At 40.1% G+C, this 133,736-nt stretch overlaps 6 protein-coding genes across 6 annotated transcripts; 3 read left to right on the top strand and 3 right to left on the bottom strand.

Annotated features, from left to right (window-relative positions):
* Positions 1 to 20,868: 20,868 nt before the first annotated feature.
* Positions 20,869 to 46,157, top strand: LOC139465023 (angiopoietin-1 receptor-like). The gene is made up of 24 exons (XM_071246695.1): positions 20,869 to 20,936; positions 22,100 to 22,168; positions 22,928 to 23,025; positions 23,642 to 23,737; positions 26,799 to 26,906; positions 27,181 to 27,435; positions 27,924 to 28,053; positions 28,845 to 29,037; positions 31,132 to 31,798; positions 32,225 to 32,390; positions 33,059 to 33,176; positions 34,078 to 34,278; positions 37,012 to 37,048; positions 37,838 to 37,990; positions 39,014 to 39,127; positions 39,229 to 39,285; positions 40,058 to 40,230; positions 41,416 to 41,611; positions 42,239 to 42,358; positions 42,726 to 42,880; positions 43,485 to 43,604; positions 44,148 to 44,262; positions 44,894 to 44,987; positions 45,959 to 46,157. The coding sequence occupies exons 1-24, from the start codon at positions 20,869 to 20,871 to the stop codon at positions 46,092 to 46,094; spliced, it is 3,639 nt and encodes a 1,212-aa protein (XP_071102796.1). The 3' UTR covers positions 46,095 to 46,157.
* A 7,603-nt stretch (positions 46,158 to 53,760) lies between these two features.
* Positions 53,761 to 58,169, top strand: LOC139464737 (uncharacterized). Its single transcript, XM_071246251.1, has 5 exons — positions 53,761 to 53,824; positions 55,253 to 55,360; positions 56,034 to 56,321; positions 57,218 to 57,353; positions 57,947 to 58,169. Exons 3-5 carry the CDS (start codon positions 56,078 to 56,080, stop codon positions 58,167 to 58,169), a joined length of 603 nt encoding a protein of 200 aa, XP_071102352.1. The 5' UTR covers positions 53,761 to 53,824; positions 55,253 to 55,360; positions 56,034 to 56,077.
* Positions 58,170 to 58,461: 292 nt separating this feature from the next.
* Positions 58,462 to 73,786, top strand: LOC139465025 (uncharacterized). The gene is made up of 15 exons (XM_071246696.1): positions 58,462 to 59,036; positions 59,911 to 60,076; positions 60,375 to 60,492; positions 61,546 to 61,740; positions 62,604 to 62,640; positions 63,531 to 63,797; positions 63,969 to 64,025; positions 64,491 to 64,660; positions 65,507 to 65,702; positions 67,616 to 67,735; positions 69,707 to 69,861; positions 70,154 to 70,273; positions 72,314 to 72,428; positions 72,744 to 72,837; positions 73,434 to 73,786. The coding sequence occupies exons 1-15, from the start codon at positions 58,523 to 58,525 to the stop codon at positions 73,567 to 73,569; spliced, it is 2,460 nt and encodes an 819-aa protein (XP_071102797.1). The 5' UTR covers positions 58,462 to 58,522; the 3' UTR covers positions 73,570 to 73,786.
* A 567-nt stretch (positions 73,787 to 74,353) lies between these two features.
* LOC139465022 (glycoprotein-N-acetylgalactosamine 3-beta-galactosyltransferase 1-like) lies at positions 74,354 to 82,102 on the bottom strand. Its single transcript, XM_071246694.1, has 4 exons — positions 82,035 to 82,102; positions 77,885 to 78,112; positions 76,198 to 76,805; positions 74,354 to 75,467 (listed from the first exon to the last, which is right to left on the bottom strand). The coding sequence occupies exons 2-4, from the start codon at positions 78,066 to 78,068 to the stop codon at positions 75,339 to 75,341; spliced, it is 921 nt and encodes a 306-aa protein (XP_071102795.1). The 5' UTR covers positions 78,069 to 78,112; positions 82,035 to 82,102; the 3' UTR covers positions 74,354 to 75,338.
* Positions 82,103 to 87,620: 5,518 nt separating this feature from the next.
* LOC139464570 (glycoprotein-N-acetylgalactosamine 3-beta-galactosyltransferase 1-B-like) lies at positions 87,621 to 94,502 on the bottom strand. The gene is made up of 4 exons (XM_071246089.1): positions 94,449 to 94,502; positions 90,784 to 90,982; positions 88,972 to 89,588; positions 87,621 to 87,755 (listed from the first exon to the last, which is right to left on the bottom strand). Exons 2-4 carry the CDS (start codon positions 90,941 to 90,943, stop codon positions 87,621 to 87,623), a joined length of 912 nt encoding a protein of 303 aa, XP_071102190.1. The 5' UTR covers positions 90,944 to 90,982; positions 94,449 to 94,502.
* A 7,155-nt stretch (positions 94,503 to 101,657) lies between these two features.
* LOC139465020 (uncharacterized) lies at positions 101,658 to 109,560 on the bottom strand. The gene is made up of 6 exons (XM_071246692.1): positions 108,828 to 109,560; positions 105,945 to 106,085; positions 104,428 to 104,469; positions 103,984 to 104,045; positions 103,323 to 103,545; positions 101,658 to 102,729 (listed from the first exon to the last, which is right to left on the bottom strand). Exons 1-6 carry the CDS (start codon positions 109,509 to 109,511, stop codon positions 102,541 to 102,543), a joined length of 1,341 nt encoding a protein of 446 aa, XP_071102793.1. The 5' UTR covers positions 109,512 to 109,560; the 3' UTR covers positions 101,658 to 102,540.
* Between the last annotated feature and the right edge of the window lie 24,176 nt (positions 109,561 to 133,736).

Raw genomic sequence — 133,736 nt, 5'->3', positions numbered from 1 at the left:
GGACATGCTATTACACTTCCCTATCACAATCGATGTAACTATCATCAACCAGTGTTTTTAAGCCAACTCATTGCTGAGTAATTTTTGATATTGACTAGTATTGTGCACAACCATCAGTAGCTAAAGTGATGACATAAATCCTGCTGGGTATCATGCAGGAAGCAGAGGTACTGTCAGTCTCCATGATCCCCGGCGAGATGGCCTATCCCGTGTTTTAAAACTGTATACATCATATTGTTTTGCCCAAATATGTTTCATAAACTGTTCTTAAACATAGTATGCTCAAATATGTATCACAACTTGTTTTTAAATCAAACTTTGCATAAATAACTAAGTTGTAAATATATTAACTTGGTCTATATGCAATTTGGCTGGAATAATGCCGATGCGACGTTGAATTTTAACTCACTCACTCACTATTATACTTCCTATATATTTTATTCTGACATACACTACAACGCAAAAGTTTGTTGTCGTGCAGAAAATATATGACTAATCCGCAGATATTCCGCGATAAGTCGCAAATAATTCGTGAATAATTTGCGAATAGTTTGCGAAACAAATAATTGTTTTATTACTTATTAAGAGTTTTATTAGACTATCACGCCGTCAACGCGTGGAGGGCCAGGACAGTCGCATCCTCCCATTTGTTAGACAGCCCGTCACTTGTAGTGCATGTATTTGATTTTTCTTACATCATTATGTAGACAGTATGATGCACAATCTGATGGCCGAGTTAAGACAGTGAGAAAACTTAGTGCTATTGCACTTGATTAATATTCCCTAATAAGGTCTGTATATGTAAAACCCCAAACGAATTTTAAAAGCATTAATGAGGAAGCTAATTGGGCATTACCACCTACCGCAAAGATCCGGGTTAGAGTAGGTCTTCAGCAAACCATGCTTTCCGCAAAAGCCGATATGCTGGTCGAAAGCGGCGACTAACGGGATTGGGTGGTCAGGCTCGCTGACTTGGTTGATGCATGTCATCGTATCCCAATTGTGTGGATCAATGCTCATGATGGATTGTCTGTTCCAGACTCGATTATTTACTGACCGCCGTCCTATAGCTGTAATATTGCTGAATGCAACAAACAAACAAACAAACAAACAAACAAACAAACAAACAAACAAACAAACAAACACACACAAACAAACAAACCAATAACCGGGTACGGAATATACGCGATCGCCTTGTGAGTTGAGGGGAGATCTGAGTTGTATATATAATATATGTATGACGCCCTAAAACGATCATATCACATTCGAGAAATTGACACAAAAAAGGATATATAAGCACGCCACTGTTGAATATCACACAATGGTCGTCAACGCATATGATTCATGGACCGTCAGTTTTATCTTCCCGAAATACTCGATAAAAATATGATTTATGCACACACAAACATTGATGCAGGATCAGGATGTCCTGAAATTTAAATGTGTTGTGGGTTTAACAATAGCGATTGAAACAACAGGCGCTGAAAGTGCAACGGAAGAACTCATTGCCACCGAACAGGGGACTGTGGTATAAAATACTAGTATATACATTGTATGCTTGAGGTCGCCAGCCTATTTTGTACTCGGGTTCTTAATATAGCTTCTTGGAATTCAAGTGAATAAATGTTGAAAATTCGAGAAACACAGACGAGCGCTAGAATTCAGTATGATTTGTTTGTTTGTTGTTTAATGCCGCACTCAGCCATACTCCTGCTGTATGCCAGCGGCTTATAAATAGCTAGTGATTGATATTGTGAACAATGATCCCTACCCCCGGAATTCGATGCCAAGCTATCATAATCGACGTGATCATCGCCTTTACCGACCAGCATAGGTTGCTCTGGACCTGTTCTAACAATGAATCCTCACGGAGCAGTATGAGTGAGTGAGTGACTCCAATTTTAGCAATATTCCAGCAATACCACGAAAGGGGGACACCAGACACTTCACAAATTGTACCCATGTCGGGAATCGAAGCCGGGTCTTCGGCGTGACGAGCGAACGCTTTAACCACTTGGCTACCTGACAGAGCCCGGGCAGCATGAAGAGTACGAGCATATGACATATGCCACGCATTTAGTCAACGTTTGTCTAAACCCCACTTTGTTTCTTTCGGCCCTGGCTGAGCATATATGTACGTTGTACCAGAATCTGTGATCAAAAGTCATTACAACTGCATAGGATTCTCTGTGGGGTTTATGGGTCTCATTCATACTTTAGGGTGGTGTTTGACAGCGGAAGTCAGCAAATCTGCGGTCGCTGCTTACATTTACAAAGCGTAAACTGGACAAGAATCTTTTTTAAATTCAAAAAGTCAACGCGAAAGAATAATCATCAACCGAAACGGATTCCATTGGGCATAAATTGGCAAAACAGTGATCTCATGTATATAAATAGGTCACTTAAAATCAGTGATGACGCCAAACGGTAAGCATTTCCAAAGCTGCCTGAAGCGTGTGTGAGAGTGTGTGTGAGAGTGTGTGTGAGAGTGTGTGTGTGTGTGTGAGAGAGAGAGAGAGAGAGAGAGAGAGAGAGAGAGAGAGAGAGAGAGAGAGTGTGTGTGTGTGTGTGTGTGTGTGAGAACGGGGTATGGGTGTTGGTGTCAGTCTGTATGTCTGTGTATGTGTGTGTGTGTGTGTGTTGAGGGATGGTGTGGGTGTTGGTGTGTGTATATGAGTGTGGAGGGAGTATGGGTGTTGGTATCTGTTTGTGTGTGTGTGTGTTTCTGTGTGTTTGTGTGTGTGGAGAGGATGTTGGTGTTAGTGTTTGTCGGTGTCTGATTGTTTGTATGTGTGTGTGGTGGGGAGGAGGATGGGTGCTGGTGTCTGTCTATGCGTGTGTCTGCGTGTGTGTGTGTGGAGGGGGGTATGGGTGTTGATATCCGTCTGTGTTTGTGTGTGTGTGTGTGTGTGTGTGTGTCTGTGTGTGTATGTTTGTGTGAAGGGACCGTGTGTTGTAGGTGTGTGTGTGTGTGTGTCTGTATGTATGTGTCGAGGGGGTATGGTTGTGTGGTATATGTATGTGTGTGTCTCCTTGTGTGTACGTGTGTGTGGAGGGGGTATGGGTGTTGGTGTTTGAGTGTTCGTATGTATGTGTGGAGGCGGTATGGGTGTTGGTGTCTGTGTGTTTGTATGTATGTGTCTGGAGAAGGGGTGTGGGTGTTGGTATCTGTCTGTCTGTGTGGATGTGGGTGTGGGTGTGGGTGTGGGTGTGGGTGTGGGTGTGGGTGTGGGCTCTACATGTAGAGACAACACGTACAAAGTATACGACACAGGACTAGTTACTGTCAGTTGCATATGATCATGTATATGAACCGCTATATTGACTCAATATGTTTTCACAAAACCTATGATCTTACAATTAACGAAAAAAATTGTGGATAGTAAATGTTGACATATACAGACAGTAAACTACATGTAGGTCATCATTTGCAGCAAGATCAAAGGTACTGAAGGCGAAGAAGAAGAATCTTGATTCTCATGAAGCAGTGACACACAAATGATATACATCAAACATAATTATTAAAGTACCCCAAAAGATTATAGCTAGATGACATAAAATCATCTGTTGAATATTTCGACTGACATGCTGTTCAAAGGGCGATAAATCTAACTCACTTAAATCATCTAATGATGAGTATGCAACAGACTATGATACACATCGCATGAACCTAACACTCGTTAGATACCTCTTCCGTGGTCTAGCGGTAGAGCGTCCGCCCGGAGAGCGGAAGGTCAGGGTTCGATCCCCGGCCGCGTGATACCAAAAGACGTCCAAAGATGGTACTTGAGGTTACCCCGCCTCGCGCTCGGCATTAAGGGTCCAAAACACGATTTCTTTTATCAGATACAGGATGTTTTAGGCCATTGCTAAAAAACATTTTCTCTGTGAAAGGATGCGCCGATAGATTTTCATAGGTCATCCAGCATGTCCTGCAAACACATTTTGGCGATTAAGTCCAGGGCAAGTGAATCTTTCCCATTTGTTTTCCCGGAATATGTTTTGATTCAAAAACCTCCCAGAAGCCCGCCTCACCGGTTCGTAATGCCGTTCGGACAGCATGACATGTAACAAGCCAGGAAAGACACTGTGACCATCCGAGACACCATGAAAATTAACAAGCCCAGGTAATACATTGAGACCATCTGAGACAGCATGACATGTAACAAGCCAGGAAAGACAATGTGACCATCTGATATACTATGACATATGAGTGAGTGAGTGAGTGAGTATGGTTTTACGCCGCTTTTAGCAATATTCCAGCAATATCACGGCGGGGGACACCAGAAATTGGCTTCACACATTGTACCCGTGTCGGGAATCGAACCCGGGTCATCGGCGTGACAATCTAACGCTTTAACCACTAGGCTACCCGACCGCCCCCTATGACATATGGCAAGCCAGGAAAGACATTGTGGCCATCCGAGACAGCATAAAACATAACAAGCCCAGGTAATTCATTGTGACCAGCTGAGACACAAGGACGCAGTTTAACATGAATACCCCACTCAGACACAGTATACCGACTCCGAGCCGACCAGTCCTTGTTCTTAGCCCCTTTATGCCGAGGCAGGGTAACAACAAGTACCATCTTTAAACGTCTTTGGTGTGACGCGGCCAGGGATCGAACCCCAGACCAAAGCTCTCCGTGTGGACGCTATACCACAAGACCACGGAGGCGGTCTTCATAAACAAAGTCGTTAAAATGGATGAGTTTAAGTAGTGTTAGAGCATTAGATTTGTTTGAAACTGATACCCCTGATGAAAGCTGAACCATTGTCATTAGTGCATTTCCAAAGATAAAAAAGCTTATTCGATCTCGAAATTGAATAAATAATTTAATAAAATCTATATACATTACTATATGACCGGAGTTTGACAGGGGGCTCGAACTCATTTATAATGACGAAATACTCGACAAAAGCAGTCAAAAGGGTCAGGTTAACAAACGCCTGGTGCTGAGATCGTATCCGGTTAGTGACCTGGTTGTTATTTTTTTTTCAGCCTTGGGACCAACAATGTTTACAGGTCCCAATAGTGTTGTCATTACCCGTAGTGTACAGTACATACACCCTGTCCACTCCAACAACCCACACTCCGATGGTAGATGACCAGATGGTGGAAACACGAATACGTACTTACACCCGAAACACAAATGTCAAAACCTGTGGCGTCACCCTCGGCAAGTGACTAAGTTCAAATGTTCCTCTGTTCACCCAGAAGGGAATGAGTACCCGATATGCAAGGGGGATGTAAACACCTTCCAGTGTCCCTAGTCAGCTTGGGTTGTGTACTCCTAATGGAGTTGAGAATGATAACTGGAAAGCAGACGGTTCCGGTCGGGGGACAGATAAAACCGCATTTGCGCAGATGCTGGTACATGGATACCTGCGGTATATATATATGTATAATGTATAACAAACTTAATCACGGCCATCACATGATCAGAGGCAAATTAGAGTCACCTGAAGCAGCGTGTGAGTTAATACTGGGTGTTTCAAACCATTACCGCCTCCATGGTCTAATGGAAGAGCGTCAGCTCGGAGAGCGAGAGGTCCGGGATTGATCCCCGGCCGCGTCATACCAAAACAAAGATGGTACCTGTTGTTACCCTGTCTGGCGCCCGGCATTAAGGGGCTTAAACGAGAACTGGCTCGGAGTCAGTATACAGTGTCTGAGTGGGGTATTCATGTTAAACTGCGGCATGGTATCTCAGTGGGCTAGGACTATAAATCGGCATCAGTCCGAACGAGTACAAGCAGCCACGCACACACAAGTGCATGCACGTCGCTTTATAAGTGCAATCATCATGGAAGCGACTAAACCCCATTTCACCTCACCTAACCTCAAACCATTACCTGAAGGGTACACATCAAGTGTGATATGAACCCATATCACCCACAGAGGGGGACACCAATCAAATTGTACTTAATACTAGAATGCATTTAAAGAATTAAGGCTTACTCCCCTCTAACCTCACATAATCGTCCAACCTCGACACGTGCACATACAGGGTAGTTACAAAGAGAAAACTGTTGAAATAATGGACACCCTAGCTGTGTTGGGCATGACATCAAAGGCGTTATCATTACTTTAGTTATTCCTTCCCGTATTCCATATATACTCACAGCCAAAAGAAACTATGATCATGTTCTTATTTATCGTATTGTGATTGTTTAGATGACTCTCTTTTCCAACGATCCACGCCATCGGGGTGTGATGGTAAGCAAGCAATAAAGACACCTAGGCCTCCCACCCGACTCCCCGATACAATTACATTTACTCACCCACGAGAATAGTATAGCCAGTGATTGATATTATGAGCAACGACCCTCGCCGTTTTGGTACGCTGTGGTTCTTTCTGATAAGACAGTTAAAATATTAATAAATATATGCATGATCCACCATATCCCTATTATAAATATTTAGTTATCGATGAATTTACATGATCAGTTAGGCTTTGAGTGTCGTGAGTAAATGAGTTGGGTTTAACACCGCTTTGGTCGATATTTCAGCTACATGTACATCAAACACGTCCCATTTTAATTCTGGAAACCCAAAAGTCCAGAAACTCTACGGTCTTTTCCAAGTCTCGGTCAAAGGTATTTACAAAAATAAGCATGCTGTTTTCATGGGAACATACTAAGGAAGAAAAATTGAAAAAAAAGTTTAAAAACTCAATATTTACACCATCTCGCCCATGGGCCAGAATATTTTCCTTTACTCAAAACTCATGTTTTTGTTTCGCAAATATTTCACTTGTATTCCATCAAGTATCATACACAAAATGTAACTCATTTTAACTTAATTCAACGATTTTATAGCGATATTGAAATAGTTCGCCCATTGACGAGAAAAAGGTTTGGCACATTGGCGAGAATATTTTCCTGTACTCAAAACTCATGTTTTTGTTTCGCAAATATTTCACTTGTATTCCATCAAGTATCATACACAAAATTTAACTCATTTTAACTTAATTCAACGATTTTATAGCGATATTGAAATAGTTCGCCCATGGGCGAGAAAAAGGTTTGGCCCATGGGCGAGAATATTTTCCATTACACAAAACTTATGTGTTTGTTTCGCAAATATATTTTAATTCATTCCTTCACGTATCATGACACAAAATTTAACTCATTTTAACTTAATTGAACGATTTTATAGCGACATAGAAATATTTCGCCCATGAGCGAGAAAAAGGTTTGGCCCATGGGCGAGCATATCTTCCTTTGCTCAACAGTTTTAGTTTCGCAAATACATTAAGGGATTATAAGCATGACACATGATTCAACTCATTTTAACTTAATTCATCTAATTTTTGGCGTTATTAAAATATTTCGCCCATGTTTTCGTCAGTCCCTTTAAAGAATTAACTAATTGTTTACAAAGTATTTTGTACCATGTGAAACACACTTTGTATTATATCATTACATTACTATTTTAAAGGGGTCTTTGGTTGGATGTTTCCTTTGCAGAAGTTTTACAAATTTCAGCTTTTTTACATATTGCAACGATCTTTAATGAACCCGGCCTTATCTTTAAAACGTTTTGACAAATTATCATACAAATTCATGCGCGTGTAAACCAATTCATTGGCGTTATTTTCAACGAATTAAAGTTTAGTTTGTTTCTTTTTCACTCCCCATTTTATGTCTCGTTAATACACCATACTGGGAAATTAAGTGACACTAGAAATGCAATATACAGGTACACGTGCGCGTATTTTAATGGGGAAAAACCCGTTTCGTCTTTCATTGCATAACGTCTAGCTGAATATCTCACATTCTAACGAAATCTCGAAATAATTATTTCATTATATGCGGTGCGATGTTTACAGGCGATTGAGTGAATATTATGACACTAAAGCAACTTTTAAATGCATTGTCACTTTTGGTACGAAAATGGTAACAGTTCAGAAAAAAACAGCCTTCTTATGATAATTCACATTAGTACGTTGTATCAAATTACAGTGTCGGCATTATTTACAGGTGATTCTACAATACCTGCTCTCGGTCAATTACGATCTACCAGACACCGCGCGAATAAACAGTTATGCAGGTGTTGCTGTGGGCAAATACCTAGCCTGTCTATGTATATTTTTTTGTGGATACATGTATTACATATTTTCATTGATATGTTGATATATTAAGCACAAAGACAAAAAAAAGTTTATGAAAGATGAATTAGTGCCTTGATATATTCAATGAGATGCGTATCATCGTCATTCAATAAAAGTATGTTTGGAAGAGATATCAAAGGAACCGCCCAATATACAAAGTGTCGTCCGGTGAACTACCACCTCACCCTGTCCGTAAGAGTTATGCAATCGGTACACAAATATATTTGATGCGGGGTCAGTGTGGAAAGAGGTTTGAATTACGTCCTCCACTGGTCACAGAGGTAATCCTCAAAGTATACTAGTAACAATCAACAAGGTCAATGTCGTACTAATTACCTAGTGACGCACGTAACAACGACTGTCAATCTGTCTGCTACAGCTACCATACCATCATCCCTGTCACAACTGGCATATCAACGGCTTATTCAACATATTAATTGTAGAGACGTCGTTGAGAGACTAACGTATGTCGTATACAGTCCGCATATTTGATAAAAAAAGAGTAAATACGTCAACTTGGAATTCAACTGGATCTTACCTTCCTTATATCAGCTAACAGCCCTGTTTGTGAAAATATGTACTAGACATAAGATTCATAGACTAATAAAATCAATTGTAAGACCGCATAGACCATAAAACCGAATTAAATATGTTTTGGTATTATCTCTTGTGTATTAGATGATGGTAATGACCTGAAATGTTTTAATGTTAGATTAGGAAGGAGAGACATTAAAGTGTTTTATAATACTTGGGAACATGAGCAATAAGATGTAGCAACATCAACATGCATGGAATGGAATAGGGGAAATGGTGAAAACAAATTGAAAAGGATTTTAATACAAAATTATTGAATTAAATAACTTGCCTAAAAAACACAAGGGGTACCCAAACTTGTTTGACAGTTATTCGGGTGTTGTAGACTTTCGAATGGGACTCATGAGTGTACGTAGGGTACATATATCTATTGCAAGTTTTAGTACTCATACACTTTCTCTTTTTGTGTTGATATGATTTCTATTTTCTTACATGATATGATTTCATTTTTATCTTTGGCTGCTCTGTTTATATATGTTGGAGTAGTTGTCTGTCCCTCATAAATTGACATTGCTGCCTCGGTATTACATCTCTTGACTACAGGAGATCTACAACATGTAGCGGATCTAACTGCAATTCTTGTTTTAACCAAGCCCGTGTTTGACATTCCAGTAACTGGATTCAGGTTGATTGCAAGATATGCATACCTCGTCATAGTGATTGTTGTGAATTCCTCAAAGTTTTGTTTGTTTGTTAGTTGTTTAACGCCGCATTTAGCAATATTTCAGCTATATGACGGCGGTCTATAAATAATCGAGTCTGGACCAGACAATCCAGTGATTGATTGACATCATGTGCATCGATCCACGCAATTGGGATACGACTGACCACCCGATCCCGGTAGTCGCCTCTTACGACAAGCGCTGTCGCCCTTTTACGGCAAGAATTGGTTGTTGAAGATCTGTTCTACCCCGGATCTTCACGGGTCCATTGACGCAGGGATTTGCGTAAAGTCATTCCGACAGCATACAATGCCTACTCAATGTCTCCTCAAAGTAATATACTACGGTACTTAGAGTACATATTATATATACTCAGGTTAGGGAGATGTTTAATCTATTAACGTGTTATTATTCTACCTAACAATGTATTTCATGAAATGAATGCAAAACAAACTCGACGGTTGAAAGGTTTCATTGAAAAAACTACCCCTGGTCTTGCCTTATAAAACAACTGCAACCTGACACAGATCAAACGCAACTTACAAACACAATCATAATCTAGTTAATCTCTATCACTCAGTATGACAGTATTGGGCAGCTCAGTAATAAGGAGGTAAGACCAGGCAGGTACACTGGTCACACTTGACTGGTCTGTCTGATGATTAGGTCCTCTGACAATTGGGAGTGAACTATAGCAAGTATCTGCGAAACTAGCTGCTCCTTTTATGGGACCGATTAGTTTTATGACCACGGGCTTCGGCACAAGCGTGGTGCTGGAAGACAAGTTATACATGTACATCCCATATGGTGACTGTTTTTCGCTATTGGTATTCTAAATTCATTCATAATACCACAACATTTAAGTACTCCTTGAAACTTTACAATCACTTCAATGTGTACAATAGATTAAACGAGAACAAATGATATATTGCAGATTATTAAGTCATTTTCTCTTTTATCAGCTGCTACGTTTGTATCGTTTGCATTGTACAAGAAATATTTTGTCTGTCCTTTTGCAGATTTAGCTTCAGAATGTGCTCATTCGAATTAGGAACGAAAATAATTGCATATCATGAGTATATATGATACAGTTAAAAGTTACTTGTACACTGTAGATGTATTCGTATACGACCTTCGCGAGCGAGTTATATGATCCAGATTAATTGGAACGAAGTCTAGAAAGGGTTATAAAGTTTTGTATTTGGTAAAGTGTAGGTTTGTTAAATATGATTTTCTTAATTCCTTTTATTCAAAATTTAAAAAAAAATAATTATGCGCTGAAAAAAAAGAGCTGACTTGATGGGATGTATGGCGTTAGCCACCTGAGATTGTCTGGTGGACACGGTTTAACCTTACTGTGCCCTCACTCTGGTTGTTGTTGTCGTTGTTATAAGGGATTGGGAGCTACAGCTCATTGCATTTTTGGTTACAGTCTGTCTCACTAAAGAGGACATGTGCAGGTGAACTCTGTTCAATTAGTATATGAAATGCCCCAAAATGTGAACTCCAGACAATAATAACCTGAGAGTAAATCCACGTGCGTCTGCCTTTGCCCTCGTTCACCTGAAATTCAGTGACAATGTTGCTGAACAGTTGAATCTGATGGACGTATTGTGCAGAACCTGTTTGACACTATTGGTTCCAGGACCACTAACACTGGGAAGAGTGGCACTCTGAGCTGAAAAAAGTTTGTTCCTAACCGCCCTAACATCTACAAGTTTGTAAGCTTTTTGACATCTTTAAGAAGGAATTAACAGTCCCATACTGAGACCTTTCTCAAATTTCAGGCCTGTGGCAGGCTGCCAACAAATAGAAGAAAATATCGCAACCTCGACACAAGTGTACTCAGTCAAACGATGAACTTACGACCGTCAGAAAACAACTCCAGTAGAGTATGCCGATGCTGTATCTCAACCGTGTTGGCCTGAAAAATTAAACATGCTAATTAAACCCATAATAGTATAATTATTTTTAATAGAAACCGTATCTTAGTTTGTTCTTGCACTGTATCATATCGTGTATTTCATCTGTATATGTGTAATGTGTATATGTATAAATGACTACACTTTTACCGCATATTCTGCAACAGACAATAATTAATCACCTTATTATAGTCTCTCCATTTACCATGGCTGACTGCACTAATACCCTTTTGACAGTGAAGACCGATTTTAGTATACATGTAGGCTTTTTGTTTATAAAGGAATATGCAGGAAATTATATGTAACAATTAACTGTGTACTAATTACATGTTTGAATGTTATCAGTTTTGCGTTCTGAGACACAGTGATGTAAGCATCTTCTACAATTAACAATACATGTATGTAATAAAATACCGAACTCTCTGCCGGAATTTTTCGTGGAAATCATTCGATCAAGTATAAATGACTGCGTGACAAGACAAATCAACTGTTTATACCCGAAAAAAGAAACTGGCTTATTTTAGGAACAGTGCTATATCAGGACATTTGAATTTTCTAACCAAGCAGACACATTAGAGACAGTGACTAGACTACATTTACGTAATCCGTACCAATCAGAGGTGTAAAATAACTGAAAATCATATCTGTCGGAGACCTACCAAATTTACCAAGTTTTATTAATACTATATTTATAACAATGCAAATACTTTAGTGATACATTTTTCAGAGGAGAGGGCATACACACAAGTATATTGCTTCCGTGTGTGAATGCAGGTAATACTTGGCATCGCAGTTCTCAGTTTTATACCGGTTGTATATCTGAATTTGTATATGGAACCATGCGTACAGCATGACAATTACTTGCAAGTCGCCAGTCCGCCACGCACATAACACGGTCAAACAATTATGGGCACCGCTTTTGCAAGTTATTTATTACAAAAATGTTTTATTAAAATTCTTTTCAATTTGTTTTCACCATTTTCCCTATTCCATTCCATGCATGTTAATGTTGCTGCATCTTATTGCTCATGTTCCCAAGTATTATAAAACACTTTAATGTCTCTCCTTCCTAATCTAACATTAAAACATTTCAGGTCATTACCATCATCTAATACACAAGAGATAATGCCAAGACATATTTAATTCGGTATTATGGTTTATGCGGTCTTACAATTTATTTAATTAGTCTATGGATCTTATGTCTATTTTCACAAACAGGGCTGTTAGCTGATATAAGGAAGGTAAGATCCAGTTGAATTCCCGGTTGACGTATTTACTTTTTTATATATAAAATATGCGGACTGTATACGACATATACATATACAGGCTAGGTATTTGCCCACGGCAACACCTGCATAACTGTTTATTCGCGCGGTGTCTGGTAGATCGTAATTGACCGAGAGCAGGTATTGTAGAATCACCTGTAAATAATGCCGACACTGTAATAAGATACAACGTGAATGAATGAATTGGTGTACACGCGCATGAATTTCTTTGTTTTAAGAGATAAGGCCGGGTTCATTAAAGATCGTTGCAATATGTAAAAAAGCTGAAATTTGTAAAACTTCTGCAAAGGAAACATCCAACCAAAGACCCTTTTAAAATAGTAATGTAATGATATAATACAAAGTGTGTTTCACATGATACAATGTACTTTGTAAACAATTAGTTATTTCTTTAAAGGGACTGACGAAAACATGGGCGAAATATTTTAATAACGCCAAAAATTAGATGAATTAAGTTAAAATGAGTTGAATCATGTGTCATGCTTATAATCCCTTAATGTATTTGCGAAACTAAAACTGTTGAGCAAAGGAAAATATGCTTGCCCATGCCATGGGCCAAACCTTTTTCTCGCCCATGGGCTAAACTATTTCAATATCGCTATAAAATCGTTGAATTAAGTTAAAATGAGTTAAATTTTGTGTATGATACTTGATGGAATACAAGTGAAATATTTGCGAAACAAAAACATGAGTTTTGAGTACAGGAAAATATTCTCGCCAATGTGCCAAACCTTTTTCTCGTCAATGGGCGAACTATTTCAATATCGCTATAAAATCGTTGAATTAAGTTAAAATGAGTTACATTTTGTGTATGATACTTGATGGAATACAAGTGAAATATTTGCGAAACAAAAACATGAGTTTTGAGTAAAGGAAAATATTCTGGCCCATGGGCGAGATGGTGTAAATATTGAGTTTTTGAACCTTTTTTTTCATTTTTTCTTCCTTAGTATGTTCCCAGAGTTTCTGGACTTTTGGGTTTCCAGAATTAAAATGGGACGTGTTATCACGAGACGAGCATATGTCAGCTTCAATCGGGAGGTGAGCCCAAATTGAAACAAGCTTTACACCTTTTACACTTTGGTTTAACCAACTATGACGGATATGGTGCTGACAACCAACAACCAACATCAAAGCTAATCTTGGATACGAACCCAGGACCAGAGTGAGTATGAGTGAATGAGTATGGTTTTACGCCGCTTTTAGCAATATTCCAGCAATATCACGGCGGGGGACACCAGAAATGGGCTTCACACATTGTACCCATGTCGGGAATTGAACCCGGGTCTTCGGCGTGGCGATCCGACGCTTTAACTACTAGACTACCCGACCGCCCCTCCCTGTGGGAGAAGTGAGCTAGCGCGGCATTGGGTCTGCCTCCAACTATGCAACTTTGAAGAGATGTAGATGCCCTTTGTAATATAGAACTGTTCCTTGATCATGCGGTCTGACGTACATATCCAGAATGTCATCCATGGACTGATATTGTTCGTGCATTTCTCAGCTATTCAATGCCATTCAGTAGAATACAATTATTAAGTCAGTCAATTTTATCGTCTACTATACAAATAAGGAATGATTTGCCCCTATCAGTTGGAGACTCCAGTTCTCTAAGCTGTTTTTTAAAGCAAAACCAAAATACAATCTGCGGAGGAAGAACAATATATTGCTTACACATTTACGTTATTGGTGCTCTCAGTTACATTATGACTTATGTACAGTTGTTTCATTCTTTCAATATTTATAGCAACTGCACCAAGAGATTTAGATAGATGAAAAGCTATGTTTCCTACTGCTTCTCTCTGTACACATTCTGTCTTTTGGTCATATTTAAATTCAATATTATATATCGCTAAGCATGTAAATGTGTTTGGAGAGGGCTTTCTAAGTTCTGAAAACTTGCCCAATCTTTTTCTTTGTGAATAAGATATGTTTAAATCAGAATCATCCTTGTAGCCCACCTGTCATCGTCCCCCGCAGTAGGACATGAGGATCGGTTCTTCCAGCTCTACTAATCCCACCCCACATCATGATTAAACCACTTCCATAGCGGTCATGTTCGTCTACGTTGGAATCCTGAAATCTGTAATCATGAGTGAAATGTACTGGAGTCTAAACGTGCCTGCATGCGATGTCGGATCAATGGGATGCGAACGCATGCCCTCCGTGAACGGAGACACGCATGTTGAGACGCCCAAAGCTAACACCGTATTCGTGCGTGCGTGATTGCCGTGCAACCTTTCGAGTTGAGTTGATTGGTTCAACTGTGTCATATGGCCCTGTGACGCAGTTGTAGCATTATGCAGATTGCTGTTTCAATGAATGCTCGTTCCACCCGTGACGAACAGGTCTGGTTGTTGATGAAATTTAGTGATAGCTAAATAGACAAATTTTGTATTCATGCACCGATTGTCTTTAAATGTAATACATGTATCCAGTTATGTATGACTGTTTAATAATCTCATACCAACTTTGACTGGAGGAGGTCCGAAAGTTTTTCAGGTATTGTAGTAAACGTCGGGACTTTAAATTACCTTCAAGAATATACAAAGGTATGGAGGCGAGGTTCTTCAACCGCTGGTATTACCATAATCACGTAGACAGTCGCAGGGAACCATTCTGCATCAAGACAAAGCCAACCCATATACGACTCAAATTGGGATAACCTTGCAAAATGCAATACCTATGTTCTGCCCGGGGAGAAAGAGGCGAGGGAATAGAAGACACAAGGGGAGAGCTGCAAGGAGAAGTGAGGCCCGATGGGAGAGAGCCTTTCGAAATAAAGACCCAAGGCGACAGAGGCCAGGCAAAGTAAAACGCAAGGAGAGAAAGACTAGGGAAAGTAAGACCCAAGGCGACAGATGCCAGGGAAAGTAAAACCCAAGGGGAGAAGGACAAGGGAAAGTAAAACCCAAGGGGAGAAGGACAAGGGAAAGTAAAACCCAAGGGCAGAAGGACTAGGGAAAGTAAGACCAAGGGGAGAAGGACAAGGGAAAGTAAGACCAAAGGCGACAGAGGCCAGGGAAAGTAAACCCCCAAAGGGAGAAGGACTAGGGAAAGTAAAACCCAAGGCGACAGAGGCCAGGGAAAATAAAACCCAAAGGGAGAAGGACTAGGGAAAGTAAAACCCAAGGAGAGAAGGACAAGGGAAAGTAAAACCCAAGGAGAGAAGGACTAGGGAAAGTCAGACCCAAGGCGACAGAGGCCAGGGAAAGTAAACCCCAAGGGGAGAAGGACTAGGGAAAGTAAAACCCAAGGGGAGAAGGACTAGGGAAAAGTAAAACCAAGGAGGAGAAGGACTAGGGAAAGTAAAACCCAAGCGGAGAAGGACTAGGGAGAGTAAAACCCAGGGGGACAGAGGCCATAGAAAGTAAAACCCAAGGGAAAAGGACTAGGGAAAGTAAAACCCAAAGGAAAAAGGACTAGGGAAAGTAAGACCCAAGGAGAGATGGACCATGGAAAGTAAAACCCAAGGGGAGAAGGACTATGGAAAGTAAAACCCAAGGGGAGAAGGACTAGGGAAAATAAAACCCAAAGGGAGAAGGACTAGGGAAAATAAGGGCCAAGGCGACAGGGACCAGGGAAAGTAAAACTCAAGGGGAGAAGGACTAGGGAAAGCAAAACCCAAGGGGAGAAGGACTATGGAAAGTAAAACCCAAGGGGAGAAGGACTAGGGAAAATAAAACCCAAGGGGAGAAGGACTAGGGAAAATAAGGGCCAAGGCGACAGGGACCAGGGAAAGTAAAAATCAAGGGGAGAAGGACTAGGGAAAGTAAAACACAAGGGGAGAAGGACTAGGAAAAGTAAAACCAAGGAGGAGAAGGACTAGGGAAAGTAAGACCTAAGGGGAGGACTAGGGAAAGTAAAACCCAAGTGGAGAAGGACTAGGGAAAGTAAGGGCCAAGGCGACAGGGACCAGGGAAAGTAAAAATCAAGGGGAGAAGGACTAGGGAAAGTAAAACACAAGGGGAGAAGGACTAGGAAAAGTAAAACCAAGGAGGAGAAGGACTAGGGAAAGTAAGACCTAAGGGGAGGACTAGGGAAAGTAAAACCCAAGTGGATAAGGATTAGGGAAAGTAAGACCTAAGGGGAGAAAATAAGTGGCACTAATAGCAGACATCCAATTCCAGCAATGGGTTGGAACAAAACAGTACTAATTGTCAAAGGGATGAACAGTTTCAAAAGTTTACTTCAGACACTGTATGTGGATGTATTCAGACAACAAACAAACATTTGATAATAATTGTCTTACTCCTTACTGGTGATGAATTAAAGCAGGTATTATCCAATTAAAAATACGTATAAATCTATTCATTGGGATCGCTATTAAGTGAGAGTCCTGTCTATTTTATTAACATAACTTCCGTTCAGATTGCAGCATGAAATGAAATGTAAAATCAAATGACAAATGTTTTCAACATATTCTCGAGGATCGAACTCGCAACCTTCACATTTGTAGCCCAGTGAGTGTACGACGAGGCTACAGAGTTCTTGATAAGCCTCACTGGTTTTTAGAATGTCCTTTTCAAGATCCGTACGCCAGCAACAGATATTTACGCGCGTTTCCCAAGGTTAATGGAAAATATGTTCGAAACATAAAAATGTTGATAAATGTTGATTTAAGTTTATTTTTTTCGGTTTATAAGTCAGATAAAATACTTATCCTCGGTTTACATTTTCAAGCAAAACCTCGGAACGTGTTATATCCTTAACATCTCACCTCTGTAATGAGTGAGTGAGTGAGTAGGTTGGGTTTAACGCCGCTTTTAACAGTTTTCCAGTTATATATCACGGCGTGTCAGCTTAATGTGGGAGGAAAGCCCGAAGTGATGCAGGTCTTAGACGTTTACCACTTCGGGGAAACCCACGAGCACGGGTATGGTGCTGACAAACCTAGAAACATAATCGGGGCGAACCGGGATTCGAACCCACAATTATAGGTTTCTAGCGTGCCCAAGGGACGCAACTCTGCACAGCGAATTGCGGCGCCTTAGACGACTGGGCCACCCGTTCCCCACCTTTGTAATGAAATTTTAGACATATGCCATCCTCTGGTGGTTACCTGCCAACGTCTGAATGTTGGTCTTCAGGAACATTACAAAATCCATAGAAACATGTGTTGGTTATTCCTGTAACCAAACTTCATACAGACAGATACTTATAACATCTACCTGTGGAAAATCATGGGCAAAATAGTCATATGCCGGCTGAAACTTCTTGAAAGCAGTATGTTCTAAAACACAATCAGGTGTTAAGAAAAGACGATCTTGAATAGAACAACAACTTAGAAGTATGTTTGCAATCTGAAGTACTTTGAAATACATTGGCAGTCAGAAACGTATGTTAAGTGTATTCCTTTACATTGAAAGGCGTAATCAATACTTTGTAGACGAATATTACTTGTTAAGGGACACCAACTTGGCGTGAAACGTAATGTTTCGTCGGATTTGTTCGTTTCTATCAAACAAGTATGGGCATTTTTAAAAATGGCACCCGTCAAGGACGTATTATAAGTCCTGAACTGTGTTTATCCATGATTGATGATTTCAAAATAAGTAGCTCTGTTCTTATAATTACAAGAATGAAGATCACACAAATTAAATTCAATCTTGCGCCTGATCCAATTTTGTATATCTGAACTCAAGTTTTTCAGAGGCTTACATGGTTCAAACACATTGTACACACAGCTGCTAAATATAACCAAATGATACATCTCCTTAAGTCTGTATCTAAGACAAAAATAAGTCATCCTTGTCGCATACATGTATATATAAGTCACTGAGGTTATCAAGGTTGGACTATGGTTATCATGTCTTTTTACGAATGCCTCAAAGTTTCGCTTGATGTTATCCAGTCAAAAGTATTTAGACAAGAGCCTTTGGAAGTTGAACGTTCCATAATATCGCAATATCTCCTCCGTCAGGTGTTATCTTTGAAATATATCTCAAGCTGGAATCTGCCAGTTTTTAAGCAATTCGCCATTGATGCCTTGAATGGTTTTCTCATGGTGTCTTCGCAACCAAGCACCTGTGCCAATGTGGTTAAACTTGTAGCCCATGACTTTTCCTGAAAACTAATCCTGATCAAACGAATATTTTCATTGATGCGTTTATTGTTGTCCACAGCCAGTTAAGCTCCTGTAAGATTGTCGTAATAAAACATTGGTCGACCCATTATAGAGTATCCAGGGGAGGTAACTCTTCAAAATCCAGAAATTGGTATACTTTTTTCGAATAGATAAAAAGTAACATATTTTAGATCCAGCTCTCAGGCATCATTTACAAAGCACCATCGAGGATCTAGTCTAATAGATTCATCCTCGATTTTACATTCTATCACAAAATTTACCCTGGGCCCATTCACCACCACTACCACTGTCACCTTGAGTTGAACGGTAAGACGCAAGTGAGATTGTCGTAAAAAACACAGATCGACCCATTATATAGTATCAAGGGCAAGCAACTCTTCAATATCCGGAAACTGGCTGTTTTCGTGATAACGGTCCCCACACAAATCCACAAATACAGGACTCAGTCAGTATATTGTTGTATTTATATAAATAAATGCCAGCAATTAATTGAGTTATAACTTTTTTAATACGTCGACATGATCTGTATACTTCAAAGGGTGGGGGTAGGAACGCACTTTAAAGGTTGACTCATTTCATGAATTCTGTTTCCTTGTACTGACAGATTTCAAAGTTTCCTAGTGAGTTCATACATCCACGCATGCATGGACAAACAAACTAGTGTTTACTATGTACGTAAACTGACGACTTGCAAATGCATGTGCCGTTCTTTTATTAAAGCGTGATTTATTATCCCTAATCTTTAGGTTTGTTTACTTAAAAGTTATTCTTCCTGGTCCCCCCAAAATGTGTGCGTTCAGGTACTGATGTTTTGAAGTCATATAGCTTCCGGGTCTGACACCCTAGTAATCACATAAAGGTACAATCACAGAGGATGAGTTAGTGAGTCGGGTTTTGTGCTGCTATTGCAACATTTCAGCAATAACATTGTGCGTAATTACCCAATGTATCCTTTTCAACTTGCACACCTGAATGTCTTTACATATATTATTTCTGATATCATGCACCTTTTCATGGACTCTATTGCAGTTAACACTGGAAAACAGTTCTGTGTCTCGTTTATTGTAAATTTGGCATGTTCTGTTGCGATATGTGAGTTGGGTCATCACATGGACCCGGGTCTTCGGCGTGACGAGCGAACGCTTTAACCACTAGGCTACCCGACCGCCCCCTCATATTGTATGTACATCACATGTTAATATCATTGCTCTATAACACAGAGACCCATGCTCGTTGGTTTCACAAAACGTCTAAGCCCATGATCACGTCATTAAATTATTGTTGAACTAGGCGTAAAATCAAGCTCGCTTACCTGCTCGACTGAAAAAACGAATATGAATATTGTTTGTTGACCTACATACTCGAAAATAACTTCAGATTACTTGAAAGTTAGACAAGTGGGGTTGGGCATACAATGAAGAATTCGATAGTCACCAATATATACATATTCTCTTCCAAACCGCTTATGCCTCATTTCGCTCTTATCAATCACTCTTGAAGGCAAAATCCCCAAACACCCCGGGAACTCTCTCTGCTTAGCGACAAAGGCCTAGCCTGACTCATAGTTTAGAGTGTGCACAGAAATCAAAATAGGTTGTACAAATATTTCCATCGCTCAGACTGGTGAAACTAGTTCTGATTAGAGAGCTCAATGTTAAATATTCTTGTTGTTATTTGTAGGTGTACCTTTTCATTCTTCTCATCAACAAAACATAGTGCGGTTAAAACATTCTCATTTTGTCTTTCGCTGGTGGAATCCAAAAACTGAACAATTTAAAAGTATCCTTCTGCGGATGTACATGTTTAGCAAGATATGTAAGAAAACATAACACTTTAGCGACTGCTGAATAAGGTAACACTAACATTTGCCATTGCTGAAAAAGACAACACTTAGATTACACATTACTGAAAAAAGGGGACTAACATTTGCCATCACTTAGAAAAACAGCACCAACATTTGACATTAAAAAGAATTGTAGCACTAACGTTTGTCATTATTGAAATAGGTAGTACGGATTGACCTTTGTCATGACTGAAAAGGTAGCTTATCTTGCCGTCTTAAGCAAATAGTCGGGGGCACAACGTCTAAGTGTTATCAGACATGACCCTGACGTTCTGCAGATATCAACTGCTTTCTTACTTCCTTGTTCAGCACTATATAACACGGCCAACCTACCCATTCTCTTGGGTCACAAGGATGGATGCAAAATTATATGCAGTTTTGCTATTATCTGTTTTTGTTCCTTATTCTTTGCAATGGACCGGGTAAGTTCTTTGATTTTGTTTTATATGATTTTGCGCAAGTTTGTTCGAAGGATGAATATATATATATATATCATTGCACATTTATATAAATTTTCAAACTAGTACGGACATCGTAACCATTTGTTAAAAGTTAACAGTTATTGTACAAAACCTCTTTTCAATCATCATGTCAATCCTCTTTTCAATCTTTGCCAATCCTCTGTCCAATCTTTATGTCAATCCTCTTTTCAATCTTTATGTCAATCCCTATTCAATCTTTATGTCAATCCTCTTTTCAATCTTTATGTCAATCCTCTATTTAATCTTTGTCAATCCTCTGTTCAATCTTTATGTCAATCCTCTTTTCAATCTTTATGTCAATCCTCTATTCAATCTTTAGGTCAAACCTCTATTCAATCTTTATGTCAAACCTCTATTCAATCTTTGTCCTTCTAATGAAGCATGACTTTCTATCACACTCTGTTTGAAATGTTAATTAATAACGAGTCGTCATTCCATTCATCAAGCACAAGATAGGTTTCATAATCAGTGTTATACAGTATATGAGCATAAGTTGTAATGCAGTTGCTTAAAAGCAGCTTCATATCGCAGGCAGGTGGTCGCGTTGCAACCTACCTGGACTGAATGTTTGAACAGCTTATTATCAATTCATTTTCCATTGTTTTCCCCACATTTTAACTTATCTAACTTTAACTTGATACATTTCTATAAGATATCTATTACTTTCGGGTGATGTATGATATACATAACGCTGATAAATTTAAAAACAAAATTGGTGATGTATGCTGTATTTATTGTCTCCGTTATTGCATATATTTGTTTGTCATGTAGCCTTATTTAGTTTGTACATCCACCGAGTATCTTCCTTAACGAGCATCCATCTGTTAGGTATTATAATTACTCTTTAACAAATGTTAGTGTAATCATATCAAAGTATATATCGATATGTGCTTTTAATATGTTTAGATTGAACAGGTAATTACTTTGGCTGCAGATGGACCTGTATACGTTCTTAACATTGTTATTTTGTTAATTGAATATAAGTTTATTTATATTCAAACTAGGGGGAGTGACATACGTTTCCCTTTGAATTTAGACACAAAATTTAAGAAATTTGATACAGCGGTATCTTTTGATTCTAAGCAATAATTCGTTACTTTCAGACACGTGTGTCCACACCAGGCGGTGTACTACGTGAGCACAACAATCTGCACGTACCATTGTTGGTGGCAGTAAGTCGTTTCCTAAACTTTACTTAACATCATTAAATATTGACAGCCACACGTTGCATAACATACATTTTGCATGGCTATTAGAACAGTAATACCATATGTTTTTTTTCTATTTAATGCCGGACTTACCAAGGCCCAGTCACGTGACGTCAGTCTGGATTAGATAATCCGGTGACTGACAAAATGTGCACTGACAAATGCAATTGGGATACGATGACTTGCAAACAACCAAGTCACTGAGCCTGACCACCTGTTCTTTCAGTCACGACAAGCAAGGGTTCCTGGGGACCTCTATTCTTACTAGGAATCCCCGCGGGTCCTATGATGAAACAATACACCTGATCTACAATGTATCCCTGGCATGGATTTTTGGAAGAAAACCTCTGACGTAGGGCAGGTAACCTCCAGTGCTCGTCAGATGACCCCACTTGGAAATCCGGGTTACTATTGGTCACCCACAACTTGTATTATGCATGTACTGAATGGATCGGGTGGTCAAGAACGGTGACTTGGTTGATGACGTGTCATCCTTCCCCGAACACGTGGCTCAAACGTGGCTCATAATATCAATCAAAGGATTGTCTGGTGCAGAAGGGATTATTTCCGCGCCACCATTTTAAAGAGGGATATTGGTGAGGTTCCTGTTGAAATATGAGGTCTTGAACGGATAAACAGTGGATGTTCTCGTACGTTGCTTGTAAGAGAAGATACAAAGTAGTTTTATACAAATTTATACCAATCTGGTCTTATTTGTTACAGTTGCTGTGATCATGAAGTTATCCAAACACCAATTACAACCACGGCGCATAAGTGTTGTCCTGGTTGGAGTCACAACGGCGATCAGGACTGTAATATTGGTGAGGTTCCGTAACTGTGATTGATACTGTTCACATCTACTCTACAGTGAATCCACAAGTTCATACGTGACTATCGTCAGCCAATAGTCCCATCATTTATGTAGGCGATTATATAGCCACTACAAACCGATCTTTAACAAAATCCTTGTTATTCCCTACAACTCTATTTGTGTTCCCGGGGAAGGTGGAGTAAGGTATTAAGGCATACATATATTAAGATATATGTGTATTTATGTTTTGTTCATGGTTTATATTAATTAATATAATCGCAATCAGCTAAATTATCGATACTTTGTTTGGTTAAGTTTTATAACGCCGGACTCAGCAAAATTCCAGCTCTGTCACAGTGGCCTGTAAGTGATAGCATTGAAGAGACAAACCGGTCACTGACATTGTGGTTTGTTGATTCTATATCAATCACTGGACTGTCTGGTCCAGATTCGATTATTTACAGGCGGCGAGTGTGGCGTTGAACAACAAATTCACAAACATAACACAAAATGTTTGACTTTTTCGATGTCGATTTACTTGCATTTACAAATCTGGACATGTACTATTCCGTCCTTGCCAGTCATCAATTCATCTCATGTGTTGATACATTTTACATGTTTTACAGCTCAATGCTACCCCCCGTGTGCTAATGGCGGTACCTGCACCTCCCCCGGCAGGTGTACCTGTAGGGCGGGATATACTGGCGACACATGTACTGGAGGTAGGTTCCATGTGTAAAGTTGGAAGATCGATATAAGAGATCACAACACATTTTGTTACAGTCGGTTGGTGTAGGGTTTGTGTCATAAGATGTGAAGTAATGGATAGTTCATCCTGTCTGCATGGACTCTCGACCTTCACCAGGAACTAATTTTAGTAATCTTTTCCCACCACCAATACCAGATTCTGTTATCTGCGCATGCCAATCAGAATATTTTGTTATCATTTACGAGGCATTCTGGCCTCATTTACGACATATTCTGTTATATTTTCCGCGTAATTTTGTTGACATTAACGGGATATTTTGTTACTAGTTACAGAATATTTTGCTATCATTTACAGGGGGTACATTCTGTCATCATTTATGGGAATATTCAGTTGCCAGAGTACGATGTTAAAGAACAAAAATAAACCAACCCTAAAACAATAAAAAAAATATCTGTGAAAACAATGCAAGGGCCAAATCTTTCGAGACGAAAATCACATATAGCATTATCTAGCATATATCGGATCTGGACAGAAAGATCTCCGGATTTGTAGACCATTTGGACATGATTTAATAGAGACTAGTTTCATTAATTATCATACAATGCCTTGATCAGGCATCTGAAACGAATTACGTCGCTGGGTCAAAGAAAGGGGACATGCAAATTGACTGTTGAGATACACTATTGGTGGTATAATCCTGAATTGATAATACAAAGTAGACTTCGACCCCTGCCCCTGTGCAAGAGCGTGGGTCTACTTATGAGTAATATTTATATATGTCAGAAATAGCGATATGTCAGGCTTATTAGAAATCTAGTCATGTGACATTCCTCTGCATTCAACGAACCCTATATTTTCTTTAGAGACTATTGACTCAATGTGAAACTCGTTTAAAGGACTACACCTCCGTTGTTTAGTTGCCAGAGCTCCGGCCTGGAGAGCGGAAGCTCGTAGGTTTGATCCCCGGCCGCGTCACACCAAAATACGTTAAAAAGATGGTGCTTGGTTTTATCTAGCCTCGCGGTCACCATTAACGAGATAAAACAAGGAGTGGTCGGCTCTGAGTCAGTATGTTGGTATCTCAGAGGGCTAGTACTATAAAACCGGCATAAGTCCAGTCTAACACGCGCACGCACGCACGCGCACGCACACACGCACGCATGCGCACGCACGCATGCGCACGCACGCATGCACACACACATTTACGGGAAGCATAGCTGTCAGTTTTCATGTATGGGACGTACTGTAATTCGGCGGGTCGCTGAAAAACTAGTAACTTTGCGTTTTCAAATATATGCTATCTATCAATTACCAGTACAAGTGTACACAATTATCAGTACAAGATATCTACAGATTTACCAGTACAAATTGTACAGAATTACCCGTAACGGAGTACACAATTACCTGTACCCTTTGTACACAGTTACCATTACCAGGTGCACACAATTACCGGTAACCGCATGCACAATTACCTGTACCAGGTGCACACAATATATTACCAGTACAAGATGTAGAAAATTACCCGTAACGGTGCACATAATTACAAGTACCAGGTGTACACAATTACCAGTACAATATTACATAATTACCCTTCAGTAACATACCCGTAATGACTGAACGCACCCCTTGTCCTAATAACGTGCCACTGAATATGACATAAAGAAAGGGTTCGTTTTGAACAAAGCACCTCCATACTCTTTGGTAACGACCCATTGTGATTCCGGGTAAACTTACAGGTCCCCAGCAACTTTTGCTTGTCGAAGGCGGGTCAAACGGACTGTGTTGTCAGGCTCGATTATTTACAGATTGACTTCATATAACTGAGTACTCTTTCGTGCAAATGTATGTTGATATCAACACGAAAGACCTGTGTATTTTAAGACCATGTGAACATTATTAAGTAGAGACTAATATTATTAATTATCATACAGTGCCTTCATCTTGATTCTGAAACGAATTTAGACCTCTTCAAGAATCACGAGGCTGGGGCTAAGGGAAGGGGCCATGTACATGATATTGACTGATGTGAAATACTTTTGGTGCTATGATCCTGACTGAATGGCCAAAAGTAGACATCGACCCCTGTCCCTGTGCAAGAACACTCGTCTTCTTATCAGACGTTTATGTATGTCAGATATAGAGGTATGTCACTCTGATCTTAAAACTGGTCCCGTTACATTCCTCTGCATTCAACTGACCCTAAATTTACTTTGGTTATTTTTAAAGACTCATTGTGTAACTCGTTTAAAAGAGACGTCCCGTGATCTAGTGTATAGAGCGTCTGCCTGGAGAGTGTAAGGCCGGTGGTTTGATCCTCGGCCTGGTCATACAAACATTATTTAAATGATTGTACTTGCCGTTACCCTGCCTGGCACTCGGCATTAAGGGAATAAACAAAAACTGACCGGTTACTATTCAGTATACTGTGTCTGAGTTAAACATGGTATCTCAGTGGGATGCACTATAAAACCGGCATTAGTCCGAACTATTGCAAGCGGCCATACACAGACAAGCACATACACACGTATCCGCACGCAAACACATGCCCGTCGCTATAGAAGTACAATAATCTTTCACGTTAAACCCCATTTTAGCTGATTACCTCACAGTTTACAGGAACCCTCATCTACTACGTAAATCTATCATATTGATGAGAATGCGATTGGCAGACCAAAACTGAAGACAACACATATCTTAAGATAACATCTTGTTGTTAGTTGGCTTTATCAACCCTCTTGAACAATATTTTTGTTACACCACATCTTCCAAAAGATTGACATGTTTCTATATGTTATTAGATATATATGTAAGTGGAATTTAGTAATAGTATTGGTTAAATTGATTTTCTATTTCCTTCTTTAATTGTCTCGTAAGTTCGGCACATAAATAAGTGAGTCTAGACAAGGAAAGGCATTAACTCAATTATCAACAACGTCAAATGCCGTTGGAGTAGTGTGACATACAAATAACCATGTTGTCGAGCCTGACCGGCCGACAAGCATATTGTAACTTCACAGCTATTCAAGCCTAAGATCCAACAGAGGTTACCTTGTAATGTTGTGTATTTATTTCAGAGGACTGTAACCACGAACGTCCATGTTTTCCGGGGCAATGCACAGGTAACGGCGCCACCGTTGTCTGCAACTGCATGGACGACTTCAGTGGATCATTTTGCAATGAGTGTAAGTGAAGATGAGTCATAAGGATTGTGTGTACATAATATCGATGAATTTCTCGATAAGTCTTCACCATAAACATTTCCAAAAGAATTATCTGGTATTCATGACCAGTGACAAATGATACTGAATTTCATGTTGACTATGTTTCCTCTTAGGATCGGGTGTGTACTTCTCGAAATGCTTTTGTTTATTCCATTGAGGCATGTTGACACAATGCATGAGTTACCACTATTTGATCACACTGATGTGTAATTTCAATTTGTATGTTTCTATGTAGTGAAAACTGTACAGGCACCTAAGGTGACACAGCTGCAGGCCAGCTTTTCCTACCACAAGGGACAGGAGGAAATCTATGGCGTCATAGCAGACAGTTCAGGGAAGCCAGAACACGCCACCATCTGGACAAACCTGGACAAGCTGAATAACCTTACTGTGACTGCAAGTGCGATGTCCGAATGTAGAGATCTTCCAGCACCCCCTTCTTACATCAGGGGATCACGTCTTGGAATTTCCAGAGCCTATGTTACATTAAGTGAGCAATCACATGGATGTCCACTTCCATGAAACTTCAAGTCGCACTTCTTGTATAAAAACACCAGTGCTATGCACAAAGTAAAGATCTTTAGTTCAGTTGGAGATTTGCTGACTATCAGATCTATGTTATATGATATAACGTTGTAAACTCGTGTCCCTAATAACTCCATCCAAAGACTACACTTACTTGCTGAAAGTGTAGGAATGAAAAACTATGGATAATTATGGTATCAGATGAAAAGGAATACTCTTCGTTAATTATTTAACTACAATTTAACTCCGTAAGTTTGCGTTGGCGTTCTATGTCCCACTCCGTCAAAAATGGAACAAATCTTCAACTACACTAAATGTCTAAAATGTCTAAAGTGTTTGTAATAGGAAATATGTAGTAAATTAAAGGTTAGTGTTAATATTCCTTTGTTTGCATGTTGCATGGACAGTGTTACTCTCAATTTAAGATGTTGTTTTATGTTCTGCCCTACCTAGGTGGACCCGTGGTAACATCCTCCTCCTCCGAACACCAGTGTGATCAAACCCTGGATCACCAGCACCCTAAAGATATAATTACATGCTCTGTCAAAACAGAGTACACCAACCGTTTAAATGATGGTGATAAGTAAGTTAAAGTATGATAACACATCTGATTGTTTGAGTACTGTATTATACACGCTATTGTGTTTATATTACAAATCAAAAGAATATTATTTGCGGATATGGTCGAAAGTTTTCGACTATCATTTTATGAATACATTTTGAATCAACATACTTTTAAAATTGTCCAAACAAAGTGTTCCAAAACGACTGATATAGCCTGTTAGGTTTCCGTTTTGAAAATTGATATTTTCAAAGTGACATTAGTACAGTACTGTATTCACACATCATGAAAACCATGTATATAGACTTTACGGCTCCACTGTGGACTTGATCTTATTGTTATAAATAGAAGAACATAACTTTTAATGATTTAGACTATTCTGGGTTTAGGCAATACCAGGGTTAGAAGGATCCCACATGTGTTCAAAGATTTTCTTCTCCAAAACATCTTAATAATTATGGTATTTTTAAAATTTCAAATTTACTTTCTACCGAGTGATTTTGTGATGTTTCAGTGCAGTGGTTTATCTACTCAAATCTCTATCACGTACTTATTGCAGATCTCCCCAAACCCTCACTCACTCATACAGTAAAAACCCGCGAATCCAGAAACACAGCTGTCCAGGCGATTACTGTTAGAAATGTCTACATGCAGTCAGAGTGCCATTACTCCGTAAAATGTTCAATTAATTACGAAATATGAACATCCCTCACAGGGCAACTTAACTCAGAATGCTACCACCCTGATTAATAGAGTTCCACAGCACCTACATGTCCTACTGCACAATCTGAACGCATAACGTTACTATCTAGGTTGACGATTACATTCCGGGTGTCCAGTGGTGGCTACCGGAAATTGTACGACACCGGAAGTGGACGCGTGACAGCTACTGAGAATTACATAGGGAAAGATACAGTCAGTTCTGTGGCCTTTAACATTGACTTGGTGGAGCCTATTAACAGCCACCTCGACGCGGCTTTTCGAATTAATCCCGAATTTACAAAGGTAAAATAATTACTAGTAGATATCTGATCTGTAATTCTAAATAACACTGACTACTTAGTTATGTCATTTTGGAAACACAGATGGAATGTTTTCTTGGATGTCAATGTCTACTTTGTTCTCCTTAGTACTAAAAGCAACATAGTGAAACTGTTTGGTCGTTGAAATGATATGCTATATGTGTGCAGCTCAAACGATGCCAGCTGGCACATAAGACAGTTCTACCAGGTTTTAGACTATCTTCCTTTGTGGACTAGAAACTGTTTAGTAATTGTCGTCTCTCGCACATTTCCTGCTGTCGAGAATCTTATATACTCTTCAAAAAAGAAACTTGACACTGACTTTCAAAATGTGATATAATGCGATTGTTTCAAAATAGGACACAGAAACCATAATTGAAACACTGTTTGAAGATCAATGTACACAATGGTCTAAATATTAATCGTGTCACCTAGACAGACACACGTACACGATACAGTTAATGTCACAGGGGTACAGAAAATGTCAGTATCGGTTGTGCCCCCTACGTGTATCAATCACCGCTTGACACAGACGACCCATAGATACAATCAAGTTGTCAATAACACGTTGTTGGATGTGCTGCCATTCATGCTGAAGTGCATCAGGAAGCGTCGGAAGTGTTTGGGGCGGTGAATTCCTTCTGCGAACGCGTCGATCCAACTCGTCCAGCAGATGCTCAATCGGGGACAAATCTGGTGACCGGGCTGGCCAAGGTAATGTCTGGGTGTTGTTGTGGTGTAAGAAGTCCAGACAAACACGTGCAATATGCGGTCGAGCGTTGTCCTGCTGGAACTGTCCGCCATGAACGTTGACGTGAGGAAGAACGTAAGGCTGTAGGATCAAGTCTCTGTAACGCACACCTGTCAATGCACCTGCCACATGCACGAGAGGCGTCCTACTACCGTGATGAATTCTGGCCCATACCATGACACTCCCGCCGCCAAATGGGACAACCTGCTGTACACATTTGGGGGCGTAACGTTCACCCCGACGTCTGTAAACACGTGGGCGCCCATCAGCACGTGTGAGTAGGAAACGGGACTAGTCAGTAAACAGTACATTTCTCCATCTTGCACGTGCCCATCTAACGCTCTGTTGGTACCAAAGCAGACGGTCCGCCAGATGGCGTGGGGTCAATCCATGACGTCGAACAGGTCTTCGTGCAAAAAGTCCAGCCTCCCTCAGCCTGTTGCGTACCGTTTGATCTGATATTTTGCGTACCCCAGGGATCTGTGTGGTTGTAGACGTGGCTGTGGTAGTGCGGTCTCGGAGGTGTCCCAGTCGGATGTATCGATCTGTACTTGGGTTGTCACCCTTGGTCTTCCTGACCTTGGTCTGTCGTCAACTCTGTTGGTGTTGTTGTATCGGGTCCACAGTGCGGAGATTGTCTGTCTGGATACGCCAAAGTGCCTGGCCACTTCTTGTTGAGTTACTCCAGCTTGTAATCTCCCAATGGCGTTGTTCCGTTGAGCTGCATTCAGTCTTGGCATTCTGTCACCGCCTCTACTGCCGTTATGAGGACTGTATGAACAGTCATTGATGTGGATTTTTATACCCATTCAGCAGGGGGTCTGCATGCCTAAGTGCAGGATCCTTTGCTGCACGTTTTTTACAGGCGGTTGCGTTTGGATGAAGCTTAGAATTGATCCCTAAACGCTACGTTTATGTGCTTTGCATGTGTTTTCGCGAATTATAGACACATCATCTTTCCGTTTGACTTATTTGGTTCTCATTTAATGTAATTAATTTAGATATTTGGCAAAAAGTGGTTTTACATCTATGTCAAGTTTCTTTTTTTGAAGAGTATATTATGTCAGTAAAGAAAACAACTTTCATCATAGGTTAAATTAGAATGGACGTAACGTTTGGCTTTCATTTTTCCTTCTTTAATACAAACAACTGAAACATATTTTCATTACGATTCCTGACACGACTGAGTTGTATACGAGTCATACGAGAAAAGAGAAAAAAAGAGATTACAACATCCATCATCTTGATCATCGTCTTCTATCATGTGAAGCAAATGCCCCTAGAATCTGATGGAAACGACTTACGTGTTATTCTTTGTTATCACAGGTTGACATCACTTTGAATTGGCGAGGCTGGACTGATGCTAACTCTGGAATGAACAAATACAAATGGGAAGTCTTCAAACTCCAACCTAGTTCTGGAGGAGCGCTGTCGGAGCTGACAGGACCTGTAAACCATGGAGAAGTGAAACACACCTCTCCTATATCCTTCCCTGTTCCCTTTCTTCCAGAAAAACCAGGGATGTATTCCTTCATCCTTGAAGCTGTTGACAAGGCCAATAACTCTGTATACATGAGACGGTTTGCCCTGTGTGACAAAGAGTCATCTGTTACTACTGACCCAAAGTACGCCATGTACATATCAACTGCTGTACAAGACCAGGGCTTCCAGTGGATGACTGATGCCTCCAAGCCACTTGTCATCATCTGGCAAAACCATTTTCGCAACTATGTTCACGAAAATGGTAAATATCTCAACAGAATCCTGCCCCTCAAAAAACAGATTGTGCAAGACCCGCCAATCTACAAGCAAGTGATCCAAGGGAATGATGATAACTATGGTAGAAGAACCACAGCGGCCATCCCCAATTTGAGAGGTGTCGTGAGGTTTGAGTGGACCCATGCTATCAACAAGACAGGAGGTAGAACACAACAGACGCCTCCCAACTGGGATGATATATCCGGATTGAACACTACTTTACACTTACCTTCAGGTAAAATATCAAGCCTCTGTAGTATAATAACAAATATGTTATGTAGCATCACAATTTCGAGTAAATGTCTTGACATAACTTGATCCATTGCCAGAACATAATTCCACATGTAAACGGAAATCTACTGACAATTTTTTAAAATTTAATTTATTTTCATATTTGGCATCCTGTAAATTCAAAAGAAACCTTTATGAAAATGAAATAAACCATACCGATTTAATAGCTCCGAAGACATCAAAACTGACTAGAGGAATAATGTGCTTACTGTTTTCAGGAAGAATTGTTTTTTCTTAAAACTAGTGAATAGAATTGTCACAGTATAATATTCGTTGTTAATGTTGGACTGACATAATCAGCTTCAGAACATTCAAGCTCCAAAACTAAATAAGTATAAAGTATATCTCAAGTTTAATCGTTGGGTTTCAGAAAACGTTACCAGCGGGAGCACTGTTACGATTTGGGTGAGAGCCAGGGACATTCTGGACAACAAGAAAGTGGACTCGACAAGTGTCACCTATGACTTCACGGAGCCACAGTTCAGTAAGCTGACATTCCTTCGAAACGAGATATCAAACATCCCCTTCAGTTCAGGGTAAGCATAATGATGAGACAATGTTTACATGCACTATTTATTTACCCTTAGACTTATTGCACTAATGCAGCTACCAAACATGTCTTATTAACTGCAAATGCGTATCTGTTAAGGGAACACTTGCCATATTTGTACCATACTTGTTAGTGAGTGAGTGAGTATGGTCTTACGCCGCTTTTCACAATATTCCACCTATATAATGGCGGAGGACACCATGAATGGACTTCACACATTGTAGCCATGTGGGGAATCGAAACCGGAACTTCGGCATGACAAGCGTACGCTTTAACTATCAGGCTACACTACCGCCTCACCCGGCTTGAGAATATTTCATGAACAATAATTGTTCGTGCTTGTAAATATGTAGTAACAGCAATTTTTATGATTTTAGACTTGGTCATATTTAGAAGAGTTATTTATGCTGATAAAGACAATATATACAAACATTTACATGTACATTGTTGTGAGTAAAGGTATGCATTTCAAAGTATTTCATGTTTTACGTGCAATCGGATTCGTTGAATATTTGACTCATATGGAAAAAAAAAGTTTAATACCGTCCGTGCTGTTGCAAATGAACGTGGCGGTTTGTTCGATAGATAAACGGTTTCTTCATTCTGAGAGTTATTGTGGTAGATTTATGTTATGTTATGTATCATTTTTTTCAGATTAGAGTTGACGGTACAGGACCTTGAGAGCGGCATTGAACACGCCGAGGTCAAGGTCACGCAGATGGATGACGGTCACGTAATGACAAACAAGACCTTGACCGTGCAATCAGTTTCTGTACGTACTTATATTTTTTATCAACACTGGAAATATGCATACACCCTACAGTCAGTACAGCCGTGATATAATCACTGGATATTGCTGAACATCTAATTGCTAAAAGTGGCGACGTTCACTCAGGACCATGTTCTTATTGATGGTCAGTTCCAGTATACATGTAAGAAACTGACATTCCGTGATATTTTCGTTGACTGTACCATTGCTAGTAAAATCGGTTTGATTTGAAAAACATATCCTGGAATAATGAACAAGTATATACATGTACATGTTTACAACGTTAATCGGCTGGAAGTTTGGTGTGCGGAATATTGTACATCTGGACCGGACTCGGTTTCATAGTACATCATAACAAAAGTAGGCATCAATATCTTAAAGTGGATGTTTTGGGCATTTTGGTAGACTGGTGATAAAAGTGATCTATTCTCAAATTCTATTCTGTGAAATGTCTGATACCCATTTTGTATGTGATATTGAGTTGTGCTGGAAGCGTCGTGAAACCTTTCTCAATCACCGTAAAGACATTAGGAACTTTAGTATCAATGAAGACATGCAGTACATGATAGACTATGGATACAAGCTCAGCTACAATCCCCGTTACAGCATTAGTATATGTACCGAACCATCTCTATGGAAGTAACAAATCAACCATGTCTCAACCATGTGTACAATTTGCAGAATGGACACATCTTACGTAAACACTTTAGGTTATGTGATGCGGGAAATGTACATAAACTTAATCGGCTAAATTATCTCCTTTACGCCCTTGATAATATCAGTTTGTGTAAAAACTGTCCTTCTGTTATTCTTATATTATCATCACTCTTTTCTACTTAACCGGATTGGTTCCACTGTTTATTATGAATCTCTGTGGTATTCATGAACTAATTTGATGTTTCAGATGTATGCATGTTTAAACAAACCATCTAGCTGCTACTGTCCAAAAGCCCTGAACGTGTGTTACAAACGAGTGTACAAACTGTATATCAGCAACTGCTGGCTGATGGTGGCCAAGGAGGATCTCGAGTCAGCTCAGGTTAAGCTGGAGGTGGCTGTAGTCAACAGGGCGGGGCTGAAGACATCCACCCCCAGAGCGCACGTGGTGAGTAACTGTTAAAAGCATATGTGAAATTTCGAGTAGCGATAGATGTAATTAATCAGCTCCATGTAAATGTAAATTTTTAAGGTTTTGACTGAATTTGACCGCCGCCGCCTGACTTTTCTGAACCATGCGGCGCTTTAACATCTCAGAGATATCATATCATGTATAGCACCTTTACAGCATTGTCGGGGCGGTCGGGTAGCCTAGTGGTTAAAGCGTTCGCTCGTCACGCCGAAGACCCGGGTTCGATTCCCGACATGGGTACAATGTGTGAAGCCCATTTCTGGTGTCCCCCGCCGTGATACTGCTGGAATATTGCTAAAAGCGGCGTAAAACCATACTCACTCACTACAGCATTGTCCATTCATGTCAAGGGTCCAAGTGAATCGAGTTCCATGCATGCATATTATTTGCATACTTATGTGTGACAAGTGTATGCCAGTCTTATTATATCAGAGGTAGGTTTAGTTTACCAATTTTAACTTTGTGGCATACACCGTTTCGTGTTTGAAACCATGCGATACCTTGGCAACTTGGCATATTGACATGTTATCCTCAAGATAAGTGACTTGAAAAAATTGCTTTGCCAGAAGTGAAGGTTTTAAAAGGGAGGTGCATGGAACGTTCTTATTAATGTGGCTAGAGACATGGGACTGCACAGTGCAAATATAATTGAGCCATACGTGTCAAGTGAGTATTAATGTGGCTAGAGACATGGGACTGCATAGTGCAAATATAATTGAGCCATACGTGTCAAGTGAGTATTAATGTGTCTAGAGACATGGGACTGCATAGTGCAAATATAAATGAGCCATACGTGTCACGTGAATATTAATTTGGCTAGAAACATGGGACTGCATAGTGCAAATATAATTGAGCCATTCGTGTCAAGTGAATATCAATGTAGCCAGAGACATGGGACTTTCTGATTCAAAGATATCTTGCATAAGCCGGTGTTTTATCAAACCGGAAGTAATGGTGTTAAAACCGGAAGTAAAAAACATATTAAGGGAGCTGGAGGCATTATGTGTCAAAGTTGTGCAGCACTGGGTATGTGTCCTACCTAACCAGAAGTGATGCAACCATGCACGTGTGTGTGTGTGTGAGCGCGCGCGTGTGTGTAGGTGCTTGTACTGTCGATCTATTAGTGTTATCCCACTGAGATACCATGCTGCAGTTTAACATGAATACCCCACTGAGACACAGTATATTGACTCCGTGCCGACCAGTCCTTGTTTTGGTCCCTTAATGCTGATCATGAACGCCAGTTTTGCAACAACAAGTGCCATCTTTGAACGTTATTTGGTATGACGCGGCCGGGTATCAAAAACCAGACCTTCCGCTCTCCGGGCGGACGCTCTACCACTAGACCACGGAGGCAGTCAGAAACTATAGTGAGTCAGGGAGTATGGTTTTGCGCCGCTTTACGAGACATCAATTCCCCATGCTAGCAAAACAACAAAAAGTGTCAGTTTTCGGTATGAGGCAAGTAGGGTCAAACGGATGGGGTTGCACTGAGACCTCGGGGTGAAACCTAGACATAATCGCCTCATAACATTAATTTCACTACGCAATATATTCATATCTGCTCCTGGTATCAATAGAGAAATACAACAGGAAGGCGAATTTCAACATCTACCGTTAAAAAGCCTGTAAGCAAGCCGTCCCGTGAAGGGTGTGATCCTAACATTTTACCATTGGTGGCAAAGATTGGGGTGCGCTAGGCAACACCAGGGACGGGCTTTGTGACCCTTACACCATGTTTCAAGGTTTTACCTCCGATTCATAAATGACAGTAAACGTTTTGGCGACGTAGGTAGCGGCGAGCGATGTGTAAGGTTGACAATACCTTGACTATGATCGCTATGGGGGCGGTGTCATGGTGTGTAGTGGTATCACACATGATAGACAAACTTATTCAGTTATTGTGAAAGGACATTTGACTGGCCAGCGGTATGTTGACGAATATTTTCGTCCTTTCTTTGTACCTTTCGTCGGAATTATCGGTGGAAACTTTGAAGTGCAAGATGGCAATGCCAGACTACATAAAGCCTAGGTCATCACCGATGATCCCAACTAGAAATCATACGGCCATTGCACTGGCACGCTACGACCCTTTACATGGCCCCAACAGAGCATGTGTGACATGTTCTTGGGCGGAGAGGGGCTGTGGTTAAAGCGTTAGCTCGTCACGCCGAAGACCCGGGTTCGATTCCTGACATGGGTACAATGTGTGAAGCCCGTTTCTGGTGTCCCCCGCCGTGATATTGCTGGAATATTGCTAAAGCGGCATAAAACCATACTCGCTCACTCACTCACTCACTCACTCAATCACTCCCTCACTCACTCTTGGGCGGAGAGTGTGCGCCAGAGACCCAGCACCCGCCACCACCCACCCAGCTTGGGGTAGCTCTTTTGTCGGAATGGCGGACAATACCAAGGGCAATCGTACACATGTTATTCAACGGAATGCCAGCAAGGTGTCGTGCATGTATCGCCCAACATTGAGGACACAACAGATATTGATCTACAAGCCCCCATTTATCGATTGCTATTACACAATTAACTATTATTTTATCAATTACCTTTGTTTTTGTCTATGTCATTTAGTTGCAAATATATAATGATTTATAATGCAAGCTCATATCGGTTTAGTTTGCATTCTCAGCTCCTGTTGGAGTATCCACGAACATGGCGACGAAAGGTACTTTCAAGTCATATTTCTGTTCATAGGTGAAGGACCTCATGGATATTAATGGGACATCAGCATGTAAGTCAATCAATGTAGATGGGTTTTGATTTTAGTACTGATTCACAGAGAGTAATTTATTTGACGAATGATTGAAAATGAAGTTCTTGAAACCGTTCCAGTGACTGATAGCTAGGGTGTTTCATTTTACAATGGTTTTACAAATCGAGTTTTTTTACTAATGTTTTCAAATCGAGTTTTTTTTACTAATTAAGTAATGTCAGACCAATTACTCTGACATGATACCTCTCTGCGTGCAAAGCTGACCTCACCTCAACAGGAATATGAGTCTTCTGATCAGCCAATTAGTGTCAAGGTTTCTAAATTCGCGGACCGAGTGAACAAACAAGCATATCTGATTTTCTGCAATTCGAAACCGAAGTTTAAACACTCAAGTCCAAATGTAAATAATTCATGCCACGCGCGTATATCGTTATGGATATTTCATAACCCTGTCGTTTCTGAGCTCCATGTCACCTCCACCCAATTGCGAGGAATATTTGGTTCTGATGTTGGTTTTCCTTCTGTAAAACTCGAAATTCCGATTCAAGATGGTAAAGAAGTGAAGTCTGAGCCGAATAGTTTTAGAAAGCTGACATCCGATTTTCTCAACAACCTGGCCATCCTTCATCTTTTGTAAAAAAACATTTTACAGTCACTTCACATAATTCTTTACCAGTCGCGATGACGTCTTTCTTCGTGTTGGTGCAAGACCATGTCACATAACCCAGTAGTGTCACTCAGAACGACTGCGCTTTTGAATACATGAGAACAACACAATTTGTTCAACATTTGTTCATTGTTTATCAGATTTTGGACCAGTGAACGTGAATGTTGAAAAGTTGACTGACACGACGGCCAATGTGTCGTGGACACACGCCCCCAGCTGCCATGGCCGCACATTTATATCGGTCACATACCAGCTCGAATCAGGCAAGCCAGAGACGATCAAACTGTACAAAGGTAAGAACTCCTTTGGGGATCCGGCTCTGAAACTAAACTCTGTGTGTGTGCAGGGGGGGGGGGGAGGAAGGGGGCAGTCGTCTAAGGCGCTGCGATTCGCTGTGCAGAGATGCCAGAAACCTATGATTGTGGGTTCGACTTCCGGTTCGCCCCAATTATGTTTCTAGGTTTGTCAGCACCATACCCGTGCTCGTTGGTTTCACCGAAGTGGTAAACATCTGAGACCTGCATCCTCGGGCTTTCCTCCCACATTAAGCTGACACGCTGTGATATAACTGGAATACTGTTAGAATTCACTCACTCACTTAACTGTGGAAGGGATGTGTGAAGAAAGCTTATTTTAGAGGTTTCCACGAAGCATTTTTTGACATTTGAACACCAGCAAGTCTTTGACCAAAGCAGGTCATATTCAACTGAGATGTACATAAAACAGTGCAAAGATATCTTGGGTCACAAACTTCATATATTCACATAAAATCATTTGAAATTCTAAAAATCCGTCTCTTTCACTCATTTTGTCTATGTTTGTATATTTGACCATGTCAGACGTTCAAAACTTGCACGCGTAAGAACGAAAGAAAGCTAGTCACCAGTCATTTGAACGCGTCTTGTAATTGGCATATCAATATGTCAATTTAAAGTATTCCAACAATATCCGTATTCTACCTCCCCCTCCCTTTCATATTGCATTTCTATATAAAGTCCCCTTGTGATGATATATGATTGGATTTCTTCAGAACCACCAATTATGTCATCAATAATAAATCGCAATTTGATTAAAGGTTCATCTATGTTCTGACAATTTATACTTATAACATACGTCAGTAAATATTGCTTGAAGTCGCAGATAGAAGTATTGCAGCAAATTGCGAGTAACAATTACGTTGCCAGTTTTGAAACGTCATGTATCAACATGACATATCATGTAGGAATAGTACACGTGCAAATTGATGTTGCAATGTACAAATTATATATTGGCTTTCGTACAAATTAACTTTGACCTTAACTTTGAATTTTTCAAAGACGCTACATTCCAACTCCTCAAGGGCCTTGAACCTGGCAAAAAGTACAAGGTCATGGTCACAGCAGACTATGGGGACATCAAGAGTAAACCTAGAAATGCCTCTTTTACAATGGGTAAGTCGAATGTTGTTATATATTGCTTTTCAAATTACACAATTTTGGATATCATATTAATTATTCAAATTACTTCTTACTTTTACTAATTATCTTCACAGCTTTTTCAGGGGACACCTCAGGTTTAGGTGCTGGAGCCATAGCGGGTATCGTTGTAGGTAGGTGTAATGTTTTTCATTCATTAGAAGTCTAAGTCCCTAGTAATATCGAATATCAGTTCATCCGTTGTGTCGATATTAATATTGTGACGAGTAGAAAAAAGAAGTCTAAATGATATGTCGAGTCAAAAGATTTCGAGTTTACGAGGTTTACCTGCATCCTGTTAGTTGTCTTAAGAAACTGTTTATCATGTTATTTCTAAAACATCTACATCACGTGGTGATTCCGGATTAGAATGGGATGAATGAGTGAGTGAGCATGGTTTTCGCCGGTTTTAGCAGTATTCCAGCAATATCACGGCGGGGGACACCAGATATAGGCTTCACTCATTGTAATCATGTGGGGAATCGAACCCGGGTCTTCGGCGTGACGAGCGAACGCTTTAACCACTAGGCTACCCGACCGCCCCGGATTAGAATTGGGCCTCTGCAGCCTGTGGTAAGAGGCGAAAATAAATCCCTTTTACTGAAATTCCAAAGACACCTTCCTTCAAAGAGAGCTTGACGACTCTTGCAGAAATGTTTTTTGATCAGAATAAATACCAAGGCCTAAGTAAGCTTTCCCTTGTTGGTATGGTAGACATGTGGAGGACATTTCCAGCTATGACGCATCGGTGAATGCACCGTGGATATTGGAATATTGCTGACTTCGGCGTTCAACAAAACAATTATGATAGCACTATAAAACTATAATAGCATACTGTAATTATTGCTTCAAAATATCAACACCTCAAACATGTACGAACCTTGATCATTTTTCTTTTCTTACCAGTGGTGATAATAATCCTAGCTGTCCTTGTCATTGGCCTGTTTATGTGGAGGACGGGCAAGATGGTGGCGTTGATCAATCGACGTCAGAGCAGACACAGAGGACGTCAGAATCCCAACACTGAGAAAATCTACAATAACCTTCAGAGACCTCGGAAGGGCACAGTGTCCTATCATGTAGGTTTCTTCAGTCACAGGCATGGACGTTAGACAAACGAATGTTTCACAGGGAGAGTTTGTAAGGTTTAACGCTGTTTTGAAAGTATCTCGTTCTTACGTTATATCACGACGTTACTGCTAGGTGACTTGATGGGGTTTAACGTCGCGTCCAAGATTATTGCACTTACATAGCGACGTGTGTACGTGTGTGGCTGCTTGTACTAGTCCGGACTGATGCCGATTTATATAGCTCACTGAGATACCATGCCGCAGTTTAACATGAATACCCCACTCGGACACAGTATAGTGACTCCGAGCCGACCAGTCCTTGTTTTAGCCCCTTAATGCCGAGCGCCAGACAGGGTAAGAACAAGTACCATCTTTTAACGTTTTTTGGTATGACGCGGGGGGGGAGGGGGGGGTTCTCTCCGGGCGGACGCTCTACCACTAGACCACTCCGTGGTTTCACGTGACTGCTAAATACTGGAAAATACGGATATGCTTCTGACAAAATTAGAATACAAGTCAAGGCAATTCTGGGATTCGAACCTATGGTCAGGAGTAAAACGACTCTGCACAGCAAAGTGTGGCTCCTGAGAGGATTTGGTCAACTGTAATAGGGAATGTGATTGCAACATTTACAAGTATATAAACCATGAGATAAAAGAGCCAAACAGCGGCTGTTTGTCTGGCAGCCATAATCATAGATAATGTATCATTATACTCCGACGTGGGCCGTTGTTTATCATGTCAATCGCTGGTTTCTCTGGTCCAGACCAACACAAAGGCTAAACTCGCTTCGTAAAAGAAGGCTCTAGTCTTAGAACATGGATCCTCGATAGCGAGATGTAACATTCAAATAAGCAATATACCAGCTGAATACCCAAACGGGAACGAACTGCACGTATGCCACCTATATTCCATTCATTATGTGTACTATTTATTATGTGTACTATTTATTATGTGTACTTTAAAATGAATGTGTACTATTGGGTGTACTATTATGTGTACTATTTATTATGTGTACTATTATGTGTACATATTATGTGTACTATTATGTGTACATATTATGTGTACTATTATGTGTACTATTTATTGTGTGTACTATTATGTGTACTATTATGTGTGCTATTATTTAACATCGGCAAGTGAAATTTGTTTCTTACTCAATTTGTTGTAACTACATGTTTATTTTCTCTTCAGAACAAAACGTATGAGGTTGACGACGACATCTATGTGTACGGCAGCATGTCGTTCACGGCGGAGCAGCCTTGGTATATCCCCAAGGACAATCTGACGTTGATGGAGGAGATTAACACTGGCAGGTTCGCACGGATTTACAGGGCGTCTCACAAGACTGGCAAAACATCGAGCGAGATGGTCGCCAAAGTGTTGAAAGGTGACACATGCAAACACTGTCTGGGTGGTTGTTCAAATAAAGGATTTTGGTGGTTGTGTGGTTGGATTGTTGTTCTTTTTTCCCTATTTTGGGGTTTCCATGGGGTTGTCGAGAACAAGACACTCGAGGTTTCATTTAGCCCTCGGTACCCCAGTGGTGCAAGAAGCCACGATTTGCGTCTCTTAGTCGTGCCGGGATTCACTGACAATGGGTCCAAACTGTTCCAAATCTAATCCTTGTTTTTCAACTCCATTCGCCTGCCTTTCACCAAAACTGTAGATATTTGAGACCTGAGCGAAACGTAAATCATTTGCTTTTTTATCATCACTCTAATGCAAACGTCAATGTTTGCGGGCTGTTAATTTTCGATTTTCTGTTATAAGAAAAGGCACAGAGTAAAACAGAGAAGAGAAGCAACAATTGTACACCCACAAAGCATTGTTAAGTTACACTGATAACATCGATTGTTCGTGCAGCCAGTGAGCATGTCGGAAGCTGCCGTCGTGAAGGTCACTATCACCATAGCCTTAGAATCCGTACCACGACATAGCAGGACCATTTGAGACATGAAATAGGTTTGTGTCAAGCTCCTAGCAATGAATCATTACACACACATTTTTATCACAGAAACACCAGATGAAGAAAACAGTTTGCTGATGATGGCCAAAATCAACTTTGCTGCAACACAGGTCGGGGAACACCGCAACGTTCTGGGATTTCGGGGCGCTATTCTCAACAACGATGCTCGTAAGTGAAAACGTAAACGACTAACGCCTATCCATAAGTACCCACGGTAACGTGGAATATATACTGGTAAAACCAACTGAGGGATCAACAGCATACTACAACCTGATCGCCCTGATTGTTTCTAGGCGATAGTATACTTTTGGTGTAGATGGCAAAAAATGGGCGGAATAGGCCTATTAACTTCGTTTTCAAGATAGAAAAATTGGAAATGATGGCCTGAATGCTTCGTTTATTTATAACCGTCGACATTGGTTGGCAAATTAGAAAGTTAACGTGACGTGACATCCTTTCTGCGACCAATGCAGAGAGGTGTGTATCGGAGCGAAATATTTGATTGTAATTAGATGGTCGTTTTATTCTCTTCCAGTGGGACCTGTGATGGTGTTAGAGTACTGCGAGAACGGACAAATGGACAAATGGCTGAGAGACCACAGAGACAATGTCAACGTGGACACCTTGGAGAGGATTCAGAACTTTGGATTGGGTATTGCCAGAGGAATGGAATACCTAGCCAAGAAAGGGGTATGTCATATACGGCGCATGCTGATCTCCTGAAGAGCTTGCTAAATTTGCAATTTGTATCATGATCGTATGTTTCCATTTTCAACGTCCAAGGCCTGAATCCCTTCCACAAGCTGAGCCTTGATATAATCGAGAAGTTGCTCAGTCGTGTTGAAATCTGCACTAAAGCCCAAATGTGATGTGTCTGGTCACTCCTAGCGCCATGTTCACTCCTCCGAATGAGTCTGACCAATGTTAACAAGGGTAGCTGACTTTAAATTGTCAACCCGAAAGCGAAACGATAAGATGGCGCGTACCTCCTTCGCCATTCGCAGCTGCCCTTAACCTACAAGAAGGCCCTATCGATCAATGTAATCTGCGAAAACGTTTTAAATAAATACATGTGAAGATACTCAACTACGTGTAGAACAACAGGTTGACCTCTACTTTTTGCTAGGCCTGTTTGCGTAGAGACCGGCTCAAATTGAAAAATATGGCCACGTGAGGGTCCACAAAAGAGTCGCCATCCGTTTTATCGTCATGATCTCGAATCATGGCGAGTGTCGTTTATTAAGAGCTGCTGAGCCTTTTAAACAATTCATGTATAACAACAGCCATATTTTAGATTGCCCACCGTAAGCTGGCTGCTCGGAATTGCCTCTTGACCTTCACAAATGAGGTGAAGGTCAGTGGATTCGGACCTTGTCGCATGGAGGACGCCACTGAGGATGACAACTCCAAGGGGGTAATATTCAAGAACATTTAATTAACTTGTGTTTTCTCGTTGTTTTTAGTTTTATTTGTTTGTTTGTTTGTTTGTTGCTGTTTTTTTGTATTTTTTTCTGTTTTTGGTGGGGTGGGGGTGGGGGTGGGGGTGGGGGTGGGTGTTTGTTGTTGTGGGTGTTTTTAACTTACTTTTTAAATTTTTAATTCTTTTCTTTCGGTGTGTGTGTGTGTGTGTGTGGGGGGGGGGGGGGGGGGCTTTGCTTTTACACACTGTAAGAAATATTACAGAGCTTTATCACGACATCCTGGAAATAATATTGGCCAAACAAAGCAGTGGTTGATTGCAAAAACAACACCCCTCGCTGTCTGGGTTAGATATAAGCAGCCAAGTCAGAGAGCTTGACCACCCGATCCCCGTCTCTGCTATTCTGGCCTGAAATCTCCACAGATTAACAAGCTAGTTGTGTCAAAATCATATGTATTTCAATAAGAATGTGAAATATGGATGCCATACGTCTATAACAGGACACAACTTTAACTGTCTAAATTAAAACATTTTTAGGATCGAATCCCTGTAAAGTGGACGGCTCCAGAGTGTCTTCAGTCTCTGAAGGTAGCCAACGAGAAGAGTGACATCTGGTCCTTTGGCATCACTATGTGGGAGATCTTCAGCATGGGTAGGTCTCTAAATCTAAATGCCCTCTCGTCTTTTCAAAAGTTTTGTTTCTTGTAATGATTTGTTTGTTGGCACCGCAATATTTCGGCTGTATGAAGGCGGCCTGAAAAAAATTATATGCCAGTGGTTTATATTATGAGCAACGACCCCAATTCATTATGTCGCCTCTTGCTAGGGACCTATTCTATCATGGAAAGTGACGGATTTCAGTAGAATGGACAAACTGTTGCATTTGTACATATATACATGTTGAGTTTACTGAACGAACGTCAGTAACGTTCTTCATTTCCCGGTTTTGGTATTCAGTCAATAGCGTCATAAAATACAATAGGAGCGTCACCGTGAAAGCTTAACAACGAATTTTACCCGCTCTTTCTTAGCACGATCGTAACTCCCTTGATGTCACTTAAACTTACATAAAAGGATCGCATCGCTAGGTTTTCGCGGCGATGCTCATATCATACTGAGTTTTCGACGCTAAAACAAAATACATCACCAGGTCCTGATACTGTGTGATGTACATGTATATATATATACTCAGTAATCAGTATGTTGGTACCATATTATATTCTCTATGTACATATTGCATGATGCTCGAATGACTAAGACACGCCCATCTACATACTACACAGGCAAAGCGCCCTACTCAGACATCCGTAGCAGAGATCTCGCTGTCAAAATCAGGAATGGTTTCCGGCTCCAGAGACCGGAATTCGCCGAGGATATGTGAGTTGTTTTCTTCGGGTATCAGTCGGAGTTTAATGTTGCCATTACCCAATGTTCTTGTACAGTGACATTTAGTGTGGCTAGTTACAGTAGAAAGAGGCAATGACCAATTTTCAGACACAGAAAGTTTGATTCAAGTTAAAATACAGCTTTGGTTACATATAAATGCCCAAATTTGATTATGCTTATCATACCATAATGTTTTTAATTATACAATTGAAACATGTTACTTATCAACATGTGTAGATCTAGGCTTGAAATGGGTAAGGGACTGCTGAGTTCCTCGTACATTGTCCTGACTCTGGTCATTGATCTGGATCAGTAAAAGTATTGAAACGGACCAAAGAATCTGAGAATCTCATTTATAGACCCCTTAGATTTTGAATTAACTCTCGGACCATTCTTGTGCATAATTGGAAACAGAATGACGTTCGAAATTGAGTAATAAGTGAATAAGATGACGTTTAATGATTTTGCGGAAATTTGGCCTTTTTAAAATGCAACATGGCCGCCTGCGTTTCCTCCTGAAAAGGGACCAATGGCTTCTTAAGTTTTAAAGAACAGTGAAATGAATAATCATAACAAAGCAAACTTGAGAAGAAATTCCAGCCAAATGCCCATAACTATAGTGTATAGTGTAATTACACTGAGGCTTATTAAAATTATCATTCGGAACGATAATAACAGTTCGAACTCATTGAAAAAACGACGGGAAATTAGGGATTAACTGTTTCGAGTGAATCCATTTGGCACAGGAGTCGTACAGCATTCATTCATGTAGTATCTGTAGTATGATGAAATGTATATAATTGGTTTCCAGAATAATTTCTATTACAGTAAACTTTGCAATAAGATATGTCCATACCTAATGAGGAATACGCCCCTTTTGTTATAAAGTTAGATGCATTGTTCGTTAAAAAGGATAGCTTTGCAAATCTACATTTGCAGATACAGTGTATTTCATCTTGCAGCCATCACAACATGATGAAAACTTGTTGGGAGCAGAGTCCCGATAAGAGGCCTACTTTTGCGGATGTTTTGGGAAAGCTCGAGGCGTCGTTTGGCCTAAGGCCCACTTCCGGGGATGTGTATTACTACGCCCGGTAGCCAGTTGACGAGAAGGCGCAGAATTACCTCCCTTTTATTGCTTCAACATTTATCATTTTGTGTTTGAGTCTGCAGCTTAGTAACAAACTGATGTAATTCTTTTCTTGACACAAGAGTGTATTTTAGTTCTCTTGCTTATATGTACGATCCAATTTGTATTGCTGTACTGTTTACGAACATCTCCCAAGACACTGAACATTGAATCTTTGACTTGATTCCATTCCATCGAATTACTCTTTTACGTACGATTCGCTTTGCTAGTATATCAAATTGAAATTGTCGAATTGAAATGATCGAGGCTCTTAAAACATGTTTTAACCAGCTAACCCTTGTCGATTATTTTTTCGAGATTATATTGTACTTCGTGATACATGTTTTTTAAGCCTGCTGGAAAAAATGTAATTGCTTATATATTGTACCCCCTATACTTTCTTCAATAAATATGCTGGATGATCTGGGTAAAAAGGGAATATATGTGTTGTTCAAAGCAGTTAAGTGGTTATGTTCCTCCTTGCATAGAAATACGTTTCTGTGCATTAAGAAATAGATAAGCAAGCACTGTCTTTTACCATAAATTGACTTTATACCTCCTAAACAGAAACAGTTGAACATGTGCAAAAATTGCAAATCCTATATGAGCTCCTCTATGATTTAAAATACAATTGACTTTTTCTGTGCGCCGGAGAGTTTTTTCTTGTCTTGTAGCAAGGGGTGGTCATACACGCTATTAATATGATGTGTCCTTGAACTTGGTCGACTTTATGCTCTTTTTTGATTGCGTTGAAAGCTTGTGTTTGCTACCCCACCTGTCATTTTAATTGTTGAATTTGACTGATTTATAATTGTAGTAAAGTTTCTCTTAGATGTCAGTCAAGGTAATCTTAATTATTATTAATTTTAGTTATTAATAAAATCATATACATGCAGGAAGTGTTACCTTCGTCTAAGAGTATACATGTATGTCTTGTTCACAAAGCCGTAGGATGTTTGCTATGTAGGATATTGTGTTAATAAATCAATTGACAGTTACGGATTTATTAACTTTATTGGGTCTATGGTTTCATGACCTCGTTGCAGTTCCCTAATACCACTGCAGTTTGGCAACTTGATGTCACCATACAATTTGCAGGTTTCATGTTTGTTCATGTTCCGTGTTTATATTATAAATGAATCTTCAGGCTGTTGGTTTTCATTCAACATTGTCATTTCGTTTTAGCTTTTAACATATACTGAGTCAAATTAAAAACTTCAGATTTTTGAAAGTAATCCCGGACAAATGTATGAGAGAAGGTAATTTTTAATCAATAATGTCCAAAAAAGGATTTTAATTAACGGCGGTAACCATAATTTGTTCCAAGCACCTGCGGTATTCGGTAATAACATCAACAGTTTAAATCATAAGTCCCAAGCACGAGAATCTGATGGCACACAAGTTCAGTGGCGTGTATGGCCACCATGTGCGTTGACAACTGCCACACAACGCTTCCGCATGGACCTTGTGATGCTTGTGAACACATGATTGGGAAGACGACGCCATTGTTGCTGCAAAATGGTGCCAAGATCTTGCAAATTCTGTGATCTTGACTTCTGCCAAGAGCATCCCTGACGTGTTGAATGGGATTGAGGTCGGGAGACCTTGACGGCCAGTCCATTACGCTGACTCCCGCATTCTGAAGGAAATTCCTTGTCAACATTGCTGTGTGGGGTCTGGCATTGTCGTGTTGGAAGGTCAAACCGAGTCCATGTGCTGCCATAAAAGGCAGAAGTTCTGGTGCCAGTACCTGATCGTGATAAGCAGCAGCCTTGAAGTTGTCACGGATGAAGAGAAGCCTGGAACGTGCATTGCCACAGAAAGCACCCCACACCATGACACTTCCGCCTCGAAATCTGTCAACTTCCTGTACACAACACTGGGCGTAACGTTCATGACGGCGCCTCCACACCCTCGCCCTAACATCAGCAGATCGAAGATTAAATCGGGATTCATCACTGAAGATGACTTTATTCCAATTCCTCCGAGTCCATCGTAAGTGTCGCTGTGCCCACAATTGACGTTGACATCTGTGTAATTGAGTCAGAATCGTCCCGCAGTATGGCCGTCTTGCTTGAAGGTGAGCAGTTCTCAGACGGTTTCGAACAGTTTGTGCACTCACTCTACCCCTATACAGTTCATTTCCAGTTGATGTAGCCGTCAAAAATCGGTTACGAAGGTGACGTAAGACAATCTGACGATCCTCTGCACGTGACGTCACACGTGGCCGAGGGCGATCGGCGGTGGTACCCGTTTGCTGTAGACGCGTCTGTAAATCATAAACAGTCCATTTACTACAACCCATCGTCCTTGCGACTTCAGCTACGGACGTTCCCGTCTGCAACATGCCGATGACACGTTCACGTTGCACATTTGAAAGGCGTGGCATGACAAATGGCCGTAAAGACTTTTGTTTTTTGTTTTTCTTATTTTTTGTTAATGACTGCTAACAAGTATGGCTGAAAACACGTGCGGTATTATGGCCACGTGACCAGTTGCACGTGAAAACCCCTTTTGCCACTATAATGCTGTGCACATGATTTTAATGGATTCACCTGCACAAAAACGCGTGTTATTTGAAGACAATACGTGGCCATTACTGTTTAAATACACAATAAGGGCCTACAATGATAACTGGTCTGATGAAAGAACATTGGGCGTTCTGCCCCAGGGACGTTTTGCACCCATTGACCCGAGCACGGAGGTATAAGAATGACGTCACGCTAAAAATAGCTTACCAGCGTAGTACATTACAGGTTGTGTTACAATCTGGGAAAACCCTGGCTTAAGATAGACCAACGGTTATACATTCAAACAAAGCCTAATCAGTATAATTAAAACTATACAATAGTATGTATGAAATTCCTTTAAAATAGAAAGGGTGCAATGTTGTCAGTTCTTCTATGTTTACATTAGTTGCATAGGTAAAAGAAGAATTGTTTTGTTACTGTAAACACGAGGACGAACTAGGTCACATAACAGTCTTCTCCACTGAAGGCAAATAGTTGTGTAAACAAACCTACGAGGAAGGCAGTCCTCTGTATCCATGGGTTAACATAAACACACAAGCACGTTTGTTATTGAAGGTAACCTAGGCCCGTCTCTGTAGTTTTGATAGGCTATGAAGTGGATAAACATATAAGCTCTATTTACATCGTGTGGGCTTCATTTCACGTGTAACCATGCCTGCTGACGGATGGAAAGCATATTTGTCTAGTATTTATTTGAATCCCAAACACCCAGCCTCCTTTTCTGGGCCTGCTAAGTTGTATCACATTGTGAAAAAGGAGGGGAAATTTGATATTAGTTTGCATCACATAAAGAAGTGGTTGACATCCCAAGATGCCTTTTCGCTTCAGCGACCTTTAAGATACAAGTTCAAGCGGAACAGAGTGGTGGCTTCAGGACTCAATGCTCGATGGGATATTGACTTGGCTGATGTATCTAATATAGCCTCGGACAATGACGGTGTGAAATACTTACTCATAGCTATAAATGTATTTACACGTTTTCTGTGGGTTGAGCCCCTTAAAAATAAAACACCGGATGCGGTCATTAAGGCCTTGAAGAAGATATTTTCCCGCGCTACCCTGCCACAAATTATACGATCAGACAAAGGTCGAGAATTTGAAAATAAGAAAATGAGGTCTTATTTAAAAAACAAGGGCATCACTTACTATGCCACACAGAATGAAACCAAGGCTTCTTATGCCGAGAGAGTGATACGGACCCTCAAGACCACGATGTACAGATATTTCACCTACAAACAAACGTATCATTATTTGGATATTTTACAAGACCTCGTCCGGGATTATGACCACAGACCTCACAGATCATTGAATGAAAGATCACCCTCAAATATTAATCAAACGAATGAAGCTCTGGTATGGAAAGAACAATACATTGACACTTTGACGAGACCAGTCAAATCGAAAGCTGAAATCAAAAAGAAGTCCATGAAGAAACCCTTTAAATTTAAAGTGGGCGATCAAGTGAGACTCTCTCATTTGAGACATACATTTCAAAGAGACTATCAAGAAAAATGGACTGAGGAAATCTTTATTATCAGAAGAAGGTTCTATCGTGATGGTATGCCTATCTATCTGTTGAAAGATATGGCTGATGATCCGGTTCAAGGCAGTTTCTATGCAAATAAACTACAGAGAGTAGACAAGCCCGCAGACACAGTGTGGAGAGTGGAGAAAGTTTTGAAGAAAAGGAAGCGAGCTGGCGTAAAAGAGGTGTTTGTGAAATGGATGGGTTATCCCAAAAAGTTTAACAGTTGGATCCCAGAAACTGATCTTCAGAGTATATAAGGGTCTTCCTCTTATACCAGTGTCAGTTGCATTTCTATCGTCATGGAGTCCACATCGTGTCCTGATTGTGGGAGACAGTTCTCTAGAAATGATAATATGCATAGACATAGGAGACAGATGCATTCATATCCTCCTCCTCCGGGAACCTCACCTCCTCCTCCTCCTCCTCTGGGAACCTCACCTCCTCCTCCTCCTCCTCTTCCTCCTCCTCCCACGTCTCCCCCTCCTCCACCTCCTCCAGCACTAAAAGAACAGTTCTACTTTACCATTCCATCCAATACTGTGGTGGTGCCTCCAAGTGGAAGTGGCAAGACTATGTTTGTGTACAACATTTTACTACAGAATCGCATCCAACCTGTACCCAATAACATTATCTGGTGTTATATGGAGTGGCAGCCTCTGTATCAGATAATCAGTGAACAGTTACCCTATGTGACGTTTGTGAAGGGGATTCCTTACAACCTGCACGAGGATAACTATCTGGATGCACGGAATAACAACATGATTGTACTGGATGACCTCATGTCAGAGGCTAAAGATGATAAACGCATCTCCCAACTGTTCACCCGAACCTCTCACCATAAGAATGTCATTATTTTCTTACTGTTACAAAATCTGTTTCCCAGAGGTAAGGAGTCACGTGACATTGCTTTGAATTCTCATTACGTGACACTGTTTAATTCCCCTGTGGACAGACATCAAGTCAACTTGTTTGCCAGGCGCATCTATCCAAACAATGCTGTTCAGTTTATGTCTGTGTATAAAGAAGCTGTTGAAAAACCCTATGGCAATCTGACAATCGACTTGCGTCCTACTACCTTGGAATCAGGAAGACTACAACCTAATGTACTTGAAACAGTCATCACCCCACGGCCAATAAAAGAGGAGCAGGCTGTCAAACAGTATCATTTGAAGCCAGACACCAGAAGAAATCACATCTCAGAAGTAGCCGCTCCAGTGGACAGTGAATCAGAGGACGACACTAGTGATACAACTATGCCTTCCTGTGACGAGTGTGGTATTGTGTTTGAAAATAATCATGACCTTCAGCGTCATGTCAGATCATGGTGCCCTGAGAATGGAGGGGGACCCCTAAGGAAACGAGTTAAAATGGAGACAGCTGATGAAAGCGATGTTCTACAGCCTACAATGACCTCTAAATTCAGTGATGCTGATAAAGAGTGGGAGGTGAAAGGCTTAGAATACATGTGGAAACACACTCTAAAGCACTGTCAAGATGATGTCTTTAAGAAGAAAGAGGAGTATGAAGATCAGGGGAAAAGTGAGAGATGGATTGAAAACAAGCTCAAGAAATGCTGGGAAGCTACCTTTCTAGATCGAATGGCAACAGCTATCCGATATGTGAGTTACTTTGGATATGGACCCCTCTTCAAGCCTATCCTGGAGAAAGTGAGAGCTATGGATCCCGATATTGATTCCAAAGGATTGTCTGCTAAAATCAACAAGTGGATGAAACCTGTTGTCAAAGACATTCTGTCTCATGTAGATCTTTCTGAGGCTGAAGATCTAGAGCGTGAACAGCCAGATGTTGATGATGATGATGACACAGACACTGAATAATCACTCCATGTACATTTTTACTGTTATTGTCTTAATGTTTGATTTTTGTGTTTTAATGAAATAAACCGTGTGTTAACAGTTTTACATTTCTGTCTGTTTTTCATTGGTAATTACATCAATCCGTGTGGTGAAACTGATACAGAATAGCTGTAGGATTATCATTGCAGTAAGAAATTCCCTCAGCAAGTGTTCAACAACAACAAAAATAACAGAGCATCGACGTTTAATGTGTGTATTTATTCACATATAAGTCATTCAAAGGTGATACAACTGTACAACAAGCAACATAATGTTTTAATCACATAAAGTCCATAGACCCTCAGTACAGTAAACGTTACCTTCCCCAGTTGCAATAAAACTATGTACTGTATCAACATTGCTGTGAATGCTGTTACTGGGGGAAATGGTTCAGGTATTTACACTCGGTATTTACAACTGTGGGGTGACTGAATAATACCTCATAACAAATACATATGAAAGTTTAATTACATATGACATGCATACAGATGTAGATAAAATATAGGAAACATTTTACCAGGGATCGTTATATACAAACATACAATACAAGAACACTGAAGGCATGAAATGGTTCTTATGTAGTTAAAACACTTTACACATTGGTAGAAGGAATTTTATAGTGTCCATGTGCTAACGTATGAATCTTATCTTTCAAAACAAATCTTTTATCATCATAAGGGCTTAAACTGATTTTGTTTATACTGACAGTGTGGAGTTGATGGTTTTGACTCTGAATTTGATTCATGTTGTGTCTAAATTGTTTTTGATCAAACAAACAGTCTTTGTACAGGCTGTGCCTTAATTGTTTCTTGATCACTGTTTTGCTCACTCCCTTAGCCGTTTGCTTCTCTTTTCCCTTATATGATAAGGAATATAGTTTAGGTTTAAGACCAACAAACTCCTCCATAGGGACACCTCCGAGTTCATCCTTCATCTTGGCTAGCACCTTGGCATTGGTTTTGGAATAGAGTGGATGTGATTTATCATAGTTACTGGTGTCAAACATATGCCGATGTTCTGCCATATCAGCGTACAAGTTTGGTGTTTCAATTAAATAGCACAAGGAATCTGTATCTGTGAAACACAGCTGTGCCTTCTCACCATACTTGAGCTTAATATGATTATAGTGAAAGTCATACATGACAATCTTTGACAGGTCCAAAATAGAAAAGCCTGCATAGACAGGTTGATTCAGATACAAGCTAGTCTTTTTCAGGTGAACAGATGCTAAATCTTCATTGAATATTTTGAACGCCTCAAAGGTGGGTTTAGCATATAATTTTTTCAAACGTTTGGATGAATTGACTAGTTCTACATTGACATGCTTCCTCACATTCATCATTGTCCTTCCAAACACTGAGTTATTAGCCAATTTAAAGAAAGCTTTATCCGTCTCGTTCTTAGCCTCTTTCCTTTTCTGGGTATTAAAATCTATATAGGGCTTCAACCATGTGGACTGTTTGAACTGAATAGCTCTGTGAATTTTAGACAGTTTCATACCCTGACTCAGATAAAACTGTAAGTTCCTATAATGCAGAACATACTTTTGCTTGTCATACAGATTTGGAACGAGTTTTCTGACAGGCTGTCCTTTGATACATAACTTTTCTTTGAGTTTCTTTGAATAATGAGATAACATGTCATCAGTGATTGTCATAGACTCTGGGGCTAAAGGATAATCATTGTGACTGTCATGTAACTGTTGGGGACTATTGGCGGCACCTGCATCGCTCCGAACACATGCAACTGTAGAACCGGATATCATGGGGCGACTTGTGGAGGATGTGAGTTGAAGTTGAGGTTTTTTCCATTAAATGGTTTATAGATTTCTATAACGCTGGAAATCCGCTGCTCGGTGTTGCGTCGCTTGAAGTCTTTGGATCCGCTGATTGAGAGATCGAATCACACATTCAATCGGATAATATGCCATGTTTTTTTGAGAACATATATAGGAGTGCAACCTTCTCCACATTTGACTTTCCTTTAACTTTATGCTGACATGCATTGGGCAACTGAAATACTCTTCAAAAGCAAATATATCACTCTTTGGCTTTCTGGCCAGATTAGTCCAGGCAAACTATGCTTGTATTAATGGCTCTGGGTGACAGTCTCGACGACTTGGCTGCTTGCGTGTTATTGTACCCCGACTGCAGGGGACGTTTCTCATTATGTCAATCACTGGTTTGTTTGATCCGGATTCGATTATATACAGCCCGCCGTCATATAGCTGAATACAGCGTTAAACAACAAATAAGATGAAAATTGTAAAAAGGTCGAAATAAATGTTGATATAAGTAAGTGTTTTTTATATGGTTGTCGATCGAGTATGATACAGTAATACAAACTATACAAAAGAAAATGAACATATTTTTCAGTTAACGAAAGGAGCTCCCTTCCTTTCTCGACTGATCGATTTGATTTGCCACCTTTCCTAGTCATACAAATCCACAGCAATCAAAATAAAGGCATTTCGTACGACCCGTAAAGATCCGGGGTAGAATAAGTCTTCAGCAACCCATGCTTGCCGTAAAAGGCGACCATGCTTGTCGTAAGAGGCGACTAACGGGATCGGTGATCAGGCTCGCTGACTTGGTTGATGCATGTCATCGATCCCAATTGCGTGGATGGATGCTCATTATATCAATCACTGGATTGTCTTGTCCAGACTCGATTATTTACAGACCGCCGTCATATAGCTGGAATCATGCTGAGTGCGGCGTTAAACAACCAACCAACTAAGAAGTTTTTTGCTCACCAAACGAAATCTTTATTCCTAGCAGATCATGTCTACATAAACATATCTACAGATCGTTGATCTTCCTTCAGTTGAGACATGTTTTGATCATTTTTATCGCCGGCTGTTAAGAGGCCAAGATGGGAAGTGATGATAGTATTTGGAACCAATGTCCTGAGTGAAAATGGAACATAAATTATCCGTGTGAAGTTAAGGTACAGATTAATTGCTTGATACAATTTACGTTGTAAGGCAATGGGTGCAAATTGATTCATCTGAATCAAATTGAACCATACTGGCAATTAGCTGCAGCCAAGAGAGGAAGACCTTTTGTTCAAAGAATCAAGAAAGTTAAGAAGCACATTTACAAATATATATATGAAGGTTACATGAGGTAAGACTTTTTGTTTTATATACGTATATAGGTCTGAATGTTTAATGTTCTTGTTTAATCTCATAATGACGTTTCTCTCTCCAGTGTCATGTAACTACAAGCGTCCATGTTTCCCCGGGGTTTGCCAAGGTAGTGGCAGTAGTGTTATATGCACCTGCCAGAGTGGTTTCGAAGGTCAATACTGCAAAACCTGTAAGTATGTCTTCTAAGGACTTCTGAAGAAAAAAAGAAAGGTTTATGTTGATTTTGGACTATCATTGTGGTACATAAAAATCCAGAGATTACCGATTTTGAAATCTACAACATACAGCTGTCCGAAAAAAGTGTGTTCATGTTCTCCCAACTTCTAAATGCCTGAAGGTGAGAACAGTACTAGTTAAACCTCGGTAGTATCTGTCAATATCTGGAAGATTAGTTATGTGAAGGTCTGCATATTTTGAAAGTGATATCATTGCTTCTAATATATCAGAGGCACGTACAGGTGACTCAGTCGTCTAAGGCGCTGCAATTTGCAAGCTCAATCCCTTAGGCATGCAGAAACCTATGATTGTGGGTTCGAATCCCGGATCGTCCCTTTACGTTTCTAGGTTTGTCAGCACCATCCCCGTGCTCATAAGTTTCACCAAAGTGGTCAACATCTGAGACCTGCATCACTTCGGGCTTTCTCCCTATATTAAGCTGACACGCCGTTAGTTAAACCCAACTTCCTCACTCACTCTCATTATTCATAAATCCTTACATTTGATTACCCGGACTATGTACTTGGCAACGTTATGGTTTGGAATAACCAGGTTTACACGATATACAAACCTCTTTGTTCGTGTAGAATCAGTCTTGTCAAACCACTAAATGTCTTCTTTTACAGTGACACAAGCTCAAGACCCACAAATTACACTGACAAGGGCACGAATGTCATTTTGGAGAAGGGGAGACAATTCCAATACGGAGATGTACGGTCTTTTGGTTGACGCCAGCAGTGCCAATGGAAGCACCATGTGGACCAACTTGCCAAAATTCAACATGTTGAATATGACAGCTGCTGTCATGTTCAACGGCGCATCACTTCTACCATTCCCGAGTTTCATTAAAGCCGCAGATACAGGCATTGTGAGCGCAGAGTTCCACCTTCAACAAGTGAAGAAAGATGTGCACGGTATGATCTGTTTGTTTGTTTGTTTGTTGTTTAACTCCACACTCGGCAATATTCCAGCTATATGACGGTGGTCTGTAAATAATCACGTCTGGACCAGACAATTCAGTGATGGACATCATGAGCATCGATCCACGCAATTGGGATACGATGACATGCATCAACCAAGTCAGCGAACCCGACAAGCATATATAGCCGCCTATTACGGCAAGCATATCATATCCAGCAGATGTACAGAAAACTCCTCATGTCACAGGACAATGTTTTACCCAAAGCAGTCATCACAACATGAACTGGAAAACAACAACAGACTGAGCAACCTTGCCCTGCTTGAAGCAACGTAGGCCCTGTTCCCCAAAACAGTGTCTGTTATATCAACATACTCGTATACTCTCATGCCAATACCTTGGGCTGAATGAGAATGAATACCTGTACATGTTCAAACCCTGGATCATGCAAACAAATGACGGAAATCGTAAGCAACGATCCACGCCATCGGGGCACGATGACACTGATCACTGATGATCACTGAGTTTGACCACTGAACTATTATGTTAAGTATGGGTACAGTTTACCGTTTGTGTACACAAGATCTCACATGCGGCTACACCTTAGAAACTGCAATCAGCATGCTATCGCTTGAAATAGGAATCCTTGAAAAATATTTTCTTTAAAGGTTTTATCATTTTTGAGGTCACCAAAATACTCCTTTCGTGTTGTTGCGAAGACGATGACAATCTCCTTTACCAGAGAAACTAAACAAGCTTTACTCTGAGCCATATTTCATTTCGCTTTCAGTCGTTTGTTGCATGCGCATCATAACCTCCAGAAACATAATTCTATAACGTATGGAACATGGTTTCATTTGTTAATGTCTGTGAACTTTTATTTCCGAATAGGTGGAACTGATGTGATTAACCTACATGAAGACTTGCCCTGTACAGAAGAAACGATTGACAGACAGCATCCTCGGTCACTTGTGAACTGTTTTGTTGACAAAGAGAACTTTGATCGGTTATTAGAAAATGGAGACAGGTACTCTTCTCTATATCATCTTCTTCCATGGGTCATGCTGGATAGGACACCACATGTATTGCTTGTATGGAATCATTCCAAATGTTGGCAATTCTCTACACTAAAATATACTCGAATGGTATATATGGCACTACTCATTTACAAAAGAGCTCAGAGAAATAATTGCATCATACAAACGTAAACTTTGTTATGAACATTATGAATAATCAAAGGGGAAAGTAAATATGATCATATTAATTTATTTAAAACTGAATTCTATCATAAAGTATGATGATCAGGTTATATGTCAGAAAATGTAAATAGCAATCTCCAGACCATGAACACAGCAAACCGGGTGTCAACGTAGACCAGAGTGGCGTGGTGCCGTTAACACATTGAAAGAGAAGGTCATAACTCAAAGCATATGTTCACAATGATAACCAAGGACATGATCACCATCAGCTTCAGTATAAATATTGTTTAATTCTCGATTCATCCAAGCTTTTTTGCAAATGAAGTATGATAACATACAGAAACATAGCGTATAGATATTGAGAAATATGAGATTTCTCGCTTTGTAATGTTAAACTGCTGTATCTGTTTATACTCCATAGACTGACAATCACCTTCAAGGTATCGAGTGGTGGATACAGACAGCTGTACGATTCAGGTTCTCATACGACCGCAGGGACTGAATATTTCCAGGGACACCTAGTTGAGAAATCTGTGGCATTCTACTTTGATTTCGATATGCCAGCCTACCAAAGTCCTGATCAAGCATTCCACTTAAGTCCCGAATTTACCAAGGTAGAATTTATTCCAACGTCTGATGATTAGACACAATGATCCAAGTGGGATGCATACGTGCGATCGCATTTAACTCCTGCGTATATCAAGAGGGAAGCTTAACAGGGAACAGCTGTCATGGACTTTCATTATCAGAAAGTCCAATTGCTGTCGACAAAATGAGCATAAGTTGTACCCAAAGGTTATAATATAGTCTCATTCTTTTTCTTACACTTTTATAGACGCCAATTACAATGCGATGGGAAGGTTGGGCCGATGCTGACTCTGGAATGTACAGGTACACTTGGGAAGCCTTCAAACTTGAACCCAATGGGGATGGAGACTTGAGGGAGGTGGATCCACTGAGACCTGTGATCCATCAACAATTTAAGCACACTACTCCCATGTCTCACCCTCTTCCTTATGCTCCTGGTGAACCAGGTATGTATTCCTTCATCCTTGAAGCTGTGGACAAGGCCAATAACTCTGTATACATGAGGAGGTTTGCCCTGTACGACAAAGAGTCAGAAGTGACCACTGATTTAAACCCTGCCCTAAACATATCTTCAGCTCAGCATGGAACGTGGTTCCCGTGGATTACAGATCTCTCCAACAATGTTGTTGTGAACTGGGAGAATCATTTCCTGAACTATGTACATGAAAACGGCAAATTTCTCAACAGAATCCTACCCTTCAATGTCAGGATTGTTGATGACCCCCCGATATTTAAGAGTGTGGCTAATAAGAGTGATGACCACGAAGGGAGAAGGACAACTGCTGCCATCCCAAACCTACGAGGTATTGTCCGGTTCCAGTGGACAATCGCCATCAATAAAACAGGAGGGGATATCAAACAGGCACCACCTAACTGGCATGACGCTGGATTGAGCACCTCCCTACAACTGAACCTAACTAAAGGTAACATGACAAATACCAAGCTTCTGACAACGATATAGACTTTCAATAAACAGTGGACAATTGCAGGCAGGCTTTGCCATTATAAATATATTACCCACAGGGGCGCGTACGTCAGAGAAAGTTTTTCTCTTTCTCGCGGAGGATTATCAATTTTGTAACACTGATTGTCATTAAACTTCAGTTTTTCTAGTTTTGTGAGAGTTGCTAATTGTCCTCAGCAACTTGTTGACATATCAGTGCATGTTCTGTTATAATTGAAAATAGCGTTGTCAGTTATTGTTGATGTATATATATGAAACTAAGTTTGACCAATGGATTGATACAGTCGATGTAGCTGTATTTGACGTCAAACACACGTTTTCTACATTTTCGTACAAAAAAGGATGGGTAGCCTGTAGATAAAACACTCTGAACTATGTGGGTTGTGAGTTTATGGTTACATTAGATATCTAACCATGACTTGGGATTTACAAAAATAATTCATTCGTGACAGATAATCAGTAATCAGTCCATTTATCCTGTAGCTCGAATAATATTCTCTCTGATGACACTGTTAAAGCAAAGCAATTATTACACCTGTAGGATATATATGGTAGAAATCCCCGTTTCCAGTATGAATCTTAACATTATATCCTGTCCTCGTAGTTGAGTGTTCCGAAAGTATACACGTCTCTGCAAATAGATTGTATCCTACTTTCTATAAAATGAAATTTCATTTGGTTTGGAAGCGTTATGTTTGTTTGCTTGTCCAAGATAATTTGAAACATTAAACAATTACTGTAAAGACTAAAATGAAATAAAATGGCACCTGATCCAATCTACATATTAAACTGCCCAGCAGTAACACTCACAAAGAATTACTTTTGTCTGACAGATAATGTCACGAGCGGCAGTACCCTCACAGTGTGGATCAAAGCCCGGGACATCCTCGACAACACGAAAGTGGACTCGAAAAGTGTTACCTGTGATTTCACTCCACCCCTGTTCAAGAACATGTTCTTCCACAGGAATCAACAGTCCAATATTCCTTTTAGTTCGAGGTAGGAAACTAAATAATTAATTAAACAATTAAGTTTATAGTTGAAGACACACGTAAGAGTACACAAGTGTTTATTATCGACACATTCTACAACCTACATGTAAGTGGTGTCTTGTTAGAGATCCAAGGGGACGCAATCTGCTGCGTCTCGATTATACCTCTTGTTATCTCAGCATCGTGCGCTCGTGTTCGCGGCGTCTCTCTCTCTCTCTCTCTCTCTCTCTCTCTCTCTCTCTCTGTGTGTAATGGTGTTATTTATAGGCGATTTGGGTCATTAATGTCCTTGTTTTGTTTGAAAGGTTGGAATTGACGGTACAGGACGAAGAGAGTGGACTTGGGCACGTGGAGATCAAGGTCACACAGAAAAGTAATGGCGCCTCCCTGACCAACAAAACAATACCGATGTCATCCATTCCTGTAAGTAGTGGTGATGGAGTGATTTGGTTTTACAGGTCTTTTAGCAAATTGCCAGCAATATCACCAAAATGGGGGTATCCAGGATCGAGCGAAAGCTTGAACCACTAGGCTACCAGCCGATGCGAGTATATCGTAAGCATGTGTTTAATCAGACACCACAACTCGGCATGTAGAATTACTTCCTATAACAATGCCAGGATCCGCTTGCCGTCGAGGTACATGACACGCAATCAAAAATTATCCTAACCTGATCACCCGATCTATCAAGTCGCCTCTTACGTGTAAGAATCGCCAAAGAACGTGTAGAATGCTGGGGACCAACCATCATTCTCGGAATTCTAATAGACGTAACATAAACATGAGGGTTTTCAAGAGAAGGACCTATATGCAGGTTTGTGAATATCATGTATATATCCAACATAACATGTACATGTCTATCGTATACATCCAAACCTCGATCCTGTGACAATCGGGGTTAGAATTGGTCTTCAGCAACTCATGCGTGTCGTAAAAGGCGTACCTGTGAAGATCCCGGTTATAATTGGTCTTCAGCAAACCATGCTTGTTGTAAAAGGCGACTAACGGTATCGTGTGGTCAGGCTCACTGACGTGACTGATGCATGTCAACGTATACAGATTGCGTGGCTCGATGCTCATGATATCACTCACTAGATTGTCTTGTCCAGACTCGATTATTTACTGACCGCAGTCATAAAGCAGTCATACAGCTGCACTGCAGCGCTCAAAAACAAACAAACAAAACGTAAGAGGCGACTAACAGGATTGACTGTAAGGCTCGCAGACATAGTTGATGCATGTCATCGTATCCCAATTACGTAGATCGATGCTCATGAAGTCAATCACTGCATTTCCTTGTCTCGATTATTTATAGACCGTCGTCATATAGCTGGAATATTGCTGAGTGCGGCGTTAAAAATCAGACAAACAAACGATCATAACCTCTATGATGATTCAGTTAATGAATACATTGCCATAAACCTATATCTTGTCCTACATGTGAAACCATATGGAAGTTCCAAGGGTATGTTTCAGATGTCCGGGTGCACTGACAGGGTCACTAAATGCTACTGCCCCAATTCCCTGGACGTATGTTACAATCGTGTCAGCACCGTCGACATCAGCAACTGTTGGTTGATGGTGTCAAAAGCATCCCTCCAGACAGCTGCTGTTGACCTGGAAGTTTACGTGGTCAACAGAGCAGGTCTTAGGACGTCCAAAGTGCTTCAGGTGAGCTACATCAGTCATCATCGATCACAGAAACATGTGGACCTGCATTGCAGCGAACCCTCGTTAGTCAGGACCCAGTTAGCCAGGACACCCTGTTTTCTGAACGCTAACTGCATCTACTCTTAAACAACGGGAACCTGGACATTAGCTATGATTCGTTATTGCGTGAACTTAATACGTCCAGATTCAGTGGGGGCTGTACCGACACCATTAAGGTGATTTCTCAGAATATTAACCTTCAGTCACAACTGAATCCAATGTCAACCCAAAACGCATTCACTTACTTGAAGTTAACATGGTTTTGAAATTGATTAATACACGTTCTAAGATGCATTCAAAACTTAGGATGAGGGTGTAGGCTAAATGGGTAGTGCTAAAGGTTTAATGGTTAGGGTTACTTCCAATAGTAAATTCCCCTGTCCTCGAGATCTACTCGATTCCGTTTAACATGGCACAGGAAAAACTACCCGTAGATATCGCAACCAGTCTTCACTCTCTGTCAGTAATCAGAAGGTAAAGAAGTAAGTAGAATTTGTATATATCGCAATGTCACCATGCTATACGGATCTGTTGAAAGAAATACGTATCTACAATAATAATGTGGGTACGTATATTACCCTAGCCTCAATAAACTCGGTGCAAATGCTCAAAGCGCTAACGTTCTGACCCAGGTCATTGGATCAGTGTGTACTAAATTTAGCACTCATGATCCAAAAATAAGTTTGACAATAACCATGTTGTCCTATTGTGTGTCATGTGATCACCTAATGGAGCAGAAACGCCAGTATTTGTGTGTGATTGGGAGATATGAATTGAAAGTCACATATATCAAAATATCATAATTGAAAATATTTGTTTTTCAGTTGACAAACCTTACATCACTGAACGGAACCGAAGCCTGTAAGGATGAATATTTGTTAAGTCTTGTCTTTAAAATTAATTTTGAAAATTTACGTTGCAGACATTTTTTACTTTTTCTCTCTGTAAAGTAAGGGTTTATACCTATTGTTGCATTACTACAGCTGTAGGGGCACGGGTGGCCCAGTCGTCTAAGTCGCCGCGATTTGCTGTGCAGAGTTGCGTCCTTTGGGCACGCCAGAAACCTATGATTGTGGGTTCGAATCCCGATTCGCCCCGATTATGTCTCTAGGTTTGTCAGCACCATACCCGTGCTTGTGGGTTCCATCGAAGTGGTAAACGTCTGAGACCTGCATCACTTTGGGCTTTCCTCCCACATTAAGCTGACACGCCGTGATATAACTGGAATACTGTTAAAAGCGGCGTTAAACCCAATTTACTCACTCATTACTACAGCTGTATGACGTATATTATATAGACATGCGGGGAATCAAACGATAGTCTTAGGCCAGGGGAGCTTACGCTTTAATCACAAGGCTACCCCGTCGCTCTATTTTCTATGTATGTACATGAACGTGTACTTGTCTTGTATGAGTGAATTTTGTTTAATGCCGCTTCAAAAAGTATTTCATGGCGTGTCAGCTTAATAGTGAAGGAAAGTGATGCGGGTATTAGCATTTTATCTCTTTGGTGAAACACACGGTCAGGTGTGGGGTCCTGACAAATCTAGAATCATTTTATGTGTTTTTGAACCGACCATCATTATATCCTGGCACGCCAAAGAGACGCAACTCTGCAATACTTAGCTGACTGGACCACCGCGGTCACCAACATGGCTTGAAATTCATGATATTTTACAATGAACTTAAGAGTACGTCTACTTATAGGAAAAAGAAGATGAAATTTTATCTAAATATAATTTGATATACCAGATTTTGGACCAATGGGAGTTAACACGGAGGAAATCAGCGATTCAAGTGTCCGTGTTACGTGGCATCACTCTCCGAGCTGCTATCCCCGGACCTTCATCTGGATTAACTACGAGTGGGACACTGGACATTCTGATATGATGAAGGTTTACAAGGACGCCAATTACTATGACCTGACCGACCTTGACCCTAGTAGAGCCTACACGGTCAGTGTAACCACTGACTATGGCGGAATCAAAAGTAAACCAGTCGCGGTATCCTTTAAGACTTGTGAGTACAACAGTCATGTATTTCTGATTGAAATAATGTTATTATATACTTATATTATGTTGCCTTCTTCGATTCACAAATTCTGTAAATGAATTTAAAATCACTACTCAGGAGTCAAGTACAAACTGATACTGCGTTTTTTTTATGAAAATGTTTTGAAAATGATTTCAGTTGATGCTCCGGCCCAACCCGGGATTGGCACAGGAGCGATTGCTGGAATAGCCATAGGTTGGTATTACTCTTGACTGCATCTGATTTCTTTCCGTAGTTGGCTACGAGTTGTGGGGTAGCCCTGAATATCCGGGTTTTACATTGTGTGAAGGGGGCACGGGTGGCCCAGTCGTCTAAACCGCCTCGATTCGCTGTGCAGAGTTGCGTCCCTTGGACACGCCAGAAACCTATGATTGCGGGTTCGAATCCCGGTTCGCCCCGATTATGTTTGTAGGTTTGTCAGCACCATACCCGTGCTCGTGGGTTTCACCGAAGTGGTAAACGTCTGAGACCTGCATCGCTTCGGGCTTTTTCCCACACATTAAGCTGACACGCCGCGATATAACTGGAATACTGTTAAAACCTAACTCACTCACTTACACATTGTGTGAAGCCTATTGCTGGTATCCCTGCTGTGATATTGCTGGCATATTGCTAAAAGTGTAAACCCAACTCACTCACTAAACCGCACTGTTGTTTCAGGGGCGCTGTTGATAGTAGTAGTACTAGGTGTAGGCATCTTCGTGTGGAAAACAGGGAAGGCAGCAGCCATGATGAAACGTCGGCGAAGTCGCTACACCACACGGCGCACATATCAGGAACCCCCTCGGGGAAAGCTGAACAATGCCGAAGCCAAAGTAAAGTCTTACCAGGTAATCCATACTCATTCCATCGATCTTCCTTAATGATTATTATTAATTAGATGTTTGCATTTGATTCATGATCAGTTGGTACCAATGGATACTGACCCTAACAATGTCAAAGCCCTTGCTGGTATTCAGCTCAATATTGAAAACTGTTTGGGCCGAGACAGTTATACTCTCTCACACACACACACACACACACACACACACACACACACACACACACACAACCACACACACAACCACACACACACACACACCACACAACCACACACGCACACACAACACACCACACACACGCACACACCACACACACACATTTTGATTTATCAATCCCTGAATTGAGAAGCTCCTCCGAGTCAGTCAAAGCCGAAAATACGTTTATTGTGCTTTCTTGACAACAAATGTATGTACCGCATGTGGATTTATTTACGTTGGTGAGACACAACCAATTATTTACCAATTTAAATTCTGAAAATTTCTTGTGAATATGGAAAGGGTTTTATCGATTATAATTACAATGTGTACTCTAACGAAATTCAATGTTGCTGAGTGTGAATTTTACGAAAATTATAATTATAATAAAAATAATAATTATTATTATTATTATTATTATTATTATTATTATTATTCACGCATATGATGCTGCAGGTCTTAGAGCACGGGTACGTTGCTCACAAACCAAGAATCATAGCCAGGGCGAATCTGGGATTCGACCCCGATCGTAGGATTCTGGCACGCCAAATGGTACGCAACTCAGCACTGCGAATTGCCGCGTCGTAAACGACTTGGTCACCCGTACTCCCTCTAAAGCCACAGTTATTGATCAAGCAAAGCTGTTTCTATTTCTTGCAGAACAATGCGTACAATGCGGATGATGACATCTACCTGTACGGCAGTATGGAGTTCGGGTTGGAGCAACCCTGGTACATCTCCAAGGATAATCTCAAGTTGCAGCAGGAGCTGCAGGTTGGCAAATTTGCTCGGATACTCAAGGCCACGCACAAACATGGCGCAAAGTCAACAGAGGTGGTGGCTAAAGTGCTAAAAGGTACATGTTGAAACCCAATCTCATTAAAATCAGATCTTAGTTCTCGCTGAACAAAGATCGAAGGACATCCCATTACGGGTCACGTCAGAACGACCTTTCATCCGACCAATCCTGAAAGTGACAGTCGGAATGTGTTTTCTAATCATGCAACCTCGAAAATGTTAGCACGGGGTATTCCGAACGACAGTAACGGCCCGTACGACTGATTCCGTCCAAATTATCGTCTATCTCTTGCATCCGTGTAAACATTTGAACGGAGGAGGCGTTGCAAAGTACGTGGAAAGCAGTGCCATATAATGTCAACCATACATTAGACATTCCGGAGTGTTCGTTTGTTCAGTTTTCAAAATTTTAATCGAGAACTGTGTCAACATATCTTTCAACCGTAGTCTGAAATGGAAGTCGCCAGGTTAAAGCGAGTGCCGTAAAGCTAGAGAAAGCTGCTTTCTAATTGGCTGATGTCAACCTCCTGTTAGTCATTTCAGTCGCCGGTCAAAATTCGCGAAAGGTCGTTCTGACGTGACCCGTAATGCGATGTCCTCAGATCTTTGTTTTTAGCGATAGCGAGAAATAAGATGATCTTATTATAATGAGATTGTGTTGAAACCATAAAGTATGTACGAGAGAAAGGCGCTACTGATGCCTTAGTGATCTAAGCTGTAAAATTTTGCTGTGCCGATTTAGGTCCTTAAGCCGAACATGGATCCGCTGATCACAGGTTTAAATTCCACATTCGTCCAGATAATGATCCTTCGTCTGTCCCCACAGGTGTAGGTTGGTTTCAAAATGCAAAGGTTTGCGTTACTGGGACCCATGATCATCGCACCTGGGCACGTCTAAGGGACGTAACTCCTCACAGACAAAGAGGCCAACGAAAACGCACTGACATTTTCTGTGTAAAAGTGGTAGATGGTTCAAATCTCACATACTCAGATATTAATATTTTGAATCCAAACAAGCGCTTGTCTATGACGCATTTTGTGTTATTAGCATTGCTCCGACATTAAACTAGCACTCATGATATACATGTTACTGAAATACAAAGTACATAACTGAAAATTAAGTAAAACAAATATTCGGTGACACTAATTTAAAAATATTTACCTCTGGGTTTCGGGGATTGGGGATTAGGATATGTCCCTAGTAGACCTTGATGGTCGTGCGCAGCAACCAAATGTCCTTGTGGTTAGGTTTGGTTTCGTCTGGTCTGAACTCAGTTATGAAAAGGCCGCCATCATGTTACTTAAATATAGCAGTAAGCGATGTTGAAAAACAAACAAACAAAATAAAGGTAACGTGTTCATTCTCAACCTTATTAGCAGTATGGTGGTCTGTTTGGGTGTTTAATGTCGTGATATAAGTGAATAAAAGTGTCAAGTCCTTCAATCAGTAATATTTCAGCAATAACAATGTGTATTTTTATTAATCCACAATTACAAGCACGTCAAAAGCGCACTAGTATTATCCCATCGATAAGTCATTGTGCTCTTGGGAGTATTAAACCCAAGCTGCCCTACGAGGTGACAGTCACATCGCCATCTCAATCTACCGGGTACCCATTCACTGCTGGGTGAAGAGAGGCATGTTTCGAACAAAGTCTCTTGCCTAAAAAGACACGTGTTCCATTGTGGGACAGGACTGAAGACCTAGAAAAAAACTCTTAGGAGTCAAGCTTGCTAAAGACGGTCATCTCCTCGACCAACGGTGCTTACAAATAAATTTGTCTGATCATGATGTGTCGCTTTCGCCTGTATGATAATATGGTGCTATGCGATAAGCCACACTTAAATATCACATCGATTTATATTTAAGATAGGTTGTTAATATTTGAGTGCACACCCCTTGTTTATAATATTGACCAATGGATAAATTTTCAAAACTACACGCATTGTTGATCACTTGCTAAATTCCAGATGAGGTGAATGATGCCAGCAGACTTATGATGTTGGCAAAGATCAACTTTGCAGCAACCCAGGTTGGAGAACACAGAAATGTCCTGAAATTTATCGGGGCAGTTGTCAACAATGATGCATGTATGTATTCATTTTAATGTCAAATCACATCAATGCTATTGTAGTGTTCACATTTGTGAGTGAGTGAGTTGGGTTTAACGCCGCTTTTAACATTATTCCAGTTATATCGCGGCGTGCCACCTTAATGTAAGAGGAAAGCCCAAAGTGATGCAGGTCTCAAACGTTTACCACTTCGGTGAAATCCACGAGCACGGGTATGGTGCTGACAAACTTAGAAACATAATTGGGGCGAACCGGGATTCGAACCCACAATCATAGGTTTCTGGCGTGCCCAAGGGACGCAACTCTGCACAGCGAATCGCGGCGCCTTCGACGACTGGGCCACCCGTGCCCCCGTTCACATTTGTGTTTGCTCTGGGAATAGTTTGGCAATCACGAGATCACACTGTGACGGGTTCATTATCATTAGAATTAAAATGATAGGACTATTATTTGACGGTTCAATATACAAAACGGGCTATAGACGGCAAGTATCCATAGTCAGGCTACACCGGGGACCATGGCGACTTAACGTATCTCTGCTACCTGCATGGCACCCCAGCAAGGCTTACAACATCCCCCCCCCCCCACCCCCTGCTGGGGAACTGTGGAAGAAATAAAAATACTTTAAAAGACGTGATCGTCTGATGCCCTCGAATTGATCGAACGTCTGCCCGTAGAGCGGAAGGTCAATGGTTCAAACCATTACCGCGTCTTACTAAAAGACGTTAAAACATGGTACTTAGTCTTACCCTGGCGCTCCGCATTTAAGGAATAAAACAAGGAAAGGTCTGGTTAGTATAATGTTTATGAGTGGGGTATTCATGTTATTCATGTTCATTTATGTTATGTCGGATAGGTATTCTCAGATCCAAATATTATAAGGTACAGATCGAGATCGGATGCCACACAGCGCGACAGATTCCGGAACCGATTCCGATCTCGTCGCGGTGAATATGATCCCCGACCTTAGGCTATTTATTGTTTAATTTAAGTGTAAGTATTTCAAACACCCTTAACGAAATTATATGCTTTAAAGCGTTTGTTTATTTGTTTGTTGTTTAACGCCGCACTCAGCAATATTCCAGCTATATGACGGCGGTCTGTAAAATAATCGAGTCTGGACCAGACAATCCAGTGATTGACATCATGACCATCGATCCATGCAATTGAGATCGATAACATGTATCAAATAAGTCAGCGAGCCTGACCACCCGATCCCGTTATTCGCCTTTTACGACAAGCATAGTCGTCTTTTACGGCATGTATGGGTTGCTGAAGACCTATTCTATCCCGGAATCTTCACGGGTCTCTGAGATCGGTGATGACAAAGCCCGTGTTGGATTGGTGAAAAAGGTATAGTTATGTTTGTTTGTTTGTTTTTTGTTTAACGCCGCACTCGGCAATATTCCAGCCGTATGACGGCGGTCTGTAAATAATCGAGTCTGCACCCGACAATCCAGTGATTGACATCATGAGCATCAATTCACGCAACTGGGACATGATAACATGTATCAACCAAGTCAGCGAGTCTGACCATCCGATTCCGTTAGTAGCCTCTTACGACAAGCATAGTCGCCTTTCACGGTAAGCATGGGTCGCTGAAGACCCCGGATCGTTACGGGTCAGGTATGGTCATGTATCCTACTGTTCCATATATATATATACTTAACTATATCCACGTTCGCGATCCGTCTCAATCACATTATGAAAGGAAAACGATTGTATCCTGATTGTATTCCAACAGAATCTCGATCAATTCTGAACCGATCTGATTCCGATCTGGTCGCGAAAGGATCGCGGTTGAGGGACGTTTATGTTTGAGTCGCGACATGGTTGCAAGAGTGTTATAGCCAGCACCTCGCTTCCTGACGATAGGTACAGATCTAGAACCCTCTCGCGATCCGAATCCGATCTGGTCGTAATAGGCTCGCGATCTATGGATCTATGGAAGTGCAGTATAGGTATTTCAGTATTTGTATTGCTTTACAGTGGGACCTATGATGGTCCTAGAAATCTGCAGAAAGGGACAGCTGGACAAATGGTTATCAAGTCACCAGAATAAGATCAACGATGAAATCATGGAGAAGGTCAACCTGTTTGCCCTCGGAGTAGCTCGGGGCATGGCTTACCTGGCCGACAAGGGCGTGAGTTGTACCCAAAGCTAAAGTCCTTCAACGTTAAGGGGACGTTACGGAGGGGCCGTTACGGCTTATGTGTTTTGATCAGAATGGTTTTGGTGAAATTTATATTATTCCAGTGAAAATTCGGAAAAAGAAAAATCGTAACGATGATCCATTGGTTTTATTCTTTAGAACGTTCAGTAATTTTTTTTTAGAAATAAATTTGGTATGGATTTCTTAGCACAGTCCATTTACCCTGAAAAATTGAATTGATATTATATTTTTTATTGTATCTTTGCTATTTCAAATGACACAGATAGTTCATCGGAAGCTAGGGGCCCGCAACTGCCTTCTCACATCCTCCGACGAGGTCAAGGTCACAGGATTTGGTCCCTGTAAATTGGAAGAGGATGGTGAAGACAACAATGCTAAATCGGTGTGTTTTAAAAACAACAACATTTCTCAACTAAGCTACCAATAACACCAACCATCGTCATTAGGCTGACATGAATCAACACAACTTCGTGAAATATTAGAATTTGGATTGGTTGTTGTAACACGTTGTTTATCATAAAATGAATATATCTCAGCTGTCATTTAAACAGAATGATGGACGACCTATAAAGCCCGAAGAGATACATTACCCGCCATCTTGCCTATGGGATTTTAATTAAAATTAGATTTGATAGATCTGCTTATACGTTTCTGCAAATTGCATCAGCGTGAACTCATTGTCGCGTGCAGTGTTATAGTGAAAGATCATTCGTTAGAGTTAGTGACCCGTGAAGATCCGGGTAGAATTTCGAATCTTTGTGGGTTTTTTTGTTTTTTGTTGTTTAACGTCGCACTCAGCAATATTCCAGCTATATGACGGCGGTCTGTAAATAATCGATCCGGGATAGAATATGTCTTCAGCAACCCATGCTTGCTGTAAAAGGCGACTATGCTTGTTGTGAAAGGCGACTAACGGGATCGGGTGGTCAGGCTCGCTGACTTCGTTGAGGCATGTCCCAATTGCGTGGAACGATGCTCATGATGTCAAATACTGGATTGTCTGGTACATCGATTATTTACAGACCGCTGTCGTATAGCTGGAATATTGCTGAATGCGGCGTTTAACAACAAAGAAACAAATCAAACGTTAGAGTTAGTTCAATCCTAATACTTTTGAGGATAGTTGAGTTGAAGATACGAAAGAAAAATTCATTCCCCCACTCACGTCAGAGGCACACATGTACGGTGGCCCATAAGGGACATGGAGTCTGTTTTTCAATATTTTGATGTTTCACTAACTTTTATCGCTACCCTTTGCAAATTAACACAATTTTTCATACAAATATGTTATAAACCATGTAAAAAAACAACCGAAGCATGGAAAATGTACTTTCAAGTAGCTACTGAGTCGATGAAATGTGAAGAGAAAATGTCAAAAACTAAAAAGGAAATGTCAAAAACTAAAATGGAAATGTCAAAAACCAAAACGAAAAGGTCAAAAACTAAAATGAAACCATAGAAAACTATTTCCACCGCGGTGTAAATATTATCACCGCGGTGGAAATATTTTTCTGTATATTCATTTTAATTTTTGACATTTTCGCTTTTGTTTTTGACATTTCCATTTTAGTTTTTGACATTTTCGTTTCACTTTTCAGCGATTCAATATCTTCTTTAAACATGATTTATCACATATTTATAAGACAAATGGTGTTAATTTGCAAAAGGTAACGATAAAAGTATGTGAAATATCAAAATATTGAAAAACAAACTCCATGTCCCTTATGGGCCACCGTACACATGCATATCCAGAGGCATCAGTGTGCAGTAGTATCATATTGTACACTTACAAACAATATTTCAAAGTATTCTTATCAATACTACAACGCCCAATTTTTGCTTCATCTCCCTTACAGTGATAGCAGTATCGCTAGCAATTGAATCTGCGGGCATAGGCAAGGGGTGGGCTATATGCTTTGTTTTGTCATGATAATGTGTAACACTGGTATGAGTGGTTGACTTTCTTCCACAGACATTCTTTCACCATGGTTCCTACAAAACTTGCATTTCAGCCTTCAGGCTAAAAGTAGGGCTAAAGTGTGGTTTCAAGCAGATTTACTAGAAAATCCTTCATTTCGTTGTAAAAATGTACTTCAAATTACACTATAAGAATAAAATCCACATCACAGTGTTTCAACATAATTGACCGATGAAGAAACGGACTTATCTTCAATTCAAGCCACAATATCTACAAGAAAAAGAGACTGAAATTATGTCTCAAAACTACCTGTCCAGTGCCTTTGAAGAGTGATGAATATTGTGATGAATATTATTTATTGGATATTGGATATTTCGTAATTCTTCTCGATCTCTCTTACCGTATATAATACTGATATCCGACCGAAGTGCTACACACAACATGTATCTCACGAGTAGTGTAACATGAAATACAATGGCACGTTATCACATACCTATTTTCCAGGATAAAATCCCTGTGAAGTGGACGGCTCCAGAGTGTCTCCAGTCCCTGAAGGAAGCCAATGAGAAGAGTGACATCTGGTCCTTTGGCATCACTATGTGGGAGATCTTCAGTATGGGTAAGACATGTTTATATCTTTAAACTTCTTCTACTTGGTTCTTGTATTTTTGTAATCATTTTCCGATAGGAAGCTTCATTTTTTTATTTAACCTGTCTTGGCGAAATCAATGCTCAACGTGATTTTGGAATCTTAAATTAAAAAAAGAGTAGTAATAGTACTTCCTGTTTTGTTTTCAAAGATCTATGTCAAGCCCATGGCAGATAGGGAATAAAAATATTCTTGCATCCTGTGAGGATGATTTACGTTCATAAGACATGATCTCAAGAACGTTTCTACAGTGAGAACGATAATCACGTTTGAACCCACCAACAGGCAAAACTCCATACGATGGTGTAAGAAGCCGAGATCTGCCTGCAAAGATTCGAAACGGACATCGTCTCAAGAAACCCGAGTTTGCAGAAGACGTGTAAGTGGCTTTGTTAATACACTGTCGGGCAAACGAAAGTATACAACCCTGCGTGGTGGTGGTGGTGGTAAAAAGGTAAAACAAACAAAAATTGTTAAAATAAAAAGATTTCACCCCAGGTACCGTTTTGGTAACGTTTGTAATTATTGGTCAAATCCAATATTTTAAGTGTATACTATACCCAGGAGTTTAAATAACCAATAAAACACATTATTGTCACTGTGTACAGAAGGTGTCTGAATTTTTTACTTGGTTTACGGATCCACCGATCCTGATATTCAGGAAGGTGGTAGAAATCAGTTTAAAGCTTTTCTATTACCACTAAGTTCACTTGTTTGTTGTTTAACGCCGCACTCAGCAATGTTCCAGCATATCGACGGAGGTCAGTAAATAATTGAATCTGGACCAGACAATTCAGTGATTGACATGAGCATCGATCTACGCAAATGTGATACGGTGACATGCATCAACGAAGACAGCCAGCCTGGCCACTCGATCCCGTATTGCTGAAACATTGCTGAGTGCGGCGTTAAACAAAAACAAAACATAACATTTTGATGCTCCGGTGATGTGAACTAATCGTTCTATATTTACAGTCACTTCGAACTTATGCAAACTTGCTGGAAGAGCTCTCCCCAAGCACGGCCTACATTTTCGGAGGTGTTGGGGAAACTGCAGGCGCTATTTGGGCTCACTCCTTCATCTGATGAAACCTATTACTACGCTAATTAGGTTAATGAAGAACAGAACAGAGAAACTGTACATATTTTATAACTACTGCTTATGCTGAAATTATTTTGCTTTTAAGTCACTTTTGAATATGCTTATACCGTTGCTGTTTTGCTTGTGTTAACAGTATTTTATCCTCGTCTTTAGTTCAAGATCCGTGTTGCTTTCATATAATCATAATCACAATCATGATCATAATAATGATATTATTTTATAATTAGTAGGCGTAGTTGTCACTATTGATACTTATTACATGTTTGACAATGTTCAATTTGACAGCGATTCGGAAGTCTAAGAAAGAAGTTGTATATAATTTTGCTTTCTTCCACATTATGATGTAATAATTTCATGAATTTAAATTCATTGTGTGTCACGTAATATGTCACTCTTGAAGTCATGTGTTTACTCTATGGACAAGCATCAGGATGACCCTTTTGGGTGTTAACCTTCATATTGATGTAAATGTTATATCATGTGATGACTAGGCAACAGTTTGCCTACAATTAAGATCAATTAACATTTTTGTGATCAACACTGTCTTCGCAACACTTAGATTATTAGACAGTGCCAACTCTTCAAATATTCCGATTAAATATTCTAACCTCCTGGCTAACTTATATCAAAGAAGTGTTGGCTCCATGTCAAACCCTCAATACAATTTACTATTTTCCAAAGGATGCAGGCAGGTGTTGTTAGAAGCCCACGTAAAATGCAAATATATGCTAGTCATCACGACACATTAAGTTGCATATAATCTATATGCATAAAAAATAACAACTTTTGAGGTTACACGTATTATTTCAATGAAAATAATATCAAACTGCAGATAAACGTACAGGTACAACATGCACATTAAATACTGAGAATTCAACACTCATCATCTATCCAAATTTACCACTTTTTAATATTGTTTTATAGAGTCATATCGCAGTGCCTATACTTTTGATTTCGTTGTCGTTTTTCGATACAGGCTTCATCAACATATGATAACTTGCATTTGCAAATTATGTATCTTCTTGTTCTTGGTCTTTGAGCATCGCATGTCAATCATAGAGTCTGTAGGTATTCTATCATAAAGTCTGTAGGTGATCAAAAATATATCCTGTATGTGATCAATCATTAAGGCTGTAGGATCAGTCATAGAGACTGTAGGTGATCAAACATAAAAGCCTGTATGTGGCCAGAGCCTGAAGGTGATTAATCATGGAGTCTCGAAGTGGTCAGCCTTATAGTCTGCTGGTGATCAAACAAAAGCCTGTATGTGATCAGAGCCTGAAGGTGATTAATCATTGAGTCTTGAAGCCTTATAGTCTGTTGGTGATCAAACATGCAAGTACTTGATCAATCATTCAGGCTTTATGTTTCAGTACCATAACCTATATATGAAAATAATAAACTATAGTTTCTCAATAATACATAATGTAGGTGATTAATCATAAGACGTGTGTGTGTGTGTGTGATCAATCATACACCATGTAGGTAGCAACCATGTGTCCTACATGTGATCATCCATATATACTAGGGCTTTGTTTGTTGTTTAACACTGATCTCAGCAATATTCCGGCTATATGACGGCGGTCTGTAAAATAATCGAGTCTGGACCTTACAATCCAGTGATTGACATCATGAGCATCGATCCACGCAATTTGGATCGATGACATGCATCAACCAAGTCAGCAAGCCTGACCAACAGACTAAGGTGATTAATCCTACTGCCTGTAGGCGATGAATCATACAGTCTATTGATGACCAACCATACAGCCTGTTCATGATCAAACAGGCCAGACAGGCCTGTGGAAGCCATGCACGGTTAAATTGTAAAGGAAAAACTCAAAGTACTGTATATCTGGATGTTTCACGTAATGGAAGGAAACTGCTATATTACTGACGCCATGCAGACCCTGCAAATTAAAAGAATAAAAATGACATCTTTACAGTTTCAAGATAGAATACTGACGATCATTGTCTTATAAGGCAAAATATGATACAATTATTTATCCTCAAGCACACAATTCGAAAATAGTGGCACTGTGCCTATTTTCAAAGGTTGATTTTACGAGAGGCCTTCAGTTAATGAAAAAAGTCTTGATGATTAATATGAAAGCAATAATAGTACAAATATAGATATGACACCTGCTCGAATGGATGAATGTATGTGTAGAAAAGAAGGTGGATCCCATTTTATTTTTGGCTCTTTCTGGGAGAAATAGTTTCGCATATGTAAACTATTTTAAAATCTGACTTGTTACATTTTTAGATACCAAGGTTTACCTATTATTTGATAAAACGTGTCTCATTTTCACGCCTAATATTAGAGTTTCTCTGCTTTTGAAAGAAAGTAAATAAATCTTAAGATCAAAGTGTCGTTATTCAAATGAAATGGTAATTACTTGACAATGTAATACTGTTACATATTTCTTTTGTGAATATACTTTGCTGAAACAGATATTTACTCTGAAACCTCATTAATCTGGACTTCGTTTGTCTTGAAACCCCTCATCCTGACGATTAATATTTAGAACGTCTATAATTATGCAAGGAAATAGTACTTATAAACCTCGTATATCTGGAGTTTCTGATGGAACGGTACGTCCGCATTAATGTGGTTTCATATTATTTAAGAAAACTCACTATGGTGGTGTGAGTAGAATTCTTTGCCCACGCAGGCACGTCACCATTCAGACTCCCATATGCATTGTTCCAGTTGAACAGTGGTCTGCCTAACGTGTCCTCTGTATTTGCCCAGAGCATCACCCCCAAGAAGGCCAAACACTGACCAATTACAACGTCTTCAGATTGGCCATTCGTACACATGCCCGTGTTTGGAGCCTCTTTACCAAACCGACGCAAGCCTTCTTTTCCAATGACGTACCCTGCGCCGCCGCTGTTGTAGGAATTCCGAAACACCTGACCGTAGTAATACGGTGCCGTTGTGTCTTTGTCTCTGAGGAAGTGACGTAAATTTTCCATGATGACGTAGGTATCGTCGTCAGCTTTGAGAAACCAATCAGCATCGTCATAGTGGTGTTTGTATACATACATTAATGCTGCAAACGATTTTTGGGGTAAATAGTCTCTTCCTTCAGGAATTTTCAGTCCTATTGTTGGGAAATAAGGGTCTGTCTCCGAACTGAAGAACAAGATGGTATCACACCGTTTTGTCCAAGTCCGTTTGACGGACATACTCCTATTTGAGAAGTTCATTGAGTGGATTACGATCCAACACAGGATGCGGACACCTGAAATATATTGATTGAGAACGTATTTTGTTATTACGAACATTCTTGGATTCGGTTTGGAATGCAACATCGTCAAATCTAATTACCATGATAATTTTCTCTTCAGCCCATCGGTCGTTAAACATTGCAAGTAAAGTAACGTTTTCGATTTCATTAGGACAATCATTTGGTCAGGTGAAAAATAAGGTTTCATTAAAGTTATTCGGATTGACAAATGGTGAGGGAACAGCCGAATGGCGATTCTGGTTTCGAGTTGGTGTAAACGGGCATAGGGCAATAGCCAGTTTGTTTTATCACATCTGGATAGGGGGCACAGGTGGCCCAGGCGTCTAAGGCGCCGTCATTTGGCACGCCAGAAACCTATGAATCCCGGTTTCCCCCGATTATAGTTCTAGGTTTGGCAGCACCATGCTCGTTGGTTTCATCGAAGTGATAAACATCGAAGACCTGCATCACTTCGGGCTTTCCGCTCACATTAAGCTGACACGCCTTGATATAACTGTGAATACTGTTAAAAGCGGCGTTAACCCAACTAACTGATTCATTCGCATCTGGATATTGTATTAGCATATCAGGGTTGCTAATATTTTCAACTCCTTTTTATTGGATACAGTGAAACAATTGTAAGTTTTACTTTGGTGTATTTTATACACAATCAGTACGTATTATAAACAACCAAAATAAGGAGTGATTCTTTCACAAAAATACTCTTACGCATTCGCACATCCTGATTGTCGACTAAAGGATTTTATTCCAATTGCGTAGATCGATGCTCATGATATCAATCACTGGATTGTCTTGCCAAGGCTATCATTTACAGGCTGCCATCATATGGCTGTGTTATTATTAAATGTGGCGTTAAATAACCAAGAAACGAATAATGAAATATGTTACTTTTGGAACGTCCATATAATACACAAACCAGTACATTTACTATCAACATTACTCTGAGCACTTTGTTAATCAGGACATTTGTTAACCGGGTGATTTCACCGAGACAGATACAGTCCGAATTAAAGGAGTTCCGACTTTATAATATTGCGATACCGATTCCTGCTGAACCATATACCAATACGCACCTTTTTCCCTATACTCCGCATCCCGTTCTGTCGGGCCAGCCTGCACAAGCAAGTCCCTTGGGAATCTCCCTCTCGATTGTTTGTCGATGTGGTATGTATTCCAACTGGCCAAGTAGAGACATACAACACCCATGGCACCGAAAAAGAAACCAGCCATCCCCCAAAATATCCATCGGGTTGACATCGTATTTCATTCTCATCTACTCTGTTCGTGCTGGGAAGGAAAATCTACAAGTAACAACACAGAGTGAGTGAGTGAATATGATTTGAAGCCGAATTTCTATTAATCTGGTCTTACCACAGCCGAGACCACCATAATTGGGATATATACATTGTATCCAATCGAACCAGTTTGAGGTTAACTCTTACAATGGCATTTCTGGTGCTGCGCATGTGCACGTGACACAACAATGATGCTGGCAGAACAAATAGGAATGATCATCGGACCCTTGTACATCAAAGGGACGTAACTCTTCACATCGAAATTCTACAAAAAGGAACAAAGAGACAAAAACACCAACTTAAATGGGCCGACATTTGCTGTTTAGAGTTGCGTTCCTTAGCGTAGCAAAGAACTGACTTGATTGATGCATTTCATCGTATCCCAATTGTGTTGATCCATGCTCATGATATTAATCACTAGAATGTTTGGTCCAGACTCGGATTATTTACATACCGCCGCCATATACCTGGAATATTGCAGAGTGCGGCGTTAAACAACAAACAAACGCAGTACCATACCACCGCGTATGTAGTATTAGCAGAACAGAACAGAACAGATATTAACTCATGAAAAAGACTTGGGCTTCTGCCCCTCGTCTAGCAGATACAACAAAAATATATATATTGACAATGGAGATTGGACACAATTTCATATTTACTTAAACAGGATTTAATAAATTTAGAAATGTATAACAGTTGTGTTTTACAACTTGTTTGTAGCAGGCTAAATAGTTTTAATTCAGACGGCCTTTCCCAATAATATTTATGGATGTATTTTACTCTGTTATCTTTATATTTGGAACATATTAATAGAAAATGATACTTATCTTCAAGTACGTTAACACTTCCAGCTTGACAATAATCACAATATCTAAGAGCTTTGATAATGTTGTGATATCGTCCAACTTCAATTTTTAACTTGTGACTCGATATTCAAATCATTGTTACATATTTCCGTAGACCCAGTGGTAAAATATTGAGCTATAGTTCATAACCAAGAGTTACTTTTAGATTTCTGTACAGCATAAACGTTCTACTCATATTGATATCTGAGTTCCATTTTTGTATATAATTATCAGTAAGTCTTTGTTTAAACAAAGAGACAATTATCATAGGATTTACAGACAAAGGATTTAACCACACAAATGTAAAACCATTTGTATACGACATATCTCTTACATACCATGCCCAATTTTTCACACCTTTATCACAATGCTGCAAACAAATACTATATGCAACCTGTAATATACAATTCTACAAAATCTTTTGATGTGAATAGGATACCGACCTAATCCTCCGTTTTCTGTAATATTACATTCCTTTGAATGTACATTTAATACTTTCTTACATATTTTAAGATGCACCCGTTCAATATCAGGTCTGTTTACCGTACCCCATACCTCACAACCGTAGCACAGATGTAACGAAAGAATCAAATAATTGGAATAGTGTTTTGGGTGTAAACTTACAATTTCTAATACTTGATAACAATACATTCATATCTTTTAAACCTTTCCAAGCTACGAAAATGATCCAGCAAAACTGTTTTACCACTTCAAGCTGTTCATCACTTAAAAAACATTTTTCCTTTTTATGTAAATTTCCTCTTTTACTAAATACCATTACCTTCGTTTTATCGACGTTTATGTGTAAACCCCATACTTTACAGTAATTTTGCAAGCTATTATTTACATTTGGAGCCCATTTGGTGATTCAGATAAGATAATCCTATCATCAGCAAATAATATCATAAATAGGTTAACAAAATCAATCAACAATCCTGCATCAATAGTTTCTTGAAGTTTGAGCTCAAGGTATTCCAAGAATAGAGAAAAGAGTACAGGCGACATCACATCCCCTTGTTTAATTCCAGCATCAATATAAAAATAATTGGACCGAGTGGAGTCAAACTTAACGGATGCCTTTACATTTGTGTACATTGAATGAATAATGCTCCACATTTTCCCCCGAACACCGCTTCTAAAGATTTTAAACAATAGCTCATTTATATAAACACTGTCAAATGCTTTGCTTAAATCAACAAAGGTACAACATAGGCGCTTCTTATCACATAAACATTTACTTACAAAGGATTGTGAAACAAAAATGGCATCGACAGTGGAATATCCACTTTAAACCCAAACTGAGCCTCAGATATTGTGTTGTCTTGCCTCGCCCAAGCAGATAATCTATGTGTCAACACTGAAGTGAATAACTTTGTAACACAACTGTTTAGAGTGACACCCCTGTAATTTTTAGAGTCATTTTTGGCTCCTTTCTTGTGATTAGGAATAATCAATCGAGTACATCATGACTTGGGAAATGTGCCTGTACTAAAAAGTTTATTAAATAATATAGTTAATGGTTTAACAAGCATATCGGAACTGCATTTAAAAGTCCCGTTCATTATTCCATCTATTCCGACTGCTTTATTATTCTTCAAGTTTGTAATAGTGACCTGTACTTCTTTTTCTGTGATATCTTCTTCCAAATCCTCATATATGGGGTTATTGTTGGTTCTGTCTTCATTAGCTTGTTTTCCGACATCCGGCAGAGTAAAGCTTTCAAACTAAGTAATATTTTGCAAAGTCACTGGCTGCTAACTGGTTTCCCAGATTTGATGATTTTTTAGCTTTAAAAAGCTCAAAAAAATCCTTGGGATGTCGCAACGAAATTGCACAATTTGTTTAGATTTATTATTATTAATATTGTAAATCTTTCTCTTTACAATCTTCTAATTTTTCCTCTTTTTCGAATGTAGATCGGACCTATTTATGTCTGACGTGTCCCTATTGAAACACTCTAAGGCACTTATGTAATCCCCCTTAATCGAAACACAGATTTTGTCAAACCAAGGTGATGATTTAGTTTAGCTACCGTTGAAGCGAGTATGAGCTCTGACAGTCAGTCCACCTTCTCCTTTCCGTGTAAAGGTTTTCAGTTTTCAGCAGGATATCACTCACATTTGCATTCCTCCCACAAAAAGCTGACAACACTTACTCGAGAGCGCAGTGTTGTGTCCGAAGACCAGATGCTACCTATTTAAATGTCGGGGATATACATAAGTATTTTAATATTCCACGATTTCTCTCCTCGTACTCCTGGTTGTCTTACCAGTAGTAACTCGTGCACATTTGGGGGACATTCCAGAAGAGACGTTCTTCCTCCCTGGTCTGGAGATACGACGTATAATAGGTCTTCAGCAACCCATACTAAAAGGCGACTATGCTTGTAGTAAGAGGCGACTAACGGGATCGGGTGGTCAGGCTCGCTGACTTGGTTGATGCATGTCATCGATCCAAACTGCGTGGATCGATGCTCATGATATTAATTACTGGATTGTCTGGTCGAGACTCCATTATTTACAGACTGCAGATGAAATACTGCCGTATGCGGTGTTAAACAACCAACCAACCAACCAATCGTAGATCAGATCACATTAATTGTATACACACTGATCTTCAGCACTAACTACACGCACTTCCTGCTCACATTATTATTATTATTATTATTATTATTATTGTGGCCGTTAGGACTTATATTTTTGGCCGTTTTGACTACAACCCGGATCAGCATACCTAACGTATCGGATATTGCTTTCTCCAACGCCATTGCAACGTCTGTCACTGAACATCAATACCATATGTTCCAACTATGCGCATTGTACACGTTTGCTCTTGTGAAGGCTATGTGATAAGGACGAATTAAACATTCTGTATGATGAAAGGTTAGAGGGATCGATTCCACCGTGTCATTGTGTCCCCCGTGTTATTATGACATAGATGCATACCTCTATATCAATAAGCATTACAGAAGAGATGAGGATTAACGAAACACATTGCGAATACACACCAGCAGGGCAGAACCAAAACGCATGTGTTATCTGTATGAGTACATGTATCATTCATACACCAAATAATATGCTCACCTCTTGGACATATTCTGTCTCCAGCATCCCCTGACGACCGCCCAGATGAACCTCACGTCGGCGACTATAGTGGCAAGTCGGTGTGCACATGAAACAGTGGCCGGCAACACCTGTTGCACCGTGTTAAACATTGGCTCAATAACGCCATCATTTAAACTAGAATCATGGTATTGTATTACAAAGGACGAGGCAGAACTTTGAAATACGCCTGAGCTCTTACCAAGGATATTCTGAGTGTCAAGATTGGGGCTGAATGAGACATGCTTGGAGACGTTGTCATACACATATAACTGGATGTTTCAATGGAATTGAGGCATTTCTACTTTATTTCAAGTAGTTCAACATACGTTTACAATTTTATAAGGTGTTGTCCTCAGCATCCCTATTAAGAGTTGAGTACATATTTATGTCGATATGAATGAAAGAGACCGATGTTTCGGAATTTATAATGAAAAATAGTAAGTCCGTGACGTATATACGTTTACTCGTAGTTATCTACATATCACATAAAAATCTGCTTTGTCTAGATCCTGATCGTGTTCATTTTGATGGTACAAATACTTGAAAAACGCTTCCTTAAAAACATATTTGACCCTAACGTGTAATTAATAATCCAACACACACAGACATTTGAGTGAGTGAGTGAGTTGGGTTTAACGCCGCTTTTCATAGTATTCCAATTATATACAGACATTTGAACGAAAGTCTAGTAATCATTTGTATGACCACATTTGATGCTTATATAACGAGTTTTGCCTGTATCAAATATACAAACTCCTTGTTCTTCAGACATGTTTCAAAGGTAAGGTAATAAGGACACTCGATTCTCTTATAACCACCAACGGTGATAGAGCGTCCGCCTGGAGAGCGGAAGGTACGGGTTCGATCCCCCGCCGCGTCATAATACCAAAATATGTTAAAGTTTGATAAAAAATTTTACGCTACCTGAAGTCTTACTCAGCGTCAGTTTTCAGTGTCTGGGTTGGATATTCATGTTAATCTGCGGCATGGTGTATATCTAAGTGGGCTTGCTCTATAAAATCGGCATTAGTCCTAGTACTAGCAGACACACACACACACACACACACACACACACACACACACACACACACACACACATGCATGCACGTCGCTATATAAGGGTAATTATCTTGGAAGCGACGTTAAACCTAGTACATGTTTAGGAATAGTAGTTGGTCGCTTTCGAGAGGGTTATTTTTTGCCTTGACAGACACTTCTAAAATTCTATAATTTATATACACAGTACTATATAAGATTTACTGCTGCAATACAAAATAGATGATATGCACTGTATCACCTTGTTAGTGAGAGGAAATGATGTTTTTCTTCAACACATTCTTTGGCAGATACGTCATTGGTTGATCCAATGATATATTTTGGATGGCGTTCAATGTATTGTACTTTTAGCGATTGATAAATAGTTTTCACACTGCAATCTGGAGCAGAGCGTCATTGCTTGATCCAATAATTGAGTTCGAATTTGGATATCGTTTAATGCATTGCACTGTGAGTAAATAGTAGTTTTTAACACTGCAGTCTGGAGCAGATAAGTCATTGGTTGATCCACGCCTCCCCGTTGAACACGTTGTGACTCTTCGATTCCCGTTTACGTACTTCTATGCTCCAGATTAACCTCCTGGACCTTGAACCAGGTATACTCATAAATCAACAGGCAAACAACAGCTGGTGCTACAGACATCCATACGAACATTGTTATCCATTTTACCCATATTGGCCCTTGGCCTGGGTTCGATTATGACGTTGTTGCAGAGGAGACTATTTTACAATTTCCTGATAGGATAAAAATCATGTTGGTTTTTTGCGCTCTGGTTGGATACTCTCTGCTGTGAAACTTGCATGTCCGAACATGTAATGGTCCTCTTATTTTCTGCTTCTGAATAATCGAGAAGATTGAATGATTATCTTGCATTACGATGAATAACAGTATTATTCTCGGTGCTTAATGTTACACGTTATGTTGTAATGCGCTGTTAAATGTGATTTATAGATCACATCTGTGACGTAGGCTGTCATTTGTTATCCTTAATCTGACAAATGAAATGTATTCCTCATGCTTGTCATAGATGTTAATGCTGCCTTAATATTGAAAAAAAACATTCTGCGTGTGTCTTATATTTGCATTGTATATTTGCATTTGACTTTTGTATTATTTTCACCGCCATTTTGTCGTTTACGCCCAACGGAATCTCTTTCGGCTAATAATCAACACTGGTTATTCTCTGGCGTTGGTGTTTTATACATGTTTTAATTGTATAGCATTCTGTGTGCATTTTCCCTTTCTGATACTGCAGGGTGGTCGGGTAGTCTGTTGGTTAAAGCGTTCGCTCGTCACGTCAAAGACCCGGGTTCGATTCCCGACATGGGTACAATATGTGAAGCCCATTTCTTTCCAATTGCTTGGATCGATGCTCATGATGTCAATCACTGGCTTGTCTGGTCCAGACTCGTTTTTTTACAGACCGCCGTCATATAGCTGGAATATTGCTGAGTGCGGCGTTAAACAACAAACCAACAACAACTAGATACCATTGGCGCTATCGCTAGAGTATACCAATATGCAGAAGAAAACACAAACGTGTTGGGGTGGTGATGGGGATGGCACATATCCATCATTATAATAGTGTTTAGCTTTATCTTCCTTTTATCATATATTGCAATGTAATTCATTGTTAAACAATGTTGTCGAGGTATTGAATTGTTTCTGTTGAGATTTAGTGGAGGACCATAGCATTGTGCTTCTACAATAGTCACTTGTCAAGAATGTAGTACTGTAATGTAAGTCGCGGGGTTGAAGTTCATATATTTAGATGCTTTTGGAGTCACATGTAATCTGGAATCGTCTAGAACAGCTATAGACGAATCCAGCATAAATAACATTTTCTAGCAGAAATTTGTACAAGATAAGTCGGCAAACGCCTGCCTCTTTCATCTCACATTACATCAAGACCAGCGGCATGTGAAGGTCACTTTTCACCATGGATATCCAGCCTGGACCTATTTGGAAAACTTGACCACTGTTCCTGCTAGGCGAATATCATTATCACTGACTTGTTGCTTTACGATTGCTGTTTGTTTGTTTGTTGTTTAACGCCCTTCTCAGCAATATTCCACCTATCCACCGGTCTGAAAATAATCGAATCTGGACCAGACAATCCAGTGATTGACATCATGAGCATCGATCTGCACAATTTGGATACGATTAATGCATAAACCAAGTCAGCGGGCCTGACTACTAGCCATTCACGGCACGCAAGGGTTGCTGAAAACCTATTCTACCACGGATCTTCACGGGTCTGTTGTATTGTATACTGCCAGTGTAATTGTACTGCCATTCCATTTTTTACTGCCATTCTATTGTGTGCTGCCATGATTGTAATTGATTCCCAGTTATGTGTATTGATTTATAAACCTGGTGCATTTTGTAATACAATTGTTGATTGCATTTAACAGCATTTCTTTGTTATTTGTTGGTTTCACAATGGACTCTTTTAAGCTTAGAGTTCTGAGTTAACCGATTGTTTCACTTTGGAAGTTGAGACATAACATATTCTATTTGAAAAAAAACCACACAAATGGTGAGTGGATGGTTGATAAACCTGTAGTTTATGAAGTATCTATGCACATGTTTGGCGTTTAAAGGTAGACATGGAGCGTTCATTCCAGCCTCTGCTTAATTCCTAAAGGAGTTTTACATGGTCGTCCTATATCTAGCGTCACTGGGTTTGTCATCATGTTCAAACTGGAAGTTCGCGTCAGGCAGATGTGCAAAAGGGAACTGCATTGTTAAGCCCGACGGCTTCGTTACCCCACAGTCATATCAGCAACAACTTCAGACACCTTGGTAAATGGCGTGCGTTAGTGAGTTCTGTGTCACGCCGCTACAGTTTCTTTATTTCATCACATCAAGACTGTCAGCTTTATGAGGACGCGAACTTGAAGTGCTGCAGGCCTGAGACATTTAGACCGTCTCTGAAATCCAGGGGATGGTGCTGTGAAACCAAGGATCATAATCAGTGCGAATCTGGGCTTTAACCCATAATACTGATTAGGATCCTGTCACATGTCAGGAATGCGACACCGTACCTACACTATTGCTGTAATGAATTCGAATTCTAAATATCCAAAGGTCGTATTGACTCTTTTATAAATCAATATGCATTTCCCTGCTTCCTTCATAAATCATCGGAGTACTAATCGAGTATTTGATTTCATTTCAGCCAAATATTGATGACATGTGCTGACAATGATATACAGGCTGTTGTATGTGGTATTTAAGCTATGATTTGCAGCATGTTGATATTGACTGTCTCTTGGATTACTCTACCAGCATCAATTATGATCTCCTGTGTTTCCGTCTGATGTCAGACTGACTGACTGACTGAGTATGGTTTTACGCCGCTTTTAGCAATATTCCAGCAATATCACGGCGGGGGACACCAGAAATCTGATGTCAGACAATTAGGTACATGTAAAGCGATCAAAGAAGAACAGTCGACGATTTCTTCAAATATGCGTCTTAATAGCAAAACGTTTACAGTATGTCCTGATGTCTTCATCTATATCTCCAAATGGCAGATAATCCCCACCATGAATTCTATTTCAAAATATTTCAAAATAGTTCATGTTATATACACTAGTAGTCCCAATGAAAGTTTTCAACATAGTCCTCACAAAACACTTTCTTTCTGACATTGAGTTGATTGGTTCAACTGTGTCATATGGCCCTGTGACGCAGGGGTTGCATTATGCAGATGGCTGTTTCAATGAATGCTCGTTCCACCCGTAACGAACAGGTCTGTATGTTGATGAAATATAGTGATAGCTAAATAGACAGATTTTTTATTCATGCACCGATTGTCTTTAAATGTAATATCCAGTTATGATATGTTTAGTAATCTCATACTCTGACTGGAGTAGGTCCGATAGTTTTTCAGATATTGTAGTAAACGTCGGTATCTTAAATTACCTTCCAGACTTAGTAGGAACTGCATCAATCACGGTTGATGTCACATGGCACTCTGATCCACTTGTGTTCATAGTGTGAGTTCATGTTATGTGCAGCAGGAGACCCATTGAAGGTTTTCAACATATTCCTCTGAAAACCCTTAGTAGGAACTGCATCAATCACGGTTGATGTCACATGGCACTCTGATCCACATGTGTTCATAGTGTAAGTTCATGTTATGTGCAGCAGGAGACCCATTGAAGGTTTTCAACATATTCCTCTGAAAACCCTTAGTAGGAACTGCATCAATCACGGTTGATGTCACATGGCACTCTGATCCACATGTGTTCATAGTGTAAGTTCATGTTATGTGCAGCAGGAGACCCATTGAAGGTTTTCAACATATTCCTCTGAAAACCCTTAGTAGGAACTGCATCAATATGATCCCCTTGTGGTGGTCATTTGGTGGTTCCTCGACTAGCAACCGGCTTATAAAGCCACACGTTTCCTCTTCAAGGGAATATTCATTGTTCACCATGATAAACGCTCCGTGTTCATCATCGGGTAGTTGGTCTTGAGTGTGTACCCTGCATGGAACATTAGACAAGATCGCTTGTCCGTGGTTTGTCATATCCATGAATGGTCAGGTTATACAAGAAGAAGTCCATGATTCGCATCGCACATGGTCCAACATAGTGAAACGATGCGGCCACGGGACAAACAGCATCTACACCCTGCAAAAGAGGAAGTCTGACGGTGAGTAACTGCATTGAGTTTAACGACAGTGAGGGGGCACGGGTGGCCCAGTCGTCTACGCGATTCGCTGTGCACAGCTGCGTCCCTTGGGCACGCCAGAAACCTATGATTGTGGGTTCGAATCCCGGTTCGCCCCGATTATGTTTCTAGGTTTGCCAGCACCATACCCGTGCTCGTGGGTTTCACCGAAGTGGTAAACGTCTGAGACCTGATTCGCTTCGGGCTTTCCTCCCACATTAAGCTGACACGCCGCATTATAACTGGAATACTGTTAAAAGCGGCGTTAAACCCCAACTCACTCACTCACTCACGCCAGTGAAATGGAAACCTGCGTAAGGTTACTGGGAGAGGAGGATCTGAACTGAGGCAGATCGTATACCATTTTCACCTCGGTCATACAGACATTCGCATGATATAATAGTAACAGTCTGTAAATGTACATTACAATGACTGAAATACTTAAATATTCAACATTCTTTAAAAGCAGCCGAGTAGAAGTTTATGCAAAGAATATACTTCGGGATCCGTAAAGTAATAACAGTGAAATGTTTGTAAATGTAAATGACAGAGAGACTTAAAGTTCAACATATCTTTCAAAGTTGCAGAGTAGAAGTTAATGCTGTCATAATATATATTGAAGGACGGTAGGTAAAATAGAAAATATGCATAAACCATATCACCTCCCCAAAGTAAAAAGAACCACTGAATCGTTCGTTTTGTAATTTGTTAATCTCTACAATACGTTGGTACGGTCCCGTCCAGATTAACGAAGTTTTATTGTTATCCATATCATCTTTATCTTTGTGTATCATCATCAAGTCGGGGCGGTCGGGTAGCCTAGTAGTTAACGCGTCTTCATGCCGAAGACCTGGGTTCGATTCCCGACATGGGTACAATGTGCGAAGCCCATTTCTGGGGTCCCCTGCTGTGATATTGCTGGAATATTGTTAAAAGCGGCGTAAAACCATACTCACTCACTCACTCGTCATCAAGTCCAGAATCGATTATTAACAGGTCATATAGCTAACTACTGCTTAGTGCGGCGGTGAACAACAAACAAAACAAACGCGTACTATTCATCTACAACACGGTATAATTAAGTTTGATTTTGTTCTCTTTATATTCACCATCCACGATGGTAAAAGAGATATGATATTCCTGAAAAAAATAATCAAACCGAAATTGTCAACTCACCGACTGTATATAAGTAATCCCCATCGCCCACGTCGGCCAATTCCCCTGAATAATTGATATAGGTTTGTTCCAGTTGAATATAGGCCTCCCAAAACTGTCCGTTGCCTTCCCAACATCGATGCCCAGTGTTTTGAGACACACACCCACCCTTACATCTTCACTGTCTGCTTGATGACATGCATCCACATCCTTGCTGTATAAAGCGATCCTTTTCAGACCCTCTTTTCCGAGGGCGTAGCCAGCACCCCCACTGTTGTAAACTCCTTGCTTCTTTCTGTCAAAAACCTCACCATAATAAAAAGGTCCGTTTGTGTTTTGCTTTCCAAGGAAGTGACGTAGATTGTCTACTATTACGTAAGTGTCGTCATCTGCCTTGAAGAACCAGTCAGCTTTATCGTGATAATGTTTGAACAAATATTTCAATACTGCGAACGACTTATCTGCTAGATGTTCACGTCCTTGCGGAACATCTAGCTTAATTGTGGGTATTTCAGTGTTGGCTACTGAACTAAAGAATAAAGTTATGTCGCATCTCTTCGACCATGTGTCTTTGACTGCTCTTGTCTTGTTTGCGAAGTTGCAGGGCTGTGTGAGGACCCAGCACAGGAGTCTGATCCCTAAAAAAGTAAACAAGTTTATCCATTTTGCGGAGCACATATGAAAAGGGGATTTTACAATAAGAGTTAGGCTTTGCAGACATCCAGTGAAGTCATAGTAGTGAGTGAGTGAGTATGGTTTTACGCCGCTTTTAGCAATATTCCAGCAATATCACGGCGGGGGACACCAGAAATGGGCTTCACACATTGTACCCATGTTGGGAATCGAACCCGGGTGTTCGGCGTGACGAGCGAACGCTTTAACCACTAGGCTACCCGACCGCCCCGAACTCATAGTAGGAAAACTGCCCTCCTTGGAAAACTCCACCTGAAAACTGACACCCATTAATGTAGCACAAGACAAGCACAGGTTTCTGTCAATACTAATAATTTTGGATCTCGAATATTCGAACTCTGTATATTGGAACTCATAGTTCTTGACAATAACCCCGTGTACAGTTGTACCTTGTGAATCTGGACCCCGTTAATCCCGGAAATCCCGTTTTCCGGACTATTGCATGCTGTTTCGACAGCCTACATGTGAACAAAGGCACAGTTCTCCGTACCCCTGATCCGTTTACCCGGACATCCATTAATCTGGACGATCTGACTGATAACGCTACCGTCCAGATTAACGGGGTTCCACTGCATATAGAAAGGTGGCGTGTTAGCAACTTATAGCAAGCCCTTTAAAGAGTAGTAGCAGTAGCAGCAGCAGCAGCAGTAGTAGTAGTAGTAGTAGTAGTAGTAGTGTATACTGGTTCATACTGCATATAACTCTTCGCGGGTAGCGATTCAAGATATTGAACATTATTTCATCAGTTAACTTTGAGTGTCAAGTGTTTCAAAGCACCGAGGCATTGTTATTTACAAAATAATCTTCACGTACGTATACATATTGAAAAAAAAGAGATTATCAAATACTTGTGAGATATTATCAAGGAACAGTTGTCCGAGGAGCATTTGTCTTCTGGGGCAGTTTTCAGGGGCAATTGATCCTGAATCATTGCCTTCATCACCAGCCTACCACGCCGCCCTCTATGCATGTTAAAAGGAAAGCGTTACGTCCGTCGGGCGGGCCAGAAACCAATGATTGTGTGTTTGAATCGTGTAGTTGTGAGCACCATACCCGTGGTTCCATCAAAATATTAAACGTCTGGAACCTGCATCACTCACTCACTCACTCACTCACTCAATGCGTGTTTGAAACACCTACCTGAATTACGATATTTCTGTCCATAAGTCCCTATGGGGTATTTGCTCTGTGTTTCTTCCCATAGTTCCGTATGACGTGACCCCAACGCGTCAAACAGTATCACCGTTGTCATCAAACCAGTTATCAAGCCTAATGCCGTATACCAGTTTGCGTTGACCATTGTGAAATGTCATCATCGTTACAGTTGGATTGAAGTCATCTGAATATTACGATATATAAAATTGATACAAATGTGTACATCACGTGTATATCTCTGCCACACACAAAATGTTCGTCAAAAATGGCGTTTTACTGTTATATCAAAAGGCATCAGAACTTAAAATAAAGCTCTATGTTCTTAGCTTGTCAACAGAATACATGTGTTTCACCTCTTGATAGCATTTTGGATTGACAAAACAATTCAGACATTTGGCAGTTTGTGTCCTTGTCGGACTCCTTGGATCAGAGAAACACTGATTACTTCCAGGTTTTCTTGTGTGTGTGTGTGTAGAAGCCGAAACAGACATTTTCACACCTGAGGGGGTGCAGAGCAAGGCGTAACTGTGTTGTGGCACATTTAGTTAGTACACCACTATGTAAATGTGGTGGCGACTGTTATCACATTTAATTGTCGCTAACCAACCAACCCATTAGCCATTAACAGCATCTTTTAATGCATTCAAATTTTATTCTTTCAAAATTCCGTTGTTGTCATTGTATTCACCAAATGAGGACGCAATATTGGTATAGTTAATTGGCCTTAATGGAGTATATCTTAAAGATGTGTCGAAGAAGAAAGAAATGAATATTTTCTCACACTTTAGATCATCTAAATCAAGATAAATAGTCTATTATCATAAAGTTATTTACTTTACATACGTAGTTTTGGGTGTATGCATTCCAAAATGTTTTTGTTTTTTATTAAATACTAAGGTTGTGCGTCCAGTTCATACGAAATATGCTAGAATTTTATTCCTCCATGACGGTCAAATTGGAATTGGCGGCCATACTGGATTTTTTGGGTGGCCAAATATCTGAAAATATTTGGAATGTCAATACCTACAACTATCACCCTATAGATGTACTGTACAGGACACGGGCCCATCTTTGCTGAAATGAGACATATCATTTTGCATTTTTGCCAAGTTTATCGAGGAGTTGCGTATTGACGGGACATGCGTTTGTCGTATTCCCTCAACTTGCAATTGATTCCCCGAGATTCCATTGTGATGAAAGTAGTACTTTTTGGTGGGCGTGGCTTTTTTGGGAAATAAAATTGCAGGAATAATAATGAACCGACAAAATGTCAAAACTGGCGTGTGACTAACTTCACCAGAGCTTATTGTTGAAATCATCTTATCAATGTTTTTCTTTGACAAATTAATTAAAGGACACCCGAAAAGTGATGAACTCAAACAAAGTGTCTTCTTCTATCAACTGGTTTAAAAACAAAATCCGATCAGAATTCAACAATGCAGAACATAGACTTTAACAGGCATAATCAGTCAAAATATAATTCATTCACGTCTATATCAAGGTTTTGGTCGGAATGGAATAATGTCAGTAGTTAGCATGGTTTGATATGACTTGCAAGGTAGCATATTTTTTTTTTTAGACAGACATAGAATCTAGATTTCATGTATTTGATGGATGTGAAGCCACTGCATTTCTCACACTTGCACCTCTGGAGAATTGTATTTCAGACGTACATTTCTTCTTGGTCGATACCCGTGCTAGTGGATTTCACCAAAGTGGTAAACGTCTGAGACCTGCATCACTTCGGGCTTTCATCCAACATTAAGCTGACAAGCCGCGATATAACTGGAATACTGTTAAAAGCGGCGTTAAACCCAACTCACTCACTCACTCATTTCTTGGACGTGAGCTCATTCTCCAAAAAGGACAACAATTTCTTGCAAAGTAAATTATGTTCACTTCAATAAAATATTTTATGATTATTTTACGAATTATTTAACCCCAAATTAACGTTTCCTGTAATTTACAGAAAATATATTTAAATAAATATATATATAAATATAAATCACTTGATAGATATCTACCCTTTTCACTTCCTCTAATTCCCAGTGTAGCACATATGCTACAGAGTGATGTACCGTGACACTACAAAAAATCAAAATGTAATAACACCACACAATAATCACAAAATGTGGTGTATATAATATTATCCTCTTAAGATGAAGAAACAGTTTGCGTATAGTGTTATTTCCTGAAAGAATGTATACTACTCTGGCATTATACTTCTAAGAAAAGCACGATTTCTGCATGAAGTCGGCCATGTTTGATTATATAGGGGAGAGTCGCATACTGAACCCAGTCACCACTCGCCCCTTTCCGTAACCTGCAAGAAGACTCGTCCCCCTATTGAAGAATTCTATGTGCGAAAATACGACAAACCAATCAGAATGCGCGTATGATTTCAAGTACTTCGTCAAAGAATCCCTCAGAAATATTTTTTTATTTTACATATGTCTTGCATCTAAAATTTTACCCAAGACACAGTTAAATGTGTTCAATCATACTGTATAATTCCGTGCGTCCCGATGTGCTTTAAATTGCATCTGAAATATATATAATATATAGGGAAATATCTGTGAACCATTACGCAACGAATTGATAATTATTTTAGGCATGCCCGTTTGCGCTAAGGCGGAACCCGGTCGCATAAATGATCACGAGAGGCACACGAGTCGCTATTCGGCTTGTCCCGGAATAACAGTTGGTCACGAGAGATACTGAACCAGCAATTAGTACGAAACTACAGGATGACTTACACAATTTGGATATTCAAGGTCATTGAGGGGGGACAACTCCTAGTTTTACAGTACACATTCCTACTTGTTGAGGTGAGGTGAGGTGAAATTGGGTTTAACGTCGCGTCCAAGATTATTGCACTTATATAGCGACGTGCATGCACGTGTGTGTGTGTGTGGCTGCTTGTACTAGTCCGGACTGATGCCGATTTATAGTGCTAGCACACTGAGATACCATGCCGCAGTTTAACATGAATACCCCACTCAGACACAGTATATTGACTCCGAGCCGACCAGTCCTTGCTTTAGCCCCTTAATGCCGAGCGCCAGACAGGGTAACAACAAGTACCATCTTTTAACGTCTTTTGGTATGGCGGCCGGGGATCGAACCCCGGACCTTCCGCTCTCCGGGCGGACGCTCTACCACAAGACCACGGAGGCGGTCCCTACTTGTTGAAGTGTTATATAACATATACACATGTATGTTAGTTACAATGGGCACAAGAGGGTGAAAACAATTAACAAACGCCTGAGCATGTTGTACCGGTCAAAACTGGGAATTGCACTGGAAGGAAGCGAAATAGTTTTCAAAACAGCACGACATTCTGTCTGCCGTACAAAAGCTTCCTATGAAATGCAAATATACTGAAACAACAACTGTTATACTTTAATAATAAGAACCACAATGAAAATTTCATCTATTTACTCCTTCCAACTTATCAACTAAATTATGCCTTGGTTTTGTTTTGTAAAGTTAAATATTATTTCGTCGGATGTTCTTTTGACGCAAACGGACATCAGGAAGGTACAGTAATTAATACTTACTTGTTTCTTAATCATATTCCCTTCATCCTATTAATTTTACAAAAAAATCTTAAATACTGTTTTTAGAAAAAATGTATTTGTGATACTTACGTGAAGTAACAGCAGAGATAGTTTCTCATTGTAATCATCGCCCTTGAATCTAATGCCATACATAACGTTAGATTCACAATGAAAGTTATGGTGTCAACATTCTCATATGTTTCCTGATAAGCATGGAGCGTTCACTACGTCAAGGCCCGTGTCGTGAAGATCAATAAGATGCTGATAGCCCTACACATATCGACCAACCATTTATATGGAATTGACCACGGTCACCCTGTAAACAAAAACACGTTCTCCAGCTGTACTTCGATGTTTCAATATTGATTTGTGGTAAGGGATCCGGTGTCTTAGCTGTGATTGATATATCAACATATGCACATGTATATGTATTTATGACACGTTTCCATAACAACGTTGTTTACAGTACAAACAGCTATTTCTGTTTGAACATATTTGAACTCCATTTTTTTACATATTAATAGAAAAATGCATTTGTTTTTGTTGATATGTATGGCTGCCTGCTCTCAACAAGTTCTGCTCCTGATTTTTTTGTTTACCGTCTCCTTTGGTGAGTTACTTCTTTCGAAATGGCACCCATCCCATCCGCTAGAATGAAATTGTGGCGTTTTTTGCTGACTTGCAACACCCGAAAAAAGCTAAGAGTTAAAAAAACGAGTAAATCCAAAAACGGTAATTTGAAGACGTATTCAATTACTATTATGATTATTACCATGTATAAACATCTAATTATAACACCCAATAAAGATATTTCTCGTGGGAATTGCGGGTCAGAATATGTTCCAGTATTTCATGCTTGTCGTGAGAGTCGATTTACATGGGGATCGGCGAACTATAACCTGCGACCTGACTGATTGCGTGTCGTCGAAACCTAATGGTACATGTATTTGGCGTTCTTCATGAAATTTCTGGTTTTCCCGTCCCAGACATTTTAAAGGGGACTTGGCCGAGCAGTTTTCTGGCTGTAGTTGATAACGGGTTCAATTCCCATCCTGCGTTCGGTGTATGAAGCCAAGTCACAAAATGGTTTCTGTCCTTGTTTTTGAAATCGATGTAACAATGCTAATAGCGGTTGTTCCCTGGTTACCTACATGTATGCTTTTCATAAGAGTCGACTAAAATAGGCTGATAACAGTCGCTGAAACACTGCAAACTTAAGATACAGAAAACAACTGTGACACAGGTATCAAATACACCACTTTTACTTTTAGCCGCCAACAAACATGGGTGCATACTGTGTTTCGGGAAGTAGTTTATATCAAATATGCATCCTGTGAAGTGCATGTTCCCGCCATGAGTGACTGTTTTTTTGGATATTTCTATTTTTATGTCTTCTTTAATCGTCATGGCACACACACACACACACACACACACACACACACACACACACACACGCACGCACGCACACGCACGCACACGCACGCACGCACACACTAACACACTCACACTCACACTCACACACACTAACACACACAATAACACATACACACACTAACACACTAACACTAACAAACTAACACACTAACACTAACACACTAACACACACACACACACACACTGGCCCCTTGTATAGATGTACATGCAAATAATCATAATCAACGCAACACGTATCTCCACCAGTAACCAGCTTGTGAAACAGAGAAACAGAGTTGACTGGTGGGATATATGGGGAGGAGCAGGTTTCACTTTCAGCTGAGACTGTACATACGCGAGCAAATATTTCCACCACTTATAGCATATGAACATAGATTAGATCACGCACGTCATAATGTACACGTTATGTAACTTATATCAATTATTTGTTGACGAAAGTGCATGTCCTGTTCTGTGTACACTGTCAATTGTTGTTCATTGTAGATATAGTATCAGGATTAAAGATACATATCTAATATTAAGCTGCTATAATGTATATCTGTATTGTCATTGTTTAATACTGGCTTGCATTATATAATCATCACTCAAAAAATCGCGTGAAGAATCTGATACGGCCCAAGTTTATATGACGCTTAGATGGAATAATGGCAACTTAAGGTCCAAAACACTACTGTGATACCCGTATGAACTAAATGGCCATCACACATGTATACTTTCTTCTGCCTGCAAACCGTGAATATCCTGGTTAGAATAGGTCTTTAGCAACCCATGCTTGCCCTAAAAGGCGACCATGCTCGTCGTAAGAGGCGACTAACGGGATCGGGTGGTCAGGCTCGCTGACTTGATTGATGCATGTCATCGTATCCCAATTGCGTGGATCCAGACTCGATTATTTACAGACCGCCGCCATATAGCTGGAATATTGCTGAGTGCGGCGTTAAACAACAAACAAATAAACATATAATAAACAACAAACCAACCAACCAACTTTTGCCTGCAGTTTATATTAGTCAATCCTAAAAATCGCTTGAGTAGCAGTGATACTTAAGACATCAGAGATAATTATAAGAACGTTTAACACTCAGAGGTGCATACATGTAGGTGTTATAAATATGTACATAATATTCATTCACACAAACATGTATGGACGGTATATACACACGTATATAAACCACGGTTTTAGGGAGGTCGCAGATCTAACTAGTAGAACGTGTTGGGTGAAAGTGGTTTTAAGGAAATCGCAGATATAACTATAATTAGTATTTGGCATTTAAGTCCTCGCCACTTGAAATTGAAGCAAGAAATATCACAATTGTGACTTAACGAAGATAGCTGCATGTGTTCCAATACTTATAAAGTGATACCATGTCCTTCCGGAGAAATCCTACATTACTTATAGTAGTTACAAAAATTGCAAATGGCGCTTTTCAAAAAATATCCATTTTGCTAGCGACAAACGTCATCATTGAGTTTTGACCACGTGGTTTCAATCCAGGTAAGGGTCGGCAGTCAGGTGACTTCGAACGGCTATATTTTGCAGTGTTTTGTTTTCGATTTATTAGAATATTATGAAACATACGTGTGTACATGAAACATCTTGAGGCACTAAATGTATAGTACATGTGACAACTTTGTGTACAAGCAATTACCTTTTGTAAAATTAATTGAGGCCATGTACTCTTACATTCGCCAACATACATAGCCTTTTGTATCGCCGACTCACACATGTTTCATTGTGTTGACATGCTATTCTAGATATGTGCCTCTATTTAGTTGACAGATGCCGCCATCTACAGCATGTTACCGCCACATCCACAAACATCGAGTATGACATCGATCATGAAACCCCTATGTGTCAAAAATCAACATCCCGACAACCCCGAACTCTATTGATGTAAACTAGCTGTCACTACACAGTCGAGTAAAGACATTCAATAAGTAGGATAAAATTTTTGTAATGTTTTCATCAGTTTGAAAATAATAATGATCACATATTCTTGTACAGTAGATAAGTACATATTGATCTCAAGATGTAACTCATGCAATGTAGTTTTTTAATATATTACAAATATTATATGTGGGATACTTTCTCAGTAAAGCACAAATTTTAGTACTCTTTCCGGGATTCGAATTGGGACAGTGGGGTAGCCTACTGGTTAAAGCGTTCGCTCGTCACGCCGGAGACCCGGGTTCGATTCCCGACATTGGTGCATTGTGTGAAGCCCATTTCTGGTGTCCCCCGCCGCGATATTGCTAGAATAATACTAAAAGAGGCGTAAAACCATACTCACTCACTCCGGGATGCGAAACCACACTCCCAGCACACAAAGCAAGCGATCTAATCCACCAAGCAGCCGAAACAAGTCCTGACAACTAGTAGTCTAGATCACGTATTTTGTGTACCCCCCTTACAAGCGTAAATTGGCACAGCTTCTTAATATTGTTTTACGTGATTGAATCACTTTCATCATCACATACCAAAAACACAGTTCGTACAGTGTATTTTTGAGAAAATGGATGGGGAATTTCATCCCAGATTAACAACGCTGAAACATAAATTTTATGCCCAGCAGTAACGGGAGGCAAAAACAAGCACGTATGTACAAGGGACATGACTCTGGTGAAAGCGGTCGCAGGAAGAGGGATTGAAAACCTTTATATTACAAGATATATTTGTTCCTTTCTGTAATCATTTTAATTCAAAACAAGTGGAGTCATTTGGGCCCAGTAGGGGAGTTAGCTGAGCCTAGAGGAAGTGTTTTGAGCGTGGCTAGGGGAGTCATGTGAGCCTAGGCCCATATGACTCTTGAGTCATTTCACCCTTGGCCCATATGACTCTAGAGTCAAATTTAGTTGGTGTATATGGAGCCTACTACACCGGGTCACCGAGAGGGGTTTGTTTTGATAAATATGGCATTTCAACTCCAGCATGAAAGCAATCAGTATCACAATTAGTACAGATAAATGTTCGTGCTGGGAATCGGCGATGATATGACAATTGTATATGAAACCTTTAGAAGACCAATCATAATTGATTAATTGGTTTGGTTGATTGCGTGTCATCGTATCCCTTATGCTCGAGACGTTTCTTCAGTCAGCAATCACTGGTTTGTGTGGTTCAGATTGTTTACAGGGTATGGTCACATACCTTGAACAGTGCTGACTGCAGCGTTAAACAACTAAGAAACAATGACCAAGAACTTTTCCTTAGCCCAGGTTTTCTGATGAATGTAACCGAAGATACCATCTGGGTACAATGTGTACCCCCCTCACCACAATGCTGCTGAAATATTGCTGATATTCACTCATTTAGTCACCCTTTCTTATTACACCTACTGACTTCACGAAGCTGGCTTTTACATGGTGTCATGGTAACGTGTGCATCAACTGCATTTGCTGTGAAACCCCGTTAATCAGGGCGGTATTGTCACTTGGACTGCAAGAATAAACGATTACAGATAACAGTTTCATTGGTAGTTACTTAATATGTTAGTAATATCCCTTTACCTTGGTATAGACGCATCCCTTTACCTAGGTATAGACGTATCCCTTTACCTAGGTATAGACGTATCCCTTTCCTAGGTATAGACGTCAATAGCTGAAAACGCCGAGAAGACGGTATTCCGGACTGACGGTGTCCGGACTTTGGTGCTAAGATGAACTGAAACGCAAATATGAGACAGGGATCGCATGTGGTGCTGGATTTCTTCACGGTCTGTTTTCGAGAATATCACTGCATATTGCGTGAAAACAATCTCTATGTGTTCGTTGGGTATGTTTGTTTGACGCAGTTTAATGCCGCACTATCAATATTTTAACCGCATGGCAGCGTAATGTAAATATTCGAATCTTGACCATACAACCAGTGGTTGATAGCATGAGTAACATCCCACGTCGTTGGGGTACGATGAGACACAAATCAACCAAGAACCCGTGAAGTGACATGTGTTATTACGTCCTTTGCTTTAAATGTCATTATACCCACAAAGAAGACAGAATTGACTTATTGATCAAATCCACTACATACAATTCATGGTAGGTATAATTGGATCAATAGTCAGATATGTAATTACACTGATACTACACCTCCTAAATGACACTTTAACATACAGTGAGGAGCAAAAGAAACTATACACCTCATCTGATTTTATCATACATTTGATTTTCAATTGAAACTATCTTAAGTTAGCGATATTTTATATAAACATGAACTCTTCAGGTGCTTAGTCAGCACTCACAGAAATAACATTTTCAACATGGTTTTATTTTCAAATAAAGAAACGGATTGAAAATGGTTAAATTTTAAAAAAAAGATTTCATATAATAAACAACCGATTGTTCTAAATATTAATCAAAGTTTAATCCAACTGAGGTGGTTCTGATCCCCATCTCATCCCAGATATGTTCTATTGAGTGAGGTTTGAGGAAACAGCCGGCAATGGCAGTACAGCAATGTTATACTGCCTCAAAACGTCTGTGCAACATGTGGGCGGACATTCTCCTTCTGCAACGTGACGTTGAATCCCTTCATTTGCACAAAGGGTACAACATGATCTCGAACGCTGTCGTCCCGGTAGCGTACGCCACTCGAAATGTCAATAACAACACCCATCAGAGTTGTCTAGATAAAACCTGGATCCATCTGTGAACAGTATACTGTCCTAGTCTTGTCTGCTGAACCTCAAATGAACACAAAGCTAGGCGTGCCTGACGGTGTCGTGGATGAACAATTGACGTATCGCCGGACGTCGGGGCTGGTTGCGAACGATTCTGCCTCTATTTGGGTCTCAACCCAGCACTTGACCTGGCTGTTTATGTGGCAGTTGTTAACCATATTCCGTTGGTGCATCTACGGAATGGATGTTTTGTTGACGTGACGTCACACACGTGGACGAACAGTAAAATGTCTGGCAACTTCGTTTTTTGGCCAATCCTGTTTGCAGCATACCCAAGGCGCATATACGTAGACGTTCAGTTTCAGCAAGCCTCGGCATTTTGGAAGCGTTATAGCTAAGCAATCATCGTAAGCTGTTCATATTAAAAAAACAACACGTGTGTGAGTATCATGCACCCATCAAACACGAAAGCATACAAATTGTGCGCCGTGCATGTTCAACTGTGAATCACTACCTTAGCTTGAGATGTCTTCATGAATATGTATTGACAGATGCATTATTGATTTCAAAATAAATTTATTTTTATTGAACTTTATATGAAGCACAGTTATTGTTTTCCGTAGGATAAAACGGATTCAGAATCTAGCACATTATTGTTTCAAAATTGTAAAATGAATATGGTTTACACAGATAGCGTTACACACTAATTTCTCTCTCCAGCACATAGTACATATGCCTTTACATCAGTACTGTACATATTGAGTACTGTTTCCACAATGTCATTCTTCAATGTCAACGTCAATCTATAATTCGTTGTTATACTTTGAATGTCTTTCAAAAGAAAACCAACACATTTCGTTTCAGCATTTGTTAGGAGTTTATATATTCAAACACATAAACAAACATATTTACATGAAAAAAAAACGTAAGAAGGTAAGTATCTGCCATAGAACATCACATTATTTCCTATTCTGTAGCTTGTGGAAGTACATAACTTCTCTCCGTTATAAATGTACAAGTTGCGTCACACGTGCACCAGAATTGACATGTGTACAGTGCAGTAGAGAGTGGCTCAAGCATAACCTTGCGGGATTCCACCGAAAAAGTATACTTGAAAACATTGTTATGCTTGAAACAGTTAAAAGAAAGAAATTGCCTGCCACTTAAATTACATTGTTGCTGGAAACCGTTAAAATACAGGCTGAAGAAATATTCTATCGCGATAGAATAATCCTAGACCCCCCCCCCCCCCCCCCCCCCCAAATATCCCGAATATCAAGTGGTCGGTCCATAATTATCCCCTATAATGAACTTATCAGATAGTTATACAGCATTGATGTTATGATGAACACATAGATGCATCATGAACGTTTAAATCAAAGCATGAATGAATGGGTTTTGTCTCATTTCACAAAACTCCCACCTTAAAAGGAACGAAACTTCTATTTACGAAAACAGAACAATAAGGTGGTCTACGTACGTTAGTTCAGAAGCTTTCAATTTTAAAGTATCAACACTTAAACACTGTGCACTATCTGTACCAATAACTGTCCTCAGTGGGCTCGCTAAAATAACATCTCACTGGTGATTCAATGCATTAACGTTGAATTTGATCAAATATGGTCTAACATGAATTCTGTTGGTTCTGACAGATCGAGTTTTCTATATTGTGATATTAGGCATGTTTAAGCATTGACACTTTTAGTGACAAACAAAGTACATATTGTACAACTAGTAATATTACCTTTCTACATATAATAAGAGCGATCGGTGGCAAAAAATATCTTCAAAACCTACCAAACACCATCTAAACAATAAAGATGCATCTACTCCATTCAAATGAATTCCAAACAGTCTCTGATTGTTAAGTACTTGTATGTTATGTATATATGTTTTTACAATTCATGCTTTTATCCACAACACAATATTAAACGTCTGTTTGCAGAACTACTGTTGGTTCTGTAATTCTCAAATAGGTCATTTATACTTTCGCGAGTTCGAAATACAGTGAACTGGAACGCACTTGCTTCTCAGAAATAATTATAACCATTACATACATTAAGGCATGAACTGATCATTGGAACGTTTGCTTTCAGGACCAATATAGCTTGTCTTTATTCATGGCGTAATAGTCAATGGACCTCTTCGCTCGGAAGCTTCGTATAGCCATCCTTTGTAAGAAGTGGCCTGCCTTTCCTTCGGACGCGCTTGAGTACAGCACAGAGAAGAACCACAACGCCAAGCATAGCGACAAGCGTTCCAGTGATGATGCCAATTAACAATCTTGTGTTTTCGTCTGTTGTCTGAATGATAAAGAAAGGCTGCGGAAAAAGAAGAAGATTTTTTAATGTTAACACTGAAGTAGTCATATCAACAGTCATTCCGAAAACATAAACTCGGTAGATTCCAGCCAGTAAAGACAACTTAGTTTGCCAGTAAACACCGCTTCTGTCACGTTTTTGCAATCTTGCAGTTGGTGAATTCCCCAATTACGCTAGGCTTCAAACAGTTTATCGGTCATGGTTCCAGAGTGTGGAGAAAAGTCCCCCAAAAGATATTGCTGAAAGGCGCCACAATGCAAAGTGCAATGTGGCAGAATCCGATATTTGCGGGTTCGAATCCCAGATGCGCCATTACATCCATGTTCGTGAGTCAAACCATTCTGTTAAATGTCTTAACCCGTCATCACTATGGGATGTCCATCAACGTCAAGCTGTCTGACGCAACTCAAACAAATTATGCCCATTTCAATTTTACAAAGGTGTTTATAAGGAATAGTTGCTCTCTACGTATTATTATTTTCCCCCAATAAATGGTACCACATTCAAGAACAAAGTATCTTTGCAGAATATTATCAACAAGGGAGACATAGAGTTCCATGGACATACATTATTATCTTCATTAAAGTTCATACCTTTTCAATGTTCGTATCAGCATCATTTCCAGCCTGATTAAGTTCGCCAGATGGGCGTGTCAGTCCCGGTGGGATCTGTGATGGTGTAGCTAATGTCGTCATAGTCATCCCTGTTGTAGACGATGCCTCCTCTCTAGCTTCTAAATCCCCGCAGACGCTTTCAAGCTTACACACTTGTTTGATGACAGGGGCATCATCCATGAACCATTGCCATGGGACGAAACTGGAGTAAATGATTTTTGAATATGTTTATAATAATTTTGATGTAGTTCGAATGAATTTACTCATTTAAACAATACTCCATGGAGTATAATAAATTCTAAGTAAATTAACCAATATAACGAAAGTAGAAATGACGTTATAACCTAGAGAAATATCAATAGTTAGAGCACGTTATAACTTTGTTTTATTCTGAATATGATAACACTGATCGACTAATATGATACATTGTATGATAGGCTAAACTTGCTTTATCCTGAATAAGTATCACAGATTAACCTCTCTACACCTTGAACATGATAACGTATGGTCGACTAATATGACTCATTTTAGCATAAGCGAAGTAATTCTAACAAGATAGTTGAATAATCGTACTTCAACGGTTAGTTAACATTTGATTAATTGATTTGATAGATCATTAATATTAAACGTAAACACTTACTTGTGAAACAGTTGGTTATGGTGAGGGCATTTCTCCATGGTGCACATAAACTTCCTTGTCATCTGCAATAGGAAATAGTTATCATGGAGCTAGAAATGTCGAAAAAGATGTTTGCAGAAAAAACAGGAAACACCGTGTTGTGTTTTGCAAATGTGATGAGACGATTCTGGTAAGTAAGTAAAACGGTTATCATTTTTGAAAACGAGATGGGTTGCTACATGTACGAAAATAAAAAAAAACGCGTGGAAAGTTTTAACATTGTATTTTACAGAATATAAATAAATTGAGATATCTAAATTTTCTTGACAACACAAGCTACTGGTTAATATTTTTAAAAAAATGTTGAACATTTACAAATAAAACGACATATAGTGTACGGAATAAAGTATCGTTTTGAAGAGACATTTATAGTATCGGCAGAGGTCCATCAGTATATTTACTCACACCAACATAGGCCCCGAGGCAAAATTCACCTCCTTGAAGAATCTGAAAATAATGAAAGTATAAATTGTTGCGCTCTATTTCTGTACCTCTGATAATGACACATACAGTGTTTTGCCTATACTAATGACACATGGTACAAACAATGTTTTGCAAGTGATAAAGACACATGATACATACAGCGTAGTTTCACAGATTTAATGGATCCGGTCACCTACACACATCAAAAGCGTCACATATGTTGAACCCACGAGCACCAAGTGACGTGTGTATGAAGTTTAGAATCCACGCTCTCAAGACGAGGGCTATACACAAATCCACTGTGCATACATAGTAAATGCATTGGCAGATAAAACCACATTGCACGAGGACCATACAAAATTGGGGGTTCTGTTCACATATTTTTACATATTTTTTGTTTATAGATAGATAGATAGATAGATAGATAGATAGATAGATAGATAGATAGATAGATAGGATCATACAAAATGGGGGTTCTGTTAACATATTTTTTAATATGTAAGTTTATAGATAAATAGATAGATAGATAGAGAGATAGATAGATAGATAGATAGATAGATTGATAGATAGATAGGTAGATAGATAGATAGATAGCCAGACAGAGGACCAATTACACCCAATTAGTTACCACATTTCAAAGAACAACATCCTACAACGAAGGATTCGCAGGTTTCGGTGATAAAGACGACGAGACAGTTTACTTCTTTACCCAATGTATGCTGATATAAGAGTGAGTGAGTGAGTATGGTTTTACGACGCTTTTAGCAATATTCCAGCAATATCACGGCAGGGGACACCGGAAAATGGGTTTCACACATTGTACCCATGCGGGGAATCGAATCCGGGTCTTCGGCGTGACGAGCCAACGCTTTAACCACTAGGCTACCCCACCACCTTGTTGATATAAGAACATCGGTTCTCAAAGAATACGTTTTCTCGATCCTCATATAAGCAATTTCTGCTTTTTTGCAGTGGTGTAATTATAGGTAATATCTATGTCCATGGTTCATGCCTTAAATATTAGGATATCAATGACTTGACATGGTCTCTACATGTAGTGAGTGAGTGAGTTTGGCTTTACGCCGCTTTTAGCAATATTCCAGCAATATCACAGCGGGGGACGCCAGAAATGGGCTTCACACATTGTACCCATGTCGGGAATCGAACCCGGGTCTTCGGCGTGACGAGCGAACGCTTTAACCACTAGGCTACCCGACCTCTACATGTAAGTTTCACAGTAAGATGGACACCCACATGGTTATACTCCAGCCGATGGATATGTCCTCTTCATTATCATGAAAATTCGTTGATTAACCCTACTCTGTTCCAGAATCACCACGCGTACAAGTGATGCATTTCAGAAACATTCGATCATAATGGAGTGAACATAGTGTCATTAAAATCGATATTGATAGAGAGGATCAAGATTTGAATGGCGAAAATGGCGGTTCTGTAGAAATTATGTTGATGCTGAAATATACAGTTCAAAGTTAACCAACCTTCTTGGAAGTCTGACGGAGTTCATCGGCTAGGGTGACGTGGAGTGTTGCCAGGGTGTGTCCAAAACACTCCGGGGTCAGCTCAGGGACAGCGTACATCTCACACACCAGGGATAGGGCATTGTCCAGCGTAGTCAGGCGCTAAAACACAGGCATTTATATATATTACATATATAATCAATATACCATTTAGAGTCGGCACATGACTAAGACGCGTCATTTGTCTGAGAGTTTTGTAGAATCCGTTGATCCTTGAGTCGAATAGTTTGTAGTCATCAAACCCAAAGAGGCAGTTTTGAATCTAGGCTTTGCTCAAAGTGGATTTTGTAACCGGTCAACTTCTAAAATGTAGGTAACATTTCACTTCGGTAATGGTGTTGTACGTTAGGTGTGGATCTTTCCTCCAACTTCATGACACCCCGCCCCCTCCTCCCAATCTCCAATACACGCGCGCTGAAATACTGTTCAAAGCATCTTTAAAACCCGACCTACTCATTGTATAACATTTAAACCCCAGTTGTATGGACACCCCTTTAAAGACTAAGCGATCGGGTTTACACATTGTAATCGTTCCATACCCATTCACGACATGTTGTGATCCGGGCATTCTATTTAACACGCAACGAGCAAAAAATCAATATTTTTTGTTCGCCATCCCATATTAAAAAGATAACACTATTCACGGATAGTGAAAGTAATTAAATTCGTCAGTCTCTCCTTGTCAGTTAATCATTGTCCATGCATAGAAAAACAACACTTCTAAGAGAATGGACCGCGTTCACATTTCATTTTTAAAAATTAGAAATATATATAGCTTCAACATACGCCTGAAACTAATCGATGAAAAGGCGATTATTGCTATGTACAGGCGTCCGCCATTTCGGAAGCTCTCTGCGGTCTCGAGTCTCGCGGGAGACCACGAGATTTGGGACAGCAGACGCTATCTTCTGAAAGTTATTAATTGGTATCGCCCTTTGTGATCACGCCATGGTGGATTTGATAAATGGGTATTCGAAAAAAAGTCGCACACTGGCTTGTATATTAAATACAAAAAACATTGCTTTTAAGTACTGAGTGTGACTCGAAGGTAACAAAAGTGCCCACTTAATCTTCATTTTATTAACGTCTTTGTTAAGTCCTGGAATGCCTGCTTATCCGAATGGGTGGGCACTATTTAAGTAGAAAGTTGAATTTCTTTTTGAGCTTATTTCTTGATATACAGCCGCCTCCGTGGTCTTGTGGTAGAGCGTCCGCCCGCAGAGCGGAAGGTCCGGGGCTCGATCCCCGGCCGCGTCACGCCAAAATACGTTAAAAGATGGCACTTGTTGTTACCATGTCTGGCGCTCGGCATTAAGGGGCAAAAACAAGGACTGGTCGGCTCGGAGTCAGTACACCGTGTCTGAGTGGGGTATTCATGTTAAACTGCGGCATGGTATCTCAGTGAGCTAGCACTATAAATCGGCATCAGCCGGACTAGTACAAGCAGCCACACACGCACACACACGTGCATGCACGTCGCTATGTAAGTGCAATAATCTTGGACGCGACGCTTAACCCAATTTCACCTCACTTCTTAATATACATGAACGTTAAAGGGAGATTCCGTCCTTGAGCATGGTGCCACTGCCAGTCTAGGCCTACACGTTGTACGGAAACTGAGGCAGTGACTTTGTGTTATTTGGGTAGTTACTGCCTATATACGAAAATATACATTATACAGTTTCATAAAACGTGACTTGATTGATTGTGTTTCTAGGTTTGTCAGCACCATACCCGTGCTCGTGGGTTTCACCGAAGCGGTAAACGTCTGAGACCTGCATCACTTCGGGGTTTCCTCCCACATTAAGCTGACACGCCGTGATTTAACTGGAATACTGTTAAAAGCGGCGTTAAACCCAACTCACTCACCAGTGTCTCAGGGCTGTGTTAAAAGGTCGCCATTAAATGTTAGTTTGCAATCATCAAAACATTTGTAATGCCAGAGGAAAATATAAAGGAAAATATGTAATGAAATTGTGTTCAGCCTCCATTATTTGTAATTTGTATTATAAGACGGACCTCTGCCCCAGCCTTCTTATGAATAAGCCTATGTTCTGTTCTTGTGTTCCGTGATAAGCGTTGTAGCTGGGCCCCGACGTATAGAACCTATGGGAGATTTGTCACAGATGGCATACGTGAGTAACGCACTCGTGACAGTGGCGTCGCCATCAATACACTCCTTTTCATACTGCCTTCGATCCAGCTAACATAAATATTACAGGTAAACACAGCCAGGCTGTGACAAGAATATCCATACATGCATATGAAAGGTATTGTGGTGCTGACATTACTTTGAACAACAAAAATTGACATTCTTTTTAAGTTTCCAAGTTGTGTATATTTAATCGAATTATCATGACGAAATTGATACACGTGTCATGTATGATTGCTCAATGCCATGGTATACTGAAGCACATGTAAAATAATTCCGTATCTCATAATACTAAAACAAAATGAATTAAACTTCCGTATTATTTGTTTCCTCATTGGAAGGAAAATTGATTCATCCAAACAGGTCAGTTGTGAACTTCAAATGTAATGTGACACATTAGGTTCCTAAAACGCGCAACTTTAAAGACGGTCGATATTCAGGAATCCATTCCAATTTTCATCTGAACGTTGTCATATACTTTTTACCACCCTGTATCCCGTTTTGCCCAGTTGAATCTGAAATCATTCTCGTCAGATAATTGAGACTGTTTATTGTCTGGCGTTGACGATGACTGTTAGTGACTTTTGTGAACCATAGAAATTGTCTTTACATTATTAGGGTTATTGAATCTAACTTAAAAAGGCAGCAATTTAGACCCTCGAGCACCCTCTGTTAATACCTACTGAACTTACCGTCATATCGGGACAACCATTTCTCATGTACAGTATTTGCTCAATACATTTTCGGAGGCCCTTTTCACAGATTGGTCCATTGAACACTGTGCTCATACTGTCAGCAAATGCTTTAATATAATCACCAGACAGGCACCATTCTCCGGGCTTGCACATCTTCATCAGCTGATCAACGACATTGTACGAAAACAGCTTGGCCGCCATTGCATCTGACGTTGTGTTGTGATTCATATACTGCTTAAATCGTTCAGACATCTCGCAATACGTTGTCATATCGTTAGCCTTTAGACATTCGGGATTTCTTTGTGTTTGTGTTGAGATCGTCGTTGTTGATGTCGTATTCGAAAGCTCCACGGTGCTTGAACTTAACGTTGCCAACGTCGACGAAAACGTCGTTGACAGAGTCGTTGCTGATGAAGAAGTGCTTCCTGGTGAGGAGGTTGAAGAGTTTGAGGTCTCGTTAAGATTCATATCGGCCAATCCTTTCATGAGGGTACCAGTGTTATTGCCAGAGTTGATGTTCCCACTTTTCTTGTCATTGCCACCACCAAAAAGAGAACTGAACAAGGACTGCATCCATCCTGGAGTTTCGTCGCTCTTCCTCGCCACCCGCGCCCCTTGGACATTCGTACAGGTCAAGATGACCACCACAAGGATGAGAGATGCGACCAAAGCCCCTTTCATGGTGACTGTGGCTGTTTGTTAGAGGTTTGAGACACGCAGTATAAATTATCATTGATTGATACTAACGTGCAATGTGTGATCGACGTTTTCTATAGCCTGTTTCAACGTCGACTATTGTGGAATTTAATACCGACGCAGATAAGCGAATGAATACAGGTTGGTGGTTCAGACACATTTATCATCCTATAAAAGTAGCACTGTATTTATTATGACGGTAAATCAATGATTATAAAACGTCCCTGGACAGCGGCAACTCGATAACTACATGCAGATATGACATGCACGTGTATACTTTCATGCCAGGAAACTAATAATATTGCCACCTGATTTCAGACTTACTACTACATTTCACTTATTCCAATCTGACTAAATTATATGCATAAAATTCACAAAATAATGCCACAACACGAATTGTTGTCAGAACAAATCATACTGAGTCATAACGGTGAATTTCGTTATAAAATTATGTGTGGTACTGCACATTAGTGAATCTCACCTCATATGTACACTTGCAATTCGAGTGTACGTGTACAGGCCAATAGATTTAGAATTTAAAACAAGTATATACTTGCGCATGTATTTTTTAAGCGTGCGTACTCTACTCAGCGCTAATAATATAAGCGGTGCTATTTGGTGTGTGGTTGGATTAATGTAGGGTTGGATTAAGGTGAGGATTCTCCTGTAAACCTGACTGAGGACATTTTCTTTAGATATAAATCCTCTGATGCATGAGAGGAGCGGGGTGTCGCATTGATATTGAGTCGCATTTTTGGCTAGGGGGCCATCGGGCGCATTTTTGTGGAGACGCATTAATTTCACGATTTACAGTATTATAAGTACTTAATAGTGTTCTAAGTATATGGAGGAAGTTTTCAGCGCGGTGTCTTGTTATGAATTATACATATTCATAGTCATTATACATTTAATGATGAATTACTTAGTTTGATTAAAATTTTGAAAACCGACACGGTCATTGGTCGAGAAAAAAGATGTTTAGTCTCGATCATGCTATTCCCTTTAGATGGAGGTCAGTATGAAAATACACTATCAACTTATTCGGGGTTGTTTGTCACATAACATGCTGATATCATCCCTGCCACTGAAATGTATCAGCCTTTAGACGTTTTTTTGTTTAAATATAGATTAAAGTGTTTGTGTTTGTAAAATAATTGTTATCATAACAATATTATTTACAACTGTTTAAATCACGGGCTATAAGACACCAGAAACAACATTGGGCCATAACGGTGGGGATCATGGGGACCCTAGCAGGATTTACGTCATCACGGAGTTTATGAATGCTGGCTGTTAGGATTAGCCATAAACCGATTGAAGTACAGAATAAATATCAGGATGGCTAGGTAATCTGGTCAAATGATATGTGTTTCTCATGCGATTAATTAAGGGGCTTTTCTTTTCACAACTGCACACACTTTACCTTTTCGCGAACACTGGTGTCAATCACCGATTTACAGTGATCTTATCAATGACATAAAATATTCGTTACTTTTTTGCATTTCACTCCCACTGGAATATATTTCGGCAGATAGTCGCGACTGGTTATTCTCTGGCGTTGACAGTTTACATTTTCACCAAGTAAATCTAACTGTATAAGTCTATATTCCGCACCTCTATTACATATATATCATTTATATATTTAAGCCACGTCGTTAGCTCTAGGACCGCCTCCGTGGTCTAGTGGTAGAGCGTCCGCCCGGAGAGCGGAAGGTCCGGGGTTCGATCCCCAGCCGCGTCATACCAAAAGCCGTTAAAAGATGGTACTTGTTATTACCCTGTCTGGCGCTCGGCATAAAGGGGCTTAAACAATGACTTGTCGGCTCGGAGTCAGAAACTGTGTCTGAGTGGGGTATTCATGTTAAACTGCGGCATGGTATCTCAGTGAGCTAGCACTATAACTCGCCATCAGACCGGACTAGTACAAGCAGCAACAAACACACATGTGCATGAACGTCGCTATGTTAGTGCAATAATCTTGGACGCGACGTTAAACCCAATTTCACTTCACCGTTAGCTCTAGAATCGATTTAAGGTGTTTAAATGGTTGTTTCTGTTGAAAAAACTGAATAGTAAATTTAATAAGTAGGACTTGGTTTCTAAAGAACGGAGGGCCCTTTTGAGCCCCCGGTATCTTAGAAAGTCGTCTGATAAAGGCTGGTCCAGACTCGATATTTACAGACCACTGTCATATAACTGGAATATTAAACAACAAACAACAACAACTCTAAATTAAAAACTGAGTAAAACGTTTGGAAACTGTTATAAATTATATCATATGAATAGGAAACTGTGTTCATTTCATTAGCTGCAGGGGACACAGGTGGCCCAGTCGTCTAAGGCGCCGCGATTCGCTGTGCAGAGTTGCGTCCCTTGGGCACGCCAGAAACCTATGATTGTAGGTTCGAATCCCAGGTTCGCCCCGATTGTGTTTCTAGATTTGTCAGCACCATACCCGTGCTCGTGGGTTTCACCGAAGTGGTAAACGTCGGATACCTGCATCACTTCGGGCTTTCCTCCCACATTGAGCTGACACGCCGCGATATGACTGGAATACTGTTAAAAGCGGCGTTAAACCCAACTCACTCACTTATTAGCTGCATGTTTGGGACATATGCCCACCCTAAATGCAGAAATAAGGAGAAAATGTGCCCCAAATTATTTCAGAGGTGTCCATGACACGTTTGTTACAACCCTTAATCTAAAATTGACTCTTAATGGAAAACATTTTTACACTAAGGGTTGCAGGTTAACCCAACTCTTAATGTAAAAATTTATCTCAATGTAAAATCATATTGGATTGTGAATAGATTTCGCATGACGGATGACACACGCTATGACAATACGTGACATAAGCCTTTCGGCCATCTTACATGTATGGGAAAACATTAAGCTAACTAGAACTGTCCTATGGGGAATTAAACACCCCCCGCAGACGTATGATGATGTTAACATTAGTATCCAAATGTTCAAGCGTTCGGAGTCCAATAACATGTCAAAATACAAAACTTGAACGAAATCGGACAATTTCTAAATTTCGACTTATCAGAGGCCTCCGTTCCGTTGCCATGGAAACATAATGGCAATGGAAAATGAAGGCATATCGTACAGTATCCGTAGTTACACCTACGTACACGTCTGAAAGAAATCGCTATAGTAGTTTAGTCGTCCAGACAAATTGAAAATGGCGACGTAATAAAAGGCAATAACTCACCGAAATAAAAAAAAATAATAGCAATGTGTGCATGCCCAACTACATGTAGAATTGGTCACGTGTACAAATGGTAATGTACGACATGTACGATATTAACCCTCAATCAATGCAAACCGTTATAAATAAAAGGTGAAATGTATGTTCTAAAACATTCCCTTATCAAATGTTGAAACACACCATATATGCCACATGTGTCGAGAGCAGATCGGTATGTCTTCATCGGTTGCAACATCTGTGGGTCATTGATCTCCGTGTCTTAGTAAGATGATCTAAATTTACACCTTCAAAAACGACGTCGATAATAATGTACACTACGCGTTATGAATCCATGATTGAGGACACAGTTTTGTCGACACTAGCAGTGACTGTTATTTCATTAAACCATCTGAAGTTTAGAATTTATTCTCACAGCTAATGTCACCATATTCCCTAGTGCCTTGTACGTTACATATATTACATGTGTTTGTGACGGGTGCCTACGGTAGGGCAGGATATCCTCACCTTTTCGCGAGGACCTGGTATTGTCACTATGTGGTAGTATTTCATAAACACATTCTCATCGTACAATCGACTGTGCTATCTGCAGAGATTTCTATTGGCTATGGAAAGGGTTTTATCGCTTTATGTATTTGATCCCGTTCGGGATTGCGAATTTAAATCGCATCTAAGACCGGAAATAAGTTTGGATGCGCGCGACCTATTCTTGTCCGGAATCTGGAGTCTAAACTAAATGATAAAGAAACTGGGATCACATATATTTATTGATAACTGTAAATGTATAATACAATAAACTACGATTACAACGACCTCAAAGGGACCACTAATTTTAATTCGCAATAACCGTAGTTCGTTATAAACCAGGTGTTCGCGACATACTTTATGTTATTGAACACGTGACTGCGTATTGACCTTTCGTCAGTGTACACAGGTTGCCAATGTTCACGGTAAGCTGGCTTCATGATGTATTGATACTTCTTTAGAAGAAGAAAATTAATTTATTTACGTGTCACACACTGTAGAACAATGACAATAAAAATACACAAATAGTGTGTACAGTGTCCGGCCATTATGGCCTACGAGACACGCAGGACGTCACATACATATGAGTAAAAATGAGAAATATCACAGTACATACATATACATAAAAATGAGTTATCCCCAGTTATCAGAACATTCTGATACTAAGATACATTGAACTAACTTGGTAGAGACGAAAGACACAGTTGTCTTCGCTGATACATGTGATGAAGAAGCGCGACTAGGGGTCTGACCACCTTATTGTTCCGCATAAAGAACACGGTCTGATCGGCAGCGGACATCTGTTTAAAGTTTGGAGTTGATTGAGAAGCTAAATTCCATAAACCATAGCGTAAATCTGTATAGAGAGAACATTCAGCCAAAAAGTGTATTTCATCCTCAACAGCATTGCAATTACAGAATTTACACATACGTTCAATAAGCGGTGTTTTGGGGTGGGTGAATCTTCCCAATTCTATTTCTAATGGCAGTGAGCCGCAGCGAAACTTACTTAAAATACTGCGCTGACATCTGTTCATCAATAAACAATCTGTATGTACGTAACTTATTACCATTTACCTGGCCCGCATCGTTCCAGAGTCCATGTAACCAATCAGAATGGTCTAAGGATAACAGACATACTTTAGACAAGTTAAACTCTTCAGTAGAAATATTATTTAGATCATAAATGGTTAAATGTAAACTCACAAAGTAGTTGAGAACTGTATTATTCCAGGATCTACGGAATCTACGGAATCATTCGGGATTGATCTGCAGCATGCAAACTGCGCCTGAACCGAAGAATTTCATATTTTTGTTTTGTAAATGAGGATGTCCAGCCCATTTCACAACGGACAGCCAAATTTGGAGTATTTCTACCGACTGCTAAGAAAAATCTACACGCTCGGTTTTGGACAGCATTTCTACAGCTAAATTCCTTAGTTACCCAAATTGCCGATCCATAAGATAAGATAGGCTGGACCCAGTTATTGTACAAAGTTGTAAAAATGTTATAAGCTAAACCACCAGCTGCTTTGAATTTACAAATTATAACACCAAGTGCCCTATTTGCAGATTTAGCTATTTCTTTAACTGTAAAATTCAAATCAAGATGTTCCTGTAACCAAACACCTAGGTATTTATAAGCGTGAGTACTTTCAACCTGATCAGACCCAATTGTAAAAACAAAATCGGACATTTTAATGTAACTGGGACGATAGTGCACAACTTTAGTTTTCTTGATGTTGACAAGTAAGCGCCAGCGTCGGCACCAGTTTGCTACACAATCTAACATCCGCTGAAAAGAGTGCTCGTCGGGTGCTACATCAAAATATTTCTTGGCAAAATGTTGAGCTTGAAATATTGATCATGCAAGTCTTTTAATTAACGTCTTTGGGATTTCCAGATTCGCCTTGATTATAACACAATATATCTGAACTTGTTAAATTTGCCTGCATGGCTTTGAGCTTACCGCCCACATTAGCCTGATATAAAGGAACCTTTTGCGAACACCACTGAATTTCTATAAGCGTTGAATGCACATCAAATATGATTTTATGAGTCCCGCATACCACATCGCCGAGGACCGAATACCCTCTCAATAGACTGAATCCCGCGTAGCAAAAGAGGGTTGACAGCCTTATTTTGCGGATGTCCTTTATAAACTAGATTTGAAGTTTAGAATCTTCTGTATGCACAGAATCTGTTTGCCTTGAAATTAATTGAGTTCTCATTTTCAAAAGAGAATATAAAACACATTTATACTGAACACCTTGTATTCTAAACACCTTTTGTATAAAAAGGGTAGATGATTTACATAAATATGTCATAGTCATGAAAAATTGAAAAATAACAAACACAAAGTACATGTTTTTTGCCTCGGGAATGATTTTACGACAATGGTCAATGTGAAAAAAGTGTTTGTGTGTCAGTTTTATCAGATATGTTTATCGTCGATTATTGACAATCAGAGGCGGATCCAGTTTTTCTCAAACGAACTGTTTTACCCTCGGCGGGGAAAAGAAAAGTTCTTACTGTTTGTTGATTTCAAAAGGAGGGGGGTTGGGGGTGGTCTAACCCCCCCAAATAACGTCTCTAGATTCCCAACCGACGATTAATTCAGTCAGGTTATGTCTACACCTGAGATAAGGCATTGTTTGACAAAAAAATATTTTAGGTTAGATAAGCGTGAATTTGGTGAACATTTTGAGAGAAATTATATTGCGTGACAGGTATTTTTAGTGTGATATTGTCAGTTTTAGTTAATTTATTTGTTGTTAAATACATGTATTCATTCTCTCAAATATATGGTATAATGATGGATGATTATTTGACAAGTCAATTATAGTCACTGTACATGTGAATGCAGTATACTAAATGCCTGACACTAATATCCCCCTATTGATCAATGAAGTACATATTATTATAACTGTTTACACGGCAGTATTAACTGAACCAACCATCACTAAACAATACAATTTTAACACATAACATTTATTTCTACAGAAAACAAATTAATTATTTGAATAAATCATTGCTAATTGTGTGTCAGAAAGACAATGGTCAATGTTTTGACAATGCTAAGCGTCAATCTACACCTGGAACATTTTACACAAGAATAACTGTCAGACAAATTAGTTTTATTTGATAAACATCCATTTTATTTAGAAATGTCGACTTCACTCGGTGTATCTTCCTCGATTTCCTCACTGCTGTCAAGACTATTTTCACTAACCACTGGCTCATATTGATATAGACGAATATGTATGAGGTCATTGAGCGAAAATTCAACGTTTTCATCGACTGTATTGGCAGGCGACGCCATAGCGAACGGTAGTACTGTACCAAACACCATAGCGAAACAGTAATCGCCTGCAAGTCAACTCTCCCCTATGACGTCACGTCACGTGACGACAACGCTGCTTCTAAACTCTCGGTAGTTTCATGAATACGAGTAGGCTTTAATGTCTTTGTGTCTCAAATATTGCCTTTATTTTTTTCTTTAGGATGCTTGTTTTAATATGCTATATAAATGATTTAATCCCATATTTATCGTTTACTGTATATCTCCTTTAAGCTAATTATTTAACGAGCTCCTCTATTAGCTTCCCAAACACTTATCAGAAATATACTTTCAATGTATACTGCAACATATCAATATAAAAATTGAACCCTTTAAGTGTGATGAAAACAAGGTTTAGCATAAAACACCAACATATCTATGACAAATGCTATTAATTATTGTAGAATTGCTTGCAGTTGTAATTACATTATGACAGTACTGATATCTATATTCTACTTTTCCTGGAAAATGATATTTTATAAAAACTGTTCTTGTTTTTGTATTATTGTCATACATGATTAACGTGTCTCAGTGAGCCTCAAGTTACACTTTGACAAATTAGCATAAACAGAAGACAGCATTAAGTGTCAAGATGTTTAACCAACTTGGTTTTTTTCATTAGCTTATGATGAATAGATGTCAGATATGTCAGACTCACAACTTGCATTTGACATGAATACAATCAGCTTGTGGGGCCTTTAAGGATTTACAATGAATTTCCTTTGCATACAAAGACCAAATATAGTTCATATGTTTCACACACCAAATAGAAAAGATACCCAGTTTCAACAAAATTGCATTCAAAGTGAAAACATTGCCACTGTTCCCTTGAGAATATTATGATAACCGAAATTAAACATAAGCATAAAACAATTTAGACACTGTAACTTATACAGGGAAACCTACAAGACAAGAGGTTATTCAGCGTTATTGCTTCATGACCCAGATAACATTTGAATGTTCAAACATGTTTTGTCACGTATGTTATCTTATAATTGAATAAATGCTAAAAGGACATAGCAAGAGATCATATGATATTTAATTTTGGAATTTAACAAATTATCTATTGCGAGAAGTAATAGAAATAATAGGAGTTAAATAGTGGGAGGCAGACACTGAATACATTTTGAAAATACACGTGATATGACATCCCCTACAACACTGAATTAGAATAATCCACTGTCTTACATTCCCGAGCATGTTTACATTAAAATTATGTAAAGTCATTCTAAATTTACAAAAGAATTAACCCTATATTATCTGAATGAGTAATGTTTTCATACACATATACCACTGATAATTTCAAAAACAATGGTCCGAAAATGAACCCCAAAGTCAATAAGTCAAATTGAACTCCCAACGGTAAAAATCTGCATGCCCATTTGTGACTTTGACACAGCAAAAAATGCAGTTTCCGGTATCCGGATCCCTTCCGGATACCTCCGGACACTTACCCTAAACGCATCCCGGTATCCGGTGGCAGATACCTTTCCGGTTACCAGATCCGTTGTATCCGGCATTGGACACCTCACCGGAAAGCATGCCTCTTGGAATCAGGGTATCCGGCACCGGATACCTCACCGGATACCTCAATCTTGGTGTCGAAGACATCTGCTGTATTTATCAAAGCAAAATGAAAACAAACAATATTCAGAGAGTCAATATCTAAAAGTGTAAATACTTCTGGACGAAGATCAAAATAGGATGTCATTGATCATTTAGCGTTGCCAATTCACCGTTCAACATTTCCTGTATGAGATATGCTGATTTCGCTGTCCTTTGAACTTGCCCCCATCACATATACAGACGTGTATTCCTGACCTTTTCGTGACCATGTTTAATTTCCGAACATATTTAGTTTGGGAGCTTGGGGTATGTGAGATGAAATGGGGATTTAACGTTGCGTTCAAGATTATTGCACGTGTCCGTGTGTTTATGTGAGTGCGTGCGTGGCTGCTTGGACTAGTCCGGGCTAATGTCGATTTTATAGTGCTAGCACAATGAGATAACATGCCGAAGTTTAACATGAATACCCCACTCAGACACAGTATTCTGACTCCGAGCCGACCAGTCCCTGTTTTGACCACTTAATACTGAACACCAGGCAGGGTAATAACATGTACAATCCTTTGGCGTTTGTTTTGTAGGACACGGCCGGGGATCGAACCCCGACCTTCCGCTCCCCAGGCGCACGTTCTAGCACATGGCAACGGAGACGGTCTTGTGGGTATGTGGGGAGACCTATTTCTTTTCAGTTTAGGGACCGACCATTTGATAATCGAGAAGGGCCTCGGATTTTATAATCATACTCAGGGAATTTCCTGCCACTAGAAAATAGTCGTTTCAGGATTTGCTTAAAAAAGAGAAATATTTAGGCTTATAGTTTTAAGAAAAATGATATCTGGTTTTGCAGCCGTTTGTGAAAAATATCCAGTCTCCATATAAAATCCCACATTCCCCTTCTCCCTATGAAGCGGTCGGTCCCTTTGATCATTTAATTAACATACAAAAGTCGTGATGATAAGACGTTAGGTCAGGTTAACATGTTCGCGCATGTTGGTAGCCACCGTATGTTTCAAATATGACTTATAAAGTTTAGTAATACAAAGTCAGTATATTCTCTCTTAGAGACCCTAGAGCATATATTTAATAAAATATTCCCCACTCTTCCACTGTCATACCCTTCTCAGCTCTGGCAACCCTATACTTATCTCACCGGTCCATCCACGTAACGATGATGCATGTTAGTTTGTGTTGCTCACAATATTTTGATTAATATTAATTGAATCAATTCTCTTCCCCTTTAAAATAAAAGCGACAAAAACAATTTTCGATAATCATAACTCCTTTCAAATCCAGATGTGCACACTGATCCACTGACCGGGGAAATACTGTAGGGCTTTGAGCCTGCTTCATGGTGTGGATTTGGCGCAGTATAATTATCCTGATTAAATCATGACACAGTAGGGCCAGCTTACAGCAGAACCCAGACATTTGGCAGTGTGTGTGAGTCTTCACATTCTCCGAAAAGTTCTTGGTGGGCTCGAGAGTCACAGTGGGAGAAGTTCCTGGGAGAAGTCATAGTGGCTGTCTGGGCTGTCTGTTAACAGGGGCAAGGACCCTGAGCTGATGATGACCAAATCAGGATCACTTGAACTTCTTTGCTGCATCTATTTTAAATCTGTAACAACAACAACAACAACAACAACAACAATAATATACACTGCTGTATCGTCATGATAATGCGTGGATTTTGATGTTATTGCTGATAAATCAGATGATGAATCAGATAATGAATCAGATGATGAATCAGATGATGACGATGATGATGATGATGATGATGATGATGATAAAACAGCGAAGTTTCATTTTTGTCTGGCAGTTGTTTTCCCATCGTTGATGCATGCAATTTCATTGTTCACACTGAACAGCTGTGATTTCTCATTTATCAAGATAATATGCAAACAGTAATTATGCATGAGCTTCTCCTTGCCCTTGCCTTGACCTTACCCTTCAAAGCAAAGTGAAGTGAAAGAATACCTTACAATTAAATTTCCTCTCATGTTCAGAATCTATTTAATAGAGAGCACTCTAAATATAGGTATATGTTTATCAACGTACCTGTACCTACGCTGGGGGCACGAATGGTCAAATTGTAAAAGGCGCTGCAATCCGCTGAGGTCCGATTAGTCTAGGTTTGGTACCAGTTCGATGTCAGATAAAAATCTTAATTCCAAGAGATACCACCACCACCAAGTGAAAGCGGAAAGTAATCCGAAAAACTCCGTTCGAAAATGTTTCTTTGTGTATAAAACACACTATGCATCAGTGTTGACATAAACACGACCAAGACATACCATCAAAACAACGTGCAAACGAAAAATGATCCGAAAAATTCCGTTCGAAAATATTTCTTGGTGTATATAACACACTATGCATCAGTGTTGACATGAACACTTCCAAGACATACCATCACAACCACGTGAAAGCGAAAAATAATCCGAAAATGCTATTTTGTTTACGTAAAATATCATTCATCAGTGTTGATATAAACACGACCAAGACAAACCACTACCACCATATTCACGCAAAACGTGATCCGAAATATTCCGTTAAAAATACCGTATTGCGTATGTAACACACTACACATTAATGTTTACATAAACATGATCAAAACATACCAACACAACCAAGGGCACGCGAAAAATGATCCGAAATATTCCGCCCGAAATTGCTATTTTGTGTACGTAGAAAACCATTCATCAGTGTTGATATAAACACAATCACGATATATCACCACCACCAAGTGCACGAGAAAAGTAATCCGAAAAATTCCGTTAAAAATACCGTATTGCGTACGTTACACACCATACATTAGTTTTTACAAAAACATGACCAAGACATACTGTCACCACCAAGTGCACGCGAAAAGTGATCCGAAGTATTCCGTTCGAAAAAGCTACTTTGTGTACGTTACAGACAATGCATCAGTGTTGATATAAACACGATCAAGACATACCACCACCATCAAGCGCACGCGAAAAGTGATCCGAAAAATTCCGTTAAAAATACCGTATTGCGTACGTTACACACCATACATTAGTCTTTGCATAAACATGACCAAAAGATGCCACCACCATCAAGTGCACGCGAAAAGTGATCCGAAATATTCCGTTAAAAATACCGTATTGCGTATGTAACACACCACACATTAGTGTTTACATAAACATGACCAAGACATACCACCACCACCAAGTGCACGCGAAAAGTGATCAAAAAAATTCCGTTAAAAATACCGTATTGCGTACGTTACACACCATACATTAGTCTTTTCATAAACATGACCAAAAGATGCCACCACCATCAAGTGCACGCGAAAAGTGATCCGAAAAATTCCGTTAAAAATACCGTATTGCGTATGTAACACACCACACATTAGTGTTTACATAAACATGACCAAGACATACCACCACCACCAAGTGCACGCGAAAAGTGATCCGAAAAATTCCGTTAAAAGTACTGTATTGCGTATGTAACACACCATACATTAGTGTTTACATAAACATGACCAAGACATACCACCAAGTGCACGCGAAAAATGATCCGAAAAATTCCGTTAAAAATACCGTATTGCGTATGTAACACACCACACATTAGTGTTTACAAAAACATGACCAAGACATACCACCACCATCAAGTGCACGCGAAAAGTGATCCGAAAAATTCCGTTAAAAATACCGTATTGCGTATATAACACACCACACATTAGTGTTTACATAAACATGACCAAGACATACCACCAAGTGCACGCGAAAAGTGATCCGAAAAAATCCGTTAAAAATGCCGTATTGCGTACGTTACACACCATACATTAGTTTTTACATAAACATGACCAAGACATACCACCACCATCAAGTGCACGCGAAAAGTGATCCGAAAAATTCCGTTAAAAATACCGCATTGCGTATGTAACACACCACACATTAGTGTTTACATAAACATGACCAAGACATACCACCAAGTGCACGCGAAAAGTGATCCGAATAATTCCGTTAAAAATACCGTATTGCGTACGTAACACACCATACATTAGTTTTTACATAAACATGACCAAGACATACCATCACCACCAAGTGCACGCGAAAAGTGATCCGAAAAATTCCGTTAAAAATACCGTATTGCGTACGTTACACACCATACATTAGTTTTTACATAAACATGACCAAGACATACCACCACCATCAAGTGCACGCGAAAAGGGATCCGAAAAATTCCGTTAAAAATACTGCATTGCGTATGTAACACACCACACATTAGTGTTTACATAAACATGACCAAGACATACCACCACCATCAAGTGCACGCGAAAAGTGATCCGAAAAATTCCGTTAAATATACCGTATTGCATATGTAACACACCATACATTAGTGTTTACTTAAACATGACCAAGACATACTGCCACCACCAAGTGCACGCGAAAATTGGTCTGAAACATTACGTTCGAAAAGCTACTTTGTGTACGTTACAGACAATGTATCTGTGTTGATATATCACCACCACCAATACAAGCGAGAACAGAAAGTGATCCGAAAAATTCGTTTGAAAAAGCTACTTTTTGTACGTAATAGACATGTATAGATCAGTGTTGATATAAACATGGCCAAGACATACCATCATAACAAAGTGCACGCGAAATGTGATCCGAAAAATTCCGTTAAAAATGCGACCTTGAGTACGTAAAATTCCATGCATCAGTGTTGATATAGACACGACCAAGACATACATGTACCACCGCCGCTATACTCACGCGAAAAGAGATCCGAAAAATTCCTTTCTAAAATATTACGCTGTGTAAGTATTACACCAAGCATTAGTGTCGATATTTAACAGGACCCAATCATACCGCCACCGCCATGTGCACGGGAAAAGTGATCCAAAAAAATCCGTCCGAAAATGCTGTAACTTTATTCGCGTTAATAACCATCCATCAGTGTTTAGAGAAACACGATCAAGACACACCACTTCCACAACCATCATATTCACGCGAAAAGTGATATAACACACCACACATCGGTGATTATTTAAACACGACAAAAGCATAGTATTACCGACACTTTAAAGTGCATGAGAAAAGTGATCGGAAAAAATACAACTTGGTGTACAAAACACCATGTCACGTATGGTACCACGTGGTGGACAGAAAGAGAAGAACATGAATTAACATTTTAAAAAGCGATTCTCCGTCACCTTTAGTCAACTTACATGTATTTCATCATTGCTCTGTCAAGCTATGTGTACTCTGGTTATTTCATAAGTTGACCGCAATGTGATTGACCATGTTTTGCTGAAATGTTTAGCCATAACACCATGAACGCACAATTAGTAAAATAACATTTGCCAAAATTGGTTTGCGGCTTTATATCATTTGTAGACGTATTTATTCCGACCAATTACTAATTATCGTCTCTTAACGAAAGCCATTTTTCGTCAAGAAGTTAGCAAACACGCCGAATTTGTTGCAGCTATTTTTGCTTGTTGCCGTTCTCTAGTGTAATGCTGTGAATGTGTGTTTAATGTTATTCGTAATTCGAACTGCTCATTGCCATGCTGTAAACCATGAGTTGGAAATGACCGCAAAATATCAGACTCTTTGCTCTGTACATGATCACATTAACACAATAAGAATTCAATTATTTTATTTGCTTAAATTTGATGTACAATGGCGTTCTGAAATCAGAAAAGAATGTAAGTAAATAGCAGGCAATTTGATTCAGGCAGTTGGTAAACCAATCATATTCAAAGAAGAGACATTTACAAACAATTTGCAAAGACATATTGCGCGCTATGTCTACTCGCGTCTCCTAATTTCGCGAGTTCCCATTTTCTAGTCAAAATCTGCATACATGCATGTTCGCAAACTGAAATTTACAATTGCCAGTATGTACTTTTCACAGTTATCATAGATATTTAAATATATTTGATAAGATGAAATGTGAGCCGTGTTTAATTTCTGAGAATATAATGTGACACAAAATGATTGAAATGCATAAGTTGTCAACCGATTGAGAAGGGTATATGGTGTGATGTACCCAGTGTTTGAGCCTCTGCTCACACACGGTGTACATCACATCACATGAACCGAGGGATCGGTTGACGACGAATTTATCCCACCGACGTTCACACAGACCAAGAAAACATGTGCGAAGTTCTACAGACGACGCAAACTGAATTACTTCCCTTTGCCCAGTGCATTCTGATAAACACAAGTTCATTTCAACTCAAAGTATTATGCAAGTTACCTAAGGCGTGTTCCAGTTGATTTCTCAGCGGGAAATGTGAGCGTCCTTCATGAAAAATAATTGCTAGCTATTGGGCCAGTCGGACGCTTGTATTTTAATGTAAGGTGAAATAAACTTATTTGGACATTCATTGATGAATACTTAATTGTGTTAATTGAAAAGCACTTTTCCTGTAAACTATATTTGGAATTTAACTAAACTGACGTCCAAAAGAAACTTTACCAACTGAAAATATAAATTTCAGACAAAGTATAAACTTTTTTTCGATGAAGTCTATCCAAAATACATAACCTAAATACAATAATAGTGTATGCAGAAAATGTTAATCGTCTGTTACATGTTTGCGTGATAACACGCGAAAAAGTGAAAAACACGTGCACCACGCACAACTGCAAATGCACGTGCGGGTAAGGGTATGAAACGATTGCAACGGCAAGTCAGACATCCACAGTGATAAGAAAACACAAATGAAATGCCACGACTCACAGCCGAACAACGTGAACGAGCCTTGGGTATGGTACAGATGTGAGCCACCAACGCCCATATTGCTCGAACCTTCGGTTGCTCCCGTGTTGCCGTTATCAACTTAATACAACGTGACAGACAGACAGGGCGGACCGCTGACAGGCCAAGAACAGGCAGACCCAGGGTGACGACGTCCCATGATGATTGGTACTTGCGTACCTTGCACCTCCGAAATCGCTTCCTGACAGTGACGCCATCGGCGACAAATGCCTTAGGTCACAGGGTTAGTCGACAGACAGTGGCCAGGAGACTCAGGGCTCATGGAATCAGGGCTTTTAGACCATACAGAGGACAGCTATTGACAGCGCAACATCGTCGATTGCGATTGAGGTGGGCCCGGACTGTATGACGTTGGCAACGACGTGACTGGCAGAGGGTTGTCTTCACTGAAGACACGTATGTTGCGTGCAGGAGGTCGTGCCATATGGTGGAGGGAGTGTCATGGTGAGGGGAGGGATCTGTGGGCAGGAGAGGACACCGCTGGTCATCGTTGACGGAAACTTGACAGCTCAGCGTTACATGGATAACATTCTTCGTCCAGTTGTCCTACCATTTCTCCAACAGCAGCCACGTGGTGTCATTTATCAGCATGACAACGCTAGAGCCCATACAGCCAGAATTGTCACTACCTTCATCGCAGCCAACAACGTCAACGACCTGCCGTGGCCTGCATGCTCACCCTACATGTCCCCCATAGAACACCTCTGGGACTTGATGGATCGTCGTGTTCGACAACGACCACACTCTCCAGCCAACCGGCAAGAACTGATCTTGGCCCTCCAAGAAGAATGGCGTCAAATCCCACGTGACCTCATCAGACGACAGACTTTTTCTGTGCGTCGAAGAGTTTTTGCGTGTATTGAGGCATTTGGTGGTCACACACGCTACTCATGACTTGTTATTGAACGTGAGCGATTGTTTATGTACTCTGCCTATTGTCCATGATTTTGAAAGATCGAGTTTTGTACCACACCCAACTTTGGGGGGTCTCTGACGTCATTCTCGGTCGCGGTATGATTGTCATTTTCAGTGTTGATTATGTTGATATATTGATCTTCTCAATACACTTTACTTCATGCATGTATACTGGCCACATAAAGAAACTGTGCACGGAGAAAATATATTCTGGACTGAAATACAACACAGCAAGAACAAAAGGATGCTCACGCTGTAGCAGCTGAATGATCGGACCATAAGAAAATGTCAAAGGGACCTGGACAACATCTGTTACGATGACGTCAGAAGATCAAAATGGAGTAAGGGGTCATACGACAAAGTCACAAAGTCAATAACGGGTATGACCACCCTGTGCGTGAATCACAGCAGTGCATCGGCGACGCATGGAGTCCACCAAATGGGCATGGAAGGCCTGGGGAATCCTGTGCCAAGTCACGGACGTTATCTGGAGGATGTGGAAGACGACGCAGACGGCGCTCCATTTCATCCCACACATGCTCTATTGGGGAGAGATCTGGAGAAATTGCAGGCCATGGCAGTAACATGACATTGTTATGGTGAAGGAAATCCATTGCGACCCTAGCCGTGTGAGGACGAGCGTTGTCCTGTTGAAATGTCAGGGCCATGACGTTGCAGGAAAGGAATGACCACAGGCCTCAGAATCTGATCTCTGTAGCCAACACCGGTGAGATTGCCCTGAACAACCACCAAACGGGTTCGGTGCCGTGCTGTTATCCCACCCCAAATCATCACAGAGCCACCTCCAAAACGATTCCTCTCCACAATACAGTTGCGTGCATAACGTTCACCCAAACGCCGGTAGACACGTTGGCGCCCGTCACTGTGGGAAATGTTGAACCTCGATTCATCTGTAAAGACAACATTTCTCCACCATATTCGAGGTTGACGAACATGATTTCGACACCATCTTAGACGGTTGACTCGATGACGGTGTGTCAGGATGGGACGTATGGCAGGGCGTCGTGGTCGAATCCCGTACTGACGTAAACGATTCCTGACAGTGTTGGGATGGATACGGCGCAGTCCAGGAATTGTCTGGGACGTCGTTACTGACGTTAGGAACCTGTGTCGGAGATGTGTAAATCGAATCCATCTGTCCTGTCTTGGCGTCATTACTCGGGGACGTCCTGAACGTGGGTGGTCGGCAACGTCATTTGTGTTCTGATAACGCCTCACCAATGCCGATATCGTGTTACGATGGCATTGGAAATGTGTTGCCACCTGTTGTTGCCTCATTCCCGCTCGGATCATTCCAATGGCTTCATGACGCTGTGCAACTGTCAATCTTGGCATGATTTGCTTGTGATATGCTTGTGTCTGCGCCTGAGAAGTTTTGAATTTTGGAATAACCACAGATCATGCTTTCCAAAGTGACAGTGAATTTTGAGTTGCACATGCTGTCATATAGCTGGAATATTGCTTAGTGCGGCGTTAAACAACAAACCAACCAACCAACGAACATGAACATAAACAAACAACATTTGATACCTACCAAATTGTGTTAGATGATCGCGTCATATTTTCGGTGTCGTGATGCCGGTACTGTGTTCATTCGGTGCCATACAGACATATGGACATACTGGCCTCTCTCTGTTCTCTGTTCTGTTCGACCATGATCCTAGAAAACAAAACAAAACGTTCATCACACAATAATTCAAAGCAAGATGATGGGAACTTGCTGTCGTCGGTTTATGTACAGTAATGTTCATTGTTCATGTTCATTTGGGCTATTCTATTTTTTCTAACTTGAAATCTAAACCAATTCAAAATACAAATTGCAAATTAGAGGAGCCACTGCCTATCGTCACCTAAATACATTAACATGTCATTAAGCTCACCCTGGCCTGTCCCTGTTAGGGTAGTTTATGTCTTGTTTGTCATTTGCTTTTGTTTTTGTTTTTGTGTATTAATTCACGCTGCACCCGGTATTTGTTCAGCTTGTCGGCGATAAGAAGTCACACTACAGTCTACAACACGACTTCACCTTGGCTGATGAAATCTTGCCGATTTTTGTCTATTCACCAAGGGCAACGCTGTCTACATATATTGACGCGCAACGCTGAGTGACAGGCTCGTGCTCTCATAATGAACCCCATAGGAAAGAATGCCGGTTTCAGTATTTGTTTCTTTTCAGTTTGTGTGTAGCATTCAACAATGTTCCAACTATATGACAGCTAATAAATAATCAAGTCTTGACGCCGTCGCTGAATTGTCATGACAGGAGTTTGTATCTGGATACATATTACAACCTGGACCCCGCGGATTATTATATACTGAACCGCAAAAGAAACGTCACCATTGATAGATATATGAGAAAACTTATTTGTCCAAACACTGTAAACATACTTTGTGACATATTCAAAATATGAAACTTGGCAAAACTAATCATCAAGTTTGAAATTAAAGTGTCAAATGTTCTCAAAGTGAAACACAACACTTGTCTCTGAGAAAATGGCATCACAAGTCCGTATCTCGTGTGCAACGTCGATGCATGGTATGGATGAGGCGGTTGATGAAGGCCATAGACACTTGAACCCACACTCTGAGGAACGCCTGACGCAGTTCAGACTTGGTCGGACGTCATTCAGCCGTCTTTGAATCTCGTCCCACATGTGCTCAATGGGGTTTAAATCGGGACTGAGGACAGGCCAGTGCATTGTTCTGATGCCATTCTGATGGAGGAAGTCTCTTGCTGCTCTCGCAGTGTGGGCACGGGCGTTATCTTGCTGAAACTCGTGGTTGCAGCGACGTGCCAAGTGAGGTATGGCATGTGGTCTCAATGTACCGAGCTGCTGTAACACCATTGTCTCTCCCTGGACCGAGGTTCTGGAAGACCACAGGGCTGACCCTCTGTGCAGGACCAATTCCACCCCACACCGTGATGCTCGGACCACCCCACGAGTCTCTCTCAACAACACAAGCATCCGAATAACGTTTCCCACGGCGTCGCCAGACTCTCTCTCTCTGCCATCTGCTGTTGAGATTCAGTAACGGCTCTCGTTTGAGAAGAGGACTCTTCTCCACTGCTGGTGGCGCCAATGCTGGTGATGTGTTGCCCACTGAAGACGGTCCCGGCGATGACGTTGTGTCAGAATGGGTCCTCGGTGTGGTCTGTGACAGTGGAGGTGTCTGCTCGTCAATCGTCGACGCACGGTGTCCGCACTAATGTGTCTCCGGTGTGTCGCCATGGTCTGTCGAGCAGTTTCCGCAGCAACAACAAAGCGATCTTGAAGATGCTGTCGCACAATCTGACGATCCTGATTGGGTGGTGACTTTTGATCTTCCACTACGTAGTCGGTCATCTGTAGTCTAGAGGTCTGGTACCGTTACGGGAGCCTGTATTTGGTTCTTATTTGGACTTGAAATGCATTGGCTACTTGCCGGGCGGTTTGTCAGGCTTCCAATCGTCCAAGGGCTTGGTGTCGTTGATTTCTTGTCAATATTGGCATGTGGTAGCAATTCAATAACGAATGAATGTTATCCGATCTGGTTGGATTTCTAAAGGGCAAGAAATAGGGGAACGCATGTGCATTTCAATTTGCACGGAACTCACGTGCATCGGGTTACCATGGCCGTTGCCGTGATGCGTTTGGGCGATCGGTTTAATTGTCATCTGCTTTGTTGTTTTATCAACAAATTTCATTTTTCCGGACAAGGTAATGTTACATTTGAGAAACTTTGACAAAAATGAACCAGATATTTAAATGACAACTTTTCATGCAACGTTACTTGGGGTGACGCTTCTTTTGCGGTTCAGTATATATATATGTATGGTTTCATGATTTTATAATCATCCTCATTTCATACGTTATACATTTCATACTTTATATCAAGTAATGTTTCATTTATCAATACATTTATGCGCCTAATATGTCCTGACCGAGTTGCCCGAACTATGGTCTTCTCTTTTGGAGAAACTCAGTCTAGATGTATCGACTCTATGCTGCAGCATGTTGCGTTTAAGATGACATGACGGCGGTCTGTAAATAAGTCTGCACCCGACGAGCCAGAGATCGATATCATGTGCATCAAACTACGCAACTGGGATACGATGACAAGCATCAACCAAGTTAGCTAGCCTGACCACCAAATCAGCCTCTAACGACAAGCATGGGTTGCTGAAGACCAATTCTAACCCGGATCATCACGATTCTCCAGGAATACGAAGCCTCATTTGCATAATAAAGTCGTTGACGCTTTTATGAGTGGTATGAATAGCTACAATCCGCTGTTCCATCCGTTTATCTTCTAGCATCATCATAACATCATACTTTTTATAAATTCTTTTTGATTTATCAGTACAAAATGTGACTACGGATACGTTAGCCTTAACGATACTCTACTCAGATAGTAACTGAGTTGGATTAAACGCGGCTTTGAACAGTATTTCAGATAGTATTTATCATAATAGTAATTACGTCAGATAAAATAAACTATTATATCTAAAATTCAGAATATTTAAGTTCGTTATATAATATGACATATGTTTAGCTACACCACGGACTTCTATAGGTCCGTGGCTACACTGAGAATCGTTCTCACTCATCGAGTTCGCCCTTATAGTTACCTTTTGGAATGTCTGCATATGGTGAATGCAGCTATCTGATGAAGTTATTATTATCCCAATCTTTTTCTACTGTCCTGTCTGCATGCGATGATATCCGTGGTTGAGTGATTTTTTATGGCGTCTGTAGGGGTCTTCATTGATATCTACGGCCGTGTGAGTTCATCTTGTCGTGAAATCATGCGGTGACATCTGTAGGCGTCTTCATTGATATCTATGGCCGTGTGAGTTCATCTTGTCATGACAGCATGCGGTGACATCTGTAGGCGTCTTCATTGACATCCACGGTCGTGTGAAGTCATCTTGTCATGACAGCATGCGGTGACATCTGTAGCCGTCTTCATTGATATCTATGGCCGTGTGAAGTCATCTTGTCATGACAGCATGCGGTGACAACTGTAGCCGTCTTCATTGACATCCATGGTCGTGTGAGTTCATCTTGGCATGACAGCATGCGGTGACAACTGTAGCCGTCTTCATTGACATCCATGGTCGTGTGAGTTCATCTTGGCATGAGCATGCGGTGACAACTGTAGGCGTCTTCATTGACATCCATGGTCGTGTGAGTTCATCTTGGCATGACAGCATGCGGTGATATCTGCACCAGGAGAAGGGTTTATCATGTGTCCATGCGGTGATTACCGAAGTCATCTGAGGTCTGGTTGTCATGGCTCCATGCGGTGATATCTGCACCATTAGAAGGGTTTATCATGTGTCCATACGGTGATTACCGAAGTCATCTGGGGTCTGGTTGTCAAGGCTCCATGCGGTGATATCTGCACCAGTAGAAGGGTTTATCATGTGTCAATGCGGTGATTACCGAAGTCATCTGGGGTCTGGTTGTCAAGGCTCCATGCGATGATATCTGTAGCCATGAAAAGTCTTATCATGACAGCATGCGGTGATATTCATCTTTATCTGAGTTCTTTTGACTATATTCGGCAACCAACGACGAAACCTGATAAAACATAACATAAGGTATAACAGAGATCGGTCTGACACGGCTTCGGACAGTATGTAAGTGAAGTCATGTGTGTCGTAGACAACATTTTCTTGCGAAGTCCCTGAGCTCGGCGGGTATGGTGCTATTATATAAACCAATGATTATAACATATGTAACTTAAGACCCGAACACACGATTATCAGATTCAGGTCATTATGAAATGACACTACTATTGTCATTCAATATTTCCGTTGTGTTCAACCTGAATTTCATGATCAAGTTCTAAAATGACGTTAATAACGCATAAGTAATATTTCAGCAAATAGAGAGAGGAACTTTTGACATGAACATCTATTTCCTTACAAACACTTTATTATTTATGCGAATTGTGTTAGTGGCGGGTGCTACCGGACATGCTTACCCTTTTCGCGAGCACCTGGTGTCATCACCGATTTTCAGCAATCCATTCATAAGGTTTCTTTCAGTGGCATTTAGAAGTTGGTGTGATGAAGAAAGATAAATTCTATGTATGAATATCCCAATGAGCTTCTGTGGTTGTTTACCCTGTCTCACTAGTCATTCACTGGCTTCCAATCATCTTAATCAGCTCTCTGTGTCCATCAATCAATTTACTGTATAAACATTGATGTTAATAAGTATATATACCTATGTTGTTCAGCACTATCCATCACTTGCTTGATAAAGGTGTTAAGATCTACACCAAAACGTCGCACTAATTGTAATAAAGAAGTTGTTCATCCATAGAACTTGTCTTTCTTCATTCATAAAGTTTTCACAACTTTGCTTTTCACATCCAATGGAAACACATACAACTTCAGAGACTGTGGACAAACCGGAGCATTGGGGTGCACTCGCTGGTCTGAGAAGAACGATATAATGACGTCACGGTTTACATCTACTTGGAACGGTATAGCTTGCATACGTCGACAAAATATTCAGAAAAATAATGCAATGCGAGGCTCGTGTACTCCGACTGACGTGCCCTAGTCGAGCTTTGTATTACGATAAGAAAGCAAGGGCGAGTTCATTGTTTCCTTTGGAAAGAAAGCTTACTATTTCCATACATTCAATGAGGATGAATCGACTTGATGCTGCAACATCTTGTGTTGCTTATTCACATTTTAATTGAAGCTGCAGATTTGCCTGTATGAATAATCTAGGATTACGAAGCTATATTTGCAGTAAAACGTCGTTGACTATATTGAATGGTATGTTTGACTACATTCTGCTTGTCATCATCCATCAAGTTGTCTTTAAAAAAGTTTCCTACGCCTTGAATCATTTTCTTCTGGCATAATCTTTTACAATGCGAATTTGATGATAGGGACCCGATACTTGCACAAGCAATATATTTGTAGCCACAAGTTGCCAACAAGGGATATAACACCCCAACACCCTGAGTGTTTTTAGAATAACGTGTGAAAACTTTCAAAAGGTCTTATGGCAGATATGTGGAAGATATTTCCAAATTTGACTCATCAGTGATGTCCGATGCAATTCCCTATTTTGACTTATACCTTTCTTTTTCAGGTGAACATTTGACTAGCCTTTGCATGTGTTTGTTACGGGTGCAACCGGTGGGGCAGGATCGATACGCTCACGTTTTCGCGAACACTTGGTATCATCACTATTTGATAGTTATACATAAACACATATTCATGATATAGTCGGAATCTATCTGTTTTGGGCAGAGAATTCTTGAGAATAAGGAAAAGGTTTTGTCGCTTTTATTTACAGGAAAGTACTGCTTATCTGTCCCGGGTGACCTATTTTGAAAGAGTACTAATGACACAAAGGGAGGGGTAGCCTAGTGGTGAAAGCAGTCGTTCGTTACGCCTGTCAGTTCTGGCTTTGATTCCCTACACGGGTATAATGGGTGATATTTTATAATTAATGTTTTAAGCGTCATCATCTATCATTTGCTTTATAACAAGGTAATTCAATACAATTTACATAAATATCACCTTTGTCATCGCAATGCACAATTACGGAAGCGTAGTAGGGTCACGGTGATTTTTTTGTCTAAGTATCCCCTACGTAGGACTTAATATCTCCTACGTAGGACTTAGTGACTCTAGGCCAAACTAAGTCCTACGTAAGAGATAATAAGTCCTACGTAGGAGATAGTAAGTCCTACGTAGGAGATAGTAAGTCCTCAGTAGGAGACACTCAGTCCTACGTAGGAGATAATAAGTCCTACGTAGGAGATACTAAGTCCTACGTAGGAGATAGTAAGTCCTAAGTATGAGATACTAAGTCCTACGTAGGAGATAGTAAGTGTAGGCCATACTAAGTCCTACGTTTGT

The sequence above is a fragment of the Haliotis cracherodii genome, unplaced genomic scaffold, assembly GCF_022045235.1.
Source record: "Haliotis cracherodii isolate W230 unplaced genomic scaffold, xgHalCrac1.p SCAF_17, whole genome shotgun sequence".
Lineage (NCBI taxonomy): Eukaryota > Metazoa > Mollusca > Gastropoda > Lepetellida > Haliotidae > Haliotis > Haliotis cracherodii.
The sequence above is the reverse complement of the archived record's forward strand: the minus strand, read 5'-3'. Positions and strand labels throughout refer to the sequence as shown.

What these genes read in the sequence shown, in the direction of transcription:
- LOC139465020 (XM_071246692.1), bottom strand. Translation starts at nt 109,511, where the DNA reads ATGAAAGGGGCTTTGGTCGCATCTCTCATCCTTGTGGTGGTCATCTTG. An exon ending in GCCTCGGGGCCTATGTTGGT is followed by an intron (nt 104,046 to 104,427) that starts GTGAGTAAATAT and finishes TTCCTATTGCAG; the next exon opens with ATGACAAGGAAGTTTATGTG. An exon ending in CATAACCAACTGTTTCACAA is followed by an intron (nt 103,546 to 103,983) that starts GTAAGTGTTTAC and finishes CATTTACTCCAG; the next exon opens with TTTCGTCCCATGGCAATGGT.
- LOC139465022 (XM_071246694.1), bottom strand. Translation starts at nt 78,068, where the DNA reads ATGTCAACCCGATGGATATTTTGGGGGATGGCTGGTTTCTTTTTCGGT. An exon ending in TGCGGAGTATAGGGAAAAAG is followed by an intron (nt 76,806 to 77,884) that starts GTGCGTATTGGT and finishes AATATATTTCAG; the next exon opens with GTGTCCGCATCCTGTGTTGG. An exon ending in ATTCTACTCACACCACCATA is followed by an intron (nt 75,468 to 76,197) that starts GTGAGTTTTCTT and finishes TTTAATTTGCAG; the next exon opens with GGTCTGCATGGCGTCAGTAA.
- LOC139464570 (XM_071246089.1), bottom strand. Translation starts at nt 90,943, where the DNA reads ATGGTCAACGCAAACTGGTATACGGCATTAGGCTTGATAACTGGTTTG. An exon ending in ACAGAAATATCGTAATTCAG is followed by an intron (nt 89,589 to 90,783) that starts GTAGGTGTTTCA and finishes TTACTTTTTTAG; the next exon opens with GGATCAGACTCCTGTGCTGG. An exon ending in GGATTACTTATATACAGTCG is followed by an intron (nt 87,756 to 88,971) that starts GTGAGTTGACAA and finishes CCTCTTTTGCAG; the next exon opens with GGTGTAGATGCTGTTTGTCC.
- LOC139465025 (XM_071246696.1), top strand. Translation starts at nt 58,523, where the DNA reads ATGTCTCACCCTCTTCCTTATGCTCCTGGTGAACCAGGTATGTATTCC. An exon ending in CCAAAGTAAAGTCTTACCAG is followed by an intron (nt 64,661 to 65,506) that starts GTAATCCATACT and finishes TATTTCTTGCAG; the next exon opens with AACAATGCGTACAATGCGGA. An exon ending in AGTTGTCAACAATGATGCAT is followed by an intron (nt 67,736 to 69,706) that starts GTATGTATTCAT and finishes ATTGCTTTACAG; the next exon opens with TGGGACCTATGATGGTCCTA.
- LOC139464737 (XM_071246251.1), top strand. Translation starts at nt 56,078, where the DNA reads ATGTCATTTTGGAGAAGGGGAGACAATTCCAATACGGAGATGTACGGT. An exon ending in AGTGAAGAAAGATGTGCACG is followed by an intron (nt 56,322 to 57,217) that starts GTATGATCTGTT and finishes ATTTCCGAATAG; the next exon opens with GTGGAACTGATGTGATTAAC. An exon ending in TTATTAGAAAATGGAGACAG is followed by an intron (nt 57,354 to 57,946) that starts GTACTCTTCTCT and finishes TATACTCCATAG; the next exon opens with ACTGACAATCACCTTCAAGG.
- LOC139465023 (XM_071246695.1), top strand. Translation starts at nt 20,869, where the DNA reads ATGGATGCAAAATTATATGCAGTTTTGCTATTATCTGTTTTTGTTCCT. An exon ending in ACGTACCATTGTTGGTGGCA is followed by an intron (nt 22,169 to 22,927) that starts GTAAGTCGTTTC and finishes TATTTGTTACAG; the next exon opens with TTGCTGTGATCATGAAGTTA. An exon ending in GTGGGAGATCTTCAGCATGG is followed by an intron (nt 44,263 to 44,893) that starts GTAGGTCTCTAA and finishes CATACTACACAG; the next exon opens with GCAAAGCGCCCTACTCAGAC.